Source organism: Sphaerodactylus townsendi, linkage group LG14, assembly GCF_021028975.2.
Source record: "Sphaerodactylus townsendi isolate TG3544 linkage group LG14, MPM_Stown_v2.3, whole genome shotgun sequence".
Lineage (NCBI taxonomy): Eukaryota > Metazoa > Chordata > Lepidosauria > Squamata > Sphaerodactylidae > Sphaerodactylus > Sphaerodactylus townsendi.
In genome coordinates, this window is record NC_059438.1 from 10,379,814 (window position 1) to 10,523,992 (window position 144,179).

General features: G+C 45.3%; 1 protein-coding gene across 1 annotated transcript; it reads left to right on the top strand.

Moving 5' to 3' along the window:
- Window positions 1-19,854: 19,854 nt before the first annotated feature.
- LOC125443758 (translation initiation factor IF-2) lies at window positions 19,855-87,967 on the top strand. The gene is made up of 2 exons (XM_048516061.1): window positions 19,855-20,524; window positions 87,742-87,967. Exons 1-2 carry the CDS (start codon window positions 19,855-19,857, stop codon window positions 87,774-87,776), a joined length of 705 nt encoding a protein of 234 aa, XP_048372018.1. The 3' UTR covers window positions 87,777-87,967.
- The last annotated feature ends 56,212 nt before the right edge of the window (window positions 87,968-144,179 follow it).

Consider the following 144,179-nt stretch of genomic DNA (forward strand, 5'->3'; position numbering starts at 1 on the left):
CTGTTGCTAAGGACTCCCCCTGGAAGCGACCTTGCTCTGCAACTCCAGATGGTTGATGCTGATGCAACCCAGCAGGAACCAGGAAGTGACCTTGGAGATGTAACCTGTCACAGTGGGAGGGGAGAGCAAAGAGATTCTGGAGGCTTCCTCGATGTGTCACTAAAGACAGAAGCACCATCAACTTCAGCTACCGTTTGGGCTTCTAAAAGAAAAAGAAACAGCATTTCTGTCAGCTGAGAAGGTTTCTGTAGCACGATTCCCACCAACGCCCCATTTGAAGCCAGGCTGAACTGTTGCCATGTGATTTTTACCTTGCTCACCCTTCACATTTTGTTACATTTATTCTTGTCAGGACATGATGGGTGAGTAGAGGTGTAGAAGCATTAATATAGAGAGCTGCAAGAAAGGGAAAACACAAGATGTTCTTCTCTTCTGACAGTCCTTTTGTAACCTGATTGTTCCAAGGCTAGCAAGAGGCTGAAGCAGAATCTCTGGATACCAGTTGTTATGATTTTGGAGATCCAACCAGGCATACAGGGAGATTGACAGTCCCTTGTGAGTTCTCCATCTAGCATAAATAGGCCAACAAGGGTTACCAGTTGGTAACTGGTGGAAGCGTTGGGGGTGAGGGGCAGAGACTGCCAACAATGGTGCCACATGATACCCTGACATCACTTCTGGGCAAGCTCCTGGAAGATATGTCACTACATTTTATGATGGTCTAGGAACTTCCCTGATCTCTGTGGAAAAAACCATAGACACTAGGGAAATTCCTAGAGTGTCACACATGGCGGTGATGTCCCTTCTGGCTACTCACCTGGAAGGGACACTGTAGTTCACATGATGCCATTCTCTCCTCCTTTTTTTTTTTTTTTTTGCTCACACCGCTTATTCGAGCAGGAGCTGGAGGCAGTTGATGGGAGGTTGCCCGCCAAAACAGGGTTCCGCCTGGGAACCCAAATGTCAACCCATGTATTTTACACTCCACTCAACCATGTTTTCAGCTTCCCTCCAATCCTTCCTGCAATCAAAGATGCTCCTTAGTCGGGAGGAAGGATGTCCATTGGAAGAGCAAGGCAAGAACAAGGTTGTTTGGAGCCACTTCAAGTAGAAGAAAGCTCCTTTGGCTGAAGAAGGAGGAGGAGGTTTGGATTTATATTTCCCTTTCTCATCTGTAACAAGACTCTAAGGGGTTTACAATCTCCTTTCCTCCCCCCCCCCCAACACCCTGTGAAATGGGTGGGGCTGAGAGAGCTCCAAAGAACTGTGACTCGCCCAAGATCACCCAGCTGGCAAGTGCTGGAGTGCACAAGCTAATCTAGTTCACCAGATAAGCCTCCATAGCTCAAGTGGCAGAGCAGGGAATCAAACCCAGTTCCCCAGATTAGAGTGCACCTGCTCTTAACCACTACACCATGCTGGCTCCAGAGTTTTTCTCAGCTTCAGGAAGGCTGTTCTGAGCCTCTTCCACTGGGGGGGATCTGCTTATGACAGAGGAAAGTTTCAGACAGGCTGCCTGCAGCAGTAGGATACAAACCATTACAGTTTGTTAAAACCATCAATGGACCAACTGTACCATTGTACACCCTAGCAGCTTAAGGTACATGCAAATTTTCTTGGGAGTAAGCACTAATGAATGTAGCATGATTACCTTCTTTTGTTGGCATAAATATATGTAATATTCACAGGTTGCTCCCAAAAGCTTCAATTGTAAAATCAGAAGAAAATATCTGTTTTGACAAGCACTGATGAGTCACCCCCATCCCTCCCTGCAAATTTCCCCATCTAATCCGCAAACTGAATCGTAAATCACAATGGAGGGCAGGGGAAAATATCATTATGGAGCTTTAAAAGCATAGAATTTGAGCAGCACCATTAGGATGTATGTGTTTGGAAAGGGATAGGGGGGAATCAAAGTATTTTAAAAAGGGAGGGCAAGGGTGTTTGTTTTTGTCCATGGATGAGATCCCCATGAAAAGTTTTTCATTCAGTTAGAGGACTCTCCTTGAAAATGGCTTGGGATTTCTCTGATTTATCCGTCCTGTAAGACATGATTCATTCTTTAATGGACAAGCCCAAAAGGTCTTAAAATCGCTTTTCGGTCATAGATGTAGAACACGATTTCTAGAACTGCAAAATGATATACTTCACTACCAGCAATGCTCTGGCAAGTGAGACAATGTCAGGTTTGGGGCTGTTCTCAGTGCTGGATTTAGACAAAGAGAGGCCCTCGGCTATTTCACTTGCAAGACCCCTCCCAACTCCCACTCCCACCACCAGAAGAAGATATTTGAAAAATAACAGCCAAAACAAAACCGAGCAAAGCTTCTAGGATGACGACGAATGGAAATTCGGCACCGTGTTCCTCCCTCCAAAAAAGACACACGCATATTGTCAAATACCATAGTGATTACGGAAAAAAATGCATAAATGTTAAAATTAACACTGTGAGAAATGTTTGCCATAACCAAACTTTGTAAACATTTCGTGCAATAAGCAGGGATTTTTAGGAAAATGAACATTTTACAGTATTATTTTGAAATGGAGTGCAAGGAAAATTACCAAAGGGTTGTTTAGAGATGACAGTGAGTTATGACAGCATGTGTAAAAAAGGCCTATGACAGTGTCAAAAATATTATACACCTCGGCCAAAGACCCCATAGATTTTGAGGCTTTAGGCTTCAGCTTGCCAAGCGTATAGGTGAATCCGGCACTGGATGTTCCTCAAATTGCATGAATATATTTTAGTGCAAGGCAACCAAACTGGAGTTTGACCAAGAAAATGAAACTGCCAAAGGATTCATTACAAGATATTTCCATATCATATGCCCCACAGCTGTCTGTGAACCAGTATACTGTAGTGGTTATAGTAGGATCTGGGAATCCTAGGTATGAAATCTCAGTCTGTCATGGAAACGTGCTGGGTGTCCTCAACCCACTGACACATTCTGGGCGATTCCGCACACGAGTAAAATAGGTTCAACTCAGTTCCCTGAGAAGGGTACTAACCTAGGTCGAAGCCATTGTTGTTCCCCACTGCAACCAGCTTGATCCCAGCTCGGAGGGCGGAATCATCCTGTGTCTCTTCGCCGCTCCGTTCCGATTGGCTACTGTTCTACGGCCATGTTCTGTCTATCCCCACACACGTTATTTAAAAAACTGCCACAGGAATGGCGGGACGGAGGTGGTGTTTTTTGATTGGCCAGCTGTACACATGTTCGAAACACTCAGCTGTGATTGGCTGAATGGGGGACTCCTGGCACCAGAGATTCCGCACTTTACTGGAATCGAGCCAAGTTTGAGCATGGTTCCCTGACAAAGTAGTAGTTCCCAACTGGAGTCGGAAATTTGACCGTTACACGGGGCGACGCTGGTACAAACGTCCTGTTGTTGTTGAATGAGTCTGCGCTGAAGATCAGGGTACTGTACAAGTTCAACAATTCCATCATGAATCCTGAAGTCAGTTCACTTTTAAATGGCTGTCAGGGTCAAGGCCATCTGAAATGACCTGACAGAAAGCTGACAAAAAAAGAGGACAACCTCCTTTAAGTGTTTCTGGAAATGTGGAGGCTGTAAGCATGTCAGGGCTGAATCTTTGAATCAGTCAGGGCAGAGATATGGGACAAAACTAGCAGGTAGGCAGCGAGGGAAAGCAATTTTAAAACCCATTTTCAGCTCTGTCTACCAGTTTTGCATCAGGGAAAACAGAAGCCTGAATTCCTCCCACCACCCACAAGGTACATAAACCTGGATCAAAATGGAGCCTAGAGACAGCGATTCAAAGGCCATTCCAATTCTCCTGATACGTAGGGAGGTTATATATAACGGAATTATCACACCTAAGAAAGCTGCATAGCTACGCGGAGGGAGTACGAATGCTGGAGGAGTTACTTTTGAGTAAACTTGCGCAGGCTTAGGCTGTGCCACTGAGAAGTAAATCAGGACAGCATACATTTCAATTTCTGTCATTTTCCATTTTCCTCCCAAACTCTGATTAAATTAAGACCCCCCCCCCCCCCCCCCCGCTTGCAAAATGCAAACATTTTGAAAAACTTTGTACCTCCGGCTATGCCTTACTCAATTATTTATAGGCACAAAACAAAGTGATAAGTGGGCTGTGTGTGTGTGTGTGTGTGTGTGTGTGTGTGTGTGTGTGTGTGTGTGTGTGTGTGTGTGTGTGTGTGTGTGTAAGAGAGAATGAATGAATGAATGAATGAATGAATGAATGAATGAATGAATGAATGAATGAATGAATGAATGAATGAATGAATGAATGAATGAATATTAGTAAAAGCATTAAGTTCAGCATTTTTAAGTTAAGGAACCGTGCACGTAACGGCTGAAGAGCTGAACTCTGCGGAGGGGCCATGACTCAGTGGTAGAGCATCTTTTTAGCATGTACAAGATCCCAGGTTCAATTCCCGGCAACTCCAGTTAAAAGGATAAGTTAGTAAGTGACATCTCAGCCCAAGACTCCAGAAAGCCACTGCCAGTCTGAGTAGACCTCACAATAGGAGGACAGGGATAACTCTTCACGGACTACTTTCCCAGTCAAAACTGCCCCCTGCCTTGAGTTGTTTGTATGAAAAGAAGGCAGGCAAAAAAGACGGGCATATCTTTTTCCTTTCACTAGCATGGAAGGTGACTTCAGGTGGGGCAAAGGCATCCGCAGGCATAACTGGCGCTGCTTTTTCCCTCCTGGCAACTGCTTTCGATGGCTCCACACTGCAGGATCTAATCACAGCTCAGAAGACCTGCAACACACCTCCGCTCTCCCTGCCCCGCTTACAAACGTGCCTCCCATTGCTTGGTTTTCTTAGTGTCAGTGATTCTGAATGAGATGCTACATTGCAAATGGCCAAGGAGAAGAAATACCTTCTGTAAATGCATGACATGAATGAATGCAACATTTCAATAAGCAGTGGGGTTTCAGTAATGCTCTTCCCCCAAAACAACATATATACATCAACAGCAGAACTATGCATAACATAGTCACTTGGTCCTATGCCAGACTGATTTTGGACTCAAGCTAAAAGTAAAGGTTGTCCCCGTGCACGCACTGGATCATTAATGGCCCATGCAGTGTTGTCACATTATGGCATTTACTAGGCAGACTGTGTTTACTGAGTGGTTTGCCATTGCCTTTCCCAGTCATCTATACTTTACCCCCAGCAAGGTGGGTACTCACTTCACCAACCTGGGAAGGATGGAAGGCTGAGTGAACCTTGAGTCGGCTACCTGAAACTGACTTCTGTCAGGATTAAACTCAGATTGTGGGCAGAGCTTTGACTGCAGTATTGCAGCTGACCACTCAGAGGCCCCTTCCACACACGCAAAATAATGCGTTTTCAAACCGCTTTCACAACTGTTTACAAGTGGATTTTGCCATTCCGCACAGCTTCAAAGAGCACTGAAAGCAGTTTGAAAGTGCATTATTCTGCATGTGCAGAATGAGCCAGAGCCACAGGGCTCCTATGTTGATCTCAAGAGCCCCCACGAATTGTAGATACCAATTCCCTCAAGCCAAAATCAAGGCAGCACCCCAAGTTCCTCCAGAGGTGGACAGGCCCTTTAGTTCACTGGGAATGTTCCTGATGGGACACTGCCTCGGAGGGCCACTGGCAGCCAGAAATAAGCTGAGCCCAGTGGCCTTGGTGGCCACTCAGCCCACTAAATGAACCTATCCCTGTTGTCATTATTGGCATGGGCCAATATGGCCTCTGCATGGTGATGGTCTAGGAATTTATCCTAGCTTCTACAGAAAAGGCTACAGAGACAAGGAGAGGCAGCCTGTAGCATCGCCTGGAAGGGACAGCACATCTTCACCAAATCTGTCCTGCCCATGTAACCCCCCCCCCCCCGCCCCCAGATCTCACAACATTTGACTGGGCAATGTCAAGAACTCTATGGTCCAGGTCCAAACTTAGAGGCCCCTGTGGTGTTGCCATGACTGGAAGGGCCACTCTGTTAGGCTTGCTCTAGGGTTGTGTTAACATCCCAGGCCAAACCCCTGAGTACCTCCACTTCTGAAATATCCTTTCCAGACCCAGGATAGATGTTCTCAAGTGTTAGGATTTATTAAGGTCTGGTAGCAGCTATTTCCAAGGCTGTCCCTGCCTGTATTTCTTTGTGAGAGAGCCACAGCAGAGCTTGGCAGCCAGGTTGTGAATTGCTGCTTTCACGCTACCAGGGTAATAAGAGTGGGAGGGAATTAAATGCAATTCTATTTTTTTTTCCTCGATGCCTCCTTAAAAGGAAATCCAGGATTTCAGAGATGCCCCTGAGACAAACGATTACATTTAGCTCCAGAGTTTCTGTTTGAGTATTTTCTGTCTAAGTGACTTAAATAGCGGGGAACGGTTCCTAAGGATTGGTCCGGAGCGTGCAACCCATCAATATTTCAGGCTCCATTATCAAATTCAGAGGAATCCCTGGCTTTCTGTCCTAACTCTTCATTTTCAGGTTTCAGATTCTGTTCTGACATTTTAGCCTCTTTCAGTGCATTTCTGAGCGGCTAATGTTTTATTAAGGGATCCATCAGACGGGAGGGTGTTTGAATATTTATTAATTTTATGAGGAACTAACCAGTTTTCTGCTTGCCTCTCCTTTAGAACAAAGATTTGCACTTCTCGGCTATTTCTGGCATGCCAACATGATGCCGTGCGATCAGGGAAAGGAGCCGCATGTTTCATTCTTTTCTCTCTCCCCTGTTTTCTCGGGGTGAATGAAGACACCAGAGAAGACAAGCCTCTCGGTCATTCATTAAAAAAAAAAGGTCATGCTTTGCTTTGCTCAAATCACCCTGGAAAAGGAAAATTTCTTGAGTGCCTGTATAACTACTAGACATGGTGTTCTTTGCCATTATGGGTGGAGAAGGGAAGAATTGCAGGTTTTGGACTCTCCTGTCTCACAATACTATCGGTGCAAGAAATCACTGGGTTTATTTGTTTGTTTGTTTTAATTTGTAGTCTGCCCTTCTCACTGAGACTCAAGGTGGATTACTCGGGGTAAGTCAATACGATCAATGGGCTGGAATACAGAATAAACAATGCAACAGGGCTTGGATTGGAGAAGTCTGAAAGGAAGCAGAGATCTGATACAGAGCTGAAATGATGCCGAGAGCTCCAAGCACTGACACATGAAACAGTGCAGACATGACCTGGTAGGAGCACCTTTACAGCAACAGGCTGCACAGAGTAGTATAGTTTACAGTCCCTACAATTTTGCCAAAGCTTATTCCTGTACCGTTTCTTTACAGTACAGCCCTACTGCTGCTGCTGCTGCTGCTGCTGCTGCTGGGAGTGCCTTGATTGTGTGTTCCTGCATGGCAGGGGGTTGGACTTGATAACTCTTGTGGTCTCTTCCAACTCTATGATTCTATACGACGACGACGACGACGACGACGACGACGACGACGACGACGACGACGACGACGACGACGACGACGACGACGACGACGACGACGACGTTTTCACTGCCAAATAGTCAGAAGTGTTGCACCACATCTCCAGAGATCCCCTTCTCCCACTTGGTTCCCCTCATATCCCATCTGCAAGCACTCTACGGGGTAATGAGAGCCAGGAAATAAAGAAGGGTCATGAAAACTAGAAAATCTGGTATTATAGCTTCCTGCTGTTATATTCCTGGCTGTATACAGATTATGTTGCTCTTAACTGCTACACCATGCTGGAGGAAGGGTTCTTAGGGTGCAAAATGGCTCAGAAGAGTTGTAAGATGAAGGCCAGATAATTTTAGCTAGTTTCTCTCTCCCTCTCTCCAACTCAGAAGGCAAGGTCAGTCCCAAGTTTTGGGGGATCTTGCCCAGAGATTTCCAGGGACCCTCCCATGTTCACCACCCAGCCCAGCCACTTGCCTTCCAGCTAGTGTTGCTAACTTCAAGTTAGGAAATACCTGGACAGTTGGAGAATGGGAGCCTGAGGAAGGTGAGGTTTGGTGAGGGAAGGGGCTTCAACTGAGTATAAAGCCATAGAGCCCACCTTCTGAAGCAGCCATTTTACCCTTCAGGTGAACAGCTCATTATCACCTGGAGAGCAGGTGTAATCCCAGGAGATCTCCAGCTACCACCTGGAGGCTGGCAACCTGGAAGCTGCTTCCTACACTAGCTGCATGCCCTTTCCTTTGATGTTGCTGAGCATGGGTACACCTGAGAGGGTCATGACCATGGCCAACAGGAGTGCATATGTCAGATCCAAGCCTGTCAATGCCCAGATGTCTTGCTGTGAAAGAATTGCAAATGTTTCCTGTAAATTATTTCCTGTTTCCCTCTCCCCTCCCTGGCAATTCCCTGGCGCCAGCCCTCCTGCGGGAAGGTGCGAACATTCCTAGGTTTCTTGAAGCTCTGTAGTGCATTTGTGAAACACATTTGATGGGAATCAAATGGGGGGGGGATTGAAGGATAGAATCTCTGGATCTAAGCGGGAGAGCTTAGATTCAGCTTTCTTTGTTACTCTACGCGTTGTAAAAATAAACTGCTTTAGGACTTTCTTACGGTCTCTGTTATTTCCATGTTCAAGAGCCTGACAGCATATAGGTAACCACCTATATGCCCTTCCCCGGCAGTCCTGGCAGCATATGTAGCCAGGAGTATGGGTGAGAAAGCATTTGCAAGCAAGTGGAAGAAGGATGTCATTTTGTGCATCAGGAGATGTACAGGTGCAAAGTCAGCATCACTGGGTCCCAGCAGAAGCCCTGGACCCCAGTTGCTACCCCATCTCAAAGTATCCTGCATGAAGGAACCACCCCTCCGTACAGAAGCCTGTGGTCCAGCTCAGATACTCGTGTTGGTCACTTTGGGTGGGCAGTGCCTTTTCAGTCATGGCCCCAGTCGTTCAGAACAGACCGCGGAGGGACATTTGAAAGGGCACCCTCAGCTGCAGGCTTCCATACAGCCTGCAAAACTGTCCTTTCTTTTTCGAAGCCCCCTTTTAAACTGATTGTAATTTATGATTTGTATATCCGGGGCACATTTAATCACTGTTCAATATTTGATGTTTTACCAGTCAGAATGGTTCGACTTGTTTGTTAATGCTAATTGTAAGTGATTGCTAATCTCCACAAGCCACTTTGAAGAGGATAGCATGATTTTTTTTTTAAAAAAAAAATCTGTTTGCCAGTTCAGTCACACGTCAGTGCGCTCAAGAAAGGAAAACTCAGGGTGGAGGAGTAGGTTGCTAACAGCCTGGAGAGAGAAAAATTTGCCCCATTAAGAGAAGATCAATCAGGTGATGTTATTGATTGAAGGCAAAAAGGTGAAAGCCAGCCTGGTGTGGTGGTTAAGAGCAGGTGGATTCTAATTTGGAGAACCTGGTTTGATTCCCCGGGTTTGATTCCACATGAGTGCAGACTCTTATCTGGTGAACCAGATATGTTTCCGCTCTCCTGTATTCTTGCTGGGTGACCTTGGGCTAGTCACAGTTCTTTGGAACTCTCTCAGCCCCACCTACCTCACAAGGGGTCTGTTGTGGGGAGAGGAAGGGAAAGGAGCTTGAAAGCCACCTTGAGTCTCCTTACAGGAGAGAAAGGTGGGGTATAAATCCAAACTCTCTTTCTCTTCTTCTCTGTTTATTGTTGTTGTTGTTGTTATTTATTCATTCATTCATTCATTCATTCATTCATTCATTCATTCATTCATTTATTTATTTATTTATTTATTTATTTATTTATTTATTTATTTATTTATTTATTCGATTTAGCAGATCGTTCTACCCCGAAGGGCTCAGGGCGGTTCACAGGCCAACCAAGGACAATACATTACAACTAAAAACAAATTGAATAATCCCAATAAATACAGTAAAAACAGTAGCAGCAACAACCTTATACACATTAACCTTCTATTAAAGGAATCAGGCATTTTTCTCCAGGGTTGCTGGCAACCCGAAATGCTGGATTATTTTACAGCTCCATGGATAACAACCGCCAAAAGGAAATTAAGTTTTTATGGCCTGTCTCAACAAATGCTTCTCCCTCTGGGTAATGAATGGACCAAGGAACTGGTAAGAGCAAGAGAATCAACTATCAAATATCACTGGTCAGAACAAGAGTGCAGGAAGTGGAATGCCAACATGATTGAAATAGAATGCAAAATCCTTTGTTTGAAGTCCATCTTTTAAACGGGCTCTTGCCGATGTCTCATTTTTTCAATATAAGTAATTCGGAATGTAGGGGAGCATTTGCATTAATATGATACAATTCTCCTATCAGCATGGTTAGAGGGAGAAAATATAAAAAACTTCCAATTCGAGAACGGATGTGTATCTGTCAGGATGGAAGTACAGAGACATCTGAACATGTGATGTTTGATTGTGGTATATATAATCAAATTTGCCAAATTTGTTACTTCCCATATTTTTTTACAGATATGCAAAGAGCTGTTAAACTAAAGAAAAATTCTTTCAGACAGGAATAACAAGCTGTCGTGCAAAGCTGCTAAAAATGCAAGGTTGGACATCAAGTATAGAAGCACTTGGTTAAATTCTTAGAAGGGGAATAGATAGAAATGAATTTTGTGGAGAATGAGGCTATTTTACTGTCAACGGAATTCGATTTTCTGGAAATGTGCTTTTAAATTCAGTTTGTGTTTTGTAAATGTTGTACTGGTCAATGACCACAACAAATTTTGAATATGAACTTGGTTCTCCAGATTAGAGTCCGCTGGTCTTAACCACACACCACGCTGGCTCTCTTAGAATAGGCAATTGAAGCCTGACTGTGGGTGACTTAGGCCTGACAGCTGAGGATTGCCCAGGGAGGCACGGTGGCTCAGTGGATGAGCAACTGCTTTGCATGCAGAAGGCCCCAGGTTCAGTTCCCACAGTTCCCAGCTGAAAGGATCAGGTGGCATCTATTTGCTTCCTTGACAGCGTGCCTTTCTCACTAAGACTCAAGATAGCAGGTCCGCTTTAGATTGGGAAGATGCTATCAGTCAGAACAGTCGATACTAACCTTCACAGACCTAGAGTCTGAGGCCCCTTCTGCACATGCAGAATAATGCACTTTCAATCCAGTGCACTTTGAAGCTGGATATCACTGTGCGGAACAGCCAAATCCACTTTCAAACAGTTGTGAAAGTGGATTAAATGTGCATTATTCTGCATATGTGGAAGGGCCCCCACTTTATATTATCCACCTTCTTCTTTAAAGGACTGAGCTTCAGGCCTAGAGCATGTTCTTTGCATACTGAAGGTATCAGATTCATCCCCCAGGGAGGTGATGTGAAACATCTCCAGGTGAGGCCCTGCAGAGCGGCTGCCAGAGCAGGTAAGGCTTCCCTGGATAGGCAAGGCGGCTTTCAGGGTTCCTGAGCCTGTGCCCAAAGCAGACTCTCCTGTCATATACAAGCCTTCCCTCTCTGATCATAACAGCAGACATTCTGCAAGTCTGGTATAATTCTCAGATTGTCTCTACAAAGCTTTGCCTGGGTCATGTGCATTATGATCCTGGCAAAGCTACCTAAATCCACACATTGATTTTCACAGGGCTCTTGGAGACTAAGAGTGGAAGGCAGTCGGCCTAAACAATTCACATTCAGATAATAAATCTGTTCTGTTTGGATTGTGTGTATGTGTGTGTGTGAATGAGTGAGTGAGTGAGTGTTCTAACCTCTCCTGATTTCCTCCAAAGGAGAATCCATTCTGCATCCCTGGTGGAAGGAAATGCAAAACCAGCAGTGCCCAAAAGGTGAGGGGAAATCAACAGGATGCAAGCTATTGATTCGTCTTCAATTATGGCTGGGTCCGGTAACTGTGGAAGGAAATCTAAAAATAACAATAAGGAGTGGCCAGGAAGGGCAAAAACTGTGTGATGGGGGAGGATAAAGGAGGAAAAGTGGTTTAGACCCACCGAAGGTTTGTGAAAGGGGAGAGTATTGAGTGTATGTTTGGGGAGGTGCTAACAGGCTGAGCTTTAGGTGGGAAAAGATCTCTGAACTGCCCCCAAAGTCACCTAGTCTAAATTGCTTTTGCAAGACAGAGAAGACCACCTGTTTATCACCAGTACCACCCAGTACAGATCCTGAAAGTTACAAAGCTTTAGGGAAGATTTAATATTGATATATAAAATATATTATTTTGCATTGTATGTAACAGTTAAAAAGCCAATGTGATGTCATCATTGGAATGTTGAATTAGGATCTGGGCATGCCAAGTTCGAATCTCTGTTCTGACTTAGAAGCTGATGGGGTGACTTTGGGCCAGTTACTGAGTCTCAGCCTAACCTGCACTACAGGGTGGTTGTTGTGAGGTTAAAATGGTGGACAGTACCGCAAACTACTTTAGGCCCCCATTAGGAAAAGAAGTGGGATATAAATATCTAAGACTATATGTTTGCCAGTGACATTCAGGTGTATCTAAAAATGGAAACTCCATGTTCAAAAGTAGTATACCTCTGATTTCCAGTTGCTTGAGGAGGGAGAAGAACAAGAAATGGCTGTCTCTCCATCACAACTTGCTTGCTTTTTCTTGCTAGACAGACTTTAGTCTGATCTGGGAAGTTGGATTTTTGGAGGCGGCGGTTTTAAATTCTGAGATGGATTTACAAAATGGGGGTGGGGGAGAGAGCATATGGCCTGCCTTGTAGACAGCATCAGGACAGCCCTGCTGGATCTGGCTGAAGGTATTTGATCCAGGATCCTATTTCCAGCAGCAATTACCCAGATGCCCCCAGGAAGTCCACAAACCCTGCACGAGGGCCAAAACCATCTCTCTCTGCTTGCTCCTTCTCAGCACCTGGTATTCCAAGGTGAACTGCTCCTGAACATTCAGATTCCAGTTAGCTATCATGGCTAAACACCTCAACAGACCTGCAACCAGAGAACCATGCAGCTCATGAGGACTGAATGTCCTTGAACGAACCACTCTCCCTCAGCCTGTCCTATCTTTTAGGGGTGTGTTAACCTAAAATGTTGCTCTTAGTACTTTGGCAGTATATGAATGTAAAAACAAAACAAAGGATCGGAGAGTATCTAGCATACTTTTTAAAAGGTTTTTAAATATTAATGAGTTTTTTTTTCAATGACATATGTTGCCTTAAGTATCTTTGGATAAAGAAATTAGCTGATAACTGCTATCAATACACACATTTTTATGTGCTTACTAGAGAAGCTAACCTAAGGAGAGGTAAGTCCCATTTAATTCAATGGGACTTGCTGCCAGAAAAGTGCTCTTAGGATTGCATAGCAGCATGCAGTGACTCATAAGCTTGCCTGCAGGGGCTGGGGACAGTTCTGTCCCTTTAATAGATTCTTAATGGGATATTATTTACCAGGTAATACCGTGAAAAGCATCCAAGGCTTATTTCCATACATCAACTTTTTAATCATTATTTTTATTATCATTATTTAAAGGGAAAGGACAGTTTTTTTCCAGGCTGCTGACAGCCCTAGTAATTCAGCAGAAATAATGATCCAACTTGAATTGGGGATGTATTTGGAGAAGATTTTGTTTCAGCTGTATCTGGGAAAGCATCCTTAGCAAACTTCCAGCTGCATCTGAGATCTCTTTTTGGAACAGTTCTCTGCAACAGCCAGGAGAGGGGGTTGCTAGCGGCTTCTAAGCCCGTGGAAGAATCCCAGGTCCAGTGGAGGTAACTTTTAACCCCTTCCCTTACATGGACCACAAAATGCTGAATGGTTGATTTTGTCCAGGGTTTAACAAGTATGACAGGATGAAAAAAGTCATCTGACACCCCCCCCTTTTTTTTGCTGTTCTGTCCTCATTTTCCATATCATGACATACCTTCCATGCAGAATTGTTTCGTAGGTTAAAGAGCCAGACCACCCCAGAGGAACTGATGTTATTTTGACTCGGTAGTAAAGGTACCTGCAACTTGTTATGGCTCTTGAGACCAAGGTTTTACTGGGGTTCTATCCACTGGGCAGCGTTGTCTATTGGTGTGTGCTTAAGGAATCACACTGAGCTAATCTGGCTATACTGATCCATGTAACTTTGGCCTTGAGGCTGGATTACTGCAACATACTCTACATGGGGCTGCCCTTAAAGCCAGCTCAAAAATAACAGTTGCACCAAGATGTGACAGCTCCATGTCTGGCTGCAATCCTCGGAGCACTTTCCTGGACTAAAGCTCCTTGATAAAATGAGACTTACTTTTGAGTAGACTTGCTTAGGATTTCTCCCTTGACAGTTTGACACCTGTCATTGCACACATGCATCGGTTTCTGAGCCAACCCCTTGCCTCCAGTTTCCTGCTGCAACAGCTGGAGAAAGTGGAGGTTGAAAATGCAGCGGTTACACAACCAGAAGTGACATCACACCCCATGGCCACTCTAGCAATTCTTCAAATCTCTATGGTAAACCATAGTGCTAGGGGGAACTACTAGAATGTTGTGGTGATGCATGGAGACATGCCTGATGTGACAACCAGAAGTGATGTTGCAATGCTATGCGAAGTGTGGCCACACCTGCAAAAGCTCCCAGATGAGGGCTGGCAACCGTAGCTTGTGTGAGTTGTAGGTAGGGCTGAGAGAATTCTGAGAGAACTGTGACTAGCCCAAGGTCACCCAGCAGGGAACCCCAATCCAGTTTGATTAAAGTCAGCCACACGTGTGGAGGAGTGGGGAATCAAACCTGGTTCTCTGCAGTAGAGTCCGCCGGTTTCAATCACCACACCATGCTAATGGCTCAGAGCAGCAGACTGTAATCTGGAGAACCAAGTTCAATTCCCCACTCTTCCACATGAAGCCTTCTGGATGACCTTGGGCCAGTCACAGTTTTCTCAGAACTCTCTCAGCACACCTGGAGGCAGGCTATGGCAAACCGTCTCTGAACGTCTCTGGCCTTGAAAACCTTTCAGGGTCGCTGTAAGTTAGCTGTGCCTTGATGGCAAAAATCACACACAAGGGCTAGGCTTTTGAATAGGGTGGAGGCAACGCACAGTTTTTAGAGAGGGAAGGGGTTATGTTAGTGTTCATTGTATTTTTTTAATGAATTTGTAAGCTGCCTTGAGCTATGTGAAAGGCACTGCATGAATATTTTAATAAAATACACATAAATAAAAAAAGGACCTCAGGACTGGATAAATGGCACGCAGGAGCCCACTGACTCACCCCCCCCCCCATCAGCCAGTTTGCTCCCTGTTGCTGCCAATGGATCCGAGCAGGCATATTTCACTGCGTGAGGCCTTGTATTAAAGATGAGACATGAATCAAAGTCTCTTTTAAACAAACATATTTACTTTATGGGCATGTTTTCTTAAAGCTGCTCCAGCAGGGAAACTGATAGGACCCTCCATAATCCGAAGACCAGTTAAGTGACAGTTCTGTTCTGTCAGGACCAAACTGACAGCAAGGAATATACCCCTGGGGACTGTGAAAGAGAAGAACACGCACCCGATTCCATCCAGCCATGCCAGCATGGGGTGATATTCAGTGGGTTATGACACTTGGTAGAGCCAGACGCGGGCACTTCCCTGAGAACTGCCAAAGCAGGGGAAGAGTTTTGGTTCTCCTGACAGGCCCCAAGGGGACTGGATCTGACACCGTGCCAAAGGGCAGAGCAAAAACCCCTTTACCAGCTCAAGAAGCCAAATGGCCACTAACCCTTGCAGGGATGCAGCTTGCCCATCGATTGATTGGTTTTACTTCATCTATTTAATTAAGAGCTTTCAAGTCCAACTAACTCACGACGACCTTGCATGGGGTTTTCAAGGCAAGATCGGAGCTGAGGTGGTTTGCCACTGCCTTCCTCTGCATAGTAGCCCTGATCTTCTTTGGTCCATCCACCTGTGCTAACCCTGCTTACCTTCCAAGATCTGACATGATCCAACTAGTCTGGGCTATTCAGGTCATCTTTCTCAAAGTGGCTTCCACCGTTCTCCCCTCCTCCATTTTATCCTCTGAACAACTCCCCTGTAAGGTGGGCTGGGAGGATGAGTGTGTGTGATTGGCCCCAGATTCGCCAACAAGTTTCCAGGGCAGACTGGAGTTTTCAAACCTGGTTGTCCCAGATCCTAGCCTGACATTCTAACCACCACACCACGCAGTTGCCAATTGGTTATATCTGTGTGTCCACAAAATCCCTGATTTAGACTGGATTGATGGCAGGAATGCCACAAACATTACTTAGAACATGATCAACAGCAGGACTTACTGAGTGCAACTGTGATGCTCAGACCAATCAGCAGTTTTGTGCTGTTCACCACTGAATGTTCTGCATGTGGGCCAAATGGGTTTGCCCTGTTTATTTTCAGAACTGCACATGTGCAAAAATTGCAGCTGATCCAAACAGATTGGCAGTAATTAATGTCACTGCATAGACAAAACCAAATGGTAGGATTAAAAACACACACACATACAGTACTTATTTATAATTGCTAATGACCAAGAGCCTGGAGAATCTGTATGGTGTGTAGATTCTCTTCTTAGTAGATTCTTCTTCTTAGTGAGCAGCAGTGGCGTAGTGGCTAAGAGCAGTGGCTAAGAGCAGGTGCACTCTGATCTGGAAGAACCGGGTTTGATTCCCAGCTCTGCCGCTTGAGTTGTGGAGGCTTATCTGGGGAATTCAGATTAGCCTGTGCACTCCCACACACGCCAGCTGGGTGACCTTGGGCTAGTCCAGGGGTAGGGAACCTGCGGCTCGAGAGCCGCATGCGGCTCTTCTGCCCTTGCACTGTGGCTCCATGAGCCGAGCCACCGGCCCCATCCTTGCCCGCCCTGCAGGCAGCAGGGTGGGTGCATCCATGCGCTTCTCAGAATGAGCGGAGTAAAAGGTAAAAAAAAACCTCTATATATAGTGTTATCTTTATTTTAAATGTCAAAAATTATTTGCGGCTCCAAGTGTTTTCTTTTCCCGTGGAAAACGGGTCCAAATGGCTCTTTGAGTGTTAAAGGTTCCCTACCCCTGGGCTAGTCACAGCTTCTCGGAGCTCTCTCAGCCCCACCCACCTCACAGGGTGTTTGTTGTGAGGGGGGAAGGGCAAGGAGATTGTCAGCCCCTTTGAGTCTCCTGCAGGAGAGAAAGGGGGGATATAAATCCAAACTCTTCTTCTTCTTCTTCTTCTTCTTAGAGTGACATTCTCTTCTTAGAGTGATACATCTTCTTAGAGTGACATTAGTGTGGCTTGCCTAGACAGTTGGCTTTGCTGGGGTCTTACACGGAAACCTTCATTCCCTGAACACACCATTGTTTTTTGGAGGGGCGAGGCTGGGGCCTTCTGTATTCAAGCCATGTGCTCTGAGGACCACTTGCAGACCACACATTCCTGTACCTGGTTCACAGATATGGGCTGGAATCTCTAGGTGCTCAGAACTAAATTCCCAGGTGTGGGTCGATCTAATTCGAATCCGGAGAGGAGTGTGGGTGGCGAAGCCACAAATGCCATTTTCCCAGCTGGAAATGCCTTGCTGGGGACACGTGTGTAAAGACTTCTTCAGGGCACATTAAGTTTCCTCAGTGGGGCAAACAGTGACTCCCTGGCACCATTTCAGGCCTAGAAAATGCCAGGGGTTTGGCCTCATGGCACTGTGTTATTGATCTGAACCAAGGATGCATGCACCTGGCATTAAAATCTGAGCATAGAACTCCTAGCACACTTTGGATAGACATGCACCCATTGTAGACACGTTTGAACTGGCCTTCAGCTACGTCCCTTCCTCTCCAGAGCAGAGCGGACATGCCTTGCTCCAAACCCTTCTCTGACCCTGGTCTCACCAATTGTGGGAGTTTGCAGTGCCTTCAAAAACCTGACCTGCACGTAATAATAACTGGGCACCGTCAAGACACAACTGACTCGTGGCGACCCCCAGGACCCGGTGTTCTGCAAGCAAGAGGTACCAAAGAATTAATGCAGCCCAGCATTTTAAAAAACAGAGAACCGCCTCGCTTTTTCTTAGCAGACAAGCTTGAGCTAGTTCAGGATTCATCTGTAGCATCAATAGCCCAGAGCAGGATGAGATCTTCTCTGTAGTTTCGGCCAAGTTTCTTTTTTGTAGTGGGCACATCTCTGATGTTTGCGCGAGTGAAACAAACAGGCTCGCCTTCTGTGGAAGGGAGGCGGAATTCTGCCGCCAGGAGCCGTAGGAGTTGCTTCCCCCATCCTAGGCAAAGTCCACAGCCTCCCGCTCTCTTTGGATAACCCGCAACACACAACTCCTTCTCAGTGTGCGCAGCCCCTCCCCTTTCCTGCCAGCTCCTTCTTGGCTTCACCCTTTGGGCAATTACTCACAATGGCACCCTCTGGGGGACGGAGCCGGGCTTATTCGCCTTTATAACAATAAATCAAAATTTAGTTAAAGTGGGAGATGGAATTGCGAAGAGAGTTATGTCTGGAATAAGGTGCAACCAATTTCCGTGAGGTTTTCTGCTCCCAGCCAGGACATACGCACACATCTATATCGTTCTGCCCAGGTAACCAGGCTCAAGCTGCAAATCCACCTGGGATTTTTCAACTGCTTCGTTAGTCAATACGTCGGGTTCTTTTATCCCAAAGTCGAGAGGCAAGCAATGTGCCATTGCAGATTATTTTTTTAAAAAAACCACACATATATAAATGACAGGGGAGCCCATCAAAATTAATTTCTTCTATAGGCAATGAATAATTCAAGAATTTGCTATACTTTATTGTTTGTGTAGGGGGATGCTTATAGAGGGGGGGGGGAAACAATTCCGCATTTTAATGCAGTTTTTATAAACAGCCCCCTAGGATCAAAAAAATATGCTTGTCGCATGATATTGTTCCTGCGGTTTCGTTGCAACCCTTGATGAAAATCCATTAGTTTTGATCAAAATTAAAGCTATCTATCCATCTCTCTAGACAGTACAGTTGCTGTATCTTGCAAACATACCAATATAGTCTCTTTATCAGAGATAAACAGATAAAGCGCTGCCTAGAATGCGGGAAGCAGCCGTCAATGCCGTGGAGTGGTTAGAGTAGTTGCGGACATCAGAGTTCTGAGAACTGGGTTCGAATCCCTATTTTGCCACGAAGCATGTGCGAAGGAGAAGGCTCTCTCTTGCCTAATCAATTTTAATGCCTAATGTTGTGAATATTGGAGAAGTGGGAAATCCTGACTGCAGCGTGAGGGCAACCTGATAGCTTTGGGCTAGCCATGGTGTCTGTCTCAGCCTTACCAACCTTACAGGCAGAGATTCCCAACCAGGGTTCCGTGGTACCCTGGGGTGCCATGAGCATGTCCTAGGGCAGTGGTGGCGAACCTTTGGCACTCCACATGTTATGGACTACAATTCCCATCAGCCCCAACAATTGGCCATGCTGGCAGGGGCTGATGGGAATTGTAGTCCATAACATCTGGAGTGCCAAAGGTTCGCCACCATGGTCCTAGGGGCACTGCGGCAATACTACCGGCCCCCCTCACTTTTACGGGGTCTCCCACTGGCACCACCAGCAAGGACATGGAGCTGGCCCAGAGAGCAGGGCCTGCCGCAAGGTCAGCAGCCACTTCCCCCCCCCTGCCCCCATGCTTCCCTTCACCCTGGGAGGGGAAGGTGGGGGGTGGCAAGCAGGGGAACTGGGAGGGGAAGGTGCGGGGAGGATGGCAGGGGTACCGTGAGATATGAAGAGTGAGGTCAAGGGTACCGTGACATCGAAAAGGTTGGAAAACACTGCTTACAGGGATATTGGAGGGATACACAGGTGAGGCTCAAGTCGTTGGCGACAGGGTAATAGTGCATTCAAATAGTTTCCCCCAGCAGGTGGTCATTTCTCCGCGTTACTGGGAACCAGCCACACACCAAGGAATGGGAAATTTCCCTTGCCTCGTCTTCACAGCTGAAACGCTTCCCTGAAATTACTTTCTTTGTAGCTGTTTGCCAATTTGTGGGATGAAGATTATTGGGGGGGGGGGGAGGCAGAAAACTTTGGCAGATGCGGGCACTAAAGGGTCCCCCTACTTCCTGGCAGCGCACGTGCACCGCGGGGCTCCCGAGTGCTCCCTCTCCGGCTCTGGCTCCCTCTCCGGCCACGGCTTGGCCAGGCCGGCCTCGGCGCGGGGCAGCCAGAGCCAGCCAGCCCTCCTGGCGGAAGCGGCAGAGCGGGAGCCCCGGCGGAGCGGCGGGAGGGCCGGTGCCCGGGCGGCTTCTCTCGGGGGCGCAGGGCCAGCCAGGCTCCCTCCGGCGCGGCTTGGCGAGCAGGTTGCCATGGCGGAGGCCGGCAGGAGGGAGAGACGCCGAGAGCAGCAGCAGCAGCAGCAGCAGGCAGCGGAGGAGGAGGAGGCAGCCTCGGCTGGGCTGTGCCCTGCAGGCGGGGGGAGCATCCCTTCGCCGGGAGCCTCGGCGGCGGCCGAGGAGGAGGCGGGGCGGGCGCGGCGGCGGCCGGGGAAGGAGGGAGGCGGCGCAGCCCAACCCAGCCCTGCCCAGCCCTAGCCGGGCTCCACTCGGTTCCATGCGCGCCGGGCTGTTGGCCGCAGTTTCCCGGCTCTCGGCTCCTGCTGGCCGGGACGCAGGTGGAGGAGGCAGCGGGGAGCAACGGGCGAAGCCAAGAGGCGCACACCTGAGCGCTGGCCTGGCGCCACCTGCCGCAGGGGCGCGCCGCCCAGGTGAGTTGCGCCGCCGGCTGCGGACCGGAATGGGGGGGGGGATGGGGCAGTCCGGCGCGGGCTTATTCACAAGCAAGTCTCGGGGGACTGAGGCAGGGGGCAGCTGGGGGGAGCCCGCGCCCGGGCACACTTTCACGACCCGGCGGTCAACTCCGTGACTCGCGGGTCGCAATGTCACGACTTCGGCGTGGGGGTGGTGGGTCAAGTTGACCTAGGAGCCTCGCCTTCTGCTCGGCGAAAGGGCGAAGGCACTTTGCACACGCGCAGAGGCTCTTTCCTTCCATCTGGTCCAGAAAGTCTCCTCTTCCCTTGGAAACAGTCAGCTTTCCGGGGCTCAGGTTCAGTCTGCTACACAAACCCCCCCGGTCCTCCTCGCCGCTTTTGACCGATGGCGCCTGAATGCCAAGTGGGGGCGAGGCAGTTGTGGACCTCCGAGTTTCCACGTGCATCTCTGTTGGGGGAGGGGGGGAGTTGCGAAGAGGTGAACGTCTTGAAGCTGGACGGGACAAATTGTTGTTTGCAAGAAAGTTTTCGGTTGCAAATGGGGGGAGGCGCTGCATGAGAGAGAGGGCGCCCGAGATCCAGAAGCCCCCCTTTGGGACTTCACGGTTATTTAGCAAGAAGGCGCTTCTTTCCCCGCTAGCCCTGAACCACCCGATCCTGGGTTGTCGGGGGGCGTGGGAGGCATGGTCGTAATGGGCTACCTGGTTGGGGGCGAAGAGGCGCGTGAGTGAAGGGTCTCCTTCTGTTTTTAAGTGTCCAGCCCTAAGCGGGTCGACTCCGAATTATGCTCAGTTCTATTCAAGGAGGCTTGCGCTCCAGGAAAGTGTGTTTCAGGATCGCGCTGCCAGCTTCAGCTGTATGGAGGGCACCGCGCAGCCCAGCCCTTCTGCCGCGCGGTCGCAACGGGATTTGTTCTTAGCGGCTTCTCCGCAGCGACGGGAACGCCACCCCGGATCTGTAGGGCTGGGGACAGGGGAACATTTTCTGAAGTTAGGAAGGGCTTGGACACGAAGCGCAGGTTATCTCTGGGGGTGAAAGTCTGCTGGGGAAGAAATGTTTGGTGCCTGATGGAACTTTGAAGGCTTTCAAAGCCCTTGGTGGACATTGAGAAGGCCCTGCCTGCGAGGTAGGTCTGTTTGATTAGCCCCTCTATTGCAGGTGGCGGCTGTGAGGAGGTTGACTGGCTAATGGCCAACTTTTAAAACTTTGTTTTTCTTTTAAAAAAATATATTGTAGCATCCAGCCAGCGACGGCTTCTGGTGAACTTGAAACCTCGTTATGGGTCACTCGGCTGGTCTCAATAGAAGATACCCTGCGGATGGGGTGGTGGCTCTTTGGATTTCACCTAGGGAAGGCATGGCATGGCATGGCCACAGAGAAAATTGTTGGGGTTTGGGATAGGGTTGCAGCCCAGCAATAGGGTCTCTATTGCTCTGCATTCAGAAGGTCCCAGGTCCAGTTGCAACTTCTCCAGTTAGAAGGATATCAAAGACATCTGTCTGAAGTCCCGGGTCAGCGGCTGCCAGTCAGAGCCTAGCAGTTTAACGGTCTGGTTCAGGGGTCTGCAACCTGCGGCTCTCCAGATGTTCATGGACTACAAATCCCATCAGCTAATTGGCCATTCTGGCAGGGGTTGATGGGATTTGTAATCCATGAACATCTGGAGAGCCGCAGGTTGCAGACCCCTGGTCTGGTTCAACAGAAGACAGATTCGTGTGATGATTAGATGCTGCCTGGTTTAGACTGAATCTTTGAGATATTGGCATGCAAGAAAGCATGAGTGAGACTGAGAGCCAAGGTAGGATAGCAGATAGGGCACCGGTCTCTCGGGTTTGGGAGATCCAGGTTCGAATTTCCACTCTGCCGGGGAAGTTTGCGCTGGGCGACCTTGGGTGGAGCGAACACTGTCAGCTTCAGCCCCCTCACAGGGTAGCCGTGAAGGTAAGGAGGCTCGTGTAAGCTGCTTTGTGTCCCCCACGGGGTCCAGATCCTGGGCATGTTTATTCACAACTCTGTAAGCCTGCTTAGGGCTGCAACTTTAATTGGAAAGTCAGTGGAAGCTGATCTCCACAGGCGGTGCATTCTTGGAAAGGGGCACCAAACCCCTTTGCTCCTCTGAGTTTGAGGGTCTTTGTGGCTGTTCCACACAGCACTGCAGTTTGGGAAAGCTGCAAACTGGATCTCCCTCCCCTCTCGTGGACCGCTGTGGATAATTCCAAAGGAGAAGGTACACACACCCGACGATTCTAAACAAGAGGGTGCATTGTTTTGCCGCTGGTCAGCTTGCGAAATGTGTGGCACAGATCAGCGCAGGTTTCAACAGGCATCTGGATTTCTGCAAAAAGTAGGATGCTGGGATGTGGCAAGGAGCTGTCCTGCCTGCACCTGACTACCTGGGAGATTTGTGGAGCGCCTCTGCAAGAAGCTTTCCTGGGGCAGAACTCCCCCACCCCCCACCCCGTTACGTTAAGTGGCTTTATGCTTCCCTCCTTTATGCATCATTTATTGGGGAGAAAATGTAGGTATATAGATATATATATTTGGATGCTATCTCTTCTTTCGCCTGCAGATAGAGGATCTGGAAAACTTTGACCCTAACAATACCAAGGGAGCGGCAGCGACTCCTTTCTTGCCTTTAAAACACTAATCCTGGGGTCATTGTGAGTTAATTGCAACTTCACAGCCCATTATAGCGCTGGATGTTAACTGTACCTTACATGCCTTTGTGTATAACTGAGTCTCAGCTGAGCTGTTTTTCTGGAAAGGCAGCTATGGTAAAGAGGGGAAGCAGAGAAAGACGGTGCACGCGCGCGTGTGTGGGGAAAGATATTTAACTGTTAACCCTTTCCCCACCGGGTGCAGTCCTGCTGCAAAATGCGCACATCTGCTTTAGCCATTTTTCCAGATTTGTTTTTGACCTGGCAAATGGGGGCAGCTCTGGTATAACCCCTGGTTTGCATGTAGAAGAGTTCAGGTTCAAACCTCAGCATCTCCACTTTGAAAAGGCTGGGTCACAGGTGATGTGGAAGGAGAAGAAGCGTTTGGATTTATAGCCCACCTTTCTCTCCTGTAAGGAGACTCAAGGTGCCTTGCAAGCTTCTTTCCCTTCCTCTCCCCACAACAGACACCTTGGGAGGTAGGTGGGGCTGAGAGAGTTCTGAGAGAACTGTGGCTAGCCCAAGGTCACCCAGCAGGAATGTAGGAGTGCGGAAGCGCATCTGGTTCACCAGATAGGACTCCTCCACTCATGTAGAGGAGTGGGGAATCAAACCCGGTTCTCCAGATTAGAATCCACCTGCTCTTAACCACACTGCCATGCTGGCTCTCAGCCTGAGACCTCAATGGACCAGTGGACTAATTCAGTATAAGATTTGTGTGTTTGTATGTATGTTCACATGTGCTTCTTTAGTTGCCAGGGGCGAGGAAGTGATTTGGGTTTGGGTGTAAAGAAGCAGCTGGTGAATCCTCCATGTCTGCGTTATGCACACAGAGCCTCCTTGAATGTGAGGTTGATGAGCTTTAGTTGAAGAAGAAGAAGAGTTTGGATTTATATCCCCCCTTTCTCTCCTGCAGGAAACTCAAAGGGGCTGACAATCTCCTTGCCCTTCCCCCCCCTCACAACAAACACCCCGTGAGGTGGGTGGGGCTGAGAGAGCTCCAAGAAGCTGTGACTAGCCCAAGGTCACCCAGCTGGCTTGTGCGGGGGTGCACAGGCTAATCTGAATTCCCCAGATAAGCCTCCACAGCTCAAGCGTCAAAGCAGGGAATCAAACCCGGTTCCTCCAGATTAGATACACGAGCTCTTAACCTCCTACGCCACTGTTGCTTGGGAAGGTTTGCCACCTTCCGACAGATAGAAAATCTATAGTTGGGGTTCCTATGAGCGCAAAGTCTTATTAATTTTTGGGCCATCGAGTCACAGCTGAGTTATGGCACCCCCCATAGAGTTTTCAAGGCAAGAAACACTCCGCCCCCTTCCGCACATGCAGAGTCATGCACTTTCAATCCACTTTCAGTGCACTTTGCAGCTGGATTTTACTCTGCAGAATAGCAAAAACCCCTTGCAAACAATTGTGAAAGTGGATTGAAAGTGTATTATTTTGCACGTGCGGAAGCGGCCCCAGAGGTTATCTGCCATTGCTTGCCTCCGTATCACGCTCCTGGTATTTCTTGGAGATCTCCCATCCAAATACGTACCAGGGTTGAAGCTGAGAGAGAGTGACTGACCCAGGGTCACCAAGCGCGTTTCTATGGCATTTGAACCTGGGAATTTTAACCACTACACCATACTGGTTTTCAGACCGAAGTTGCAGCATGATTTTAACACAGCCCGGGAGTGCTCATAAGAGATGTCGGTTCCAGAAAACCAGCCAAAAAAATCTTTGGGCACCTTGCAGGCTTACAATTTACTTAGCCCGTAACAGGACTCTTTTTATTTCTGTTTGTTTTTGCTCTGACATTCCCGGTATGGGAATCCTCCCTTGTCAGACAGAGTACGGCCACACTGTCCAGCTCTTATTGAAACGCTTGAACATATCCTGTTCCATTGTCCAAAATATGAGTTGCTCAGGGAAGCCCTTCAGTCACAGTATATACATAACTGCTCCCCTAAAGCTGATATCGTTAAATTGCTCAACAGCAATGATCCTTGAATGCTAGGCACCACAGCCCAATATCTGCTGCAGTCTCTGCTTGCAAGGGAAATTTAATCTGATCTGTCATAATTATCGTTTTATGATTTTATTTTGATATTTGTGCCTAATAAAGGTGTTGTTGTTGCTTCTCACAAATGCACTTCGATTGTATAAAGATGAGCTTATTGTGATAAGAACCTTTGCTTTTCTGGTCTAGTCATAGCTGGTTTATGGCAATCCTATGGGGCTTTCAAGGCAAGAGACGTTTAAAGGTGATTTGATATTGCCTATGTGCAGTAGCAACCCTGGTATTCCTTGGTGGTCTCACATCTAAATATTAACCAGGGCTGACCCTGCTTAGCTTCCAAGATGTAACAAGATCGGGTTACCCTGGGCTGTTCAAATCAGGAAAAGACTAATCTGTTTGTGCACAAAGCAATAAGTGACACTGTACTTTGTTTCTAAATGGAAGATGAAGAAGAAGAGTTTGGATTTATATCCCCCCCTTCTTTCTGTAAGGAGAATCAAAGGGGCTTACAATCTCCTTTCCCTTCCCCACCCCTCACAACAAACACCCTCTCAGGTGAGTGGGGCTGAAAGAGCTCCAAAGAACTACAACTAGCCCAAATTCACCCAGCTTGCATGTGTTGAGTGCACAAGCTAATCTGATCCACCAGATAAGCCTCCCCAGCTCAAGTGGCAGAGCGGGGGAATCAAACCTGGTTCTCCACATTAGAGTGCACCTGCTGTTAACCACAACACCATGCTGGTGTTGTGGGTTTGCATTTGTAATGATTCGATAGTCCCTTGCCTGGATTTCTGTCTGGATGTTTTTCTTTCATCTTCAGAGTATCCAGAACTGGCAGTAGAGCACGACCAATGTGGAAGAGACCTGGTATCCTTTTAGTTCAGGAATCTTGATGGAGAGATCCTGCATTCGAGTTCAGAGTTAGCTAGAAGGTTTTTTAATAGGGACTGCGCAAAGAGAGGTTTCTCTTTGCCAGATGTTCATGTAGACTTGAGTTTAGGGCTCTTGCCAAGAACTGAAGGGGACAGTTTGCTTGCCAGCATCATTACGGTCCCTCTTCTTTACACATCTGAAGAGCATTTTCACATGGGAACCTTACAACTGTTTCTCTAAATTATGCAAATAGATGCAAACGGCATGCATAATTGTGATCATTTTCCTTTGATTTATGTACCACGTATTTAAAAATATTTATGTCCAGCCTGTCTGTCTAGTGGCCCAATCTGGGGGACTGAATTGTATTGTGGAGGTGGCGCAGACCCACGCCATTAGATTTGCCCTCCCCTGAGCAATTACCCTGGTGGAGGGGCAAATTCACTGGTGGGCAAATGCCCCAACCCTCTGGGATGCATGGACACAGCACTGGGTGCTGCATCAATGCTCCTGTGCCACTGCTGGGCATGCTTCCCAGGGGGAAGGCAACACCCTGGCTTTGCGGCCAGTTTAGCTTTCTTTTGGCATCTGGATTTAAGGTATTTTAGAATTATTTAAAACTAGCATGTACCCTAAACAGTTCCGTTTTCTGACTTAATTCTCCATGGTATTGTTGAGGCATGTTTCATAATTTGGTAACTTCTCACATTTGTTGCAAAAGAAGTATGCCAGGTCAAATTCTCGGCGTTAAAATATGTTTGTCTAAAAAGAGATCCTTGGGGCTGTGTGGAAATGGAGTGTTCTTGGCCTGTCACACCCACAGGTTCCAATGTCCGTAATGGCAAAGCTTGGGGAAACTGTTGAGATTATGAATATTTCATGCTTGCACACTTTTGCGCCGCTGCACAGGAATGTGCGGAAGGGCTACGGCTCAGGGATAGAATGTTCGATTGGTATGCAGAAGTTTCCTGGTTCAGTCCCCACCATCTCCAGTTGAAGGGATAAGGTTATGTGAAAGACTTCTACTTAAGTCCCTGGAGAGCCATTGCTGTGGTCTGTCTCAGAAAAAAAATGTTAGTAGGGTTATGTATTCCTCTGCCACAGAGCTCAACATGCCGGACCATTTTTGTTGTAGGTTGCCCTGCCTGGGTCCTAGCGCCTACCTAGCCCTGCTCTATCAGCCATATTGCCAATAAAAAGTATGATGCAATTTGCAAAAGGCAAGTATTGGCGATAGTCGTTCAATGAACTATAAATGCTCTTCTGTCGAAGTCCCTTGTTCAGTAATGCACAAAATAATGGTTTTGACAAAAGCTGTGCATAAAAATGAATGACTGTTCTCATATTTGTTTGGGACTATATGCTACTGCGGAAGCATGCAATTTTCTCGACCACTGCACCTCAACTTACTGTACTAACATCTTTATCTGAGACTGAGTATAATCTGAGTAGACAGTGCTCATGTTGAATGACCAAAGGATAACACCATGTCATGTGTTCAATTGTGATTATCTCTTAGGGGAAGACCTGTTGTTCCTCTGAACTCTCTTATCCTGCATCACACCGAAGACCTCATATGATCAACTGCAGCACAAGCATTATAAATATAGCTTATTTATCAAGGCAGGACTATGACCTATAGCCCCATAGCACAGGGAGCAATGTATGCAGCCTTGGACTCAGCTGTTACTTCGCCAGTCGACTGCGTTGTCTGATCTGAGCTATGGGGGCCTTGACTCGTGTAAATTGTCATAGTAATCATGGTAAGTTAGAAGGCCGATGACGTTCGGGGCAGAGCTCACGGGATCTTGGATGAAAACTAAAATCGCAATGATTGTTCAATCCTAAGCAGAGTTACAACCTTCTAAGTCCATTGACTTTGATGGAGCTTGGAGCGTTTAACTCTTCTTAGCATTGCACTGTAAATCTAGCCCTTATCAGGCATTATGCAGGGAGAATGCATTGCATGTTGTACTCCCAGTATATGTAATTGCCATTTCTGTTGGAAAGGGAAATACTCACATTTTCAGCCTCAGGATCTAGAGCATAGGTGTCAAACTCGCGGCCCTCCAGATGTTATGGACTACAGTTCCCATCATCCCCTGCCAGCATCATGCTGGCAGGGATGATGGGAACTGTAATCCATAACATCTGGAGGGCCGCGAGTTTGACACCTGTGATCTAGAGGCATTGCTAGGGAAAATGTAGCTCGGTGCAAAATCTGTTTTCCTCCCTCCCTCCCTGCCCCAGATGGGTGGCCGCCCTCCCCCACCACGATCAAACAATGTTATTTTGCACCAGATCTTGAAGTCAGTTTATGGACCCAGGAGGAAGGAGGAGGGGTGTGGAGGGCGGGGGCGATTTTCCACGTGATTAAATGGCCACAGCCCGGGGACATTTGTCCCCGTATGTTCCCCTGGGCATTACGCCCCTGCAAAGATCCTGGAAAGTCAGGGTCTGGTTAGGGATATCATCAGCATTATGCAGGCAACCGCTGGGAAACTTATCGAGTGGAGGTGGCCCTTGCAGGTGGCATGACTGCAGGATGATGTGATTTCTGCCATGCAGAGGCATAGCAAGGGGGGGAAGCGCCCGGTACACTGGTGCACCCTCCGCCCCCATCCTGCCTCGGAATGCCCCTGCCCCGGAACACCCTCGCCACACATCCTGCCCCCTTGGAGCTCTGCCTCTGCTGCCATGACCCGGAAGTGACATCACTGCATACAGTTGACGCTCTAGCATTCAAACTCTAGAGTCCAGGACAAACGCTGGAGTGTCACTCAGTGTGATGACAGTACTTTCTGGCTAAACTGGAGGAGACATCACCATGTCATGTTCTCACCAATTAAGCCCTCACAATGCAGTGAGTCTCCTGACACCCCCTGCCCCCGGTTGCTCATGAATTTTTTTGCCAACCAGCTGAGCATCAGCAGGCAAACTTGGCGGGGTTGGTGGTGAGGGGGTGGGGGAGGTTCTTGCCAAAGCAGGAGATTTGGCCTTCCTTGTTCCAGTAAGTGTATCCCGAAGCTGGAGTGTACGCATATTTACTCCTTTCAGACTAAAAGTAATTGTACGCATCACAGAATCACATGTAACATGTCTGTGTGCAAAGTCAAACATAATGGCTAAACAGGGCTTCTATATTCCACACAACTCCATAGTTAGAGTTGCTTCTGTCTTCAGGTTTGCTGCCTTCCTCTGATGTGTGGGGGAAGTCCATATGGCTTTAGAAGCTTCTGGCTTCAGGAGCAGAGATTATGAGATTGCAGATAGACATGGGGATTGAAAAAAAAACTATTATGCGCCTCCCTAACTTCTGAAAGAAGCCTTTTTCTCTCATAAAACTGTTTGCTTTTGAATAGAAGAATTTTCTGTCCTCTTAGCCTCACCCCCATGTTTTTGTGTGAATATCTGACCTGGTTGTAACTCCTGACTGGAAGGAGTCAAGGTCAGATCAGTGAATCATACAGAGACACGCTGAGAAACCTCCTCTGAAGACACATTTCTGCTCAGTCTATACAACAGGATTGATTAAAAGTGCCAAAGTGAGGTAGAGTGACCTGCCAGTCAAAAGATGTTGATTAGAGGGAAGCCGGACCAGAGCAGTAAATCATACAGAGATGCAGCAGGCAATTTTCTCAGTCGTTCTTTCACTTTGAGGTCACGGGGTGAGCTTTTAATTTATTTTCAGAGCACCAGCTTGCCCTGGCTCAGGCTCTGGGAGAACCCCCAGCCTAAGTGGAGCCCTCCCCCCTGAAGAACGGTCCCTGGCCAAATCCTCGTTATTTATTAGTGATGCTGCCATTTGATGAAAGGATCTCATTTTGTCAGACAACTGCCTTCTCATCAATTCCCTTCATGTCTGTGGGATTTGCTCTTTATTCCAGGAGAAGGCCATGAAAAGCTCTCTGTGCTGAAGAATAAGCTCTTTTGAATTCATGGGTTTCCAAATTAAACTTTGGCTGACACCTGCTACCTAGCACAGGAGAGGAGAGAGCACAGTTCGGGTGACTGTTTAGGTCTCTCTTACGCAGCAAAGCACTTCTTTAAAAGGAGAGAGAGAGAGAGATAAATTATAAAAATTATCTCAGGCAGAAGATGCTCAAGTTTGATTTCCTCCTGCTTTTCAGTCTGATGAAGCTGCTTCACGAGGGGGGGGGGATGGGGACACACACATGGAACAGTGAAACTCCCAGGATGTTTTCAGGAGAGGTTTCTGATCGATAGCAAGTCAATGTGTTGAGTAAAATCAAACTTACAACAACAAACATATAAATGAGTATTGACATTGCGCCTGGTTTGTCTCCTCTTCCGTATGAAAATTTAGTGCGTGCTAGTTCCCGCTGCTGAAAAATTTAGACAGCTCCATAACATAAGGTCAAAACTTAATTATTTATGGTCGAACATCAATCAGCGTGTGTGGATGATTTATTTATAAATCACCCGAGCTGTAAAGTGAAACCGTGAATTCTGATTGGGGGGGGGGGGTAGAAAAGGGGATATGTAAAGGTACGCTGTGATTTCTCTGACCTGTGGAAATTGGGGAAAGTTCTGTGTGGGTTGCAGGGTCTGAATGGTGCCCATAGGTCCCCAACCTTGTTAAGCCTGTGTTGGCTATTGGGACTTTGAGTACAGGTGGTGGGTGCCACTACAAAATGGCTGCCAGTCATGACATTGTGGTTGGTTCAAAGCAAAAACATCCTACTTTGATGGCAACAGGTGTTGCCAAATAGGTAGATACAAAGTTGTTGCCTCCTGGGTCCTTCTGGAACACCTTCTGCACCAGTGAGGTAGAGAAAAGTCAGAAATAGCTCTTAGAGGAAAAAGATGTGGGTATCAAGAAATGCATCTGTGGACACCATGGTATCATGGTTGGGATCAGTACCCTGATTCTGTAGTGTGGTTATGTTGTGCATTACGCTGCGTCATAATGCTGTGGGCCATCTTCAGAAACAGGAACTCAAGGCCATTGCTATTTCAGATTAATCCCACCCAGAGGAGAGCTTTGACCACTGCAAGGTGTAATGTGTCGCCAACAGCTCTTCTGGAGGGAAGATTTAAGAATATAGAACGTTCCAAAAGGGTTCGTTCTTGTGATCTGGTTACGGCTGAAACATTTGACCATTCTCCGTTTGTATGCCCTAGATATGATAAGATACGCATGAAATATATGAATTCTATTTTCTTGCAACGTTCCAAGTGGCAAGAGTGTTACAAGATGCCCAACCTCCTGAACAGCTCTGACGTGCTCTTTTGTGAGACTGTTGCAAATTTTATACTGGAAATTAGTAATTTTAACTGTGTTTTTAAATCTTGTTTTACTCTGAAATTTCATCCTGTTTTGTATGCCAGTAAAAGCTTGTTGTTGTTGTGTTAGGTATTCTAGTCTTAACTCTCTTTTTTGTATTTCATTCTTTTAAATTTTCCAGTTGCATTCAGAATTGCTATTTCAGATTAACCAGTTTCAGCTGTAATTTTGGTATATGCAGTTTGTGCTCTTCAGAGAGTTCCCAACATTAGTTCAGCAAATGCTGGGAGACCTGGGAAGGGGTCATTCCTGGGGAGGAGGTACCTGCACTTCCAAGTGATGTTCTAGGTCACCTCCCCTGGTCTGTATGGTTTTTACCATGGAGACTGAGTGAAATTCCTAGTGGAACAGAGGCCATTATTTCTCCTGTTCCTCAGTTCCTTGGGGCTGGGGGATTAGGGCTGGGTGAATGCACAAAGCTGGTAAATAGAAGGCCTAGCTCAGGGGTCCCCAAACTTTTTAAACAGGGGGCCAGTTCACTGTCCCTCCGACTGTTGGAGGGCCAGACTAAAAAAAAACTATGAACAAATTCCTATGCACAAATGATTGTGAAATGTTTGATTTCACCTTTCAGCCTTTCTGTCTACTTTTAGAACAGTGACCAAAATGTAATGTCCAAGGCTGTACAGAGGTGGAGGCTCCAAATATTGTTGGGAGGCTGCGGAATACCCAGCTTCCCTGTAAAAACAAAAAGCAAGAACTTTTCCCAACAATGAAACAGGGTACAGCACAGTAAACCTTTGTTAGCGCATAAAACATTCCCATCTAACCCAGGATCAGAATTTATCTTCCTGGGTTCTTTCCTCTAGCAGCCAGGTGAGGCGATTCGGCCCAGCCTGGCTGGATGCCAATGGGAGGAGGCGGAACAGAAAGCCTAGAAAGCAACACATGGAGTAGCTGACTGAGAGGAAGAGAGAAAGTGGAGCAGTATGCGTTGCCACATGTAAGGTTTCCAACTCTGGGTCAGAAAATTCATGGAGATTTGGGGGTGCCATCATGTAACTGCAATGAACAGCCGTTGGGGCCGGTTCCTCCTCTCCCTTGAGCCCTCACTGCACATGAATGGAGCCATCGCCGCCATGCCTGGCGGTCCGAATAAATGCCTTCAGGGGGCCACATTTGGCCCCCGGGCCGTAGTTTGGGGACCCCTGGCCTAGCTTATTCTTAGCAGTAGGAGATACACAGTGTATCCTGTGACATCACTGCGCTGGAAGATTTCCTGTTCCTTCCATTTGCTGCTACTTGTGTGACCTACTATCACCAGACCAGAATATTCTTAGACTGGAAAGGACAGAGAGGAGAGGAAGGCCTGGTTGTGCTGCGGGCAGCAGCCAATCTGCATTTGCTGAAAATTCCAGCCTTAAAACTCTTTTGCGAAACTGCAAAACAAACAAACAGTTCCTGGAGTGGATCCAAACATCTTCTGAACTTGTTTTCAAAGTATTGCCTTTTTTCTTTTCATTTCACAATTAATGCCCCAAATCAATTGGCTATCTTCCCTTTTTAATGTTTCTGCTGATCACAAACAGGCTGGCTCCATAAAAACATTTACAGCTATCTGATGGGAAAATAGAACTGAACGCGTCGGCTCTTGTTTTAGAACTTTTGGAAACAAAACTGGTCCTGGAACACTGAGTATTTTCCTGTTTTGAGTTCTGCATAGGAAGCAATGATGTTAAAAGTAGCAATATTCTCAAAAAAAACCCCCCAATTAAAAATAGATTTTCAGTGGACGTACATTTACTGCCTTTGAATCATGTACAGCATTTTTGTTTCTCCTGACTGAAAAATGGTTTGGTGTCATTCCTTTCTCACCACAGCTTTGCTTACATTGTCTTTCCCATCTTTGCTTAATCAGAAACCACGTAGCGAATGGAATGGCCCATTGGTATGTTGGCTATCCAGTCCAGTGGTTCCAGGGTCTCTGTTAGAGGACTTTCATACTACCAACCACCCAATCTTTTTAACTGGCTGTGCGGGGACTGAACCTGGGATCTTCTGCATGCAAAGCAGATGTTCTTGTCTCCTCTTTAGAAAAGAAATAACCTTATGTAAAATCAGACAATTGATTATCGTCAATGTTGTCCCAGGGGCGTACCGCCCAGGGAGACATGTGGGGTCAAATGTCCCTGGGCTCCGGCCATTTAGACACGTGGGTGGAGGAAAATTGCCTCCCACACCCCTCCTCCTTCCCCCCGGCCCATATACCCCTCCTCCTTCCCCCTGGCCCATGCACTGGTGCAAAAAATTGTTTGGTTGTGGTGGGGGAGGGTGACGGCTCATATTGGGGGGCGGGGGAGGGACAGAAAACTCAGATTTTGTACCAGGCTACATTTTCCCTAGATATTCCTCTGCACTGTCTGCTCAGACTGGCAGTCACTCTCAGGAAGAAGATCTTTCACATTACCTCCTATCCTATCCTGTAGCTGGAGATGCAGGGGGTTGAGCCTTTCTACAGGCCGAGCAAACAATTTCTACCCCCTTGGGTGCTGTGTGGTTTCTGGGCTGTATGGCCGTGTTCTAGCAGCATTCTCTCCTGACGTTTCGCCTGCATCTGTGGCTGGCATCTTCAGAGGATCATCAGGAGAGAATGCTGCTAGAACACGGCCATACAGCCCGGAAACCACACAGCACCCAAGTGATTCCGGCCGTGAAAGCCTTCGACAATTTCTACCCCCGATCGACAGCCTCACTATGTGTGAGGACATCAGTCAGGGCCGCTGAGATTCAGCACCGTCCTTCCATGATTTCCCACCAGCGTGATTCCCAGGCAATCAGGGGTCACATGGCGCGAGGGACCTCAGAATTCTCGATAAGGCAAGTGGAGGCAATTGAGAGTATGAGCAAGTGAGAACCATGTAAATACACAAGTGAACATTTCATAAGACAGACAAAAGTTTTTTTAAAAAGGTCATTAGAAAGAGGAGCTAAGTTTTTTGCTCGGAACTTTTTGCAGCTAGCGATGAATTTCTTAAGCCCTCAGACCTTCAGAGGACCGGATAATCGGGTGTCAGCAGCCCCTTTGGCTCTCCCTGAAATGTTCCCTTTCAGGATTGTCACTGGGTATAATTACAGCGAGGGATTCACCCAAGCATCCTCTGAGCTGAAATGTGAACTGCATCGTATTTGTTTCCCTGAGCTCTAGAAATGTCAAGATCAAATTAGCTGTGGAAGAGAATGAAATGTGAAGAAAGCGCGGAAAAAGGGGGAGACAGCCAGAAGCATTGGGAGTGGGGGAGAGAACTATGAAGGGAAACCTGCCGCCACCATCCTAGCTGTTGATCTCTTTCCCCCTTCCCTTTCAACCCTCCCAGGAATGACCAAATGTAGAAAGCTCTGGGGTGCCCCTGTCCATATCCTGGCAGTGGTCTGAAGACGCTAAAGTTATTTTGCTGCACAAACGGCATCCTGTTCTCCCAACAAGCAAAAACAGCTGACCTCTAGAATAAATTTAGACACTACAGGCTTCACCGTTATCCATTTATTTTGCTTGCCGAACTTCTGAGTCATGTTTTCAATTTAGTTCGTGGAGATTCCAGCTTCCAGGTGAGACCTGGGGATTCCCTGGAATTACAGCATCTTCAGACGACAGAGATCAGTTTCCTTGGAGAAAACAGATGGGTGGATTCTATGGCCTTGTATCCCACTGAGATCCCTGTCTTCCCAGTGCTCTATCCCCAGATCTCAAGGTTGACTCGGTTCCCTTCAGTGGAGGGGACATGCATTCCAGGCTGTCCCCATTGCAGCAACTTCAGAGTTGGCCCTGGGAACTCGAGCTAAGTGAGCTGGGATCATCTTTATGCCTGTTTCGCTTCCCTCGATCGTGATTGGCACTTCAGTGTTACCACAGGAAGCAGGGAAGCGTTCTTTTTTTTTTACAGTTACATGGTCACGGCTTTTCTGCCCACTGAACACGACTCTCCCGTTTCTGCACATGCCACCCAAAGCGGCTCATGATTGGTTGAAACGGATGAGGTGTCGCTTCCGACCTCTCTTCCCCCCTTTGAAGCTTCAAAGCAGTAGCGACCTTTTTCCGGCAGAAAAAGGTGCTTAGTTTATAATCATTTCACGACAAGGATGTCACAGTTCTACTGCGAGAGGGTCCGAGACAAAACAATGTTGAGCTCGGTGGCAGTGGGGATTCACTGAGGCGAACCTAGGTAGAAACCAGTTCAACTCTGTCAGTGGGGAAAGCCCCTGGGAGTGTCTACTGAGGTTAGTTCTCAGAAGAAAATCCACAGAGAGGAATGTGATACAAATTTGACAGTCCTTATTGTTGGGAGAAGGGGTTGTACAAGCATCTGATTCAACTCAGCAAGCACACACCCAGAGTTCCTAAGATATAGATAGGTTGGAAAAATAGATTTTGGAATAGAAATAGGCTTTGGGGCAGATGGGGGATACAACCTGATAGTGAAGTGAAGATCCAATCGGCCAGTGTCTGGTTCCAGGGGTGGGGTGGGGGGCATGTTGCATGCGTGGGACCAACAGCAAAGACAAAGAGATGTCAATGGTGCTGAACAAAGGGTGTTTTTTTGAGGGGTAGGCTTTTTATACTCTGGGAGTGGCAGGACTACCTTTAGGGGCTGACGGATCAGTCTTTGGGAGGGTTTTGGGTGGATGTTGTTGAGAAACAATGGAGTTCTGTGAGGTGGTCAAAAGATGTTAGTTACAGGAGGGAGTTTTTGGGTTAAGATACTCAGGGAACGGAATGACCTCAGCAATTGTCTTGTGGCTGAAATGGGTGTTGTATTCAGCTAGGATACTGTGTCTGCGGTGTTGCCAAAAGCAGTTGCGCTCTAATTCTCAGATACTGACAGATGTCTACTCCCTAACATCCAGTATCACCACTTCAAATCATGGCGTGTCCAAAAGCAGAGCCCTAATTCTCAGAGAATACTTGGCCAAAGGTTGCCCCTGTGGAGAATATTTGGAGAGCATCTGACATGCAAATTAATCCAATTTTTGGATGCAAGTTGGTTTCAGTTCTGAGGCCCATACAAGGACAAAGGTGCAGAGATGGACAGAGGCATTGCCTCAGTTCTGCAGGGAGCGCCCCCTCCCTGGTCATGCAGTTTGGAGCATGTGTCATGCGCACGGAAGCACGAGGTGGCAGCTTTTGTAGATTAGTCATGGCCAAAGCAGGGTTTTCACATCTCCCCTGCGGAAGAGGTGCTAAGGGGTGAAACACCACCAGATGGTTAGAATAGGTTCTAATTGAGTGGAATAATAAATGTGTGAGAATGAGTCATTGGGCAGGAAACAGCATTTCTTTCTGCCTTTAGAGGAACAAAATATATGCACACATAAGGGCACAGAGTCCAGTCACACGGCGAGCTTTAATGAAGACTTGGCAAGAGAAGACCACTCCAAAAGGGATGGTTGCACTTTTTGGCTGGCAAAATGCTGAGTACAGAAATGAGACTTAGTCCGTATGTGGGGCACAGGAGATATTCACCACTTCAGGATTCCAGATATAAGTGTGGGGGATAAGATGGAGGAGGACTGAACATAGGTGGGTGTCAAGGTGGGACCAGCAATCCTGCCATCCATGATAATAGGTAGGAAGCTGGTGGGGGAAATGAGAGGTACTTTATATGTGGGGGGCCCTTGACTCAGACCCCTTTCGCACATGCAGAAAATGCACTTTCAATCCACTCTCACAACTGTTTGCAAGTGGATTTTGCTATTCTGCACAGTAAAGTCCAGCTGCAAAGTGGATTGAAAGTGCATTATTCTGCATGTGCGGAAGGGGCCTCAGAATCAGGCTTCCTTCTGAATAAAGGCCTGTTCAAGCGTCATGGCCTGCAGCACAGCCAAGAATTGGGTATTGCTGGAGATGCAGACAGGGAAAAAACATGCATTTTGCAAAAACCATTTGTCTAAATATTGGTCAAGTATTTAAAGAATTGATTTCATTCGAGAAATCGAGAAAGCGTGTTGTCATTTGCTAGTCTGATACTAGTTCTCACTGCCTAAAGAAAGGAATTGTTGGGGAGGGCTTCTTTAAAAAAAACCAGTTATGAATTATTGTAACGTTTAGCATGGTTAGTTAAGGTTTCTATACATGTGAATGATTCCCTTGGCTTTTAGCCTGGAACATCAAGGTCAGTTTACAGTTTCAATTTAAAAAACAGTTTATACCAGAAGTAAAGGAAAGCAGCAGCAGCCATTTTGGTTTTTCAAGTCAGTTTTTCAAGGGAAGCTCTGCAGGCCCATTCTTCCAGTTGATGGAAGTTCATGCAATTGCAGCAGATGGCCGCTTGGAGGAATGTTGCGCTGCTGTTTAGTCCACCTGCAACAGGTGGACCACCTGGGATAGGGGGAAGGTGGTCCACGCTCTTGCCCTTCCTAGCAAATGATACCAGACTGAAATAAGGATGGAATTGCCAACTGTAGATTGGGACATTCTTGGAGATTTGGGGGTGGAGCCTCAGGAGGGTGTGGTTTGGGGAGGGGGAGGGACTTCAGTAGGATAAAATGCTATAGAGCATAGGTGTCAAACTCGCGGCCCTCCAGATGTTATGGACTACAGTTCCCATCATCCCCTGCCAGCATCATGTTGGCAGGGGATGATGGGAACGGTAGTCCATAACATCTGGAGGGGCGTGAGTTTGACACCTATGCTATAGAGGCTGCCTTCTGAAGTTGCGATTTCTTCCAGCAGAACGGATCCCTGTCGTTGGGAGGTCAGTTGTGATTCCAGGGGATTTCCAGGACCCACCTGGAGTTTAGCAAAGTACTAAATAGGGGATTGGGACAGTACATAAAGTAAACAGCAAGGAGAATATATTAGTGCACCAAGTACTCTCTCTGAGGAATTGCAGCACTGTTGCAGATAAGAATCACTGTCGAAGACATTAAGGATTGTACTCTTGAATGTGTACTTAGAGGTAAACTCAGTTCCTGAATTGAATTTAAAAGGTTTGGAACTTTCTGATGAAGAAACCATCAAAAGAAGCATAACCCAGGAGCTTGTCAACTTTGCAATGGACTCTTTTCATTGCTACTTTAAGAAAATAGATCATTTTACTGGTATTCTTCACATTGAAAAATCCAGTAAGGTTACTTTTGGGTTGGAAATATATTTGATTTAAGACCCATACTTGACCTTTGCTATATGTAAACCTGTGTTTACAATAAGTCCATCTACTGTATATAAGGAAAACAGATTCGAGCAGTGTTTGTAAAAACTTCATTTTTGTAACATCTATTTGTTTAATAAAACTATATTCAGTGGTGGGATCCAAAAATTTTAATAACAGGTTCCAATGGTGGTGGGATTCAAACAGTGGCGCTGCTGCACACACGCACCTCCAGTCCCTATTGGGCAGGGAGGTTGCTTTAGTAACCCCTTCTCGGCACTCAGAAAAAATTAGTAACTCAGAAGTAGTGAGAACTGGTTGGATCCTACCTCTGACTATATTTGATACCGTTCTCTCCTACTCAGGGCCGGATGAAGTCCGACTGATGCCAAGACTCATAAATCAGTTTGCTTGCAGGCTAGTCTAACAGATTTTGCAATTTATATTCACAATATATCCTGTTTTTTATTTTGTTTATTTAACACTTTACAGCAAAAACCAATTTATTTGCTTGAAGCCAGGGCTGGGCAGTAGAAAAATGCAATTTTTCAATCGTTTTATGTTTTAAATTTCCATAAGGGACCCATGCAAATAAAAATGTTAAAACTTACCTATATACCCTCACAGACACTGCGATAATATGTATATACAAGTTAACTGGCTGCTCCTGGTGGTTGCAACGATATCAATGTTTGTTTGTTTATTGCGTTTTTCCCTGCCAAATCTCTTAGAGGACTCAGGGCAGCTTGCGATAAAAGCATATAAAACAATAATGCAATAAATAATACAAAAATATACACATTAAAAGGCTTTTAAAAATGAGTTACAATAAATAGCATAATTCCATATGTTACAGAAGTACCAATACAACTGCAATACAAATCAGGGAGGCCAGCAATAATAAAAAAAACCCATCAGTGTTAAAATCACTCGGTCGAGCAGTTGGCCGCCATGAGAATCACAAAAATAACATCAACAAACCACCTAAAAACATGGCAGGCATGTCAACAGGAGAAACTATTCAGATAAAAAGAAGAAAACTTTTTTTGCAAACCTGCTAAAAAGGGAGAAACATTCAAACAACCTTTGGAAGACTAAATATGCCCCAGGAGTAATGAATGTTAACCACTGAGAAGGATTTGGATATGACTCCGCCCAAAAGTCTGCAGAGACTTTGTCGGTCTAGAGTAGACAGTCGACAAGAGGGCGAACCAGTTGCCAGAACAAAATGCTCCTACATGCCACACGGAAGTCTGGGAAGGGTGTACGTGTGGGGGGGAAATTGGCATGTGTGTGCTTATAGTCAGTAACTTTAGCTGCCAGAATTTGCATTCCTTAGGTGGTGACTCTAAGGTGGTATAGACATGTCGATCTTTATGCATTTTAATTAAAGGTATTGGCTATCTATCTGTGAGATATACATGTATGTGACAGGGGCCTTTATTGTGGGACCCTAGTTTGCCTGAAGTTGAACAAATTTTTTTGTGGGGTGCTACACCCCCCCCTTTCCCCACCCACTGTGATTTTTTTTAAATCGGTGGTGGTGCCCTTTTCCCCTTTCTGTGCTGCCTCCTTTCCCCTTGGTGTCCTCAGCACGTGCTTATTATGCTTAATGGTTAATCCAGGGCTGCTCCTACCTGGAATTTGACAACCATAAATAAGGAAGGGAAGCTGACACTGAGCCAGGACTATTCAAGGCTTTATAAAATGTTTGTCAGTATTTGACTGTGGACAGGTAAGATTGATGGGTGTACGGTAAGGGCAAAAGCTGGAAGGAATGGGGTGAGTTTCTGAGTCCTCACAGCCAAGCTTCTTAAGCAGAAGGAAATTTTCAAACTTGGCTGAGTGAAGTGGAGGGCAAGGTTTTGGCCCCTGTGTCCACTTAGCTTTCTTCTTTGTACATACTGTCTTCTTGCAATCCATGTTTGGGAGATAACTATCTATTTGGCCTTTTAGGGAGCAACAGTGGTGTAGTGGTTAAGAGCAGGTGCATTCTAATCTGGAGAACTGGGTTTGATTCCCCACTCTGCCACTTGAGCTGTGCAGGCTTATCTGGGGAACTAGACTAGCCTGTGCACTCCAACACATGCCAGCTGGGTGTCCTTGGGCTTGTGACAGCTCTTCAAAGCTCTCTCAGCTGCACCCAGTTCACAGGGTGTTTGTTATGGGGAGAGGAAGGGAAAGGAGATTGTAAGCCCCCTTGAGTCTCCTTACAGGAGAGAAAGGGGGGAGGGTATAAATCCAAACTCCTCTTCTCTTTTTCTTTTTTTAGGAGGCCCTGTAACAAGAAATTCCCTCCTGCATTTAATCAGATAACCTGAACTAAAACCCTTTTAAAGACTTGGCCTGGGCAGAACAGTTAGCAACAGAGTTTAACAGGATTTGTCTATTAAAGGGTGATTAACAACCTTTAATTGTGATAATACAAAACAGTAAGGGGGTGAGTTCAGTTCCCTGAGCTATTAACCGGCAAACTAAACAGAACACCTGTAGAAACATTTATCTTTTATTAAGATAAGGATTACTTGATTGAGCGAGACACGGAAAAAACCCATAAGGATAAACAAGTTAACCCTACAATTATTGTGAAGATAAATGCTAAAATCATCAACCTTTGTAGCACTGCTTAATCATATTATAGCAAGTAATAGTTTTAAAAGCAAATCAGGCTTCAACTATTGTCCCACTGCTTTTAAGGATTATCAAAAAGCTCAAGTTATCTTTCCTAGCTTTCTTCTGAGACTTCCATTTAGAGAAATCTAATTGTCTCGGGAAAGCATATGTATAGACAAATGTCAATCTTGTTTTTCTCTAGATCAGCTCTATCACAATCCTTCGGTTATTATCTAGGTAACCGCTTGGTTCGTAACTAAGTATGAGATAGTCAACGTAAGTGCAAATAAGTCAATCAGCACATACATACGAGTTACATCGGATATGGCAAGATAAGAAGGCCAATCTCAGTTCTGTTGAAAGGCAATTAATTTAATTTTTCCGTAACTGTTTCAATTAACTGTCCAAGATGGAAGTAGCTGTAGGCAAACAGGGTTCACTGACAGTTGAAAAGTGCTTGAACTCTGGATTAACTTGCAAACTCAGCAAGAAAAGAGTTGTGATATGATAGCGACCATTCCAGTCCCTCATGTGCATTAACCTCAATGCAGAATTCACATGTGGGATTCGCATGCGGAGATACCTTGACAGCCGCTTTCTTGGGAGGCCTTTCAGAACAGAGGTGTGTTAATGGAAGAGAGTACAGCTTCTGACAGCTGTCGACGAAATGGTACTTCTGTGTTCATATGTAAAGCTGCTCCACAAGAATCGTTGGAGAAGCCTGATTTTTGGGTTCGTTTGCGGCAGAATCTTGGAGATGTTGCTTAGGGGAGGACTTTCTCAGAGGGAGCATCAGAGTTTTTGAAACCAGGTGCCCAACCAACCCAGCCCTGTGTGAGAATTTCAATGCGAACTGAAAAGCTTTCCCTTTCCCCGTTCATTGATATTAGCTGTCACAGGGTGTTCTAGTTGCGATCAGCTGGTCTCAGATTCCAAGTGACATGGATATTGGTTAATTCATCAATGAGCTTTATCATTGAGAGCCAGTGTGGTGTAATGGTTAACAGCAGGTACACTCTAATCTGGAGAACCAGGTTTGATCCCCCATTCTGCCACTTGAGCAGCGGAGGCTTATCTGGTGAAATAGATTAGCTTGTGCACTCCAACACCTGCCTGCTGGATGACCTTGGGCTAGTCACAGTTCTTCGGAGCTCTCTCAGCTCCACCCACCTCACACCATGTTTTGGGGGTGGAGAAGGGAAAGGAGATTGTAAGCCCCCTTGAGTCTCCTTACAGAAGAGAAAGGGGGGATATAAATCCAAAACTTGTCTTTCTTTCCTCCTCCTCCTCTTCTTCTTCTTTCCTTCTTTCCTTCTTCCCACCTTCTTTCTTTTTCTTTCTTCTTCTTCTTCTTCCTTCTTTGTCTTCCTTCTTCGTCTTCCTTCTTCTTCTTTCTTCTTCTTTCTTCGTCTTCCTTCTTCCTTCTTCCTTGTTCCTTCTCCTCCTCCTCCTCCTCCTCCTCCTCCTTCTTCTTTTTCTTCTTCTTCTTCTTTTTCTTCTTTTTCTTTTTCTTCTTCTTTTTCTTTTTCTTTTTCTTCTTCTTCTTCTTACCTTGTCCCCACACCCAATTTCCCTCTTTGAAGCCCAAGAACCAACAGCTTTATAGAGGCAAACAGCCCGCTTAAAGATTCCAATCCACAGATTTTTTTATTTGCTCTGTGTTTTAGATAGGACATACAAATTCTGGAGGCCCTAGAAAAAGATGGGGTACCACGTATGGACACTAGAAGCATGACTGTTCTAATCGAGTGTCTTGTGCATGTTCTTCCAAACGTTAGGGCTCCTTGAATCATGGTGGCCCTTGGGAGTGGAATGGGGGGCGTGGCTACTTATAGCCAGATATATTTCTGCACCATCCGTAACCTGAGCCCTGCTGGCTTTTATCCCCTTCAAGGAGAAGAAAGGGGCTGATGATTTTAGGGCTTGCTGTGTCTCTGAAATGGCAAAATAATTACTTTAAGGAAAGGATAATTTCCGACCACAAAAGGGAGTGAAGGAAAGGTTGACTCCAGGCCAATAAAACACATAGACCTCATGGCAGACCGGTGCTCGGATGTCGCAAGTCCTTTCTTTGTGCTGGGATTTAGAAGTGTAATTATTTTTTTCATTTAGCCAAGTGCTGGGAGGGAAAACAAAAGATTGTTCATAAGGCAGCTGCTTGGATTCCACAAAGAGAAGCAGTATATTGACTTGGTTGCTTGGGGGAAATGGAGGGAAGCATCCGGCTCGCACAGTGGTTCTCAGATTGTATGCTGCTTGGGGCACCTTCGAGTATGAAAGGTGATGTGAAAAAACAAATCAACACTCCCAACTGGATTCCATGCTTGATTATGGGTTGTGGCTGGAGGCCGAAGCATTTGGAAATGAACATCGTCGCTGCTGTCTTCCAGGTGTTCCTGAAATAATTTTGGAAGCAGGCAGAGCTGAAGGGATGGCCCTCGTTCTTTTGTTAATGGCTGATACAGGAGCGTGAGGTGGAAGAATCTCGGGCCTCCCTCTTTCCCCTATGTCTTTCCCACTGGCAACCAAATGGGAGTGGGGACAGGGGGTAGGGCCGTGGTGGCGAACCTTTGACACTCCAGATGTTATGGACTACAATTCCCATCAGCCCCTGCCAGCACAGCCAATTGGCCATGCTGGCAAGGGCTGATGGGAATTGTAGTCCATAACATCTGGAGTGCCAAAGGTTCGCCACCACTGGGGTAGGGGGTGGGACACAACTTACCAGCAGCAAAGGGAAACCTAAGGCAGCACCACCAATGATAAGGCAATGAAACTTTCAGCATGCATTGGAAGAAATGTCACCGTGTTGCTGGTGATGCAGGGATGCTCTGGTATTTGGGCAAAAGCTCCGTGATGGATTTCATATTTACTAGAGGATTTCTGCCCAAGTACAAGAGCGTCCTTGTGTTGCTGGTGTCCCTTTTGGTGCATGCTGGAAGTTTCATTGCCACGTTGCCAGTAAGTCCCCTGATGGGTCAGCTGATCCGTACCGGGCCCTTTTCTGCTTTCAACTGTGGTGTACGCAGAAGCACCATCCACCTGCTCCCCACCTTCTGCGCATCTTCAAATGTCCCCCTCAAATGGCTATAGGCTCCAGTGCAAAAGCCATGTTACTTATGCAGCTGTGTGTAATTTCTGCAACAGAGCCACTAGCAGTACCAAGGGGGACGTGAGGTCAGTGGCGAAGAGGAAAGGGCCAGGTGAACAGGTGTGTGTCTGGGAGGCATAAAACTCACACATGTGATGCAAAGTCCTCATGTCACCCCCTCCCCTCAAAAAGAGAAAAGCGATTGGCAATGTGAAGAATTGCTCTCTGTCTTTCACGAGTGTCTTATGGCTCTGCTGCCCCTTCATCCCTCTTCTCCTGATCTTGGGCTGGTCAAAGAGATCATTCCTTACCACTCTGCTGTTCCTCTCAAGTGTAGTGCCTTTCAGAACTGCTAAGACCCTTGGTGTTATTTCTGTCAAAGTGTGCCTGCGATGGATTCCATTTGAATCCTATCCAAAAGTGACTGAAGGTTTGTCCTGCTGCTTGGAAAATGTGCTGAATGGGATTCTCCCGGGCTTGGATGTCACCCAGAGCACCGTCACTTATTCTTTGGCACCAGCCTTGCCCCCTGAATTCTGGCTTGTGCTCCCATCCTGCCCTTGTCTGGCTTCTCTGATGAAAATTTCGACTGAGAATCCCCTTTCCAGTTGTGCAGCCCTGTTAATAACAATGTGACATTCCCCATTAAATAAACAGAAAACTCCTCTGGCTACAGGAATGGAGAACAAAACTGAAATATTATTTCTTTTCTCTGTGCAGTCTCCCCTCCCCACATGTCTAATGTCAGGTAATAAAATAACGAAGCATGGTGGTTAAGTGACGAAAAATTATTACCTAACTTTGAATTATGGAGCGCTTCTGTACAAGAGCATTTAAATTATATTAGGCGAAGGCATTGCCTGTTGAGATTGCTGCGATGGAGCTATAATTGCGATCTCCCCTCAACTGCTGAGGCTAAATTTGCCAGAAATGAACGTACGGGCTTGAGAAATGACTGAATTATGCTTTATTATTCATCTTGTTTATTTACATGGTGCTGTAGGTTGGGGGTCTTCAAGGAAAATGGAGTGGATCTGGGCTGTTAGCATTAAATACTGACGTTTGAACACCTGCTGCTCCGGCTGATGCAAACATGAAGCTGATTTTTTGATGGACTATTTGTTTTCCTTTTCCTGACAGGGGTAGGGGTCTGGAACCATCCGTGGTGCCCCAAGCTGTTTGGAAGGTGGGTTGTATAGGAGCATAAGTGTAGGGCTGTGGTGGTGAACCTGTGGCACTGTGGCACTGTTGCACTCCAGATGTTTATGGACTACAATTCCCATCAGCCCCTGCCAGCATGGCCAATTGGCCATGCTGGGGGGCTGATGGGAATTGTAGTTCATGAACATCTGGAGTGCCACAGGTTCGTCACCACTGGGTAACCACTGTGGTTACCTCCCCGCATATGCGAAGTAGTACACTCTTAGGAAGAAGCTGCCAAGAATGAGAGACATTGTTGAGGTTTGGTGGTGGGGTCTAGATGCCAATTGTGGGAATGAGCTCAGAGACAGAAATACCTGGGCCGCGTGTTCCTCTTTGTTTCCAGTTTTCTTTGGGAAAGCCATTGATCTGGGCCTGCTCTGCTTGCACTGGCGATAGATAAATAGCACCTCAATGACCCTTTCCACACAACACAAATAAAATGTTTCCTGCAGGAATTCTGCAAAGTTTTTTAGCCCAAAACATTTTGGAAACATTTTATTTCAGCCCCAAATGGTTCTGTTTGGAAACTAGTGATCGTTTCCCCCGCCCCCCAAACATTTTCAGAACTCTTGCTGCTGGCTGGAGATCAGGAAACGTATTCCTCCCTCCCAATTTTGAAGCTGTTGTTTTCATTTCTCTGCTGCCCGCCATTATATGCCTTCAGTGATTCTCCGCATTGTCTGCTATTTGCTGAACTTTCTTACAGGTGTTTTATCATCTAGCATCGTGGCTGCTTGCCATTTTCATAACTGCTGTGCACTAATAGACTCAGTATTGCCTGCTGATTACACAAATGTGTCATTTTTCTGTTTCTTTTTTAAAATTTTGTGAGATATATTCGATGCTACATAAACATAATGTCTGAATCGGCAAGGCTTCAAATATCAAGTCTCTGTAGCTTTGAAGATACGATGGTGGGGTTTTTTTTAAAAAGGAAAGAAGTGTTTTCACCAGAAACATTTTATTTTTCCATGCTGTGTGGACAACCCCCGCCCCCCCCCCAAAAAACGGTTCTTTTCAAAATGTTCACAAAGCATTTTGAATGTTCTGTATGGAAAAAAAACAATATGTGGGCAGGATTATCCATGATTGGTGGTACACATTATAAACTTAATACTGCAAGAATACTGAGATACACTATTGCCTGTGGATTCCGGTGTAGCACATTCCAGAGGGTAGCCTGATTAATGTGCTGCAGCAAAAGAAAACAATTGTCTGGTGGAACCTCCAAGGCTAACTAAATGCATCACAGAATATATGTCTATAAGACAGAACTCACCTCTTCAAATGCGTTGGAGTGGACATGGATTCTTCACTGCATCTGGTGAGGTGAACTCTGACTCACAAAACTTATGCTGGAATATACTTTGTTATCCTTTAAGCGCAACAAATGTTGTGGCTTTTCTAGTGCATGTTTTTGGAAATATGTTTGGCCTGAACAAATCTTCCCGGGGCCTCTGGCATTATTTTTGTTATGGGTTCAGATACCAGATTCTGGTTTCAAGAGAAGAATCGTAGCCCTCACTTGGGAAGAGAGCTACTAGCTGCATTTTTCTTCTGATATTGGGGAAGAATGTGGTGTTCTGCTGTATGATAATGCATTTGTTCTTGGCATAGCCTGCATCATCCTGCACAGCCTCTCTCCAGACAGAGAGGAGTTTGGAACCATGCCAGCGAAGACTCGCCTGCGATTGGCTGACTTTGTAGCATCAGCTGTACAGTGGGGAGTTAGAGGCTCCCAAAGGTAGCAACAAGATCCCCAAAGTTATACCCGCATGTGCTCTAGTCAACTGGATAGATGCTCACTGAGTACCCTGCGGAATATAAGCAAATCATTATTTACAGTTGGTATGCTAGGCAGTGTGCTGTGCTCTTCCTGTGCAGCTGTCCGGCGCGCAATGGGAGGTAGGGTTCTGCCGTGGCGCTGGCTGGATTCCACATTATTTCTAAGGAGGGCAAAGACTGTTGAGGGGAATTTGCATTCAAACAGATTCTGGAATCCGAGTTCCAAAAACATTAGTCACTTGTGCTGCGGAGGTGGCAAATGTCCTCCACAGGAAGGAAGCCTCCTTCTGCTTGTGTTTGCTTCCACTGGTCTTAAGACCTGGATGCTTTGCTTTCTCAGGGGATGGTTCAATTGGCTTTTATGTTTCTGGCATCTGTATGATGTAGCCCGTGACCTCCCAAACTGTGCATGTCTGATGTTTTATCAGTCTAGCACTTACTTGTGCATGCGTGTGTGAGAGAGAGAGCATCATCCCCAAGGGAAAAGACTGGATGTCATGACTCTCTGTAGTAAAATTAATAATGCACAACTATCCATGAGAACGGGACCCACCAGCAGATGCACATTACACAACCACATCTATCATTTTTAAAAACCTTGCAGTGTATTCTACAGTAGCTACAGATTCTACAGTGGTCCCTTTAAAACACTAAGATAGAAAAAGCAGCTGCAGCAAATCACATAGGAAATAGATATATGGAACCACATACCATGCTTGAATGACATCCATTAAGAGAACAACAGCTTTTAGAATGATAAGGATAATGGCAAATGTAAGTGCATGGTATTTATTAATATTTAATTATTTATTATAAAAATAGAATAGAAATGAATGTACACATATATATTTAACACTAAATCAAGTAGCTAGTAAATATTTATTAACATCGCATTTATTAAAATTGTTTAAAATTGACATACAGTTTTATGAGAATGTATATATATTTATAGAATTTTAATTTATTATATTATTGAAGACGGAGCACTGAAGAAGGCATCAAAAGCTTTAGTTACTGACTAGCTTCTGCTTGTTGAACTTTTTTTGCTTGCTGAATTTCTCCGCATTGCAACAGCAGTTCTTTTAAATGGACTCCTGAAGGGGATCAGTAAGATTTCAGCCACGTATCCAGAATAACATCATACTCTTGAAGAATATACTTTGCAAATGTCAGGATAATATCCTATGACTATAGTTTTTGATACAAATATATGAAAAGCAGGATTAATACGCTGATTTTGAATGTGCACTAAACTGAGAGTGAACTGTTTTAAGCATCGCCAAAAAATCCCGCGCCCTAAGGAAGTCCACTTTGAATAGTGGCTATAAGCATTGTTGCACTGTATTTCGCGTATTGCGATTAGGAAACATAAGAGGTAATACATTGGAATTAATTTTAGCAGCATAATGTAGCCTTTGGTATTACAGTCCGTTTTTTGACATATTCTACAGTAGCCACAAACCTGATTTTAAAAATGACGCCGGTATGATTTTATAGTCCTTTTCAGACTCTCTCTCTCTCTCTTTAAAATTACATTTTGCTTCAATTTCACTTCAGCCATGCTCTCCAGATGTTCCATAAATTCCCTCATCAGCCTGCACATGGCAAAGGCCACTGCACCCTCTGGTGAACTACTGTGACTGACATTTTTGCGAAAACCCTATGGAAAGGGAGAGGGGCCATCTCACCTTTTCTCCAAAGACAGGATGGAATAAATGGAGCGGTGGTTTCTCTCCCTTCTCGGTGGACTTTCTCAGAAGGTAGCAGTGGCAAAGGCTGTCACAAACACAAATGGCATTCCCTCCTCAGAGTGCATGGGCTACAGGACTTGGGGAGGTTTGTAGATCCTGGCTCTGCAGCCTGTGTAGGCAAGACCCACTCCCTCTTCCCACCCTCATTTAATCCTTCTCCCCACTTCTCCACTTTTGTAGATCTGGAAGAGAAGAAGCAATGCAGTTGCCTAGTAACCAGGAACAGAACGCATTGAGCTCAGAACCAGATTTCCTATCCCAGGTGTTTAACCAATTAGGAAAGTATCTCCCAAGCACACCTTTCTCATCTGCCATATCCAGGGCTATTTGGTTCGCCACTACCGCCATTTCCCTCCATTTTAGATTGGGAAACAGATGGCTTACTGTCTTTATTGTACTCCATCACACAGCGTGTAAGTGTGCCATATACTTAGACAAGCACCCTTTCCAAAATCCCTTTCCCATTCAGGAGTGCTTGCTATTCAAGATGGCCGACAATCTCAATATACCTTCCTCGTGGGCTGTAAGAGGAAGGGCAGGATATAAGTGGTTTAAAATAAAAATAAATCTGTGTAAAATATTTTGAATTTTTTGGGGAAGCATTTCAAGTAAGCATCAGCTATACATTTTTGCACCGAAAAATGACAGTAGAATTGTATATTCACTTGCCAGATGCTGGCCCTTCTTTGTTCTAGAATGTTCTGCTTGTGACACAAGTGGAACATTCTAGAACAAAGAAGGGCCAGCATTTGGTAGATGACTATACAAGTCTACTGTTACCTTTTGGTACAAAAGAGTCTAGTTATTAAAAAGTAGTTTTAAATATTAACATTTGACCATGTTAAAAGATTATGGCTGATTTGCATACAACTGCACCTAGGGTTACCTAGCTCAATGTGAAGTCTAAAGTTCTTCTGAAATTACAAATGATTTACACACTTAGTTCCATTGAAAGAAATTACAACTTCGGAGGGCCATTTCTATTCTATACCATATATCCTAGGAGAAACAGACATTTTGGAGCGATATCACATCCTTGCTGACATTCTTTTCCTTCCCAGGCACTACCCCAAATCTCAAGGAATTTTCCAACCCAGAATTGGCAACTGTAATAGGGTTGCCAGCAGCCCCAAGGGAGACTTGGGGTGTGTGTGGATTCCTGGTGAAACATCGTACAATGCCAGAATGTTACTTCTAGTTGCGTAAATGGAAGTGAGATCACTGTGTCATACGATACTCTAGTGTTTCTCCAAAACTCTGTGGTAAAAACCATAGAGACTGGGGAAATTCTGAGAGTCCCACAATGATGTCACTTCTGGGTTCCTAGCTAAAAATGATGTTGCTGTGTTGCAGAATTCCATCCCCCCCATTTCCCCTCCCACTGCTCCATTCCCTTCTAGCACCCAGAATGTGGCACACTTGCCTGTTGAGCATGCTTCAGCAGAGATTCATTAGTGGGCAAAGTTATTCATAGTGTGACTCTTCTGACAGAATTGATCAATTCCAGCCTCCTTCACAGCATTGACTGGTCTTGTCATGTCAGACATAAGTTTTGGGAAATATTATGGGAGGTTTATCCTGGTTCACGCATGCAGGAGAATGAAGTAGCTGAGCCCTGAAAGGGTAGATTGAGAGTAGGCCATGTCAAATTGCAATGGCCGAGTGGTTTCCAGCTTTCAATGTTTCTCCTCATGAAAAAAAACCACTCAATTCAAACAGAAAACGGGCACAGAAAGGAGAAGGCTTCTGTTCCCTTTTTTAATTGCTTCATAACTTGATTTATATTTGCAGAACCTATTTAAGACAAAGAGGGACTGTGGCTCATTGGCAGAGCATTTCCATGGCAGGCAGAGAGTCCCACGTTCAATCCCCACCGTCTCCAGCTGTAAGGATCAGATGCAGGTGGTCAAACATTGATGGTCTCGTGGTCTGATTCAATAGAAGGTAGCTCCATGTGTTCAGGGTTCTAAATCTGATCCTCTACCTACAATCTGGTAAACGATGGCTCATTCTGCACAGCCTATTTATAATGAGTTGCAATGGTTATAAATGGACTCGTTCTCCATTTCTAAAAAGGGAAAATGAGTTCATTTATAACGATTGCAACTCTTTATAAATAAACTGAGGGGAATGAGCCTCAGTCAAGTTTAAAAGGTCCCATAGCGATACTCAGACACTGACCGTGTAGTAATTTTTCCAGTCTGTAGAGGCCCTTACTCATCTGGGGCCATGAACTTGTGCATAAATCTGCCTCAGAAACCGTTCAGTTACTTGAAGTTTCCTCTCCAACGCTTTCCCACTTCGTTCTCCTACAAGTGTGAACTGAGCCTAGCACAGATGCTAGAGGAAGCTAATAAAACCTGTTCCCCGATCTCTCTGGGAATACCTATGGATAGACTAATTGCAGCCCAGTACCTTTATCTCCTGGTTGAGGCCCGGTGGCGTAGAGCAATCACCTTAGCTAGGTGTAATGCCCTGCCTTCTTCCTTTAGCCTTGGACGCCACCTTGGAATCCCACATAAAGAAAGGAAATGCCCGTGTGGCATGGGTTCTGTGGAAACAGTATCTCATATGCTGTTGGATTGTCCCTTTTATGAGATAGGTAGGAAGAAGCACATAATCCCCTTCCTGCATGGAAGTGAAGGCATTACAGATAAACAGAAGGTTATATATCTTTTAAACAGCCACAACTACGAGCTGTTGGAAGCGGTGGCTAAATTTTTAAATGGTGTTATTTTAACTCGTCAGAAATTGTAAAGTTGTAAAGGCTGTTATTATCTTGCTAAGCTAATCTTAAACGATCTATATGCCATTAAAGGTATTCGAAATCGAAGTGTGAACTGAGCCTAGCACCTGATTTAAATGTGATGCTTGTGGTGCTAAAATTTATAATTTCGTGACGTTTCCTTCTATTTAACTGTATTGAGGAACTGGTAATTAATGGACTTGCTCTGAAGATTGCATGATCTTAATACTCAAGCAAAGCTTGGAGATTGCCATAGAAGATATTTCACTTGCTCTTCAACTTACTGTTGTTCTAAACCATTCCTTAGTCTGGTAGCCTATCTCTCTACCTTTTCTGTTTTCCTTTATCTGTAAACTCAGAAGCCAAAGTGCTTTCCCATGAGATTTTGCACTCACATAGAATCACCTCGAGCGTGCACTGATTTCTGTGTAGCAGTACACGATAGCAGTACAGTTTAGATGAGATGTCAAAGTGCAAAGTTCCCCAGATAGGCATCATGTTGAACTGCAGCTCTGTAGCATGGCCATTCATTCATTCATTCATTCATTCATTCATTCATTCATTCATTCATTCATTCATTCATTCATTCATTCATTCATTCATTCATTCATTCGACTTCTATACCACCCTTCCCCTTTCGGACACAGGGCAGTTTCCAGCCTTCGTGCGTTCAACATACTCTGCTGCCCAAGTCCCAAACATATCACCATCTGACGCCATATGGTTCCTGGTTTTTAAGTGATATCAGTTGTTTTATATTGTGTTTTAACTCTGTATTTTATATCATTGTTGTTCATCGCCCTGAGCCCCTCGGAGGAGGGCGGCCTATAAACCCAATAAAATAATAACAATAATAAAATAAAAATACAGTATGAATATAATTGTACAATTTTTTAAAATTGAAGTTTAAACTTAAAATTTAGCAATGAAGGCTGATCTAATCTGACTCAACAGCCTCATCTTCCTGATAACACCTATAGTTAATTGTAGATGAGGGCAATAACAGAGGAAGACAATAACAGAAGAAGACAATGGGACGGGAAATGGGTTAGGGCAGGGGTAGGGAACCTGCGGCTCTCCAGATGTTCAGGAACTACAATTCCCATCAGCCCCTGTCAGCATGGCCAATTGGCCATGCTGGCAGGGGCTGATGGGAATTGTAGTTCCTGAACATCTGGAGAGCCGCAGGTTCCCTACCCCTGAGTTAGGGGAAGGCAAAGGAAGGAAAGGAAGGAGAGAAGGGATGGGAAAGGGTAGGTAGGAAGGAAAAAAGCCAGGGAAACTTTTAGGCGGTGCATTAATGCACCATAATGCTGCAGGAAAAAAGGCCGACAGCCAGTGGTGGGATTCAGCCTATTCGCACCTATTCGGTATAACCAGTAGCTAATTTTTTGTCTAGTTCAGAGAACTGGTGTAATCCCACCACTGAGTCTTTTTAGAACCGGTTGTTAAATTATTTGAATCCTACCACTGCCCACAGCCCAAAAGCAGTGAACCTGAGGCAGATAACCCTTTTGGGAACAGACCTTACAGAGCTATTGTACACTTTCCAAGATAATGTAATGAGAGATGCTGAACAAATGCTCATTGTTATTCCTAGAGAGGCCAGCCCCTGCACCCTTGTCTTCTATGTCAGGCAAATGATGGAGCTAATCCATTGACACTCTACGCATGTTTCATGGCAATCTAGCAAGCGGCTGTTGAGAAGAGTCCCGTGGAAGGAAGAAGGGATCCAGCCATTCTTCAGTAGCAAAATAAATCTGCGTTGTGATGCCTCTTAGTGTTTGTGCTAATGTTGAATTGATTATTGATTGTAAGGTCAGGGAAGTGTGTTTAATTAATCCAGTTAGCAGCCTTCCCCTTTCTACACATTTCTCCTGCAATATTTTTTTCCCTATTTCTGCATGAGCAGCACTTCAGTCTACCTTAGTAGCTTTTGGGGCTCCGTGTGCCAAAGGCACAATGCTTTGGGGAAAGCGCTGCCTTTCTCAGTTTTCATCCAGGTATCCGTAAGAGGGAGAAGCTACAATTCACACACAGAGCCCCCAAATTGTAAGCAATGCTGTTCACGTACTCTGCTGCCAAGTACCAAAAGTACTGCTTTAAGCATCTCCTTCGCTCTCCTGATAACCCCAGCACAATGGCCTGCAGCTCTCTTTATTACTGACTCTTCCCCAATAACTAGCCTGAAGTTTTTCTTCTTTTGCTTTGCACCGCTGTTCCCTGCCTTACCATTTCCTGAGCCTGTGAATCATCCCTGCCCCTCATTTATTCTGCTCCCTTCGAGGTATTTATAGACCGGGATCATTTTCCTCTGGAGTTGCTGCCAGATTGCATGAATTCGACTCCCGATGCTGTCTTTCACTTCACTTTCTGGTTGTTCAACTTCTTTTCTGACAGCAGCTGCTGTAATGCACAGAACTTCCCAAGGGAAGACATTGTCCCTCTTCAGACTACATCATGCAGTACAAGGTTTGGTTGCCAACTTTAAAGGGGTGGCTGGAGATCTCCTCCCTCTATTTCAACAGGTCTCCAGGAAACGGAGACCAGTTTGCATGGAGAAAATGGTTGCTTTGAAAGGTGGACTCTATAGTATTAAACCCCATTGAAGTCCCTTCCTCTCCATATCCAGCCTTGCTCAGGCTCCACCCCCCAAATGCTCCAGGTCCTTCCCATCTCAGAGATGGCAATTCCAACTGTCCACCACATTTGAAAGGGGAGATTGCTACACATGTACTGTCTTATACCCCCTTTCTCTCCTGTAAGGAGACTCAAAGGGGCTTACAAACTCCTTTCCCTTCCCCACTCACAACAAACACCCTGTGAGGTGGATGGGGCTGAGAGAGCTCCGAAGAACTGTGACTAGCCCAAGGTCACCCAGCTGGCAAGTGTTGGAGTGCACAAGCTAATCTAGTTCACCAGATAAGCCTTCATAGCTCAAGTGGAAGAGCAGGGAATCAAACCCGGTTCTCCAGATTAGAGTGCACCTGCTCTTAACCACTACGCCACTGCTGCTCCCTGCTGTGAGTAGGATCAGCAATTTTCAGGGAGAAGCCTGGCGTTCTCCTGAACTACAGCTGATCTCCGGATTGCAGCTATCAGATCAACTGGAAGAAATTGCAGCTTCAAAGGATAGACTTTATGGCTTCATATCCCCACTAAGTTGTTTCCTTTCCCCAAACTCCACCTTCTCTAAACATTAACCCAGAAATCTCCAGGAATTTCCCAAGCTGGAGTTGGCAGCCTTAGCAAAGGGAGGCAGCATGATGCAGTGGTTAAGAGCAGTGGACTCTTATCTGGTGAACTGGATTTATTTCCCCACTCCTCCACGTGAAGCCTGCTGGTTGACCTTTGGCTAGTCACAATTCTCTCAGGACTCTCTCCACTCCACCTACCTCACAGGGTGTCTGTTGTGAGGAGAGGAAGGGCAGGAGTTTGTAAGCCGCTTTGAGACTTCTTACAGGAGGGAAAAAGTGGGGTATAAATCAAAACTCTTCTTCAAAGGGAGGGGGTAGATTGCATTGAAAAGATGTGAGGCAGAAAGGAAAATTCTGCCTATGGTGGGCTATCTGAAGTGCTGGTCCAGTCACAACTTGATGATACTTTCATCAAGTGCTGTTCGTGTTTGTGTTCTACCAGTGACCTACGTGATTTTTTAAATTCAACACGCAAGACTCTTCACACATGACAATTTTCCTGCAGCAGTATTATTTTGCACAGGAAAATGGGTATACCTATCGTTTGTGGACAAAAGTAATGTTTTCCTTATTGAGATAGCTCCACTGGTTGCATTCATACCAATAACAGTATATGGTCCTTTCTTTACAAAGCAGAAATATCCACACACATAAATCACATTCAAAATGACCCCAGCTTCCAGCCTCAGTTCAAGAGGCTCACTGGGGTACAAGCTGTGATAACAGCCCCGGCTTCAATCTAAACTTAGAAGACAGACACAGTTCTTTTACCACTAAATAGCAACCACTACGCATGGGAGGATTGATGAGACTCAACAGCTGTTTGCTCAAAGTTACTTAACGCTGCACATTATGCCACCTTTAATGACCTTCCGAGTGGTTGAAGCAAAGATGTTCATCAGTGTCTGCGCTGGGATAACAAGAAAGGTTTAACCCACACATGACTGGTTTTTCTAAGAATGGAAATTAAGAAGTCTTCATTGCAGGAGGACGGACAAGGGTTGGGTGCTGAAGGAACAGCGCCAAGACAGAGCTCACGCACACACCCCTCTTTCTCTTCTTACCTTTTTCTGTGGCATGCTGAACAGCTCCCACCTAACCTCCAACCTTCATTCTCCTTCTACCACTGTAAACTTCCTAGTTGCCAGACAACCTCCCTTACCCTTCATTATTGTCAGAAAGGGAGTGGGAAGAAGAAGAGTTTGGATTTATATCCCCCCTTTCTCTCCTGCAGGAGACTCAAAGGGGCTTACAATCTCCTTGCCCCCCCCTCACAACAAACACCCTGTGAGATAGGTGGGGCTGAGAGAGCTCCGAGAAGCTGTGACTAGCCCAAGGTCACCCAGCTGGTGTGTATGGGAGTGCACAGGCTAATCTGAATTCCCCAGATAAGCCTCCACAGCTCAGGCGGCAGAGCTGGGAATCAAACCCGGTTCCTCCAGATTAGATATACGAGCTCTTAACCTCCTACGCCACTGCTGCTCCTGGAAGGCTGTTAGATGTTGCTGAATGTGTTTGCATCAGTATCCCAAGCCTGAGGCCTACTCCTAAATCAGCTGCTGAGGCCTTCCTCGCAATCTACTCCCCTTCACAGTTATGGAAAACAGGAGAAGCAAGGAAGGGATTGGAAAACCATACCAGCCCAAATTGATTCCGGTTGGATTACCTGAACTGCTTTGAAACAGAGGTGGTGGAAAATTCTAGAAAACGTCTGGAACTGCCCATATTTGGCTTGTAGCCCATCACTACTTTGCATTCCAGTCTTTACCTCTATGCCTGAGGGGGATGAGGTCAGGCTTTACACATCTCTTCATGGTCTTTGTCAGTGTCTGTGCTTTCTGAAATGGAACCTGTTGTGATGTTTTCATCTTGCTGGAACTACATTTTAGAATACACTCGTCCTTCTTAGTGGAGTGGTGGGAAACCCTCCAGAGGTGGTTCTTGCATTCAGTGCTGGTTTTTTCTTTCTTTCTTTCTCTCTTGTTTTTTTTTTGTGAATTAAAGGCTAAATTGTGCCAAATTGCTCCTCCGACTTGTTCAGCACTCCTTGCATTTCTTGCGTGCTTTCCAGCAAAATGAAATCATTACATGCATAACACAAATTGCTCGACTTCTTCCATAATCACACACAGATAATTGACACCGTAAGAAGCTCGGATTGCTGCAGTACATGCAGCGAAATGCTTCGGGCTTCTTCTTGGCATCACCCTCAACCCCCCCCCTTCTTCAAGTTTAAGGGTCAACAAGAATATTTTTTCTATAACTTGATAGGCACACGAGAAATAACGGGACTCGTTTGTGGTCAGGTAATTCACAAAGAAATCTATAAATCAAGCTAAGAGGAATATTAGATCATGCTCATATCTGAACCCATCTGGCTAGGTTCATGAAAGAAATCAATAAGAGACAGCGCTTGGAATTGCCAATGATTTATGCCTTTGTATCCTAGAAAAGGAACATCTGCAGTTTTAAAAGTCTTATCCATTCAGGACTTGGCCTCCTTGCCCAAGTTGTCTCTCTGGGGTGGCATATATGTATACATATTTAAAGCCAAATGCTGGCCCAAGAAGTGTGCCCCTGTTCAGAAGTTTTTTTCCAGATCATTTGGTGCAGGTACTCTGAGCAGCCTAGAGATGCCAGGTCTGGATTGGGAAATTCCTGGACATTTTGGGGGCTGGAGCCTAGGAAGAGTGGGGTTTGAGGAAACCAACTGTCCCCACTAGGAATGCCAGCTTTTGGATTGGAAAATTCCAGGAGATTTGGGTGGTGAATAATGGGGAATATTGACTTTGCAGAAGGGAGAGAACTCAGTGGGGGTGAGTAGAGTCCATCCCTCAGAGCAACCTTTTCTTTTTCAGGGGAACTGATCTCTGTAGTCTGGAAATCAGTCATAATTCCGTGAGAACTCCAGGCCCTACCTGGAGATTGGTACCCCTATCTCCACTATCAAAGGACTCATAGCTTGAGTATTTTGTGATTGGCTCCCACTCACATGGCAGCCATTTGACATTGGTTTCACATCCTCAGGCAGCCATTTTGTGATTGGTTTCATTCCCTCTGGCAGCCATTTTGTGATGGCATCCGCTCCCAACGTGTCCATCAGCCCAATAAAACTGAGGCTGCCATGATTTAAGAGATTAAATAAAAATCCTAAATCAAGGAAGAATAAGAGTATGCTGCTTGTGTGGAGGAGTGGGGAATCAAACCTAGTTCTCCAGATCGGAATCCACTGGTCTTCACCACCACACCATTCTGGCTGCCTACTTTTCCTCAAATGGCTCATGGGTTCATTTTTTAGGGTTTGCCTCAGAAAGATGAGAAGCAGCATTAAAAAAAATCAAGTTGTAGGGGCCCAGGGAGAGTATCTTGACTGAGCCCACTCCATTAGCTCTTGGAACCATCACTGAATAGAATGAGCACCAAGTTTAATTTTCCTAACCTGAGATTTCGGGTTTGCTGTTTTCCAGTCACAGGGCAAAGTGTGTTATACCTGCCCCCACCCCCCAAAGGGAAAAGTCCACTTTCCTTCCAAGTTCGTATTTGTTGCCTTAATCCCCACACCAGAAAAATGTACAGTCCAAATTTAATCCTACCCCATGTCATATCAGACACTGAAGCTTTTGATCCGCTTCAGAACATACAGGATTTATTTGAAAGCTTTTTGACGTATGCTTCACATCTTTCAACTTAATAAAAATCTCCAGCTGGCCTCAAGTTCAGCCTTCCCAAGAGGTAAAATGAAAAGTGGCAAATTGTCTCGCCGCATTCTGGCCACGCTCAGAAGACTGAGGTAGAAATAGGATGTGTGAGAGAGGCAGGGAGTGGGAGAGGAAAAGGGAGATGTCTGCGTGGGTGGGGTAAAGAGAAACAAAAAAAGACATTTCTTGAAGAGAGACTGCTGAGGCGGGAACAGGGATTGAGGTGAACTGAACGGAAACCTTTAATGGCATTTAAATAACAGCAATAATACATACTTCAAAAAGATAAAAATGTATAAAAGAGCGTATAACAAAATAGGAATCAATGTATTGTTGAAGGCTTTCACGGCCGGAATCGCTGGGGTGTTGTGTGGTTTGCGGGCTGTATGGCCATGTTCTTAGTAGGGACCTTTGGTAATCATTATGGATCCTGCCACATGCCAGCATGGCCAATTGACCATGCTGGCAGGGGCTGATGGGAATTGTAGTCCATAACATCTGGAGTGCCAAAGGTTCGCCACCACGGTCAGCATTTTCTCCTGACGTTTTGCTTGCATCTGTGGCTGGCATCTTCAGAGGATCTGGTGATAGTAAAGCAAGTGGAGTATATATACTTGAGGCAGTGGTGGGATTCAAATAATTTAACAACTGGTTCCAGTGGTGGGATTCAAATAATTTTACAACTGGTTGTTTACAAGCACCATTTTAACAACTGGTTCTGCCGAAGTGGTGCGAACCTACCGAATCCCACCCTGACTTGAGGAATTTCCAGGGTGGGAGAAAGAACCATTTGCCTATTAACAAGTGTAAAGGGTGCAATTAGCAAGCTTGATTTGCATGTGTTGGGTGGGATCCACCCATTTAGCATGTGAGTAACCATGAAGATAGCATAATCAACTGGTGAGGGCATCTGCATTGTAGTAGCCTGGCCTTGTGATCCTTTTGATTGCTTACTGCCTAGAGACGTGGTGGCGAACCTTTGGTGCTCCAGATGTTATGGACTATAGTTCCCATCAGCCCCTGCCAGCACGACCAATTGCCATGCTGGCAGGGGCTGATGGGAATTGTAGTCCATACCATCTGGAGCGCCAAAGGTTCGCCACCACTGGCCTAGAGACATCCTTTGTCTGGGTGGTGCTCATTAGTCACAGTCTTAAAAAATGGGAATCTTTATATATATTTTAAAAACCCACTAAAATGATAGATTAAAAACTGAATAAAATGTTTCAAAGGTTACATGAAGAACGCCTTGCAATTACAATGCAGAGAAACCTGGCAGTCACCTGTAAGACTTCTCTTGAGCCATTGTCCAGAAGGAAGAGGGTTTTCTGTTGGTTTGTAAGAATGCTGTTATCAATCAGCGAGGGTGCCAGGAACTTCCCCCTAGCTGCATTATATAAAGGACAACGGTGAAGGAAATGATGACTTTTCACAAGTCATGTTACAAATGCAAAGCCTTTCATGGCGTGGCGTTTTCAACTCCCTACCAGATCTCAGGGAAGATGGCATGATGTTACATCTTGCCAAGGAGATTGCACATCACAGTTTGGGTTCGGGAAGTAAATAAAAATAGTTGGATATGTTTGTTTTCCCCAAAGAAATACCATCTTCTGGGCATGGAGCAGTAGTCACTAGGATGTTGCGTGGGGAGTTACATCTTGCCAGGGGAGATTGAGGTTAAAGAGCAAATAAATACAGGCAGCCTGCTAAGAAATTGTGCTGAAAAGGGAGCATGGGTAATCAAAAGAATGAAATTTTAAGGCAACCTGTCTGGGATAAGAGGAGCATCTTCGGTGGAAAAACTACAGTGGATAAACATTAATTGATTAAGAGGTGAGTGATCCCATCTGGAAGATCACTCAGCTAGATCAGATTGCTTACCACTGTGATTTCCAACATGGTGCCCATGAGCAGAAGCGTACCGGGGTAAATGGCGCCTGGAGACAAATTGTCTCCAGGACACCCCCCAGGATCTGTCTCCCCACCACCTTCGCTCCGCCCCCTGATGCCCCAGGCTCCACCCCCACTGCCCTCGACCCTGCCGATGTCACCATGGGCATAGGCAAGGTCTAGGGTGCCCACTTCCCCCCCACAGACTCCCCCTGCTGGCTGGGCTCTCAGCCCGCAGCCTGCAGCCTGCAGGGGGGAAGGAAGGGAGGGGGGAGTCCAGGGTGGGGTTGAGGGTGCTTGGAGGCAGCAGGAAGTTCTGCTGCCTTGTCGTTTTTTGCGTGCCTCGGTCGGGTTGAGGCACGCAAAACGACGAGACAGCAGGACTTCCTGGTCACATGGGGGCGATTTTGCGCCCCCACGTGACCAGAAGAGTGGCGCCCGGGGATAAGGGGTACCCCTTGTCCCTAGGCAGATACGCCACTGCCCATGAGCAGTGTGGTACTCAGATACTTCTCTTGGAGTCCACTCCTTTCTGCTCCAAAGCAAAGAGCCGATCCTTGTTTTTCTTTCCCCTCGTTGGCAGAAGAGAGGCTTCTGAAGATCCCAGGAGGCATCACCTTTTCCCCTGTCCAGAGTTCCCATTCAGGTCTGCACAGTCCCAGTCTTATGTTTGGAGGCTGGAAACTCCTCCTCCTCTTCTGGCAGGCAAGTTCTTGGGGAGTTCAACCTCTGACTCCATGTTCAGTGAATGGATGGCCCATGGGAACTTTGGTAAGGCAGCTCTGGCTTGGATTCAGAGTATGGGAATCACCAACAAGGTCTGGAGGAATTGATGAAATCCTGGAAAGAACATAAGAGGAACGACGTTAGATCATACCAGTCGTCCTCCTATTCTGGCATCCTGTACAAACAGTGGCCGACCAGGTGCCTTCAGAAGGTCTGCAAGCAGGGCATGGAACACTGTCTCTCCCTTCCCCAGCAATGGTATTCATAGAATCATAGAGATGGGAGAGACCCCAAGGGCCATCAAGTCCAATGAACACACAATCAAAGCACTCCTGACAGATGGCCATCCAGCCTCTCTGGAGGAGCAGCAGTGGCGTAGGAGGTTAAGAGCTCATGTATCTAATCTGGAGGAACCGGGTTTGATTCCCTGCTCTGCCGCCTGAGCTGTGGAGACTTATCTGGGGAATTCAGATTAGCCTGTACACTCCCACACACGCCAGCTGGGTGACCTTCGGCTAGTCACAGCTTCTTGGAGCTCTCTCAGCCCCACCTACCTCACAGGGTGTTTGTTGTGAGGGGGGAAGGGCAAGGATATTGTAAGCCCCTTTGAGTCACCTACAGGAGAGAAAGGGAGGATATAAATCCAAACTACTACTCCTCCTCCTTCTCCTTCTCCTCCTCCTCCTCCTCCTCCTCCTTCTTCTTCTCCTTCTTCTCCTTCTTCTTTAAAAACCACCAAAGAAGGAGACTCCACCACACTCCAAGGTAGTGCATTCCACTGTCGAAAAGCCCTGACAGTCAGGAAGTTTTTCCTGATGTTTAGGTGGAATCTCTTTTCTTGATTCAGAGGTGCACAGCCTCTAAACAGGAAGTTTTCATTTAGCCATCATTGCTAATAGCCATTAACAGATCCCTCTTCCCTGAATGTGCCGATTCCCTCTTTAAAGCCAGCTAAAGTACTTGCCATCAATATATCGTGTGGCAGGGAGTACCATACCTTAATCACTTTGAAGCAAGAAATAGTGCCATCCTTGTCGAAGGGGAGAACAGTTGCTACCATGTTTCCCCGAAAATAAGACAGTGTCTTATATTAATTTTTGCTCCCAAAGATGCGCTATGTCTTATTTTCAGGGGATGTCTTATTTTTCTGTGTTCTGTTCGTCGGGCGTGCTTCCAAACAAAAACTTTGCTATGTCTTACTTTCGGGGGATGCCTTATATTTCGCACTTCAGCAAAACCTCTACAACGTCTTATTTTCAGGGGATGTCTTATATTCGGGGAAACAGGGTGTGTTTGCCTGGACAGAGTTCATGCAAAATATAGCTGATGCTGCAGGACTGAGCAAGAAATTCCAGCCGCAGGCCTAGATCCAGACTGCATTGCTGATGTAACTCACTGTAACTCCAAGGTTGGCTCCTGCAATGATGTGTCGTTTCAGGCCAGCAGAAGGGCTGCCTTTCGCCTGGTGAAGCGGTCGGTTTTAAACTAGAGAGAAAAGGAAGCCAGGTGCACATTCCCTGATCTACTTGGAGGAAGGGCAGGATAAAAAATGGTATTAATTCCAAACCCAAGTAATAACATACCAAAGTTGAGGGAAATGTTGTTTGCTTTGATTTTTGAGTCTTGATGTAGTGAGCATCACATCCAAGTCATCAACCATAGAGGAAGCTGCAGGGACAGGGACTCGTCCCAAAGGCAGATAGTGAACTTTTCCAGAATAACAGTGAAATGTGTCCCCTTTGGGGGATTTCTTTTGCTGTGGGGAACAGGGCCAACTCCCCCCCCACCCCACCCCTGCTGACATTTCTATTAGAGATCAGAGTATTTCCCAAATCAGGATGGAAAGCAAGAAGTATTTGTGTTCATTTCAGGTGGCTTTTTAGAACATTATCTGTGTTGGTGTTTACCACGCAGAGAAGCGGCTAACACACTGAATAAAACAGTAAAAGGTAAATGTTTATTAGGAAGTACACTTAGGATAGGAAAGATGGAAAGATAGCATGCTGTTATCTTGCTAGCTAAGAGGAGTCTCTGCTACTAGTTTTCTAGAAGCAGCAGAATATTAGACCTCAGAGCACCAATCTAAGGATCAGAGGTGGCACAAAAGGACAAAGGGGTCACTAACTTTACAGCCCTCTCTAGCTGACTATTTGCCCACCCCCTGCTGGGTCCTATTCTCAATTCCTTTGCACATTAAACATTGCGGCATCCAATAGTAGCTTGTGGTGTTCATGTCATATTTCTATCTCTATGTTATTCCCCACAACTGCATCCAAACCCCTCCGAACGACAAATCTACCTCTCACTCGCTGGACATTGGTACCTTTTCTTGAGGTTGTGCAAATTCCCTTTCTAAGAAGTCTGACTTCCAAATGGAGTTGAAAGCTTTCTGGTTCACCGCCAGCTTCAGTGGTCTCGCCCCGCTTTGGTGTCTAGTGGTTTTATAATACTTTAGATAGACCAAGAAATATTTTCAAAATGCAGGATCTCAGGAAACGTTTGCATGAATACCAAAATACGGTTCATCAAAAGATTTAAAAAGATCAAATAAAATGTAATCTTATTTTTTTTACCCTCTGGCTACTTCCAAAACTCGCTGTCAAGCATGAAGGTGCTTCAGGCTCACTTTTCTTCAAGGTTTATTGAAATGTATCAGCCTGTTTCCGGTATAGTGAAGACAGAGCATTGAGATGATGCTCAGGGCAGCAGAAAGGACAAGAGAAACAGAAGCTTCTTTGTGTACAAGTTGTTTCCCGCAGAGCAGGAGATGATCCTGAAAATGAAGGTGTGTACCTCCCTCACCCCCAGTGCCGCGCCGCAAACCATCAATGCATCTTTACAACCTCATAAAGACTGTTTTGCTGTGATGCCACCTGTCACGTTCTAGGCATGATGGAGATGAAAACATGCAAAAAAAAATTCCCACTTGGTTGACGCTGTCGTTAAATAAATATGTGTATGTGTGTGTGTGAAATACTAGACATGCTTTTGCAGAGTATCAATTTATGCTTGCTCTCGTCTTAGGAAGGCATCGGGGGCACTGCTTGAACTTGGGATTAAGAAGACTGTAAAACAAGCGTCATAAAGATGTAATAGATTTCTGCCTTTCCCCCCTTTTCTCGGTTCTCACTGAGGCCAGGCGCAATCCACCAGGAAGCTTCTGAGTGCAATTGCTAGGGAAACAACTGAGCAATGTGCAGGAGTACATTCTAGGGGATAAATTTCCTATCTGGAAAGTAAGGGGACTAAAGAACAGCACTTTTTGGCAGGCAGCACCCGTTTCCAGAGTTTTCTTTTTTACACTCAGGGATCCTCTTACACTGTAGGACTCTCTGCTGCATTCATTATTTTTGATTCCTGTCAATTTCATGCATGCATACGGGCAGTGGTGGGATTCAAATAATTTAACAACTGGTTGTTTACAAGCACCATTTTAACAACCGGTTCTGCCGAAGTGGTGCAAACCTGCTGAATCCCACCACTGCATATGGGGCAATAAAGTAGTAGATTATAAAATGTTAAAAATAGGGCTATTCTGAATGTAGGCTTACAAACATTGGGTGGAGCTGAAATGTTCCCCAAAGTTTCCTGAGCTGTTCCTTCTGCGTTGTTATTTGCAGCTGTTTTTTTTTCTGATATGTGCTGCTGTTTGGGGGGGAACCCCCCCTGAAGTCATTACAGCCAGTCAGAGATCTTTCCCCGACTCATTACAGCCAGTCAGAGATCATGTGATGAACATGACGACGTCACAAGGCTATGGAGCCAAGCCGATTTTGCTACGTAACCAAGTCATGAAGCCGATTCACAGCAAGGGTCAGATACTTTCTTGGAAGAAGGTATGGGTGGGAGGGCAAGAAAGAAGTTGCTAAGGCTAGACTGGCCAGGGAAGTCTGCCCCTTGTGGCTCCTACTGGCATAGCCACATTGTATTGTGACAGCCTTAGGGAGGGGGGAACAAAAAGTTCAAGAGAGTGTCTCGGCTGCAGGATTCTAATCTGGGCAGCACTGAACATCAGCATGAATGCAGGATAAATTCTGGGAGTCATTTTGTGGGAGTATATTCCCTTCAGCCCTACCCCAGCAGTGGCTTGCCACAGTCTGTTCAGGCTCCAGTATTTTGCAAGCTGCCACACCCCCAAAAAGAAAAATTCAGTGGCTCTTAATTGGATTATGATCCAGTTTCCCTGACAAAGAGGTCATTCTCCCAATTCCCGTTCAGCTGGCGAGATGTGCTTGTTGTTCTGAGATTGACAGGCTGTTTCCTAATGACAAAGTCCTTCTGCCCCAGAGGTTAGCATCATTATTTCTTTGCCAGGTCACTCTTCTGCAAAGATTTACCTGTTTCGAGGGTAGCTCTGAATGACACATTGCACTATGGAAATGAAGCGGTGACTTTTTGGCCTCTCCGGCAGTAGCAGAAATGGAAGCAACTGCCGAGTGGTGCCGAAGGAGGTGGAAGAGTCAGCAGGGAACTTTTATTTTCCTAGGTTGTAACCTTTGGGCAGTGACCCTAAACACACTTTATTTATGTTATGTACCCCATACAGCATTGTTCTCCGTCCCCCATTTTATCCTCACAATAATCACCCCCCCCCCCCAAGGTAGTTTAGGCTGTCAGCAAGCATCTATGTCAAAATGGGGCTTTGAAACTGGTACTATACCCTAAAATTCTGCACCGTGCCAGGCATAATCCTCATCGAACTGTGCAGGGTTTCCTTCTGAGTAAACATGCAAGTGCTTGAGGAGAGCATCAGTTGAATCAATGGCCTGCAGTGAAATGATTAAAGACGTGGCTTTGCTCGGGAATGAACTTCAAACCACTTAAGGCTTTAGAGCAGAGTATCCATGCCTGGTCCTCCAGAAGTTCATGAACTACAATTCCCATCAGTCCCTCCCAACATGAGCATTGGCTACACTGGCAAGGTCTGATGGGAATTGTAGTTCATGAACATCTGGAGGGCTGCGAGTTTGACACCTGTGACTTAAGGCTTTATAGCAGAGTATCCACTCCTGGTCCTCCAGATGTTCATGAACTACAATTCCCATCAGTCCCTCCCAACATGAGCATTGGCTATACTGGCAAGGGCTGATTGGAATTGTAGTTCATGAACATCTGGAGGGCCACGAGTTTGACACCTGTGACTTAAGGCTTTAGAGCAGGATATCCACTCCTGGTCCTCCAGATGTTCATGGGCTACAATTCCCATCAGCCCCTGCTAGCTGCTTTAGAGGATAATCCATAGAAAAACTGATTGAACCATTTTGGAACTTGTGCAAGGTTTTCACAGGAAAACATCCTGGTGAATGTTGACCTTACTTGGTTAATTGATAGGGTTGCCACTGAAAGATAAATAATCACCCCCTGTAACTCAATGGATCAGACATATTGTACATAGATGATAATTGCATGTAGCCATATTTTTAGATGTCTGGAAACCTTTTATAGATATTTGCGTGTCTACTTGCCACCACTGTTGCAGTTTTATTTTTTCCGAGATCTGTAATATATGTTTTAAACCAATTAACATCAACCCTCTCAAATACCTATCATTAAAACAATTAACAGCAGAGTTGGCCGCTACATATTAGCTGCCAGCTCTGCTTGTAATTGTTTGAATGATGTGTATTTGAGGGGGTTGGTTTTAATTGGTTTAAAACATGTTTTTAAAAAAATTGTGTCCGTTTTAAATTGTGAGCTGCTTTGGTGGCCCTTGAAAACACAGAAAGGAAAAATACAAATGTGATAAATAAACAAATTGTGTCCATTTCCTCTTGGGCAACCGATCTCTGTAGTGTGGAGATAGCTATATTTCCAGCCCCACCTGGAGATTGGGAACCCTGAAACTACCACTTCGACGTACATAGGTTTGGCCTACATTTGTTGCCATTGTTCCACAGATGAGATACAAGCCAAGCTGGGGTTGCCAGCTCTGGTTTGGGAAATACCAGGAGATTTTGGGGGGTGGAGCCCAGAGAAGATAAGGACTTTACCATGGTACAGTGCCATAGAGTCCACCTTCCATTTTCTCCAGTGGAACTGATTTCTGCAGTCTGGAGATCAGATAGAAAAGCTGGAGGTCTCCAGCCCCCACCTGGAGGGTGGTAACCCTTTAGATGGCTCTTATTGGCTGGCCACCACTGCAGGGGCCACTTGGCTCATTTTGTTCCAGGAGTGCTTTAAGAACCCAGCCCGGCCCTGTCTGAATAGAAAGAACTCAAGGTTGTTTTGTTAGCTGTTAAAAAAATGAAACAAGCTATCTTGCATTTCCTGCAAGATTTCAAATAGGAACCTATTTTGAGACTTTGACGGCATGAGCCATTATCTAGATGCCATCGATCGGACTCTTTGCTAATCCATGGAATGGGGATCAATCTCCTTTAAAAAGCCGAACTGTCACTCCATGGGGAATCCAGTCTTCCCACAGTGATCCCTGAACTTCTCAGAGTCTCCTGATCTGCTAAAACAAATCTGGGGCTTTGGGCCCGTCACTGATTTATTTTGGACTGTTGATAAAAATTCACACTCTTCAAAAGCCGATAATTCCATTTGCAAGTGTGGTTCGTATGTTCCAGGAAAGGTGTTACTGCCCTTTTTGTGCTTTTCTTGCAACTGACAGTTTCCAGATAGTTTCCTTGGCAAATGAAACAGCAGTGGGAAGAGGAGAAATGAGTGGTGATTGACAGCCTTGTCTCGGATTTTGTTTTTGCGGTGGGATGCTTGGACAGGGGAAAGGATGATGGGTCAGTTTTCAACTCTCAGGCCCCTCCCACACATGCAGGATAATGCACCTTCAAACTACTTTCACAATAGTTTGCAAGTGCATGTTGCTATTCTGTACAATGATATCCAGCTGCAAAGTGCATTGAAAGTGGATTGAAAGTGCATTATTCTGCATGTGCGGAAGGAGACTCAGGGTGCTTTTCCAGCAAAACCATGCCTCCTCCAAACCCTTCATTTGCCTCTGGGTTGGCAGCCTGGTGACCAGGTAGTATATTAGCAAGGCCTAGCAGAGGTGGTTGCTGCAGCTGTAGTCTGGACAAATATTGTAGTCACATGGTCACTTCTTCTCTGGAATACGGGCAAAAGATAACTTGCTGCTTTCAAAATAAGTCAATTTTCAGTGGCACACAAGCGTCGCTCACGCACAAAACTGGACAGCCAGTTGGTCAAGGGATCTAATTAGCATTGGTTGCAGTGTGTTGCTTGCAACAGAGAGACACCAGGAATTTTGGATGATGCGTGTTCTTTGGCAGAGGAGCACAGTGATTTCTTCTCCAGGTTGATTGGTACGACGCCTAAGCTGCTTTCGCAAGTGTTTGGTAAGCAGAAAAAGATGGGAGTCAGTGGCTTCTTCTTCTTTTTTGTTCTTTAGTTTAATTTATTTGATTTTTAGCCCATCCTTTGCCTAACTGAAGTCAAGTTCAGGGTAATTAACAGACAATACACATACACACACTCACAGTTAAATAAAATATCCTGTACAGACATTTAAAATCCTTATCATCCTTCTCAAACGTTAAAATTCAAGACAGCGCTCCTATAAAACTGGTACTCTTAGTAATTGTGGGAAGAGCAATGGGGGAAGAGGGAGGAACAGGAAAGGGAGGAAAGGAAAAGAAAGGAGGAAAGGGAAGGAAGGAAGGAAAAGCAAAAGGAAGAGAATAAGAAGTGGAAGGAGACCAACTAGAGTGGAATCGTCTCTGGTTTCAACCATAGGCCTAATGGAACATCTCAGACTGATTCTGCACAAGTCAAATAGAATGGATGAAGGCCCTTTTTAAAAAGTGGGGTTTTTTTGGAGGGGGGGAGTTCCCACAAAACATGTCCCCAGTGATGGGATTCAAATAATTTAACAACTGGTTGCATACAAGCACCATTTTAACAACCGGTTCTGCTGAAGTGGTGCGAACCGGCTGAATCCCACCACTGCATGTCCCCCAAAATTATTCTAATCCATTCTGTTTTCCAGAACTCGGGTTAAATGAAAGTCACTAGTGACTTTCCCCCCCTTTAACCCAGATTTCAAACGCTCCCTGCTTGCCTGTGCAAACTACAGCAAGCAGGAAGCATTCAATTCCTACCCCCTTCCATCCACCATTATGGTGGATTTCCCCAGGCGGCCGCCATTAGAGTGGATTCTCTAATAGGCAGCCACCATGCCATGCAGGTAGGTGGGGGATTCTCGGGGGAGTGGATTCTCGTGTGGTGGTCAGGCCTTTGCGCACCATGGCAGAAGCTTCAGATAGTGAGTCTGCAGTAGAGCAGACTATGGCTGGGCCATCAGAGGTACACCAACTCAGGCAGACTTAGAGCTTGAGCCTTCAGTAGTGGGCACAGGATCAGGGCCAGGGGCTCAGGCAACTTCTAAGGAAGCAACCCATAGGATGGAAACTGCTACCCCAAAGCTACTGCCAGATCCCAGCTCTGTCCTTCCCCAGTACCCGGTTGTTCAGTCAGGATTGAGCCCGTCAGCTCCTTCACCCCCAGGGTCACCTGAACCCCAGGAACAATGACAAAGGCAGCTGCAGAGCCACCTACAGGAGCAGAGGCGCAGCAGCAGGTTGGCAGCCTTGGAGCAAGCAAGGAGAAACATGGAATCCTTGCAGGAGCCAGGCTAAGGGAGTGCAGCTAGTGGGAAGGCCATTCTGTATATAAGGCTGTAGGAAGAAGGCTGCAGTGTGGTAGCGGTGTTGTTTTGGGATGAGTGAGGCTTTGCTTGCATTGCCTTGGACTAAACTCCAGCGAACAGCGAGTACCGGACTGCTGTCTTGACTTTCGCTTGCCGGGGGTCTGGCCACGACAGGTGGGGGGATTCTCAGCTGAGTGATTCATGTGGAAACACTGCATTTCCTGTGCAAACCATGCTGCCTCCTGCCACCAGGATCCCAGCGATCTCGGCTGGCTTCTGCAGCCGCCGTGGTGGCACAGGCAAATGAAATGGGTTCCATCAACCTGTATTGCTCGTGCAGAATCAGCCTCAGTCTTACAGGCCTATTAAATTGGTTGTGTGAAAGGATGGGTCCAAACCTCAGAATGCTGGGCCACTTTTGTTCCCTTTCTGCACCTGGTGTCCCCATGAGGTGCACATGTTCTATGCACATAATGGATCCTGGAGTTCTCCAAAATCACAACTGATCTCCAGGCTACAGGAATCAGCACCTTGGAGGAGGAGGAGAAGGAAGAAGAAGAGTTTGGACTTATATCCCCCCTTTTTCTCCTGTAGGAGACTCAAAGGGGCTTACAATCTCCTTTCCCTCCCCCCGCCCCACAACAAACACCCTGTGAGGTGGGTGGGGCTGAGAGAGCTCCGAAGAATTGTGACTAGCAAGGTCATGTGTTGGGAGTGCACAAGCTAATCTGGTTCCCCAGATAAGCCTCCACAGCTCAAGAGGCAGAGTGGGGAATCAAACCTGGCTCTCCAGATTAGAGTCCACCTGCTCTTGACCACCACACCACACTCACGGTAATGAGGAAACGGTAGCTTTGGAGTGCAGACCCCTTCCCCACCCCACCTCCAGCCTGATCTTTCCCCTCCCCAAATCCTCCCTCCTCAAGTAAATCCTGTCAGCTCCAGGAGTTTCTCAGGTTGGAATTGACAACCCTTCTTGCAGACACAAAAGGACAGCCAGCTCAAGGGCAGCCTGTTAGGTGTTGCATCAGGGAAACCCACTTCTTCAGGGAAGGTGGTCTCCCTTACTTCCTGGGTCAGGGCGATGACTTGCAAGAAAGGGAGTCGGTGGCTCCACCTCCTGTCACTCCAACCCCAGAGCAATTTCCCAGCACAGCTGGAAGCTTCGCTGCTGCTGTTTGCTGATGATTTGCAAGTGGCTGTGACTTTGCATAGAATCACCCAGCCCACTATATGCAGACTCACAGCTCCTCGAGGGCTGGCTGCAAAGTGAATGTTTGGCTCACCTTCTTTTTCCTTGTCCTCCCGTCATTAATTAAATCTGCTCTTTTCTCCCGGGTGACAATTAAACATCTGCAGGATGTGGGGAATTTTAGTGCTGGGCAGGGAAGGAGAACTCTTTGCATCTTCCCATTCTCAGCGTAATTGCTCTGATTTTAATGAGGAAGGGTGGGTTCCCCCCCCTCCCGAACATCTTAACTATTGCTGCAGCGGTGGCTGGTGGGATCATTTGCATATCACTTCATCAAGTTAAAAAGGGTGTGAAAATGCCACACTCTTTTCCATCCCTGTGCTAGGTTTTAATGAAGGATAAAGTTTCTCACTAATGACTGTGGGGAAATTAGTTTCCAATCCCCGGGGACTCTTGAAAGAGGCGCCAAGGATATCGAAAGGACACCCGATCAGGGAAGCGCCAGATATCGTGAAGGTCTTTGGCAGTTGTTCATCAATTAATTTTTGCCTTTAATTTTGCTTTTATCAGGTGACTGTATAAAACCACTCGGAAAGAATCGCAAGTTTTGCCGTGATAATGCATGCAAACTACAGGATTGCCTGAAATCTAAAGTGGCATCTACTTATCTGAGCAAATCTCCAATGTACCTAAATGGGATCACCACCATGATCCCCCCCCCCCCCAAATATGTTCTCTGCTTTACGTAGGTACTAGGAGTTATAATTAGTGCTAGAGACAATTTCAAATGATTGTTGGCTTTTATAGGTTCCAAAAAAAGGGGGGGGCATGGCTTCTTTGAGCCACAAGTTTGTTGTGGATTGTCCCAGCATGCTTTGCACTTGGCATAGCTTCACCTTCACTATTGGGAGGATGCCTCTTCCATTCCATCTTAAGCCTGCACATTGGGGTTTCTGGCATGCTTCTTTGCCTCTTTTGTGTCCCCTCCCTTGTTTTGTTTTGTTTTTGTTCAACCTCCAGGTTGAAGAAGAATCCCAGGAAGTCAACATTATAGTTGTAATTTTCGACGGGTCCTTAAAACCGTATTATTTTACGACCCTGGTCTTAAATTCCGCAGAGCGTTTCTGCAGACAGAAAGGTTCCCACCTGCACAGCATGAGTTTCTCAGCTCTTCAGGCACCACAGATGCCCCCAAATTTCTGCTCCTGTGCGTCCTCTCCTTGGGTTGCCATCCTCCAGGTGGGCCCTGGTGTTGTGTAATTACAACTGATCTCCAGGTGACTTAAATAATTTCCCTTGGAGGCGAGTGGGCTGTATGGCCTTGCGTCTTCATTGAGCTCCTTCTGCTATCCAACTCCTCTTACCCCAAACCTCTTTCCCCACCCCGCAATCTCCAGAAATTTCCTAGGCACAGTTAGCATCCTTAGTCCCCCATAACCAAGGAGTGGCATTTCGGTGGGGGGGCTTTGGACAGCAGAGAGAAAGGAAGCAAGAAAGGGATTCTCAGTGCATCAAAATTGTTTCACCCACAGAAATACTTCCTTGATTTTGTGCTTCAGCCCAGCTCTTTGTTTCTTTTGCTGCCGTTGCCTGAGCAGTAAAGGGTAGATGTCTGAAAGAGCGCATTCCTCCTAAGCCAAGTTCTCTGTTCTTCTCATCACCAGCTTGGGGCAACAGGCAGATCTGAAGCTAAGGAAGTTCTAATGTGCTAGTGATAAGATTTTTGAAGAATGGGTTCCAAGGTCAGCATGCAGAGGAATAGAAAAGCAGTTATTAATTCCTTGCCTATTATGGAATGTTCTCTTGGTTACCCTCTGGTTAGCTGATGGTCAGCAATGATAGTGGGCTAGAGTGGCGCACACTCCTACTTTCCAGGGCAGGGATAAATGAGGGAGAAAGGAATGATATTTCATGCAAAATTTCATTCTGTGCAAAATGCATCTTAAATTTTGGAGATAATTAGGGAGTGAGGTTTCAGAGTTCAGCAGGGAGAGCTGAACTTTGATGAGAAGAGAAAGCTATGTTAGGAAACGGGGAAAATGGCAAATCTTTGATTAGACTATTAAGTAAGGCTGTGTATTTCTAGGCTTCATTTGTTTTGACTTGGATCACCCAAGCTAGCCTGATCTTGTCAGAAGTTGACAGGTAAACTGGATCTGTCATGGTTAGTAGTTAGATGGGAGACCACCTTGCCTTATTGGCTTTTTAGGGCAAAAGACAAGAGTTAGTTTGCCATCTCCTGTCTCTCCATAGCAGCCCTGGACTTCCTTTGTGGACTCCCATTCAAGTACTAGTAGGGTCGACCCTGCTCAGTTTCTGAGATCTGACAAAATCAGGCTAGCCCGGGCCTTTCAGATCAGGTTAGAGGTACTCTCGATATGGCATATTCACAAACCAACTTTTCCCGGGTATATAACATGTTTTATTCTGGATAAGCAGTCCGCAGTCACAAACACCAAAACAATTTCAACAGGAAAGAAGAGACTCTGAGAATTAACAAAGCTTGGCTACCAGTACTTAAAAACACCAAAAGCAACCACCAAGAGCATGCTAAATTCATGGACTCCACCCAAACACAGGATTTGCATTCACCAATACTGCTGCTGCTGCAGGGCATGGAAAGGTGAATCACTCCCTGGATTGATAAGCCCCACCCGCAATACAATACTATCAACCACATCTTTGCATAGCAAATTCCACCCAAACACTTACTGATTGGTTCCCCACCCTGGGACATGGACAATATATACCCCAAACATTCACTTCTCTCTGGACACAGTGTGTAACAGACTTCCCTCTGTGATACACCTCTGAAGATGCCTGCCAGATGCAGGCGAAACGTTAGGAACAAGATCCACCAGACCACGGCCACACAGCCTGGAAAACCCACCAGAACCAGTTGAATCTGGCTGTGAAAGCCTTCAACAATACATAGTCCACAGTATATTAGCCTATGTAGAAAATCTTACAGAAGATTAAGAACAAATTCCAAGCCCTGTTGCAAAAAATAGCCAAAGGAACGGACACTTGGAGACCAAGATACACACACAAAACCCTGCTCCTGCTGTGTTCAGTGTAACTGCTATCTCTAGCTATTTGGGAGGATCTCGGAATGATGCATCAGCCACTCCTTGATGCATTCAGCATGCCATTTTTTTTGGACAAAGCCATAATTTTCACCTCGGGGGATGTGCCTGACTCCAGTCATTGTTTCCCTAAGATTAAGACTACTTAGCTGAAAGATTGAAGTCTGAAGCCACAGGGGCTATTCTAATAGCTTCTCCAGTCAGATTCATTCAGTATTTCTAGCCATTGCTAGACCTCCAACTGAAGCCATTTTGCCACCTATTACCAAAGTTCGGTATATCAGCGGTCCAAGAATGCTGGCCTGACAGCAGCATAGTCTGCCTCATTATTTATTTATTTTTCATTTGTAGTCCACTTTTCTTGCTGGGACTCAAGATGCATATGATAAAACTGAAATCCATAGGCTGATGACAACATATGAGAATCCAGCAGCAAAGATTCCTGGAAAACAAAGCTGTTCAGTCAACCAGCAGGAGGATTACAACATTTGAGTGTCACAGCCAAGATTTCTAGTACAACGATGTTAATGCTATGGGCTGGGATTGAAGAACAGGGAATAAGGGAGAAAAACAGTAGCAGAAGTCATCTCCAGAGGAGATCTACAAGAATGCCCTCCCAAACAATTCTGTTTTGCACAAATAGCAACATCTTAGAATCATAGAAAAGTCACAGAATCCTGATAGCTTCAGATGGACTGTTACATAATATGGGGATCCACCAAACAGATTGTCTCTGAATGGGAAGTTGCTGATTTTACCTATTTGTGGGGTGACTCCTTTGAAAGAGCCTACGGGGTGTAGTGGTTAAGAGCAGTGGCCTCTAATCTGGAGGACTGGGTTTGATTCCCCCAAGGGTGTAGCTACAGAAAATGGTGCCCAAGGCAAGCACTGAAATTGCATCCCACCCCCCCCACCCCCAACATCCGCTTCCCATCTTTAGGATAATAATACTGGCTTATGTGTCACTTCTTCAGATATTTTCAGTGCTGAGGCAGTATTGTGTAATGGTTAAAGTGCAGAACTAGGAACGTGAAGATCCAGATTCGAATCCCCACTCTGCCATGAAACTTGCCCAATTACGTTGGTTCTGTTACACCATCAGCCTAGCCTGCTTCACAAGCTTGCCGTGAGGATAAAATGGAGAGGCGAAGGTTGAATGTTGAGCTCTGTGTTGACATGCGGCTGATGATTTTGCTGCATTTAATTTTTTAAATACTTTAAAAAATCTATCCTATTTTGGCTGTGAACATCCACAGGAGAAACACAATGGGCATATAGATTCCATCCACCAAATTTAGGCCTTCACGCCATCCCCCCCAGATATAGTTTGGTCATCTCAGCATTATAAAACAAACTGCATATTTTTTTTTATTTATTTTTTTAAACTTTTATACCGCCCCATCCTCTAGGGGCTTTTAAGCAACAATTCCACTTCTTTACCTTTCCATTCCAGGGAACAAATCAGGACTTAGGGCACTTTCAGGGCTTGTAGCCCCCAAGATACGCCATTGGCAGCTGAGGAGCAGGCAACTATTGGGAGCCCAAATGGCAGGCACCACCCCTTAGTTGGCATCTGCCAGGATGGAGCTAAAGGCTGTCAATTGCCCATTAGATCTATGCATCAGAAAAGGAGCCTGCTAGGACCTGGAAAGGGAAAGCAGGCTTCCAGGTTACCATATCTGGGGGACTGATCTCTGTAGTCTGGAGACCATTTGCAATTTTTGGGAACTCTTCAGGTCCCACCAGCAGATTGGCAATTGTCGCTTTCTATGTTTGCGTACGTAAAATGTTGTGAATGAGGTCTTTCCTGTAGGTTTGATCCATGACTTAAATTGGAGGAACCAGAGCCTTTGACAAAGAGTATTTCTTAATGGCTGTGGGTGTTTTCTCTGTGGCCGTTGAGGGCCCTGTGAATGTCTCAGTTGAAGCCCCTGCCAGAAAGCTCAGAGATGATCTCACCGGCTGAAGGGAGGGGGGTTGCCGTGTCTCTGTGTGTCAAGACAGAGCTGTTTAGAGTCTGTAAGAGACAGAGAGAGAAGCAGACAGATCCTGCTGTGAGTTGACTGAAAGACCTTCCAGCACAGGATCTTTCTCTCAGGGGGTCTGATGTCAGCATAGTGGACCCGCTGCTATACAGGACTGTCTCTGGGCTTTCCCTTGTGCTTTGCAAGTAACTGGAGCAAATGGTGCAAAGTAACACTGAGACTCCAGTGAACCAACCCAGGTAAGTACTGCCTCTGGAACTTCTAATCGCATGAGATAAAGCAGAGTGTGCAACATTAGTCATTAAACTATTCAGCAGTAGGATCTGGACAATTCTCGCTTGAATCCTTTGGAGGAGAAGCCTCTCAATTGAAGAAATATGAAGTCCTACCCCCAGGGCCTGTCCCCACTGACACATGATTTCAGCAGGACTAGGGTTGTTGCCTTGACCACTGACGAGGGATGCGGAGAGGGGAGGGTTGCCAAATGCAGGTTGGGAAACTCTTGAGGGTTTAGGGATGGAGGCTGGGGAGGACAGGGACCACAGTGCAGTGGCATAGTGCCAATGGGACGGGAGGCACAATGCCCCGGGTGGAGTCATGGCCAGGCCATGGCGGGGGCATTCCAGGGCAGGGCGGGTGGTGCTGCAGCAGGGGTGCAGGGCATGCGCGTGCCCTGGGCGCAGTTTCCCCTCACTCTGCCCCTGCCCCAGTGGGAAGTAATGTTGTAGAGTCCAACTTGCAACACATCCATTTTTTCCATGGGAACTGATCTCTGTAGACTGGAGATGAATTGTACATCCAGGGGATCCCCAGGTCCCACTTGGAGGCTGGCATCCATACCGGTGGTTTATATGATCCAGTATCCTGGGAGAAACATCTCTTTGTTCACACCAGACTTTAATTTGATTCCAGTTTTTATGAATTGCTCTGTTGCAACAACAGTTCAATTCACATGCGGTGGAGTGCATTGGTTGGGTCTGGGGTTCCCACCATTTGGCACAGTCAGATATGAGTTGCCGGTTGTCTTCAATTCCCATTCAGGTAGTGCTGGATTGTGATCATTGCATGCATGCAGCCAGGGCTTCAGTCTACTCATTGAAACTCTTTCTGACTGGAACAGGTGTGCGGGGGTGCTGTTTTGCCTACTGGGGAAATCCAAGTGTATTGCAGGGTACATGAGGGTTTCCCCAATGGTCCAAATAGTGCTCTGTGGACCATTTCAGACCAGGAAAACACCATGCAAAGGAAGGATGAAGTTCCTTCTCTGCACATTCTGTAGTCACAATATGAACTGAGTACTAAATTCACGGGAATTGATGAAAGCCTGCAATTCATCTCTGACTTATGCAAGGTGGGGACCCCAGATCCAACCTATAACATGTGGATCTGTGCAATCAATAGATGTCTGAAGTCCTCTCAGTCTTTGAAGTCCTAGCTCAAAGCTGCTTGCTACAGTAGCATCAAGTGTGTGTGTGTGTGTGTGTGTGAGAGAGAGAGAGAGAGAGAGAGAGAGAGTGAGTGAGGTGGGGGATAACTGGCTCTGTAGGAACTTTTGTCCTGCCTCTGTTCACAAACACAGAATGTAGGATTGCACCTTAGAGTGAATGCAATGCCCAGCTACAGAGCCACTGCAGACTTTTCTACAGGATCGGAAAGCTAAAATGCTCATAGCAACATCGGTGAGTTTTTACAGCAAATTAGAAAAATGGCATGAACTGGATAAAAATCTCATTTTTAATGCCTCATCTCTGAACTTTTGAAATGCTTTTTTAAATGTTCTGTAGCTTGATTATGATCAGCGCACCCACAAGCTGCAGTTCTTTACAAGTTTCTCACTGGCAAGAAATTGAGCATGCAAACAGTCTTTCATCATAATCAGCCTGGCGGGGAACAGTAATTCATAAAAGAGGTTGGAATATATTGAGATCCAATATTGTTTTAGTCACAATCAATATTCATAATTGTTTGCATTTTTTTTAGAAAGGTGCAGTATCACCATTGAAGAATGGTCAGAGATCAGCTCACTGTTTGCAGCACATTCAATTCCCTCATTATAGTTGGAGGCACCATAATTTAACTTTCAAACCTTTCTTTTTCTGAAAAATTAACCAAAAAAAATTGCAGGAGAAGCCATCGATCTGTAGAAGAAAATAGTTGTCTTGTATTTATTTGCAAAATGTTAGGCCCCTGGCTTTAATTATACATGAGCAAAAAAGGTCAGTGTCTATTTTATGAAGATCTGCTGCATAAAACTGAACAGTTCATATGAATAATATTTATTCAGTGGTAGGCTGCGAAAGTCTGCCAATTCTTCTGCTGCGTGTGAAAGCAGAGGGTTATGCACACATTACCAAAGGTTAATTTTGGAGTACTAAGAGGATACTGACCTTTTGCATTCTCTGCAACAGAAATTGCATTAGAGTTTTCAGATGGGGGATTTTTCCCCCCTAGTTTGCAGTATTGGAAACTTGAAAATAAGATAATGGGTACTTTAACATTTAAGAGTAAGCTCTGTGAAAGGCTTACATCTGGGGTGGGTTCCTTCTCCTTTACACTTTGTTTTTAAGGTATGCTAGTTTGTGAATGAACAAAGAGTGAGAGTTATGTGGAACTGAGTGAGTTAGGAAAGTAGGCAGGGGGAATAACTCATGGAACATGGGAAGACAGAGTGTGGGGGAACAGCTTGAGGAAGTGACTCAGCAGAGAAGCAAAGAGCGAGAGAGTGAGTTCAGGAGTTACAAGCAGATTTGTTTAAGAAAGGTCCCTTCCGCACACGCAAAATAATGCGTTTTCAAACCACTTTCACAACTGTTTGTAAGTGGATTTTGCTATTCCGCACAGCTACAAAGAGCACTGAAAGCAGTTTGAAAGTGCATTATTCTGCATGTGCGGAATGAGCCAAAGTCTCTTCCCTATTACTCTCGATTCACTCAATGAATTGCTACCCTATTTGAAACAGGGTTCCTGTTTTAGAGAAAGTTAGCTGTGTATGTATCTTATTAGGAACAGGCTGTTATTCTGGTGTGAACACTGAGGTTCCTTGGGATGACCTCCTGAAAATTTTAGAGCAGAAGGAACATGAAGACCCATGAATGGGTGGGATCCCTTCCCATGATCTCTCTTGTCCAAGCTCCAAACACTTGCAGGACTGGCTGGGGTCCTTGCATGAGCAACAGACCAACCAGGTGGCTTTCAGTTCAAGTTTATGCAGTACATCCCCCTAGTTTCCTCTTTTCTTTGCCTCTGCATTGAGACTGGCATTCCAGTTTCTGATAGGGTTAGGTGACACAAATATGTGCATATTGCAGCTTCTCTAATCATGTCGCTGTCGCTTCACAGACGCCCCCCTCAAAATAAAACAAAAACGGGAAAACGACACGTGCATGGGACCGCCAGGCAAAACAAACTTTATTCATCTACTTTTTACATGGAACTCATGTGCGGATGAGCTGCCAGCAGAGGAAACCTCCGTGCGGAATCTTCACAGAAAATCTGCTGCAGCTCACAAAATGGTGGGCGGAAGTGGCAACAATGAAAGTAACAGGTTTGGGCAGGAGAAGTGAAGAATTCCCTGCCTGCTTTTATTCGCTCAGCAGGCAGGAAACGTCTTCAACCCGGGTTGGAGGGAAAATGTTGCTGGTGTTAATGATTTTGGGGGGAACTGGTTGAGAGGAATAAAACGGGCTGAAGTCACGTTTGGGAAAGAGAGCTGTGTGAAGTTCTTCCCCAAAATGTTTTTTATAATGTCCTCCGGACCTCATATTTATGCTGTGTGGAATCCACCTGTACAAACCCTCCTTCGCTCCACATTTCAGCCGTCATAATGAGGCATTTCACTTCAGGGGCTACAGCAGTGTCATAGAAGTTGCTTTTCCTGCATGGTCACCCTGTTGCTATAAACATTTAAAGGTGTGGATGGAGCCTACTGCATGAGTTCTTGGAATGAAATTGTCACCTGGATTTTCGGGTGGGGGGAGATAAGGATTGGGTGGTAAAGACTGGCATGATTAGCCTCCCCCACAGGGCACTGGACATTGAAACAATGGAACAGCGCCGTGGGATGAACCCATTAAAAAGCTTCTATCCCCATGTGCTATTTAATGCCCCCAAAAACCCATCACCAGACTCTTGTTCTGCTGTCTGGTTCTCTGCTGACTTGCGTCACAGCACACATTGGGATGTCCCCTAATGAGCCAAAAAAAAATCCACAAGAGAAGGGGCAAATATTATTGTTCCTTCCTTGCAATACCTGAGACAGAGAGAGGCAAATAATTATTCCAATGGAATTCAGAAACTCATCTGTCATGGGGTGGGAGGGGACTGTGTCTGTCATTTCATATGAATCCCTATGCTTCAAATTACCAAGTCCCAGAGCCCCATTAACTCATGGGTGGCTGATGTGTGAAAGGGAAAGTCTGCTTTGCCGAGCTCGTTTTAATTAGAGGTCTCACGTTAACAACGCGGATCAAGATTAGCGGGGGATAGCTCATCTTGGAATCCAGCAAGCAAGTCGAAAAATCACCTTGACGAAACAGATGGAGCTCTCAGTCATTAGGAAGAAAGTGTTTGTGCCGTCTCAGTGACAAGCAAATTAGTCACCGGGACTTTGAAGATTCAGAGGACTAGTTTTTTGAGGGGGGGCGGGCGGAACAATCTAGCTGTGCTCAGATATGAAAGATGAAAAGAAAGAAAGAAAGAAAGAAAGAAAGAAAGAAAGAAAGAAAGAAAGAAAGAAAGAAAGAAAGAAAGAAAGAAAGAAAGAAAGAAAGAATGAACCAACGAACGAACTCAGCAGGGTATGATGCCATAGACCCATTATGCATTGAGTGCTTTCCTCGCAGCTCTTCACTGCACAGTAGGGTCAGAATGAGGTCTCCTCGCGTTTTTCTGTTTACATGCAAGAAGGCACCCCACTGCCTGCTGCATGGCTTGCCTGCCCCCACTCCTGGGTCGCTTCCAGTAGTCGCAAGATTGCTGGCTTTGTTAAAGCCCTTTAAATTGCTGTTATATTGATGTTGTTATATTGCTGAGTTTTTATATAACAAAAGAAGCAAATGCAGTTGTCGTCTGAGGGTGGAGGTGGACTTGCCCTGGTGTAGCACTGGTGACCTGCTTGCAGTGGGATCATTCTCTCGATGTCTGCAGTGGGGAAATTGAGCTCTCTGAGCTCCGCTCAGCTCTGTCCAGCTCTTCCCTCGCTGCTGCCATCTCCACCTCCACCTCTTATCTCTGTCTCTGACAGCTCTCTCTTTGTCCCGCCTTCTTAGACGGGGTAGGGGGAGACCAGAAAGAGCGGAAACCCCAGAGGAAGGGAAAACATTGGGTTCTTCCCACTCTTACTAACCATGGCACTGGCAGAATCCATGGCACCGAAACACAAAGCACATATGCAAGGAAATCTCTGTTGTGAAGGAAACATTCCGTCACTGTGGGGCAGAGCAGCAGTGTATAATTGGCTATAGCAGGGTTGTCCAACTCTGGCGCTTCAGATGTTGATGGACTACAATTCCCATCAGCCCCTGCTGGCATTGCCAATTGGAGTCCACCCCGCTAAGCAGCCATTTCTTCAAGGGAAAATGATCTCCATCAGCTGAAGAACATCTGTAATTCCAGGAGATCTCCAGGCTCCGTCTAGAAGTTGGCAACCCTAAACGTAGTCGTGAGGGGTCTGGGCCAGTTTCCATCGGAATGGACAAAACATTATTATGATTGCTTTGGATCGAGATGTCGTTTAACTACTCATCAAGGTCCTTCCAGGCTTTCTCATTAACTCGCTAATGGATGTAGCCCGTTATTATGAAGATTAGTAACTCACAAAGCCTGTGGTAATTTGTACCCTAAAAGCCACTTCATGGGCAGGAGGGAGGAAGAGCAGGGGGAGGAAATGTTTTCAACCATGAAAGCATTTCTGTGGCTGTTTATTGAGCTCCACCATAATGCCGTGCAGGAGCAGGAATCTACCTAGTGCAGTACAGGGGAGGAGGAGGAGAAGATAGGACTGGCCTATAGCAACACAGGCTGATTACAAGTCCCATTGGGCTATCACAGGGGTCTGCAACCTGTGGCTCTCCAGATGTTCATGAACTACAAATCCCATCAGCCCGTGCCGGCATGGGATTTGTAGTCCATGAACATCTGGAGAGCCGCAGGTTGCAGACCCCTAGTCTATCATGTGGACTTCATTGTGGAGTGACAGAATGTGGAGCCAACCGTTCAGATGATTTCAATCGTACAGCTTTGAAATTGTGTCAGGGTAAATATCTTGCTCTCTTTTGTGCAGGTGGAAGAAGAAGAAGAAGAAGAGTTTGGATTTATATCCCCCCTTTCTCTCCTGTAGGAGACTCAAAGGGGCTTACAGTCTCCTTGCCCTTCCCCCCTCACAACAAACACCCTGTGAGGTGGGTGGGGCTGAGAGAGCTCCGAGAAGCTGTGACTAGCCCAAGGTCACCCAGCTGGCGTGTGTGGGAGTGCACAGGCTAATCTGAATTCCCCAGAGAAGCCTCCACAGCTCAAGTGGCAGAGCGGGGAATCAAACCCGGTTCCTCCAGATTAGATACACGAGCTCTTAACCTCCTATGCCACTGCTGCCACTGCTGAGACAGACTCAAAAAGGCACAGTTGGTTTCACTTAGCACAAGCATATGTAAAGAGTGATTCCTGCAATTCTGCTTGTGCAAGGTGTGTGGGGCACATGGAAATCTTCCATGGCATTCTGGGGCTGAAACTGAGCTCTGTGAATTCTGTAGTATCATTTCTGCAATCATTCTCTATCAGGATTTTTTGGGCCCAGGAAGGTCCAGACGGGGACTGCTGTCAAAAGGTGGGTGGTAATGGGCCTGTTGATTGGCCCTGATGGAAAGCCCCTTAGCATAGGACAGTGGTGGCGAACCTTTGGCACTCCAGATGTTATGGACTACAATTCCCATCAGCCCCTGCCAGCATGGCCAATTGGCCATGCTGGCAGGGGCTGATGGGAATTGTAGTCCATAGCATCTGGAGTGCCAAAGGTTCGCCACCACGGGCATAGGAGAAAGAGGCCAATTACCACCCACTTTTTGCAACTGATAGTGCAACTGCGCCCCAAAGTTTTGTACATATCAATTTAGATCCAGCACACAATTTCCTCTTGTGCAAGAGCTCTTGCACAAGTGAAAGCACAAGGAAAAATACTGTAGCAGTCGCTAGTGCTATATCAAACTTATTGTGATGTTTGGGTGCTGTGTGGTTTCCGGGCTGTATGGCCGTGTTCTAGCAGCATTCTCTCCTGACATTTTGCCTGCATCTGTGGCTGGCATCTTTATTGTGGCTGGCATCTTTATTGTGATGTACTTATTGTATTTATTGCAACGGATCAGTGGCTGGCATCTTTATTGTGATGTACTTATTGTATTTATTGCAACGGATCAGTTCGTTCCCCTGATATTCCTGTTTAGTCTCATGGGGTGGAATCCCTGCTCCTTAATTCTGTTTGTTACTGTTTGTTACTGCCTGAGCTTTGTACTTTGTTGCCCCTATCCCTGTATCTTCTTGGATGTTGTTTGGAACACGCCCATCTCGGCTGTGTAAATCTAAGACCAAAAATTTGAGGCCGTTTACACACCTGTAGTCTCCTCTGCAGTTTCGCATACATTTCCCCTTCTTTGGAACTCACCATCCTCTCAGATCAGAGACTTCCTGTGGTTTCCGAAAGCACTCAAAGTGCAACTCTTTCTCTCCCTTCACAGGGTAAACAAAGGAGATCAATATCCATTTTCTTTGGGTTTTCTGTTTTTCCTGCTTTCCCCTGCCCACATCATTTCAGAACAATCAGAAGGGCTCTTTTCTTTTCACACTGAAGGACTATCATTGTGAAACTGACATGAAATTGGCCAGGTCTAGCAAAATAATGGCTAGGAACACATTGCAGAAGGAGAATCCCTGTGCAAGCAAGCAAGCAAGCAAGCAAGCAAGCAAGCAAGCAAGCAAGCAAGCAAGCAAGCAAGCAAGCAAGCAAGCAAACAAACAAACAAACAAACAAACAAACAAACAAAAACAGCCACAGGGTATAAATTCATAAATGGCCTGACTTGAATTCCCTGTCCCTGATTTGCAAGCAAAGGGGAACATCACACTTAAGGTACGCCTACATGTGTTTTGGCTTGCACAAGAGCCAGTGCAACCAATTTCTGAACACCATAACATATAGGGTGAAAAGTGCTGGTTGTTGCTTGAGATACTGTTCAAGCAGAACTTTATATTTCCAATGCCTGGTGCTGGATCCAAACCACTGTATCCCATCCTTTGGCCAGCCTTTGAACTGGCTCCTCCTCCAATCCTTGCACTTATTTATGCAAACTGTTTTGTGGAAGAAATCAAGTAGTGCGGTCCTCCTGGTACTATACAAGCTGGATGTGCTGTCTCGGTTGTGTCAGTCCCTGCAAAATGGTTGCCAACCTCCAGGTGGGACCTAGAGATCTCCTGGAGTAACAGTTGATCTCCAAACTGCAGAAATCAGCTTATCTGGAGAAAGTATCTGCTTTGGAGGGCCGACTCTGTGGCATTACTCCCCTCTGAGTTCCCTCCTCTCCCCAGATATTGCCCTCCTCGGGTTTTATCCCCAAATCTCCAGGAATGCCTCAACCCTGAGTTGGCAGCTGTACCCTGCAATGAGTTCAAGTTAAGTTATAGGATTGTGCTATGATGTCAAAGTTAGCAAGTTACATGAAGACAAAAATAAGACCAACATGAAGCAAATGTTCAAAGCTAAATTCATGTTACAAGTCAGAGGCAAAGGATCACTCATGCTGACACAAATGTCATATGCATTCAAGTGATTTTAAAAATGTATTTTTATTTTACTTTTTACTTTGTATCTCAGCTGACCCTCGTGAAGGTTTTGCCCTCCTCCAGGTGCACAAAAGAAAGAGTGCAAAACAGGCAGTGTCTCACAGTTCCAAGGACGATATTCTAGAAACCACTTTCTATAAAACGTCTCACTAGCTTAAACACACATACGCAAACGCTCATGGTTCAGAGCTCTTCCCCTCAGTATTCTCCTACATGTATGCATTCCAAAATATATAATTTCAATTCCCTAGCAATAAATGAATTTTCAGGCCCCAAACCACAGAAGGCCCAACTGCAAGCTTAATTTCCAGCCAACACAGCAACCAGGCAATTAAACAGCAGCCTGGTAATATCTATCCTGGAGTGAACTATACCCTAAACAAATGGCACATTATTGTTGAACATGGGCGTATGAGAACAATAAAAGTTGGTCTTTATTTAATTATGGCTATGATATTGGGCACTACAGAGTTGTAAATTCTTGCAGGAGCATTTTATCCCCTTTTATTACTATTTTAAATAGGGAGTGGAAAATTTTGAAAGGACACCTGTTAGCTGCGAGGCTGATATAAGCGAGGAGAGGGTCAGGTTATTTGCTGGGGCTGAGTGAGCAGCAAACCTCTGATCAATTGCTTCGACTTCCCTGTGCTTGTACACTGCTGGGTTATGATCTTGCATTCCACTTCAAAGAACTGCAAGGAACTTGGAATGTTTGAGAAAGAGTATTTATTTTGCGCATAGAACCATAGAGTTGGAAGAGACCACAAGGGCCATCAAGTCCAACCCCCTGCCATACAGGAAAACACAATCAAACTCCTGACATATGTTCATCCAGCCTCTGTTTAAAAACCTCCAAAGGAGACTCCACCACACTCCGAGGCAGTGAATTCCACTGTCGAACAGCCCTGACTGTCAGAAAGTTCTTCCTAATGTTTAGGTGGAATCTCTTTTCCTGCGCCTTGAATCCATTGCTCCATGTTCTAGTCTTTGAAGCAGCAGAAAACAAGCTTGCTCCCTCTTCGACATGGCATCCCTTCAAATATTTAAACATAGCTATCATGTCCCCCCTTAACCTTCACTTCTCCAGACTAAACATCCCCAGCTCCCTATGCCTCTCTTGATAGGACATGGATTCCATACCTTTTACCATTTTGGTTGTCCTCCTCTGGAAACTTTCCAGTAACATATAGAGAACATATACAGAAAAAGTCCACATCTAGTCTTGCTTCCCCCACACAGTAATAATAAAAGAAAAAGACAAGTGGAAATTCAGTAAATCTGTTGAAACTACCATTTCAACATTATATCAACATTTTAGGGCTTTTTTAAAAAAAAGGGGGGGGGGTGCTTTGACACTACCAATAACAATACTGATGGCAACAGCCCTTTCATTATTTAACCCAAATGCAGTAGAAAGTAACTGCACAACTGCACAACTGTGAAAATGCACAGTGGAATGATGTGCAGAAGAAGCCTGCCCAAACCAGATCAGCTCCCAAGAAAATCAGGAGTAATTTCAGTGTGCGGAAAAGATCTTGGATATTTGGAAATTGAGTGTAGTGGCAAGGAAAACGCTGTACATTTTCAAGACCCTTGTCTCCTTCATGCTTCTTGAGGTTTAGAGACGAAATGAGACCAGATGGGTGCAGTGATAGCCTCTTCTGGCTAAGACCCACAACAACATGGAGCTCAGTTTATCCGCTGAGTGTTAAACATAAGCGGGGCAATTTTCAGCATCCTGGAAGCTCTGAAACCATTCATTTTTTTGTTAACGATGTCAATGTAAAGATTGGGTTGAAATGAAAGGACCTTTTAGGCAATTGTGTGGAAAACAACTTTGAAGCAACTGCTTTTGGCATTTATGGCTTCTCTTGAAATGTCATGGACGTTTTCCCTGAAGAGGAACCTTAAAATTATTTCGAACTCCAGTTCAGGTGAAATTTGAGTAGCATGTTTATAATTCACTGAACGTGAAATTGGATATTATCCTTAAAGAAACAGGGCTGCAGCTGAAAAATGGCAGCATGCGCTTAGTTTCACTTCCTCTGCCGTATAAAATGCACCAATGAATTGTGTGCTATGTCATCATCATACAAAGCATTTCCAGAGCCAGCGTGGTGTAGTGGTTAAGAGGAGGTGGATTCTAATCTGGAGAACGGGGTTTGATTCTCCACTCCTCCACCTGTGTGGCAGAGGCTTATCTGGTGAACCAGATGTGTTTCCACACTCCTACATTCCTGCTGGGTGACCTTGGGCTAGTCACAGTTCTTTGGAACTCTCTCAGCCTCACCTACCTCACAAGGTGTCTGTTGTGGGGAGAGGAAGCTTGTAAGCCAACTTGTGTCTCCTTACAGGAGAGAAAGGTGGGATATAAATCCAAACTCTTCTTCTACCATTCCATTTCCTGATCTGTATCGTTGGTTGCTGCTTGATCAGGGACTGAGGAATGCGAAAGTGTGCAGAATTATTATAGTGTAGGGGAATAGATCACAAGAAACGACTCTGGTCTTCAAGGACAATGTACTCTAAACTGCAGGTGCCAAAGTCAGCCCATTGGATGCACAGAGCTTTGAAAGTAGGGTTCCCATGAAGAGCTGCATAAGAACAATGATTTTGAGATAGGTGATGATGAAAAAAATGGCCGATGAGACTTTGATAATGACTTGTGAAACCTGCTAAGCACTTTTTGATTGCCAATAAATACGACCATGCCAATGAATTATATGTGTAAAAACTACTGTTTATTTCATATAAACCTAAAAAGAGAGAATTTGTGATAGAATTAACAGCAAGATCGAAATGTTTGCAATAACCTTTTTTGTTCCTTTTTTTGATGGTTGTGGCTTTGGGTTTCTGCCCTGCTCTTAGGTGCAACTGGAATGGCGGACCCACAGAGAAGCTGAAAGGATGACTGTGGCCTATGAGTTGGAGGTGGAATATCTTTTCTTCATTCTGAGGACCAAAACTGGATTGGTTTGAGGACATTAATGATGAAGCTGACCTGCATGTTCTCCTTCATCCTGCTGTTCGGAGCAGCTGGGCTGGTTGTCTTCATCCACCTGCAGGATCCAGAAGAAATTGTCCATCAACAAACACCAGGTTATAATTTTTCAGATTCTCTTCTTGGGTTTTTTCCTCTCCTGGATTGGTTCTTTTGCAATAATGTTCAGTGTTGGGAAATGTCTTTAACATTTCTTTGAAATTCATTGTCTGGCAATTTTCTATTGGAGGGAAAAGCAGCTTTGAAAACGTTCACTTTGTTGTCATTGGAAGCCATGTTATGTCTAGAAATGTTGTGTAGACTGAAGGGAGGTGCATTCTTTGTAAAGAACACGGTGGTTTTGTCCCAGGCGTGGTCTTGTCCCTTTTCTGCAAAAGTTGTTTACAATGTATCTTGCTGCCAAATGTCAGATCTTTTTTTTCTTTTAATTCTACATGTTTTTTCCTCTGTCTGGTTCTGGAAACAGTTTCCCTCCATTTTTCCTCCATTGTTTTCCCGAGCCCTTTATGGCAATTTTTTTTGATCCATTGTTCAGTCAGCTTTCCTTGAGAGAGCAATCATGTGGAATTGGTCTCTATTTTTCTGCCCCACCAAACACCTGTCCCTTATCCATGCCCCTGTGCAGTCACCCAGCTTCTCCTTCAGCCATTTTCTCTTCTCCCTCCATTTTCACAAGGATTTTTTAAAAAATATATCTTTGTCATATAAAACTAGTGAGGTAACTTTGAGGCAGCCATACAATCTAGCATGGGCAATTGGTTCAGCGTTGTCAATTTCATATTGAACTGGTGAGGTAATGTTGGGTAGAGAATGATTTTGAAGCTGAAGCTGATTGAAAAGATTGCTAGAAATAATCACCTCATGCAATCAAGAACTGCTGCAGTAACAATTGTGCATTACTGCAGATCACACTTGACAGAATAATGTGCTTCTTTCGGGGGAGCGGGGGGGGGGGGCGGAGCTATGTGTTTCTGTTCCTTCGAGTAATGGTGCATGCCCCAGGAGTTGTTTTGGCTTCCATCTTGGGTTAGTAGTTCTCAATTGTAGAAATGGAGACTGAGACATTTTTCAACTGCTGCTTCAAAATATAGCTGCACAGTACCACTAGAAAAGAAAAAAGTGGGGAGGATTGGTCTTCTGCATCTTGAATGACATCCCATCACCGTCAGGAATAACATTTTAGCATTAACATGAAGAATAAATGCATCTGAAGAGACCTGGGGGGAGGCAAACCAATGGTGGGGGAAAGGGGGTATGCAAAATGATTTCACAGAAAATGTTTTCAAGAGACAAAGTTTAACCACTGGGAAAATCTGTGGTAAGCTCTGAATGCAGAAAAGGCCAGAGAGCTGTAATGCTTAAGGCAAAGATAAACATTTCTGTAAGTCTCAATTTGTACAATTTATTTGTACATTGTTTTGCCCTGTTTCAAAGACGGAGGCTGGTCACTGTAGTCTGAGATAAATTTAGAGAAATTTGCTGATGTGTCTGGCTCCTGAGATGGAATTAAGTGTTGAGCAGCAAAGCGCATGAAAGGAAACCAGGATGATTTTGGTCTCTTTCCCGTAATCCTAGTTCTGATTGTAGTGAACAGGACAAAACAAAGGCTGTTGTTTTTAGTGTTAATTTCATTTTTCGTGTGAATTCATTGTCTTTCCCTGCAACTCTCTTTGTGGGCAGGGTGTGAGATAAGACATCTGGTGAACTAGTGCACAGAAGTTCTTTTCCTCAGCTGAGAATCAGTTTGGACAGATTCCCTTTCTATACCTCCTGTGCCTCGTGTGACTAGTGACAGACCTTTGCGGTTTCTGTGAGAAGAGTTTTGTCTCCTTGACTTGAAAGCAAAAGGTTGAGTTCGTATATAATTGTAATACCTTTGCAATGAACATTTCTCCCACTGTAGAAAATGTACATTTGGGTATAGAAGTTGAAAGGTGGGAAAACTGAAGCCAACATATACCCTGGAGTGGCAATAGTGTCTCAAGACAAAGCCCAGACTTTTCTGTTCTGCCACTGTAAAAGAGTGGCTCTGGCATCCTTATGCCCCACCATTTTTTACACCATATTAGATTCAAATAGGAAGTTGCTGTTTGTAAAATGATTCCAATCCCTGTCTGGTTGTTGTGCTGCCAGCCAGTTGTTGGCACTTGGCAGGAGATTGGGAGGGTGGGGACATTGGGGTGGGAGGGATCACTCAACAGTGTGATGTAATTTCTCGGGGGAACCCAAATGTGATGTCATGTCACCCTAGGGTTCAGTGGCAACTTGATGCTTTTACCATAGAGCTCTTGCTGAATCCTAGAGTGGCATGAAGTCTCATTCAGGTTCACCCGGGAAATGACATCACAACATTGACATGATGGTGATTTTTTTCTTCACACCAAGTGGCAGCACATGTTGAAAGGCTTGCCAGTGATCTCCTGCTATTTTGGGAGACCTGGCACCCCTGTCTGATTGACACATGACCCTCTTGTGCAGCTGAGTAGATCTAGGGTGCCTCCAGATCTCCCCTGAATATCAGCCTGAAAGCCAGATGGGCCTGCATTTTTTTTTTTTTTTGCACATCCCACTTCCCCCAAAGCAGAGCAGAATTATCTTCGCGGAGAGATCATTGCTCATTGTTAATGCATTCAGTCTGGTTTAATTTGAAATGGTGTAACTTATAAAACAAGGTTAATAAAAGATAGTTCGGTTCTTTCGTTTTTGCTCTCTGTTCCAGAAAGGATACTTTATTGGCTGTAGTCTGAGCAACCACGGTACAGAAACCTTGATGTACTACTTAAGCCAGAATAAAACGAGAGTCATAAAACTTTAAGTAATGCTTACGTTACTTTCCGTCAGCAAAGTACTCCTGACAGTAGCTGTTTGTGTTGATTTGTTGCTAACCATTTATTTTTTTTCCCCGTGGTTCACACTGCAACCTAATTGTAATCCAGTACTGAGAAAGCAATATCAAAGTAATTTTCCACAACATTAGTTACAATTTTCTTCTGATCTTTCAAGTGAAACAATCCCATCCTGTTGGCTTCTCTGAACATATAAACCTTGATTACATTTATCTGTTGGAAACAAATGCTTACAATATATATATATATATATATACACACGCGCGCGCATCTGGGATGCAGTGGGTGTTGGGGAGTTTTTCAGCTACCGGTTGACAAACACTCTGTCCTGATACTTAGATGAAGCACAATACATTTTGTTCTGAACAGACACCCTTTCTGACAGACAGGTCTTTACGGAGGACAAAACAGATTTCCTGAGCATCTGTATTAAATATAGAACATAGTTTGTGAGCTGCAGCAGACACGATAACTTTACCAAGGGTAGGCTCTTGTACAGACATCATGATTAATGTTAAAATGGGATCTGTGGAATGGAATGTTCTGTAATTTTTATACTTCCTTTGAAAGTACTACAGCAGAAATCACTTAGTCGTTGCCCCTCGAATACTCTTCTGTCTGAATGTTTGAGCCACTTCACTGCATCTTTGAGCCCCGCATGTTCTGCTGACTGCTTCTTCTCATTTCTGGAATTTGTTTTGCCTCTTTGCCAATTGGCTCTGCTGACCAGCATGATCTGTCTGGTTGTACCTCATACTAAAGAATCACAGAAATTGGGTAGCGCTTTCAAATACGAAAAAGAACACAAAAGGAGGAGAAGAGCAGGAGTTTGTAGCAGGGTTGCCAGCTCCAGGTTGTGAAATTCTGGGTGCTTTAGGGGCGGAACCTGGGAAGGGTGGGGTTTCGGTTAGAATTAGGGTTAGATTTCATGCCATAGAGCAGTGATGGTGAACCTTTGGCACTCCAGATGTTCATGGACTACAATTCCCATCAGCCCCTGCCAGCATGGCCAATTGGCCATGCTGGCAGGGGCTGATGGAAATTTTAGTCCATAACATCTGGAGTGCCAAAGGTTCGCCACCACACCATTAGAGCATAGGTGTCAAACTCGCGGCCCTCCAGATGTTATGGACTACAGTTCCCATCATCCCCTGCCAGCACATTTCTGGCAGGGGATGATGGGAACTGTAGTCCATAACATCTGGAGGGCTGCGAGTTTGACACCTATGCCATAGAGTCCAGCCTCCAAAGCAGCCATTTTATCTACGGGGAGTGATCTCTGTCATCTGGAGATCAGTTGTAATACCAGTATATCTCCAGGTCCCACCCAGAGATTGGCAACCCTACCTAAACAGAAAAGAGCTTTTACTCTGGCTCGGTGCCTGGCTCTCCCTTCAGCTGTACTGGAAGGCCGTTACAGGAAGATTCCTTATTGGGAGAGAAAGTGTCCCTGTGGATCTGGGCCCACAGGAACAATAGAACGTGTGCTTCTCCATTGCCAATATTATAAACACTTATGCGGTCACGTTATTTAATCTTTGCTGTATACATTCCCAGGCTCCACAGGACAATTATATATTTCCATGTTGCTCACAGATACCAATCCTGACATAACATATAATGTGGTCAGGTTCTGCGTGGCAGCACTTGAAGTACGCTGCAGGATGATCTGCACAATAAAACAGGCTCAAGTATCTGATTTGATAGTTACAGCCTTCAGACTACTGATTCTTTATTGTGTCCAATTGTTTATTGGATTTGTGTCCTGCCCTATCCCTGAACCTGGGACCTTCTGCATGCCATGCAGATGGTCCATCCCTAGGGATACCAGCCTTCAGGTGGGTCCTGGGGATCCACTGGATTACAGCTGATCTCCAGACTGTAGGGCTCAGTTCCCCTGGAGAAAATGGATGCTTTGGAGGGTGGACTCTATGGCAGTGTTTTCCAACCTTTTCGAGGTCAGGGTACCCTTGACCTCACTCTTCATATCTCATGGTACCCCTGCCGCCACCCTCCACCTTCCCCTCCCATTGCCCCTGCTTGCCACACCCCCCTTCCCCTCCCAGGGTGAAGGGAAACACTGGGGGGGGTGGCTGCTGACCTTGTGGCAGGCCCTGCCCCCTGGGCCAGCTCTATGTCCTTGCTGGCACCGGTGGGAGGCACCACAAAAATGAGGGGGGGCGGTAGTGTTGCCGCGGTACCCCTGGGACATGCTCACGGCACCCCAGGGTACCACGGTACCCTGGTTGAGAATGGCTGCTCTATGGCATCGTACCCCATTGAGGTCCTTGTCTTCTTAGGCTCTAGGAGCCAGCTTGGAGCCTCCCCAAACTTCCAGGGAGTTCTTGTGAAAACTTTGCCTTCTCCTCAGAACTTAGTTGGTTCCAAAGCCTTCCGTACCTTGAGCTTTCTCTACAACTGTTTTTCCCCTTCTCACAGCCCGTTAGCCCCACCTCTTCCCTTTCTCCAACACTTACATTTCAGCCAGAAAGGAGAGCACTTGCTCAGGCTTTCATCAGCTGAACCCAAGGACCTTTCTAAAAGGAACCTCTCATGTCTCTAGGAATTAGTTTTGCAGGCTTCGGTTGCCTTTACTAAGCTCGCTGCTTAAAGCTATGCTCTCTTGTCGAATCACTTCGTAGAACGGATCTCTCTGTGTGTTTGTAAATTATAGTATTGTCCTTGTGTGTGTAATTACATTGTTTATGCTTTTTTAAAAAAATGATTGTGGAATGGACGTATGTTTGACCTCCTTCGAAGTAGTTTTCAGGAAAGGTTTTCCTGTTAAGACAGCGAGGTATTTTGTGTTACGATCCCCCATGACTGCTAACAAGACATTTGCATAATGTCGTCCTTCGCACAATGGGAGATTAGGTGTCCAAAGATTTTACATTTGCAGAAAAATGCTCCGTAATTGCCCACACTGTTCTCAACGGGGTGACACGAAACCAGAGAGCAGGCTGGACTGTCCATTAATGCAGCACTCCGCTGTGAACTGTCTCTGAACAATGACTCCCTCCCTAAATGTGTGGAATTCATAATGAGCCAATCAACACATTTCCTTCATTATCCAGGGCTGACCCCTGGGCCCTCTGAGCTGATGTGATTGGATCTCTCCTACCTGGGGCAATCTGTCCAAGAAGAGAGCGGTTCAGACAAATCCACATGGATTGTCTGTAAAACTATTTCGTGCTTTTTTTGGAGGACTCTTGCCTCACACCTGTGTCTTTAACTCACTTTACCACACTCAAATCGGTAAAAGCAGCAGTGGCATAGCGGTTAGGAGCAGGTGTACTCTAATCTGGAGGAACTGGATTTGATTCCTTGCTCTGCCGCCTGAACTGTGGAGGCTTATCTGGGGAATTCAGATTAGCCTGTACATTCCAACGCACGCCAGCTGGGCTAGTCACAGTTCTTCTGAGCTCTCTCAGCCCCACCTACCTCACAGGGTGTTTGTTGTGAGGGCGGGGGAAGAAAGGAGATTGTAAGCCCCTTTGAGTCTCCTACAGGATAGAAAGAGGGGGTATAAATCCAACTCTTCTTATGGAAGTATATCTCATATAACTGATATTACCTCCCTTTGATCAGTGATGTGTTTCACCAGTGGTCCCAAAACTGAGTAATACTGTTTTGTATTATTGTTGCTTTGTGTTGTGTTGTTTTGTTTTGCATTTAGATATTATAATGCGCCACCTTGAACTTTGGATTCCATGTAAGGCGCTTTAGGTTTCTAAAAAAAAGAATAGAATATAAGTGGAATAACTACCCATTTGCTCAATTTGTATGCACATATGAAGGCTTCTATGTACAGTCAAAATAAAGCGATGTTTCCAAACACAGGGATGGAGCCTGTGCACTTGCCGTTCCTACATCTGTACACTCCATGTTCACACGTGAGCAGTCATAGCAGGTGAGGAAAGGGTCAGTTCGCTAATGTTTGCTACCCCTCTGTGCACATTGATTTAAATGTATAATGTCATCTATAGAGGGCTTTTGTGTTCTCTTATTGTGGCAGGGCAGACTCAATGACAATTTGTACAAGCAGGGAGGTCAGATATTGTAGATGAAGCTTAAATGTCTTTTCTTCAGAGGGTTTCATTGCAGAGAAAAATAATGCACAGTCTTCCATGCTTGCAAGGGTGTAACATGGGTGGGACAAGTCCGGGCTCTTGCCCTGGGCACCAGTTGCCTGGGGGCGCACTGGCCGCTCCCCATCCCACCACTGCTGCCATGGCTGAACTACTCCAAAGCCTGTAATTATTTAATTTAGTTTGAGGTGAGTGGCTGTGACTGGGAGGGGACTGGGGATGAAGACAAGGTCAGGGAGAACTCTCCCCATCCTCACAGGCACCCTGCTGGGCTCCCCCCTTGCAAAGCTGGGATGTTCAGGAAGGGGTGCAATTTCAGTCTTTCCCCCTAGGTGCCATTTCCCGATGATACACTCCTTCATGCTTGTGATACAAATGTACGTCCTAGCTTGGAGTACACGAGCCAGCTCTTGAGCGACATCTTCAAATTATATATATATGCTCTTGAAGGAAGCAGCAGTCAACTCGGAGAACCGTTAATTAGCAATTGAATACTATTAATTAGGAAAAGTGTTATGTCCCCTGCTGACTAAACCATTCTTAAATTAAACCATATTTCCCAAGTTCTTTCTTAACCTCATCATATGAAGAACTGCCTGGAAAACACTTTTGCAAGATCCCAGACTAACTGCACACCAGCAGGATTAGCAAAGTCTAGGTTTCCAGCCATGTTGCAATCACAAGGCAACAAAAGTTTAAGAAATCCAGATGTGTGCATCGGCAATTTGACATTTTGGTAGGGTTTTTTTTCCCCAGCCTCCAATCAGGATTTAGGGGTGAGGGTTTTTGAATCCAGTTTTGAATCAAAGGTCGATTCTGCACAGCAAATGTACAGCGGGTTGCAGTTGTTACAAAGGAGCTCATTTTCCTTTTTCCTGTTCACATGTGTGTCATGCAGGCAACGATTGGAGCCCTTTGAAACAATCTTGGTTGCTTTCATGCCTTCGCATGGAGCTCTTAAAAAAAAATTCTGCTACACATGCGTAGCTATGCAGGCATGCAGCAATGAACCCCCTCAGCAGTTCCAATCATTCCACAATATGATCGGCTGCACTTGCATAACTATGCACGTGCAACATGCAAAATAAAAGAAAAAGGGGTGTCCCTGGAATGGCAGAGTCTCCCTGACCATGAACAGTGCAGTGGAAGGGAGGGAAATAAAGCGTCTCCTGCCTGACCATTCACACGAGAGCAGGTGCAAACCAGGATTTTTCAAAAGGATCTCTTTCAGCGATTTTTGAAAATCCTGGGTTGATGGAAATAAAATGGGGCATACTCATTTTGGGGGCGGGACCTGCACGAAGTCCCCCCCCCCAAATGGTTTATATAGCATCCTACACCCATTATATTTGCCCTGTGCAGAATTGACCAAAGTCAACAATGCAGCCTTTATCTAGCTTAAAATCATCTCAACATCCCCAGCAACACAATGTAGCCTCTTGCCGGAGGCAATATTGTGTTGTCAGGATGCTGCGCTTCCTGCACATCGTTTTGCTTTCACATTGGATACGCACAAGCACATAAAATGCAGATAGAAACCGTGAGGGAGATTGGAAGAAGGGAACGGGCTTTGAATTATCGTATGGAGAGCTGATTGGACAGTAGTTTTCCCACAGATCCGAGACTGACTGTCAGTCAGGAAACTGGGAGGGGGTACAGACAATCATTCAGAACTTTGATTGTTCCCATCCACCCAACAGCAGTCTGATGCATGATTCATAAGCCGTGTGGCACAAAATCAGGTGACTAATTCTGTGACTTGGGACAGACTAGGCCTTGAGAGACTGTGCCTAGAAGAACAGAAGAAAGAAATAGTTAAAAGTTCTGTGAATCCAAGCGCCTAAAGTGAGACACGGCTGCCCGATGCGACTCTGCATCAGCCACCACTGGTTCCAATCAGCTCTGACTGGGTAATTCTGCCATGGCAAAAGGTTTGATTAGATCGTTCACTCACTCCTGATGCAGACGAATTAGATGATCTCAGAGGAGGCTCACCCAGAATAGAAGATCATGGAGAAGTACAGGAAGGGGATGACACCACCGAGGCCCCTTCCGCACAAGCAGAATAATGCACTTATTGTGAAGTGCAGCTGGATTTTACTGTGTGGAACAGCAAAATCCACTTGCAAACAGTTGTGAAAAGGATTGAAAGTGCATTATTCTGCATGTGTGGAAAGGGCCTGACAGCTGGTTATTACACATTGTCAGAGTAACCATGGTGGCATTTAAGGGAATGTCTTCCATTTTATCCACACACAAAAAGATGTATATAAAGTCTGGGGAACTTTGGTTTGTGGGTTGTGTAGCTCAGGGAAACATGCATTGATGCCTAATAGAAAAATGTGCCAAAAATGGTGCCTGTTTTTCCCTTGTATTTAAAGAACATTGAAATTTTTGTATTTCCATTCATGTTTTCAAAAATGATATCTGGAGATGAAGCAGACATAGAAATTTATTCCTGAAAGTTGTCTAAGGACACACTGGTGATGTTACATGATATTAAATTTTGAACTGAAGACTGCAGTGAAAGTTTCCCTAACTTGTCAGGCCCGTTGCTTATCTGGTGCTCGCTGGGTATTTTGAGGCATGTTTCCGATGTAGAAATTAACTGAACAGAACAAAACGCAGCTGGCAAAGATCAAGGGAAATGCTGTCCAAGGTACCTACTGGTAGGTGGTCATGATTTAACCACCATGCTTTCTCACTTCCTTACCATGCCTCAGAGCAATTTTGAAACAGCTGTATATAATACCTATAATGTATGTATATATGTGCATGAGTGTATATCTGTGTGTGTGCATATGTATGTGTAAAAGAAGAGGAAGAGTTTGGATTTAAATCCTCCCTTTCTCTCCTGTAAGGAGACTCAAAGGGACTGACAATCTCCTTTCTCTTCCCTCCCCCCCCCCTACAACAAACACCCTGTGATGTGGGTGGGGCTATGAGAACTTAGAAGAACTGTGACTAGCCCAAGGTTACCAAGCTGGCGTGTGTTGGAGCGCACAAGCTAATCTGATTCACCAGATAAGCCTCCACAGCTCAAGTGGCAGAGTGGGGAATCAAACCTGGTTCTCCAGATTAGAGGGCACCTGCTCTTAACCACTACACCACGCTGGCTCTCAAAGGCCCTACACAAAGAAATAGATTATGGAATTCCCCCATTTCTCTGGCCTCTTAAATGTGGATGCCAGCTGAAAATCTTTCACCATTCACCCTTTGTGATTATGAACAGCTTGTTTGCTCAAAGTGATTCAGCAATTTTATTATTGAATTTGTTGTCACTTGTTTCAATGCTGTTATATGGTGAATAATCGGCTGTGTTGAGTGCATTTTTATGTTGCTGGAAACCATGGTTCGATTCTAAATGATTGATTTTAGTGATACGGCACTTTTTTTCTTGATTGGTTTTGAGTGATGGAGCCAGATAAGCTTTTTATTAACAGAAGGGATGGTGTTATTCCCACCAATTGCCCTTTCGTGCTGCAGACCCCCCCCCCCCATTTCTAGGGTTGCCAACTTCTAGGTCAGTGGTGGCGAACCTTTGGCACTCCAGATGTTATGGACTACAATTCCCATCAGCCCTTTCCAGCATGGCCAATTGGCCATTCTGGCAAGGGCTGATGGGAATTGTAGTCCATAACATCTGGAGTGCCAAAGGTTCGCCACCACGGTTCTAGGTGGTGGCTGGAGATCTCTTGCTATTACACCTGAGCTCCAGGTGACAGAAATCACTTTACCTGGGAAAAAAATGGCTGCTTTGAAAGTGGCATCATCCCCCACTGAAGCCCCTCCCCAACACCCCCTCCTCCATTTCCACCCCAAAACCTCCAGGTATTTCTCAACCCAGAGCTTGCTCCACTTTCCCTCTCCCCCAGCAGCATTTTAAGAAGATCAGAGGGCTGCAGCAGGTGTGGAAAGATGGAACAGTTGCATTCTGCTGACAGTAGGCAGTTTGTACCCTGCCTCTCTAGAGCCTGCTGAAAGTTGAGCCAGAAAATGATACTGAAAATTCTAAGCCCAGCGGCATCTTTAAGACCAACACAATTTCAGCCAGCGTGGTGTATTGGTGAGAGCCAGCGTGGTGTAGTCGTTAAGAGCAGGCGGATTCTAATCTGGAGAACGGGGTTTGATTCTCCACTCCTTCATCTGAGTGGCAGAGGCTTACCTAGTGAACCAGATCTGTTTCCGCACTCCTACATTCCTGCTGGGTGATCTTGGGGTAGTCACAGTTCTCTGGAACTCTCTCAGCCCCACCTACCTCACAAGGGGTCTGTTGTGGGGAGAGGAAGGGAAGGGAGCTTGTAAGCCACCTTGAGTCTCCTTACAGGAGAGAAAGGTGAGGTATCAATCCAAACTCTTGTAGACGTTTTTGTGTGCATGTAAGAATAACCTGGACTCAAACTTTTTTCAGTATAATTTTCTTGTTCAGCCTGAAGCAGGTTCTTAAGAGGCAGCATACAAACTGTGTAAACAAACAAATGAACTAATGGGAATCCCAGTTGACCACTTGTGTTACATGACTGCACATGAGTGAGTAGGAATAATGAACCTGTGGGTTGCTTTCCATGCCAAAGAGGGGTATATAATAATGATAATGATAATGATAATCACCACCACCACCACCACCACCACCACCACCACCACCACCACCACCAGAAGAAGAAGAAGAAGAAGAAGAAGAAGAAGAAGAAGAAGAAGAAGAAGAAGAAGAAGAAGAAGAAGAAGAAGAAGAAGAAGAAGAAGAAGAAGAAGAAGAAGAAGAAGAAGAAGAAGAAGAAGAAGAAGAAGAAGAAGAAGAAGAAGAAGAAGAAGAAGAAGAAGAAGAAGAAGAAGAAGAAGAAGAAGAAGAAGAAGAAGAAGAAGAAGAAGAAGAAGAAGCCTTTATTTGGCATAACAATAATCATAACACAATAAAAAACCTGAGATAAAAGGTACACAAATACAAAGGTTTAAGATAGAATATAAATTATTGATTGTGCATCACCTCCAGTAAAAATCGTGCTACCAATTCACAAGTTTCATTGTCAGAATTGTCCAGAAGGAAAGGAAGTCTACCTGATTCTCCCATTTCACTAGGTATCCTAGAAAGAATATTGGAATGGGGTATATTATGCTGGCAGCCACACTACTTCTCCCAGGCTACAGGTGGACTAGCCATCTCCTCATGCATATGAGAACTTATAGCAGGAACAAAACTTTGTTGGTCTAAAACACAGGTGTCAAAGTCATGGCCCTCCAGATGTTATGGACTACAGTTCCCATCTGGAGGGCCGCGAGTTTGACACCTATGGTCTAAAAGGTGCCATTGGATTCCAGCTTTTCCCTGCTGCTTCAGACCAACCCAGCTACCCACCTGAATCTAAGAAAACAATACTAACTAGCATATAAAACAATAAAAACAAACCAAGCCAATAAAACCAGATCAATGAAACCCACCAAAATATGAACGCAGCATAAAATAAACAGAGCAATCAAAAAGGATTCCTCAAGGTTGGAGCAGACTACTGAACAGCTAAAATGGATGGTTCTCCCTTCGCTAAAAGTGAACAACCTTCTGTGAAAAAGTGGTAGAAGAACATAATATGGCCACCCTCGACAGCTGTGCCGGTCTTGAGGGCCAGTTCCAGGTTTTGAGGGGCTCTGGGCTGAAAGTCCTCAAGGCCCCTGCTCACACTTCATTTCCTGTCCACATAGCCACATCAGTATCCTTCACCTGCCTCGTCATGGTCCCTCTCACAGCACCTACACACCCTTTCCTCAGTGGCACTGGGAAGTGTCTGCTGCTGTGAATGTTGCTTCTGTAACCATCACCATCTACACACTCTGGCAGTACCGGGCAGCCCAGGTAGCTAGGAGCACAGGAAGTGCGCAAGGGAAGGGGGCAACCAGACAGGCATGGAGGCAGGGGTCAGTGGCATCAGGCCCTGCCAGAAGTTGTGGGAGATGCCTCAGATGAGGGTATGCTGATTTCAACCCCTACCTGCCCTCGTCCTAAGTCAGTTCACCAGATGAATGCTGCCTCTTAGATCTGCCTGGGAGAATATAAGAGAAAGAGGATAGAGCGATGGCCAGTAGGAGGTCTGAGAGCGTCTTCTTTGGGGTTTGTTCGCCACAGCTTATCCCGGCGCACTGAGTCTGCCGAAATGCATCCTGGCTGCCCTGGAGTTCCACACTATTACTTATTCCGAACACATGCCCACATCATGTTAGGTACAAATTACCGAGCTGTGTACACAACGCTGCGATAACTGCTCATCTCCATAACGATATCCTACTCAACGATGCACAGCTTGTTATCTTTACAAGGAACTTAAAAAAAAATCCTTGACAAAGCAATTGAGGATAAATGGGAATCTTTGTGCGGTTTGATGAAAGCCGGTTGCTTTTCTGTGTTGTCAAGAAGAAGGGGGTAACTTTGTGTGCCTGGGCTAATGCCGTCAATGTGAGCTACAGGCCATAATATTCGAATACACAAAATAAGGAAGAAATTGCATTCTACTGGAACAATCTGCTATTTGAGAAACAGACATAAACTTGGGTGCTTCACAATCTCTTTCTAGTGTATGTTCATTCCAAGGAGCATAGCTATCTTGGTATTCCTTATTTTGTCTGCGCAACAACCCTGTGGAGTAGGTTAGCCTGGAAGGGAATGATTGGCACAATGCCACCTGCAGTGTTCAGGATGGAGCAAAGATCTGAACCCAGACTTCCTGGATTCTAGTTTCATACTCTAACCACTGTACTACACTGCCTCCCTCAGCAGTTCTTCAAACACAAATGATAGAATGTGAAGCAAGTGGGATATATCCCAAAAATCAGCAAAGAGGTTCATCAAGGACACATTACTTCTCAAAACAGTATGGCATTCTGCAGACGTTTAAAGATGTGGTAGTTTGGCAAACTCTTTCAATGGAGAGAGTATTTTCCACAAGCTGGTCCAGGAAGGATCTTTCTTTTTTGCTTGCATACACAAAAGCGCCCCAGGGTCAGATTCATGCCCTCAGATTGCAGGTGCCATTAACTCTGAGGAGAATTTCAGATACCATGGACTACAACTCCCATCAGGCCCCTGCCAGCATGGCCATGGCCAATTGGCCATGCTGGCAGGGGCTGATGGGAATTGCAGTCCATGAACATCTGGAGCACCATAGGTTGGTCATCCATCCCACATTGTCTTCCTCCTTTCTCTCCCCATCCAATTTACAGTGCCTACATTTAAATCAGTCCTGAATGACTTGCATCCCACAGGCCACCAGCCGTGTACAGTGGCTCTCCTGGAACTTGGTATACATCTTGCCATGGCAGCCTGCTTGGTAATAGCTTTGTCATGCCTTATTCCACTCTGCCATAACTTATCAGCCTGGCAATTCACAAGTTCTGCACTCTTAATGTTTGCCCTCTGTTCTCTGGAACTAGTTCCTTCTGTACCAGCGTGGTGTCGTGGTTAAGAGGAGGTGGATTCTAATCTGGAGAACTGGGTTTGATTCCCCACTTCCCTTTTAAAACGATTCTCTGGCTGAAATATTTTGAAAATGTCTCCAGTTGCTGTGCTGTCTATTGATTATGTTTCCCACACTTCTCTGGCTCCCTGAACTTCTTCCTTGGTGCCATTTTCTGAGCTCCCCCCATTTCCCCTCAGCTGTTCATTTCAGTCATCTATCTATCTATCTATCTATCTATCTATCTATCTATCTATCTATCTATCTATCTATCTATCTATCTATCTATCTATCTATCTATCTATCTATCTATCTATCTATCTATCTATCTATCTATCTATCTATCTACCTACCTACCTACCTACCTACCTACCTACCTACCTACCTACCTACCTACCTACCTACCTACCTACCTACCTACCTCTATCTGTCTATCTGTCTATCTGTCTATCGTCTGTCTGTCTGTCTGTCTGTCTGTCTGTCTGTCTGTCTGTCTGTCTGTCTGTCTGTCTGTCTGTCTGTCTATTGAGAGAAAGAGAAAGAGAAAGAGAAAGTGATTGATTGATTGATTGATTGATTGATTGATTGATTGATTGATTGATTGATTGATTGATTGATTGATTGATTGATTGATTGATTGATTGATTGATTGATTGATTGATTGATTTTTGGAGGGGCTAATCTTCTGTGCTTCAAGTATACGAGGAATTCAGAATCACAGCAAGAAGCTTTGAGGCACTGAAGCATCAGTTCAACACAAAACACTCAAACACTCACAAAAGGAAAACAAATTGTGTAATGGAGACCAGGACTTGTTTTAAAAGGGTGAATGCAGAAATATATTATGGTAGAGGTGGGGATTGAAAACATTTCCAAGCGTTTTTGGAGATTTGTGCGGAAAAGGATACAGACCATGATTCTGCAAACCTAACACTAGATCCAGTTCTGCCAAGTGCTGCCTGCCTGCCCTTGTCAATGTCAGTTCTCACCAGATGGGCCTTGATCCGCATTTCATCAATCCAGTTTCGCTCCGTCTGGCCTAATGTTGCTCCTTTCTGGGGCATTACGGCAGCATTCAGCCAAACCTTCCCTGTCAAAAGGCGCAAGTTTGATTTGAAGCTTCCGCGTGCATTTTTCTCCCTTCCTGACAGTGCCCTTTGTCTTCTCGACAGAGATTTGTTAAAGAGGTGTTTGTTTTCTTCAGACAATTCTATTTTTAAAGTCTTCAGAGGCTGACACCTCTTTGTTGTTTCTGGCAAAATCAAAAGGAGCAAGCTGTCATGGAGCACCGTTTCTGATAGGGCGCCAGGCAAGATATCACAGGCAGAAGAAACAATGCTGCGATGATCTGTCGAGAAAGATCAACGGTCTAAGTTGAAAGGAAGCGAGAGCCCTTCATCCTCCTCAAACCTGCCTCATAGTTTTAGCCAAAGAGTTCAGAGACTGCGTCGATTTTCTGTGGGTTTTCTCTTTTTCTAAGAACACACCTAGACCAGTTTGAAATTTCTCAGGTGCTTGGACCCGTTGGCGATCCAGTGACTCGGTTACAGTCATTGCACAAAAATATGGATTCATATGAACTGTGGAGAGTTGACGATGCCATGGGGAGTCTCAGTGGTAGATCATCCACTTTACAAGCGGAAGGTCACAGGTTCGGTCCTTGGCATCTTCAGTTAATGGGATCAGGTAGTAGAGAAAACTGAACTCATTAGAAAAGACAATAATGCTAGGAAAAGTTTAAGGCAGTAGGAAAAGAGGAAAGCCTAACATGACATCAATTGACTCAATAAAGGAAGCCTGTCCCCGCAATTGACACCTTATGAGGTAGGTGGGGCTGACAGAGTTCTGTGATTAACCCAAGGTCACCCAGCAGGCTTCATGTGGAGGAGTGGGGAGACAGACCTGGTTCACCAGATGAGAGTCTGCTGCTCATGTGGAGGAGTGGGGAATCAAGCCCAGGTCTTCAGATTAGAATCCACCACTTTTAACCATTACACCACGACCAGAAATGGATGAAATCAGCTTTTGTTGAGCCAAACCAGGATTTAAGAGAATGCCAATGAGCTGAATCCTGAGCTTGCAAACAAACGTATGGTTTTTCATTATATTTGAACTGAACCACTAATGAGGGCTCTTTAGGGATCCTCAAACTAGGATCCAAGAACTGGTGTGGCATAGTGGTTAGCCTGTTGGAGCGGGACCTGTGAGAATGAGAATTGAATCCTGCTCAGCCATTGAAGCTTTTGGGGTGACTTTGGGCCTGTCACTACTTTGCAGAGTAGTTGGTGTGAGGATATAATAGAAGAGAGGGGGAAGGGGGGAAAGGATGGTGTAAGCTGCCTTTGGAAAGACACATAAACAAAAAGGGGAAAGAGAGTAGTATTCTGTGCATTGAGTTTGAAGTATGCTATTTTGCTAGAATCTGTCGAGAGTAAACTGGAAAGGAGTCAGAGTTACTTTTCCTTATCCCCATACCCTTTAACTCATCACCGATGTGGGCCGTGGGCAGAGAAAATCACTGTGCCGTTTCTTCAGTGCACATGGTAAAGTGGTAAAGTATATTTCACTATGTAGCCAAGAAGTAGAAAACCCATTATGGTGATTCTCATCCCCCTGAGATAGTAATGTGTAAACCTGCATTCTTGACACAATTACTATAACAAATAATTGAAAGAAATAATAGACATTTGAACATGAACTCTTCCTTCCTTCCTTCCTTCCTTCCTTCCTTCCTTCCTTCCTTCCTTCCTTCCTTCCTCTGCATGATTCCATGAAGCTTCCATCTTGAGGGTCTTCCCACTGACTTTGCTGTATAGTGGGACTTGCTGACCAGGGGAATCATGGACTTCCAGGCCCACCAACCTGTCTCAGGCACCTTCTCCCATCACTGTGGCCAGACAGTCTTGGTTTATTTAAGACCTGGAAAAGATTGTAGCATAGATCTTTTTTAAGAGACTGTCACAACCGCGGAGGAAGGGAGGCCGTCCTTCATCTCCACTACCATTAAAGTGGCAACATGTCACAGCTCTTCCTTGTGTTCAACCAGCTGATGAATTTAGGCTGTCTCCGTCTAGAAGCCGAACGATGACTGGTCCACTGTGATGAGGAAGTTTCTTTTTTATTATTTCAACGTTGTGTGTTCTGCATTCTCCTCCATGGTATAAACACATCCCGCCCCCTGCTGAAATCCAACCATAAAATCAGTAACTTGAATACAAAACCACCTACAAACAAAATAAAACTCAAAGATCCATCCTGTTGAAACAAGGAATAAACCTTCCACTACACCCAAAGGCAAACTGAAAAGCTATCCTCACGCCACCCCCCAAACCACCCTCAAAAGAGATCAGGTTTTACAGGCTTGCTGTAAATGGAATGTGTGATCCCCTCCCTGAGCCTTCCAACATCTGCCCTGACAGGTAGGCCATTCCCTAAGCACAGGGGCAGCTAATAAGAAGGTTGCAGATTTCATACCTCTCAGAGTCAAAGTACAGGTTTAAGTTTTCCCCTGGGGATATCGTTGGGTCAGCTGAAGAGAAAAATTCCAAAGTTCCCTGTTTGCCAGGCACACACAGGTTCAATTTGGAAAGGGATGGCATCCTTTGCAGATAGGGTTGCCAACTCTGGGTTGAGAAATACCTGGAGATTTTGAGGGTCAAACCTAGGGGGGGGGTAGGGAGGGACCTCAACTATTGACCTGGTTGCCGCCTTTGTTACTCACAGACAAGGTTTCCCCACCCACCCTGGACACTCCCCACACACCCTGGACAGATATATACTCCACTTGCTTTTCCAACATCAGATCCTCTGAAGATGCCAGCCACAGATGCAGGCGAAACGTCAGGAGAGAATGCTGCTAGAACACGGCCATACAGCCCGGAAACCACACAGCACCCAAGTGATTCCGGCCGTGAAAGCCTTCGACAATACATTAAGCATACATTGTTAGCAAGAGGGTAAATTACATGTTTACCAGTGATCACCAGAGAATGAAAGTTTGATCTTGTTCTTCCCGTACAGCTCAGCATTCACACTAAATGAAAAAAACTGTGTTTCTAGCCCTCATTGGTATGGAGAGAGGTTTGCAGAGACTGTCTTAAATTCCATTGCATAAGCACAGCATTTCTAAGGGGTATGTGGCTGCCACCTGACTGGGGATTTGCCATACAAAAATGTCAAAAATAAGAGATTGTTTAGATGGCTATGTCTCTGGTCACTAAAGCCATTCATTATATTGCATTGAACAGCCACGACTAGGAATGGCAGTCCTATTAAAAAGGAATATCTGGTGCCGTTCAGGGTGGGTACGTGTACGGAGGAGACAAAAAGCAGTCTGATGTATCGGTTAAATGCAGAACACCTCCTGTTTCCTGATCTCTTTTGAGAACTGCCTGTGCCAAACAGACTGAACAAGCTCCCTGGTAGTGTTATGAAAGTCAAAATATGAAACCTGTCTTCCATACCAGAGGAGGCTGGGGAGAGCTTTGCAAAGCGTGGCTTTTACACAGCTGTGCAGAGATTTGAACTCGTCTCTCAGTCCAAGCCCAGCACTGCCATCCATTGTAAGTGTTTCTTGCTGAGGCAAGCATGTAGAACCGTGGTGGCAAACCTATGGCACTCCAGATGTTCATGGACTACAATTCCCATCAGCCCCTGCCAGCATGGGAATTGTAGTTCATGAACGTTTGGAGCGCCACAGGTTCGCCACCACTGATGTAGGAGGAGACAGCTTGAATTTTGGACAGGAGCGGCAATGAATGAGAACACTGTAGGTTCAAAAGTGCATTGAGCTTGGGATGGAAGATGCTGTATAAAAGAACCATTACTCAAATTGGCAGGCATATGAAAAGCATCGTCAACATGTGTAAAACTAGGGCATGGATTCTGGGGCAGCAATAGTTTGAATCAAGTGTATATGCAGCTCCCAGAAAGGTACAATGAATCTCTCAGAGAAAGAACAAGGGAAGAGAAACAGATACTTAATCCACAAGTAACTTGACTGCCAGGCCCAAGATACAGAATAAAACCAGGGAAAACAAAAAACCATAGTAGTACAAGACAGTGAACATGAACTATTTCAATGGCAATAACAGGGTAGATGTTTACTGTGACAATCCAGGAAAAACATTTACTTTGGGGCAATCTTATGGTCCAGTGTGGTTAATTTAAACTAATACCCAATGAACAGCCCCATCAAAAGGGGGGGCTGACAGTGGTCAGGGGAAGCATTCATGGCCCTTACTGGATTCTTTATTAAGTTTCCAGAGATGTCTGAATTGTGAGGGAGATTCTGAGGAGGAACGTTTTGTCCAGCAAACTTGGGTTACAGCTTACAGCCAGGGTGTGAGGAGATTTGGAGAGGCCCACAAAAGCATTTTGATTAATGCCCCCCTGAGTTTTTGTGAAAACCAGGCTTCTTCTTTTTGCAAGTGCCTGAGGAAATATGTACCTTCATCAAGGAACTCTGACTCTGTGTCAAATGATAGATTCATGCGAGTCTCTGACTTTGCTAGCCCTGAGGAAACTGGAATGCAAATAGACTTGGCTCTTATGGGGGGGGTATTGGGGGGGCAACATAACCATAGTGGCCTTGAACCTTGACTTGAGCATCCGATGGGAGAATGTGCTGACGTGTGCCACCCAAAGGGTTCACACCATTGCAAAATGAACACGCCCTGATCTCTTCACTGCAATGAAGTTATGACAAATCACTGGACAGTTACTGACTTGCAACATGTTTGTGTTGTTTTATACGATGCTTCTTCGCAATCCGAATCAGCAGGTCATAACCTTCCGAGAAAAGCAACCCCCGATGTGAATGAAAATGTAAAGTTTAATGGAGCTGTTGCTTTGGTCGGGTGAGTTGCAAGGAAACAACCCTCCCGAATAGAAAGCGTATCAGTCTCCGCAGAGGCAACCTTTCCCTGCGATTTTTGCTTAGGCCTTAAATCAACCAATTTTTATCTAATTGGTTAGTTAAGCTTGCTTGATAGCTTCCATTTATTTAGCCCGGGAGATGGTTATTACCTTGTAAACAGGAGTCATTCTGCAGCAGTGACATAATTAACGCTGGGAGAGACCTTTCGGCATATATATGACACAGCTTGCTTTCATGCTCTTGAGGGGAACTGAGCGGAGCTTTTCAGCAAGGGGCTGAGGATAAAAACAACTCCCTTGACTTCCTGTTCATCTTCCAGAGTGTTAAAATGTGGTTCCCGTATTTGGGGCAATTTCTGTTTCTTCAGGAGTCAGCCATCTTTTTTGGTTCCCTTGGCGTCTCCATACGGCATGGAAGTCAAATTCAGTTGCCTCACTTCTGGAGAGGGGAACAGGTTTTTTTAAATGTCAATGCAATGTTATTTCTAAGTGCAGTGTGTTACTTATTCCCACAGCAGTTAATGGCAGGGTTATACCTACCTAGGAGCAGCAGTGGTGTAGAGGTTAAGAGCAGGTGTACTCTAATCTGGAGGAACCGGGTTTGATTCCCCACTCTGCCACTTGAGCTGTGGAGGCTTATCTGGGGAATTCAGATTAGCCTGTGTGTTCCACCACACGCCAGCTGGGTGACCTTGGGCTAGTCACAGTTCTTCAGAGCTCTCTCAGCCCCACCCAGCTCACAGGGTGTTTGTTGTGATGGGGGAAGGGAAAGGAGTTTGTAAGCCCCTTTGAGTCTCCTTGCAGGAGAGAAAGGGGGGATATAAATCCAACTCCTCCTCCTCCTCCTCCTCCTCCTCCTCCTCCTCCTCCTCCTCCTCCTCCTCCTCCTCTTCTTCTTCTTCTTCTTCTTCTTCTTCTTCTTCTTCTTCTTCTTCTTCTTCTTCTTCTTCTTCCCCCCCCAATAGACCCCAAGGTCTGAGTTGAGGGGTGGATGTGCCACAGCTGAAGGATATCTCAGAAGGCAAACCATTTATCTCAGAGATGCTTCCTCCTTTACTTGTCCAGTCTACCACTTAATATCTTCTTCCCCATCATAGCCCCTGCTTACCTGTAGAGGTGATGTAAGTGGCCACCAGAGACAGGGCTTTCTCAGTGGTGGTGCCTCACCTTTGGAATGCCTTCCCGATGAGGTTGACCTGGTGCATGCCTAACTTTCCTTTAGGTACCAGCTATGATATTCTCTTTTTTTTACCAGGCTTTTAACCCAGAGGATTTATGTTTTTAGCTGTTTCACGGTTTGCTTCTGCCCAGGGCGACTATTTTATTGATAACATTTTAGGCTGTTTTATGTGTGTGTTATGCTGATTTTATGCCCTGGCTTGTTTTCCGACGGCTGTGTTTTGACGGTCGTGTTTTATTGTTGTAGTTGTGAGCTGCTTGGAGCTGTAGTTCCATAAAGGAAACCTGCAGCCTTCAGTTTGCAAGGCTGTTAATGACAGGACGTTTTTGGACATTTTGGAGGTCATTAATGCACAGCGCTGCCGTAAGTCAGAAGCAACTTGACAGCATGTAGCATACACATGCCTCAAGCAGGACTCTGGAGAGGCAGCATATAAATTTTCTAAATAAATACGTTATGGATTTATTTTGCTCTGTAGAACTGAAATGGGAGCTACTGGAATCCAAACCTAGTTAAATATCCCTGCTGTTTATTTCCTTACTTACCCACCTCATTTTTCTCCCCAGCACAGACCCAGAACAACTTACAAATGAGGGAAAATACAATTTAAATAAACAAAAATGGGGGGAAAAACAGTTCAGTACACTATATCCTGTGCTAGTCCTGCAAAATGTTAGCTTAGTAGCACCTTAAAGACCAATAATATTTCCAAGGTATCAGCTTTTGATGGCAGGATTACCAGGTACCCTTTGGCAACTGGCAGAGATGGGGTGGGTGGGGGTGAGACCTAGGCATCAACTTTCATTACACTGGTAACAAGGGAAACTCTCTGGTATTTAGGCAAAAAGTTTATGTTTAAAGCTGTTTTTACCATAGAGTTTTGCCCAAATACAAGAGTGTCTCCCTTGTCAATCATGCTGACAATGTCAATGCCTAGGTCTTATTTTGCACCTGGTGAGACACACACACCCCACCCCGCTTGCTGGCCAACTGGATGGCTCTGTGAGTGAGTGACCCAAAATAGGGACCCTTCGCTCCTCGAGACGCCTGCCAACCCTATTCAAGTGTTAAAGCTCCTTTTTGTTCAAGGGAGTTTTGACTTACACAATTTAATTGTGCGTTCACAATGACAATAAAATGCTTATGCTTATGCAAAAGCTAGAAATGTTGTTGGTCCATACCGTCAAGTGCTACTGGACTCAGATCTTGCTCTTCTACTGCAGACCAACCCAGTTACTCACCTGTGCTAGTCCTGAGTCTGGTGGCTTGGCTCACTTCGAGTCACAGGCAGTGAGCCAAAATGTAAGAGCTAAAGACTAACCGTCTTGTTCTTCTGGCCACACTAAATATATGAAATAGAGGAGGGACAGAAATTTCAGCACCAAGTGCATCCAGCTACCAAGTTCCCCATCTTACTCCCTTCTTTTGTTTTCACTTGGGTTCCACTTCTTGGTCACTCTTAAGAGTGGCAGAATGTTTGGAGCTGGCCTTGTGGTATAAATGAGCAAAATATCTGTCATTACCACAGGAGGGTGTGTGAAAAGGGAGGACATGAATTGTGTGTTGACTCCTGGGGGAGGTGGGTCAGACTACCAGAGAGTGACAGGCCACCAATGGTCCATTGCCTTCCCCCTAGCATTGCCCCTGAATTCAGCATCCCAATGGAAACTTGTGTGGGAGAAGGTAACACAGTTGAATCAGGGGAGCTAAAGAGGCCTGTTCCTGGGGACCCCATGGGGTGTGTTTCTTGGTCACACTCAAGTGAGTGACAGTGTTGAAGCTGGCTGTTACAGCCATTTAACTGTCTTTTCTATTGTCAAGGCAGTTCAATATTGGAGCTAAATTACTGGGGACAGGGTAGTCTTTGTCCTGAAAGGCTTCTGGCAGAGGCTAGCCCAGGGGTCTGCAACCTGTGGCTCTCCAGATGTTCATGGACTACAATTCCCATCAGCCCCTGCCAGCATGGCCAATTGGAGAGCCACAGGTTGCATCTGGAGAGCCACAGGTTGCAGACCCCTGGGCTAGTCAACCACCCATCAGGAATGTTCAAGCTCTGGATTTCCTGCGTGGCAAAGGGGGTCGGAATGGACAAACAGTAAGACCCTAAGCAACTCTCAGATTTTATATCTCTATCAATGCAGTGGGGGTTTTGGCTGTTAGAAAATGTAAGGGCAGATTTGAGAGAGCGTGGCAGAGAGCTGCGCCTCTACAGATCAGGATCAGGCCAGTATAATTGAATTTCAAGCGAGGAGAAGATGCAGAAATGGGTCTCTCTCCTTTGCTCTCTTTCTCTCCTAACTTCAAATGTGGTGGGATATCGACAGCGCCATGACTAATGTGAGGAGTAAATCAAGCGCGATTCAAGCTTTGAAGTCAGGGATGGGGGAAAGAGCAAAATTCTGCTTGGTTTTTTCCTGCATAAATTCTGTAATTTCATGGAGGCAGGAAGCCGCGTGACTGATTTCCCTTCAGCAGATAAGTGTGCTTGGCTTGCCCAAGAGCTCAAGATGTGGCGCTGAGCCCCATATAAACAATTAAAGGCAAACGTTGCTGGAGGGAGGGGAAGGGTTCATCTTCAGCGGTTTGGGCAATTGTTCCCCCCCCCCCACTCCTAGAGCCTCAATTGTAGTTTGCTGGAGGAAGAAAGCTCCACCTTCCACTCCGCCCCCCGCCCCTCCGCTGAGTGCAGGATCTTTGGAACTTTTATGCTACCCTGTTTCCCCGAATATAAGACATCCCCGGAAAATAAGACATAGTAGAGGTTTTGCTGAAGTGCAAAATATAAGGCAACTCCCAAAAGTAAGACGTGGCAAATTTTTGTTTGGAAACATGCCTGACGAACAGAATACAGAAATATAAGACATCCCCTGAAAATAAGACATAGCGCATCTTTGGGAGCAAAAATTAATATAAGACACTGTCTTATATTCGGGGAAATATGGTATGTCCTCTGGGACATCTGGAAGTTCTGCATATAAGAAAAGGATGCTGAATGGTACATTAATGCACTCAAGTACATTTTCCTTGGGTCAACTTAGTCCTCCTTCATACCTAAAGGAATAAGGGAATTAAATGGGGCAAACGTGTGGTTCAGTATTTCCTGATAGGAAAGGAATTTTATTTTGCTATTTGCTGTTTAGTTTTGTCCTGACTTAGATGGCCCAAGTTAGCCTTATCTCGTCAGAAACTAAGTAGGGTCAGTCCTGGATAACACTTGGACAGGAGACCACCAAAGAGTACCAGGATTGTGATGTTGAGGCAGGCAATGGCAAACCACGTCTGTTAATCTCTCACCTTCAGAGCCCTATTGGGTTGCCATACGTTGGCTGCAACTTGACAGCAGATTACACACACGCTGTCAGATTCCCCGTTCAGACAATAAACCACTTGATGGGTTCAAGGCTTTTATTGAAGACATGTCAGGAACATATAGAAAGAGAGTTCTGGCGTAAAGCACGAGACTCTTGATAATATGAGTGTAAGATCCTCACCTCTACATGAGGAGCAGACAGTTCGCATTGTCCAGCCTGGAGTCCCTTCCCAGCCGCAGAACTCCAAGGCCACAGCTAGAAGTAATAACACTGCACCTGCAAAAGTGAAGGCAAATCCCCCCCCCCACAGCACCATCATGACACACACACACACACATTTTATTTTTGTTTTTAACTGAAAATGTTTTTAACTATTATTGTAAGCTGTCTCGAACCGCACGGAAAAGTGGGGTATAAATGCTTTAATAAATAACATGAATAACTAAAAGCAACAGTGAGGAACCTCTGTCTTGGAAACCCTATGGTCCTGGCATCGCCATGAGTCAGTTGCAATTTGACAGCACACAATCAGATGAATGTGTCTTGTGCCCTGTCCTGAGCTCCTGTTCTGTGCATCGGTACAGTTCTGATTTAGTAGAACATATTAGCTGTCTTTGTACTTCTTAATGTCAGGTTGTAAATATATATTCTGATAACGACTCTGCTAATGTATGTTTTATTCTGCTGGTCTAGGACCATGACAGATTTTTGATTGATTGTTCTGTGCTCCCTGAGATCTCCATTTACACTCCCTTTCCCCACTTTTGCTTATGATCCCTCCCCCCCCCCCAAGGTTGGTCTATTTCAGGTATATCATGAACCTTTTCAGCCTTGACTCCGCCTGCCCCAAGATGGGACAGACACCTTGGCTGTCAGTCGTCAGGAAAATATTCAGTGCAGTTTCCCATGGCATACTGATGACAGGCTGGAATTTCAGTTCAACATAGGGGTGCATAGTACGTAGCAAACATGTTTGGCAGGCAAAGGTATGTTGCTGAAATCTTTTGTGAGCTGAGCCTTGGATCAGATTACTGTCACGGTTTGGCGGCTGAATCAAGAGTTTGCAACGGTGTCATTGCCGTGGTGTTGTAAGTTTATTTTCCCACTGGAATGTGACCGCTTTAGCACTTGAAATTGTTCCCTTCTCCCAGGGTCCTGCATGGTTGACCCAGTAGTTGAACGATAGTTGGTCAGAGGCAGAGGTGGGATCCAGCAGGTTCTCACAGGTTCCCGAGAGTAGGTTACTAATTATTTGTGTGTGCCGAGAGGGGGTTACTAATTGGTGATTTTGCCATGTGACTTTTGCCTTAGTTATGCCCCTCCTCTCAGCAGTAGCGCGCAGAACTTGAAGCAGTCTAGCAGGAGGTGCACCGGCGTGCATGGCAGCCTGCGCCTGCGTGCATTCGTTTTCCGCCCAAGGACCTGCGCAGTGGCTGCGTCCTTGCCACAGCCCCGCCCAGGAATGCCCCGTCCCAGGAATGCCTGGCCACGCCCCCGTCATGCCCTGCCCAGCCCCATTGGTGCTACACCACAGTTTGAATCCCACCACCATGGGAACCTGTTACTAAAATGTTTGGATCCCACCACTGGTCAGAGGATTGGCTTGATTAAAATTTTTTCTATTCAGGCAGGGGTGGGGCGTAGCTATGGGGGAGGGGTGCCCCAATGCTGCGTGTCAAGTAGATACATTCCTGGGCTGACCTGCATGACCCATCAGATCTCGTCAGATCTCAGAAGCTAAACATGGATCAGCCCTGATGAATATTCGGATGAGAGACCACTAAAAAAATGTCCAGGGTTTCTACACAGAGGCAAATCACTTTTGAACGTCTCGTGGCTGGAAAGCTGCATGAAGGGTTGTTATAAGCTGGCTGTGACTGTGATTTTGCACACACAGTGGAGCATGGAGAGGCAGTAGCAATGCGTGACAGTTGATGTGCAACATCCATTAGGGTCCCCAGCTCCAGGTGGAGAAATACCTGGAGATTTTGGAGGTGGAGCTTGAGGAAGGTGGGGTTTGAGGAGGGAAGGGACTTCAATGGGGTATAATGCCATAGTTTCTACCTTCCAAGTGACTATTTTCTTCTGGTGAACTGATCTCTGTTCCCTGGAGATCAGTTGTAATAATGGAGATAATGGAGATCTCCAGCCACCACCTGGAGGTTGGGCAACCTGCTCTCCTTGTGAGTGGAAAATAGCATGGCTAAAAGGTTGGAGCTGTTCAAGAACAACATGAACTGCCTGCAAAATGGTCAACCTCCAGCTTGCGATGATCATTCCTCCCTCCCTCCCTCCCTCCCTCCCTCCCTCCCTCCCTTCCTTCCTTCCTTCCTTCCTTCCTTCCTTCCTTCCTTCCTTCCTTCCTTCCTTCATTCATTCATTCATTCATTCATTCATTCATTCATTCATTGGGTTTATAGATCGCTCTCCCCTGAAGGACTCAGGGTGGTAGACAACAACAATTTTAAAATATAACTTTAAAAGACAATACAAAACCAGTTCGATCTACTTAATAAAAAAACCAGGAACCATAAAAACATCAGATGGCATCATATTCTACCCCCCCCCCCTTATTCCTCCTTATGCGGGACATAAGCTGATTGATGAATGCTTGTATATGTTAATATTTTTTTGGTCATCAATTAACTGAGACCACAAAGTTTTCATTCTCATGGACCGTGGACATCAGGACTGGATTAAGCTCATGCAGAGCCTGTAGCATAGGTTATAAAGGGGCCCTAATTTCTTTAAATGCACATAAATATTAAAACATAAATTATTTACATGCATAGAAAAGTAATTCAGTTTTTTCATTTGCTGTACAACCAGCTAATTTGACAAATGTCTGACATTTCAGTAATACACGTAGGTACCAATTTCAAATGTCAACAGTAAAAATGCTACAAATTAAAAGTTACATTTTTTAGATTTAGCATGGGCAAATTTATCGAGGAAAAAAACGTGGAATCATGACCTGAGTCATGCCACATAAAACTGTTGAAACATCTTCCACATCTTCTCATTGCTAACCAGATCCATACAACTTTCTCATATCAGACCACAGTTTTATATGAGAGCAGTGGTGTAGTGGTTAAGAGCAGGTAAATCCTAATCTGGAGAACCGGGTTTGATTCCCCACTCCTCCACCTAAGTGGCAGAGGCTTAGATGTGTTTCTGCGCTCCTACATTTCTGCCTTAGGGTGACCTTAGGTTAGTCACAGTTCCCTCAGAATTCTCTCAGCCCCACCTACCTCACCAGGTGTCTGTTGTGGGGAGAGGAAGGGAAAGGAGCTTGTAAGCCACCCTGAGTCTCCTCACAGGAAAGAAAGGTAGGGTATAAATCCAAACTCCTCCTCCTCCTCCTCTTCTTCTTCTTCTTCTTCTTCTTCTTCTTCTTCTTCTTCTTCTTCTTCTTCTTCTTCTTCTTCTTCTTCTTCTTCTTCTTCCATATTACACTAATCAATCTAAACATGTACTTAACTAATGCAATAAAGTTAAATTTGAATGAAATTATTTTTTTTCATATCATGTAATTAATGATGTGATGTCTGAAATGATTACCTACTTTGTATAATCACTCTTGCAGTTAACAAAGTGACCATAGACAGTCACTGACTGCATCCAACCCGGCCCTGGAGTCACGCATACGTTGATGCAGGCTCACCCCAGTGGTGTAGGCACACCCTCTGACCCCATAACAGCGCCTGCTGCAGTGTCTTAGAAGCATGGGAGATAGCACCTCTGCGCACACACAGAGAACCTACAATGAGTACCATGCATCATGCAGCGACCCTGACATGTAAACAAAAGCGTTGCCAGATCGTGAGAATATGGTGAGAGGCCAGTTTCAGCAGACAGCTTGCAAACATTTAGTGTGGGGCCCTGGAAAAGATGGGACCCGTAGCATATGCTGTTTCTGCTGCTAGATTAATCTGGTCCTGATAGGCATACACAGATGATAAATGCATATCTTGCCCCTGATCACCCAACATAGTGACTGACCGCATGTATCAAGAGGATCGCATGTACTGAGAACTCCTGTTACATGCCATTGTATTTCTGGGAGACCTCCAGGCAACCCTAATACCAGGGCTCGATACTTGCAGCAGATTGTTATAAAACCCGCAGTTTCCCCATCCTGCCGAGTCCTCCATATATAAAAATGTAATCCGATTCGTCTCCCGGCCCTGCCTCCCCGAAAAGTTGTAAGTATGAATAAGATATAGATCATAAACCCTTTGCATATTAGAATCCATATAGAAAATGATAAATATTAATAATAACTGTGCCGCTGATGTCCTTTATTTCCACTGGGCCTCAATTAAGAAACTAAGTAAATGCCTTTGGAGCAAGCCACAAGAGCACAATGGGAACATCGGGAATGTATAATGGGGTTCGGCGGTTTCGGAACGAGAGGAGAAAGAATGTCACAGATATTAAGACTGTTTTGTCTCTTGAAGATTCACAGGCTATGGCGCGTAATTAGATCATTATATTGCCAGGAACATTTATTGCTGTTTAAGATTGAAGTTGGATGGGTAGAAATTTGGAAGTGCTTGAAATCGGTTCTGCTCCTCCTCCTCCTCCTCCTATCTTATCACCCCTGGGAACTTTGAGCAATACAGATTTGGGGCCCATGGTCGGTTAACATTAATTTGGAAATTGCATCAATTAGATTTCGTTAGCCTAATTTAATTACTGGTAGGCTCCCTCTCTCCCTTTTTTTTGTTTGCTCCTGGTTTGAGTCATTTGTTTATTTTTTCCCCCTTTTAATATATTTTAACATTCCAGGCAAATCTAATCTCTGCGGATGGGTCTTTTTTTAGCAGGGGGAAGGAAAAAAAGAGAGAGAAATGGATGCAAGTTTGTTTGTTATTGTAACAGCAAATATGCGGGAGGGCAGTCCATCGTGGTTCCAGGGTCTGTCAAATTGGGATACGGCTGCATAATTAAGACCATGGAGGGTACAGATAATGGCTGCCAGAGAAGTCATCATTATTTCGTCCTTGGTTTCTGTGCTCTTTGGCTACAATTAAAAGCTCCGCAGGGCTCTGAGGCTTTTGCTAGCCCTACAGGAACACTCAAGATTATGTAAGGTTGCCAACCTCCAGGTAGGGCCTGGAGATCCCCTAAAATTACAACTTATCTCCAGACTACAGAAATCGGTTCCCCTGGAGAACATGGATGCTTTGAAGGGTAGGCTGTGTGGCAATATACCCTGCTGAACCCTCTGTCCTCCACATGCTCCATTCCCACACCCTCCAAAAGTTTCCCAACCTGGACCTGACGACCCTACCCCACCCCCACTCCCCTTCCCTCAGTAGTGGTAGGGGGACCTGGCAACCTTATCTCCTAGAATGACAGTGAATCTTCAGGCTACAGAGAAAAGGTCCTCTGGAGAAAATAGCTGCTTTGGAGGGTGGCCTTTATTTCGTTATACCGCACTGAGGACCCTCAGCTCCTCAGATCTTGCCTTCTTCGTGCTCTGTCTCCAAGTCTCCAGGAATTTCCCAAGCTGGAGTTGTTTTCAGTGCATTGTAGGTCACGCAGCCGGCTTCATGTGCAGGAGTGGAAAAAGAAATCAAGTTCTCCAGGTTATAGTTTGCCACTCTTAACCACGATGCCGCACTGGCTCTGTTGCATTCAATGTTACGTTCTTGGTGGGTGAAAGTGGACTTTCCTGATGTTTTGGTGGAATCTCTTTTCGTTCGTTTTGAACCCATTCATTTCGTTCATTTTGAACTCCTGGTCCTAGTCTCTGGAGCCACAGAAAAAAAGCTTGCTCCCTCACCAACATGACATCCCTTCAAATATCTAAACATGGCTATCATGTCACCTCTTAACCTTCTCTTCCTAAGCATGGCCCATTCCATAAGTGCTCCACATAGGGCATGGTTTCCCCAATCCTTTTCCGAACCACTCAAGTTGGTGCTAGGTTCCTGGGAGGACATATAACAGGGAGGTTTGCAGAACACACCGCCCAGATCCAACCTGATTGATAGGTGTGTCTCCACTGCTAGCGTACTGGGTGATTCAGACCCACCGGGCTGGATGCCTTTGGACTCCCTAGACTCAATAACCTTGTGACGGATTCTTGGCTTGAGAACCGAACAACTCAAAAAATCAAAATTGGCACACTGACCTGGATTTGTATGTAGACTTCATTTGTAATAAACAATTCAAAACAACATTTGTTCAAAGTTATTTTTTCATTGTTACTGCACACATGTAAATACACTTACACTAATACTAACCCTATTCTAATATACTATAATAGAAAGAATTAAAGAGATACATAATATATATATAAAGTACCAGTGTCAATAAATCTAATATCAATATATACAAATTTCATGATTTGGTTCAAGATATGGCAAGGGTCCTATACCGGACTTCAAACTGTGAGGTTCAAAGATTTCACCAATATGTCCATATTTTGTATATGGTTTCAAAATGGAACTTCACAAATTTTCATCACCTGTATTGACAAACAATTATTCACAAGTCCATATGAGACCACACTGTTTAAATTCCAATGGAAATTTTATATCTCCATTTTTATGTAATTCCCAAATGGAACTTTACAACAGAGCTGATATCTCCTGTGCCTTGAGTCCATTCATGGATGGTACATAGAAAAATGAGAATCCTGTATGGAATCGTTTTCTATCTTGTGGGATTCTTGGCTTGGTCAGTGTATAACCGCGGTGCTGATCCTGGAATTCTTGACTTGGCTTTCTCAGGGTGAGGACTTTTGTTGTTGGCTCTTGGCTCCCTGCCCCTCTCCAGGCACAGCTCTATGCCATAACCAGAAATCTCTGGCCGGCAGCCTAAATCAGGATACCACTTGCCAACTGCATGGTGCCAGGGGATGGTGCCAGCTTATGCACACTCGCTCTCCCTCCCTGTGAGGTCAGCGAAGACGCAGGCAAGTCAGCCAATGTAATTAGGGCAGATAGAGCCATAGTAACAAGACAGTGCGTAAAATTCAGGGCCTGGGAACAAAACTAGTCCAAAATTTACTAGTCGCTGACGGCATCGTATAAAAAACAGCTCATGCACAGGAGAATAGTTCTTGTGATGGTAATAATGTACAAGGATTTTGCTTCTTGGTTTTTTAAAGGAAAAAAATGAGGATTAATTTTAATATCAGTCATCTTGAAAACATCTTGAATTTGATGCTTCTTAAGGGGGTCATATTCTCTAATGGAGCATTATAGAGATTTCTTCATTCAGTGTCCTACTTAGAGCATTTTAAAGAAGTCGCTTAGCAAAATTAACATTATAAAGTGTACCTTAAAGACATGGAGTTTGGAATTTTTGACAGCTGTCAGCTACAAATAGTGTACCACTGATCTCTTGTACTGGGGGGCATGCTACATGCAAACTTCTCAATTTGTGCGATTGCCATTTTGTGTTTTAAAAAAGGCAACATGCATATTTTGCAGTCTCGGTACACACAAACATGTCCTATTGGAAATTTGAGCTTATGGTAATGCATATTGTGGCTAGAAAATATGCATGTTGCCACCATGTTAAAATGTCCACCATATTAAATTCATCTAAGCAATCTAATAACATTTCCAGTATTAAATCATGAGCTGAATTCCTTAAGGAAGTGTTAATTTCTTTGTCTCCAGCAATTATGAAATTTCCTTGAATCCCTAGACTCATATTTGACAGGTGATGGTCTGTATCCTACCACACAGCTAAGCAAAACCAGAAACCATCCTCTGGCCTAAGAAGTCTTTCTCCTGCACAAGAGCCACTCAAATCAAAGGAAGGCTCTTTACGCTGGAAGAACTTCCTTGAACTGAAGGCTGGATGGTGGTGAAAGTGCTGTCAAGTCACAGCTGACTTATGGCGACCAAGTTGAGTTTTCAGGCAAGATGCAAACAGAGGTGGTTTGCCATTGCCTGCCTCTGCATCACAGCCCTGGACTTCTTGGGTGGTCTTTCATCTGAATATTAATCAAGACTGGCCCTGCTTAGCTTTCAAGATTGGGCTAACCTGGGCCATGTCAGGGTGAAGGTTTGAGATCACCCAATGCCTTATCAGTCACCTGATAAATAAAGAACACTTATTTCAGCATGAGTGTCAGTCTAGTTCTGAATGGGTGGATTCTAGTCTGGAGAACCTGGTTTGCAGTTTACACTCCTCCACCTGGACTGTGAGGCTTATCTAGTGTTGAACCAGATGTGTTTCTTGCACTCTCCCCCCATTCCCTCACTGGAGTGACCTTGGACTAGTCACAGTTCCATCAGATTGCTATCATTACCTACCTCACCAGGTGTCCTGGTATTGCAGGGGAGAGGAAGGAGAAAGGAGCTTATGAAAGCCATAGGTCTCTCACTCTTACAGGAGAGAAAGGTGGGATATAAATCCAAAAAAACCCTCTCTGTTCTTATTCTCCTTCTCCTTACCCTCAATGCATCCCATACTTTTTTCTCGTTCACTTTCTCCATAATGGGTTTAGACTGGAGTAAATCTGAGTAAGATTGCCCTATACATCATGGTTGCTTAGGAACCATCCGCTGGGCTCCCCAGACATCTCTTCCGCTGACCACAATATGTTGGAAGAACATTGCCTTGGAAGTGTCTGTCAATTGCCGCTCAGCTTCTTCCATCCCCAGAGAAGAAAATGGCAGTCAGGCAGGGTAGTCTTCAGAGGAGGTGCCAGCCACCTGCTCTCTTTGGCACCCTATGCCGGACAGATGCCCGGGCTCATCTGCTCAACGGGTGCGGGGTCCCTTCTGAGGATTTCAAGCAGCACGAGGCTCAAGCTCTGTAAGGAGGCAACTGAGATTTACAAGTACTCTCCATTCTCCTCTCCCACTGTGCTTTAATCTCTTCAGATGGGGCTGAAGCAGAGAACAATCCTGCCAGGGTTTGTTTCATGTAGAAAATGACCCAGCTGCTGAATGAGAGAGAAAGGGACACAGCTTCTTTCTGGAGCAACTTGTGGAATGTCTTTTCTGGCTTTTGTGTTTGTTTCCAAACTCTGTTGTGGTTCAGTGGGAGGAACGTCTCTAGGATTTTTTTTCCTTTCATTTTGGTTCTGTTTTCTTCACATTGTAATGGCGAATTGTTTTTAAAGGGGAAATTAATGAAAGTACGGTGATGGAAAAACCCAGCAGGCAACCCAGCAGACGGTTTATTTGGGAGACTTTGATAACTAGCTTTAAAGTGGCTGCCGATGGCTTGTCCCTCCAGAGGCTGTACATGGCTTCTTTGTCAAGCTTGTATGATTAAACATGGCTTCTGTGTGCCGGTCCAGAGAGGCCTGATAAAAGAATGCCTGAACATGCTGTTGCTGCCCTTTCCTGCTCCTAGCAAATGTCAGTCTGGAAGCTTTGTTCTCAGAACCCTGGCTTATTTCTACTTGGAAGGAAAAGAGAAACTGTGCATGGGAATGAAGAACCCGTACTTTGAAAAAAAAAAGCTTTCATTCAAGATCTACAAAGCTGTAGCATGGGAAAACTGCACCCGGGGCACGTGTGTGCCCTGTGCCCCCACTTTGCCCCTGTCCACCCCACCATACCCCAAAATGCCCTTGTCACACCCCCGTACAGGCACACCCTGGGGCAAAATGCCCCCTTATCCCCTGGGCACTACGCTACTGAAGATGCGTACAGCTAGGGTTGGCATCCTCTCGGTGGGGCTGACAGATTTCCCAGGGGTTGACCCCAAGAACCTATCTTTGCTTAAATAAGTGCGGCATACAAAACAGTATGTTTGATTTTTAATTGTGTATGATGTTGGGAGAAAACTTTTCCGCGGATTCCTTCCGTCTTTGAGTTCCACGGTAACTTTTACCCCTAAATCTTCTGTTTCCAGACTCAAAAAGTTTCGATAGATTTCCCCTATGCAAAAGCGATTCTCTGGATGGGGAAATGTTTTGAAAACATCTTCCAGTTACTAGCAGAATCTACATTTACATTTATATGCCAATAAAGACTTGGTGCTATGTAAACTATGCACTGACTACATTTCCCACGCTTCTCTGCTTCCCTGAACATCCTTCTCAGCCCCACAGTTCCTCATTGCCTGTTTGTTTGCAGCAGAGGCAGAGCGAGGGGAAACTGTGCCAGGGGTGTGCGTGCGCTCCGCGCCCCTGCTGCAGCGCCACCCACTCTGGAACACTTGCAAAGAAACTCCTCTTTCATGTTTGTCTACCTTTGTCTACCTTCCTCCTCCCCAACATAAACCGCAGGAATCTCAGACATCCATTAATGCTGAACAAATCAGGATTTTTATTTTTCCTGATTAGCATTTACAGCTGTTCCCCCTCAAATTCTCCCTATGCATGCAAATCTTGCCAGATACCACAAATAACCTTCGTGCACATCTGCTTCATCAAAATAGTCATTTGACCGCTTTCTCAGTGGGGCAATCCAAGGACCTCTCTAAATCATCCAGTCTGCCGTGCCCTGTGGCTCACAGCGAGACCTTAATGCTTGTATAAATGAATACACAGTACTTCTGCATCTAGCAGGAGTACTTCAGGAGTGACTCACAAGGTCACTTTTGGTTTGTACCTAGAGATGACATAACAGTGCTGTAGGAGTTGGCCCATCTGTATGTGTTGTCCCATAGAGATGAATTCCTAGAGTGTTGTGATGCCACTTCTGGGCACAAACTGGAAGTGATATTGCAGTGTCACATGATATTGTTCCGCGCCCCCACTTTTTGCTACTGCTGGAGCAAAGAGGCCTGGTGGGACCTGGATCCCAAAGGCAGGAGGTTGCGGGCTTCCTAAAGGCAAGAAGTTAGCCCATAACTGAATTAGTAAGTGGGCTCCCTCTATGCAAAGAACTTTTATGTTAGGTTACATTTATTAGTCTTTAGGACTATTTTTGTTCATTGCATTCCTGCCACAGGCTAACATGGTTACCTTTTTGGAATTTCGCCAACGACGCAACCAATCATTTCAGGCGACAAAGCTGCAGGCTCACTTGTTTAAAATATCCAAGGGGTTCTTTGGAGTTCTTCTCCACATGCATCTAATTGTTGCAAAATCTGTAGTCAGCGATTCTAGGTGGCTTTTCTTTTTTTATCGCTCGAGGTAATGTGGAAAAAGCAATGAGGTCTAAGGGGTGTCTAGCAATTTCTCCCTCTATTGCATTTTCAGTGCGGATGAAATGATACTTTCAGGGAAGGCAGCAGGTATGTTATTTACTCAGAGCTGTTATCCTTTCAAATGCCTTCATTGAAGGTAGGAAGGGACAGAGAGAGCACCACAGATTAAGCTGGGAAGGGGACGATCCCTAGAATACAGGTTTTAGCATCCTCGTACATTCCATATTCCATTGCGGTCAAGGAGCATGTCCAGATGGCAGCATATTGTAATTCATAGCCAAGAATGTGGAAAGGCTCCTGGGCAGCTAGTGACTAACCAGCATTCGCCGATATCCATCCATTTACGAAACCAGCCAGTGCACCATGCGCATCCATCCCCAGGTTCTTCCTACAATACTGATTCTCCCTGCGATACCGCCACTCTGATCCTAGAAGTCCTTGTTGTGTTTGTGTATTACACATTTTGGGGGACGTAGCCTTGCCCTCTTGATCTTGGAGACTCGATGCGTAGGTTGCCGATCTCTGGGGCGTAGCGCAGCTTTGCCGGAAGTCCAACGCATGAAATAAGTGAATATGGCGAAGAATCCTTATGATCTGCCGCAATTCATGCGCGGGAATAAATAGCGGCTTTTTGTTCCAACATTTTGATGAAACGCTTGGTATTACATCGGTGGATTTATAAACTGGCAACTGTAGTCCAATTTCCACGAGCGCAGGAAACTGAAGAGTGGGAAACAAAATGGTCACAAAATGGTCCAGGAAATTCCTTTATGTCTCTATGGTCTTTACCACATAGAGATTAGTGGAAATTCCCTATGGTATCACCCAGAAGTGATGTCACATCAAGTCAATTTCATGCTCGCTAGGCACCACCCTCAAAATCTGGTATTTGCTGAGGCAGTCCTGGCAGCCCTATATAATAAAGGTGTGCCTAGGATAGAGTTGGCATAGGAACACAGCCTGACGAGTCCAACTATGCCGGATGGAGGTTGTAGAAATCCCACTGGAGGTGAGGATGGAGCCGTTATGGGGAACAAGGAACCTCGGAAGTGCGGGGGGGGGGGGATGCTATAGAGCATAGATTATGTAAACAGCGGATCGCTATTTATGGTTACAGTTCCCGTCTGGCGGTCATGCGGCAGGGGTATTCGAAACCTGATCCATAACATCTGGAGGGCCGCGAGTTTGACACCTATTCTATAGCGTCCACCCTCCAAAGTATCCATTTTCATGGCCAACTGATCTCTGTAGTCTGGAAGTGAACTATAATTCTAAGTCCCTCCTGGTGGCCGGAAAAGTTTCTGTCCCACAACACTGATGGCGAAGTGAAGCACTCCATTTGCAGGGATTTATTTTTATTTTTGTCTGGCAAAACTTTCATTTGTGCAAGTCTGTCCTGGCTGCCTGTCCTGGTGCAGGTGCTGTCCGACAGCCTCTTCCAGAACTTGGCCTAAGCCTTGTGGTCCAAGAGAGGATGTTCTTCAACTCAGGTCTGAAAACATGGGCATATAACTTCGACAACAGACTCTAAACCATACCAATGGGCTGTATTAACTATTCGCAAATGCACCCAAGAGGCTAAAAGGCTTCATGGGGTCTGCTGAACCTTGGAGGCATTGATTACGTTCCAGACATGCTGGTCTGTCATTCTAGCAGTTATTCAATAAACTCTGAGTTTGTCTGTCTCTTTCCTTTGTCATTGCCTTGATTGTCCTGCCCTGTCTCGGGGCTGGCAGCAATTTCAGGAAATGAACTGCTGTGGTGGGATAATCAATTAATAAAGCCATGGACTGCTGGACCAGGCCTTTTAATGAATGTTAACAGGAAAACACCAGTCTGACATGCTGCGAGCCACAGCATTTCATGCAAGGATTATTTTATGTACTGGAAACAGAGGGGGCCCTGTGATGAGGAGCCATGTGAGCCAGCTGATTCAGGAAGGAGGATTTTTGCATTTTTTTTAAAGATGGAAGAATGGGAGACGAGATAGATTTGGACAGTGGTGGGATTCTATTAATTCCCCCCTTGCCGCCCACTTACCTGGCTGCTGTAGAGGAACGTGGCTGGTCTTTTTCAGCCAACTAAGGGCAAACAAAGGGTCTGCCAGGAGCTGCACCAGTACTGGTTGAGCTAAGGGAGAGCTAAGCCACAGTTCGCGTGGTTGGTTAAGACCAGTGGACTCTAATCTGGAGAACCAGGTTTGATTCCCCACTCCTCCACAGGAACGGTGGACTCTTATCTGGTGAACCAGGTTTGTTTCCCCACTCCTCCACATGAAGCCTGCTGGGTGACCTTGTCACAGTTCTCGCAGAACTCTTTCAGCTTCACCTACCTTACAAGGTGTCTGTTGTGGGGAGAAGAAGGGAAGACATTTGTAAGCCACTTTTAGTTGCCTTATGGTTGAGAAAAGCAGGGTATAAATCCAAAACTCTTCTTCTTTTCTTCAATATCCCAATCATGGCTGACATGTGGCTCCTTTGTAAGACCTTGAGTGAATTGATGAAGGTGGTATAAACACAGTTGGAAAAGAAAGTAGCGGCTCCTTCTATGTTATTTCCCTTGGGCTCCTTGGTCACCAGATATTAGAACTGTTACTTTAGACAGAAGAAGCTTGCTTAGTAGAGTTGCCAGTGATGGCTTGAGAAATTTCTGGAGATTTGGGATGATACCTGGGGAGGGCAGAATTTGGGGAGGTGATGGGATACCACAGAATCCATCATATGAAGCTGCCATTTTCCCCAAGGGAACCACTCTCTGTAGTCTGGAGCTCTGTTGTAATTTCAGGAGAACTATAGGCCTCTCTTTGAGGTTGACAAATATGTGGGTGGGTGGGGGGGGGAATAATAATGTTTCCATTTGGACCAAGGGCTTTTTTGGTTTAGTTTTTCCAATGAAAAAAATAGAAAATTTGGGGGAATGCTGTAAAAGAAACTCCTATGAAATATTTTTATTTCAGAATGAGTAAAATACCTCTGAAAGCAATATTTTTTTCAAATTCAAAAAGTGTAGCATGGAAAACTCTCAGGACTTTTTCAATTTTTCTAGTGGAAAAACTGGGCAATTTTGAGGTAGCTCTGGAGAAATATTTTCCTTTTCTGTGAGAAAAAACCTTCTATAACAAGATCTGATTTTTCTGTGTGAAATATTTTGTTTTTCTGTGAGAAAAACCTTAGCTCACAAAGCATTTCATTCACTCCAAATGAGGCATTTTGTGTTTTTAAATGTACAGGAAGTTTCAGTTGGATAGGAAAGTAAATATTCAAACGTTCAGACTCACTGTATGGGACACTCACAGCACCAAAGGCCCCTTCCGCACATGCAGAATAATGCGCATTCAATCCACTTTCACGATTGTTTGAAAGTGGATTTTGCTATTCCGCACAGTAAAATCAAGTTTCAAAGTGCACTGAAAGTGGATTGAAAGTGTGTTATTCTGCATGTGTGGAAGGGGCCAAAAACCCAGAAGAAACCCTTTATTCTGTCACATTCTTCCCTTTCCTCAATCCAGGACCTAAGCTTTGCAGCATATGAAATGTACTTCATGTTGATTTCTTTCGTGATATACAATTTACTTACCTGTCTGAATACATTATTTGGACTGACTTATTTGTAGGCAGCAAATACTTCTTCTGAAAGAAAAAAAATGATTAGTAAACCCAGGGTTTTTTTTCCTCCTGCATGCACAAAGTTGGAAAGTAGCTTTTTGATTTTAATTAAAATTGATTTTTTAATATCATTGCCCCCTCTCTGGAGTTTATGGGACTCTGTGGCTGCTGCAGCTGCAGCGCATCTTTCATTCATCTCTCGCATTTCAGATTTGCAAAGTGGCACTTCATGAATATGTTTGGAATCTAAATGCCGAGGAAATAGCATTTCTGCCTCCAAAAAAAGGGAGCTGATGTTTCTGGCTACATCTCTAATATTCATCTTCATTAGAAACATTCAGAAAACAGCCAGAAGTGAAGGTCAGATCTCAAAAGGCGTAGAGTACTATGTTTTAAGAGTGTTGTGACTGTATCTCAAATAATATCAGTAAGGTATCAACACATGTTCCATATTTGCAGTGTTTATGTGGGGCCAGAAGAAACATTACTAATAAGGCTAAAGTTTTAATTCAACAGCCAGGAGGGAACGCCACATTGTATGGACTGATCTGGTCAGATTTTGAAAGAGTCAGTACTTGAATGAGGGACCACAAAGAAAGACATTGCGGAGGAAAACAATGGACACTACCTCTGCTGCTTTCTTGTCTTGAAAGCTCCTTACTGCAATTGCCGTAAGTGGGTCACGACTTGGAAAGAACATAAGTGCTTTAAGCCAACCTATTTTTTAGGCTCTCGGTATCCCCACTTGGGGACAGGGCTGTCAGCAGAATGCTAGAGAACAATGGGAGCCTTTTGGGAGTGGGGCATGACATTGCATGAGGACTCACAATGGCCCTTTCTGAACAGCACAAATAAAACTCTTGAGGATGTTAAAAGAAGCGTTTTGAGGAGGAACTCAACACAGCTTTTTCCCCAAGACGTCTTCAGCATGTCTGAAGACATGTCTGCTCAACCTGTCTGCTCAACCTGTCATATTTAGAAAACACTTGCATGACATGACCTAGTAGGCTGTATGGTCGAGGGGGGATTCAAACCTGCAATCCCGAAGTTTAAGAGTGGCAGTAGATATCTATCTAGTACATTTCCTCTTGCCCTGGCTCTAAACAACTTGTGCCCTCACAACAATCATGGGAGGTAGGTGAGACTGAGAGAGAAAGGCCCCTTCTGCACATGCAGAATAATGCTCTTTCAATCCACTTTGCAGCTGGATTTTACTGTGTGGAATAACAAAATCCAGTTGCAAACAATTGTGAAAGTGGATTGAAAGTGCATTATTCTGCATGTGTGGAGGGGGCTAAAGAATGACTGAGCTTCATGGGAGAGTGGAGATTTAAACCCTGGTCTTTCAGCATCTAACCTGACCTGCTGATTGCTGCAACACTTATAATGGCTAACTTACCTGTCTGAATTCCCCAATTGGCCATGCTGGCAAAGGCTGATGGGAATTGTAGTCCATAACATCTGGAGTGCTAAAGGTTTGCCACCACGGTTCTAGAGAAAAGGGCCTCTCTGGAAGGTCAACTCGGTGGCATTATATCCGGCTGAAGTCATCTTCCAGAGCTGTACTTTTTCTGAAAAACCCGGATTGAGCATAAATAACACTTCCTGAAATTGTACTGGGGAAAAAACTATGTGGAGGTCTGCCCCAAAACGTTTCCCCCACCCCATCCTCAAGATATTTTATTTGTGCTGGGCAGAAAGGGCGTCTGATTTTTTTGGCTGAGTAGATGGTCCAATGCACAAGGATCAGGACTTGGGAGTGCCCCGAAAAAAGGTGCAAATTCTCAGTACTGCTGACTACAGTCACAATAAACAAACAAACAAACAAAATCCCTGGCTACAACCCACTCAATCTTATGCCTGAAACTGATTCTTGGTAAGCAGAAATAGGTATAAAGAATGTTTATCATATGGGTATTATGGACAGATCTTCCCTTATGTCATTTTAGTATTGCGCGGGGATAATTGGTGGCTATATGCCTCATTTTTTGCACGGGTTGGGTTGGATACACAATAAAACAAGTCCCAGAAGCTACATCTGAATGCAGAGCTCTGGCAGCTCTGCATTGCTTTGAATGCAAGAGCAGACTGGGAAATTCAAATGGTCCTGAAGCAAGCCAGGCTGGGTGGACCTCTAATACTGGCAAAGCTATTGGGGCTGAGCTGTGTGTGGACTTTGATTACCAGCTGCCCTTCAGGGACAGTGACCTGCTGGGAGCAGCAGTGGCGTAATAGGTTAAGAGCAGGTGCATTCCAATCTGGAGGAACCAGGTTTGATTCCCCGCTCTGCTGCTTGAACTGTGGAGGCTTATCTGGGGAATTCAGATTAGCCTGTGCACTCCCACAAACGACAGCTGGGTGACCTTGGGCTAGTCACAGCTTTTTGGAGCTCTCTCAGCCCCACCTACCTCACAGGGTGTTTGTTGTGAGGGGGGAAGGGCAAGGAGATCGTAACCCCCTTTGAGTCTCCTACAGGAGAGAAAGGGGGGATATAAATCCAAAACACTTCTGTTCTTCTTCTCTAAATGGCCAGTTCACCTTGTCTGAATGCGATACGTCTGAATGGAATTCCCACTGCCAATCCTACGAATATTCCTATCCACCATTAGTGCAATTAATCCATACCTCATTGTGCGCATCAGTTTGCACAACTAGAGTTGCAGTTCTTTTGGGAGAACCACCCATTGACAGAAGTTGTTTGGAAAAACAAAGCTATTGGCATTTGTAGATATCTAAACATTGGAAGGCAAAGTGGTAAATCCTGGAGCAAAAAAAGACGCAGGTTTCACACATTCCCAGTGTAAGGCCAGTAAAAACACGCACACGCACGCACACACACACATTGATTTTATCCACCAAATATCCTAATCTTTGAAAGCATAACTTCCACATGTCAAAAGAAACACAGATCCGGGGGTCTGCCTTGTGGTTTTAAAAACATACTGTAAACGGTGTTGCTTTATAAATACCTTTAAAAATCCTATTGTTAGCTGCTAGCCTGACAATGTTTATCTTCCACCTATTATGGATTCAGCCTTAATGACACAATGGGACAAATGAAATACCTTTAGTAAACAGATTAGCTAGTCAACAACAACTCTCATCATCCTAATCACATAAGGGACTCGGCAATTATATATCACCCAACACTTGATATGGACAAATAGCTCTTTGCAGAACTGAGCAAAATTAATTGCCCACTCACCCCAGTACGAAGGCAAGAGACATAAATATATGAGCTAAACTAACTTTTATTTGAACTGAGCTGCAACAAAACATTAATTCTGTTTACTCTCTATACCCAAACTTGTGCCGTTCCACACAAAAAAGCAGCCCACTAAAGGTTGCTTTAGTTAGGGCAATCTTATCCTATTTTTTAATCATCTGTCTTGTTTTTCATCACCTATGCAGAATTTTGCTCAGAGGAGCCTCACCAACATCCCACTTCCAGAGCTGTACAACAGTTGGGGTTCAGTTCAATAGTGCAGTAGTGACTCAGAAGAAGAGGAGGAGGAGGAGGAGTAGTTTGGATTTATACCCCACCTTTCTCTCCTGTAAGGAGACTCAAGGTGGCTTACAAGCTCCTTTCCCTTCCTCTCCCCACAACAGACACCCTGTGAGGTAGGTGGGGCTGAGAGAGTTCCAAAGAACTGTGACTAGCCCAAGGTCACCCAGCAGGAATTTAGAAGTGCAGAAACACATCTGGTTCACCAGATAACCCTCTGCCACTCAGGTGGAGGAGTGGGGAATAAAACCCAGTTCCCCAGACTTGAATCCACCAGCTCTTAACCACTACACCATGCTCAGAAGAACTCACATCATCAGTAGATGCCCCAGGATGCCTGTCAAGTTTTCCTGGCTATCTCATTTGAACCCACATATTTCTGCCAAGTTAGAGCTTCAGCATTCCTGGGACCAGACCAATTTAAGCAACATAACCCCCCTCCACACAGATTGAAGGAATCAAGCAAATAAGAGGGCCCCTGTTTCCTGATCTGAAATGTTGTGGAAACCTAGTTGAACATACCCCAACAGATAGGGTTGTCAACCTCCAGGTGGTAGCTGAAGATCTCCTGAAGTTACAGTTGATCTCCAGATTGCAAAGATGAGTTCTTCTAGAGCAGTGGTGGTGAACCTTTGGCACTCCAGATGTTGTGGACTACAATTCCCATCAGCCCCTGCCAGCATGGCCAATTGGCCATGCTGGCAAAGGCTGATGGGAATTGTAGTCCATAACATCTGGAGTGCTAAAGGTTTGCCACCACGGTTCTAGAGAAAAGGGCCTCTCTGGAAGGTCAACTCGGTGGCATTATATCCGGCTGAAGTCCCTCCCCTGTCCTCCCCAGACTCCACCCCCAAAATCTCCAGGTATTTCTCAACCCAGAGTTGGCAACCCTATCAAAAGGGCAAATAGCAGACCACAGAGTAAAACACACTCTCCCCACACACTGTGTTCCCCATCTGAATTGGGCTACCAAGTGAGGGAAGAAGAGAAGGTAAAAACTGCCAAGGAACTAGTGGGGCAAACAGAGATTTTGCAGAAGGTGAAGCTTAAAGGGCAAGAAGAGAGTGAGGACTAGGCCCCAGCATGGGAAGCAAAGGAGCGGGCAGATTGCAAAGGACAAGCAAGACAGCTTGAATTAGGACGCACATTTCCATTTCACGTGGTGCTGTCACTTTGGAAGCCGGTTTGCTGTGGTTCTGCTGCAAGACCAGTGATCTGCGATTACTTCTGCAGCTTTAAGAAACCTTCCAAAAGTCTCAAAGCCATTCATGCCCAGCCTCACAGATCATGCCATATGGTTATTATCTCTTAAATATGTTCAACAGCTAAGGACGGCTGTGTAAAAGGCAGCTTTTGGGGAAGGGTAGCGGGGGGGGGGGGGACTACCATATCTCTGCACCTTTGAGCAAAATTTTCTTGTATTCTTCAAATGTCAGCTTTGGGAATTTAGAGTTGCCAACCTCCAGGTGGGTAATCACCAAAAAATCTGCACCTAGTGGCTCAACTGGCTGAATGACAGCCTGTATTTCACAAATTCTTCCAACAAAAGTCAATAAACTCAGTATAACATGCTTATGTCTATATTTTCTTGTCTCCAACTCGTACATTTAAATGCAACTTCTACTCAGGTGGTGATTATTGACTTCAGTTGCAACCTCCAGGTGGGGCTTGGGGATCTCTTGGAATTATTCCTAGGGTTGCTGGACCCCTGCCAGGACCAAGGGATTCCCCACTTTGGCAGTTGGCAAAACTGTATGGTAAAACAGCATCTACCATAGAGTTCTTTGCCCGAATACCAGAGTGTCTCCCACACTATCAGCAACATGATGACATCATTTCCAGAAAATGATGGCAACATGCTAATGACAGTGAGGTCTAGGCCTCAATTTGCAGCTGGAAAGACCCTCCACCATTCCTTGCTGGTTTACAAGGGTACATGGCCACCCTAATTACTACTGATCTCTAGACAACAGAGATCCTTTTCCCTGGCAAAAATGGTTGATTTGGAAGGTGGCTTTTATGCCTAATAAAGGTTTTTGGATTGGATTGGATTGGACTGGAAGGTGGCCTACATGGCATGATACCCTCCTGTGGTTGCCAGGTCCCCCCAACCACTGATGGAGGGGTTAGGTTTGCCATATCCAGCTTGGACAACTCCTGAAGGTGTGTCTAGGGATGGTCAGGGATCTCACTTGGGTACAGGGCCAGAGTCTCCTCTCCAAAACATCCATTTTCTAAGAGATGTGGTCAGATTTTATTGTTACTGGTTTTAATGTTTATTACATGGATTGCTGTAAGCCACCCTGAGCCCATATGAGGAAGGGCAGTCTGGAAGTCAAATGAATGAAATAAAGAGAAACTGATTTCCATAGTCTGAAAATGAACTGTAGTTCCAGGGGATCCCCAGGTCCCACCTGGAAACGGGCATCTCAGCCCCTTCCACTCCCCAAGCCCTGTCCTCCAGGATTTCCGGCCAACCTTGGCAACTCTGATCCCATCTGAGGCGCCTGCATATTTTCATTCCTTTTCAGGGGTAAGGGTAATGGCAACTTAGCCTTCTTCTCTTCCTCTCTTTCCCTTCACTCACATGAATGCAAACTCACATTTTTCCTAGCTGGTCTTCTGCATGTGCTCAGTGATTTTTCTCTGGGCAAGATGTGCAGCTGCAGCCCTAGGCACCTGATCAAGGACATCTAACTCCAACCCGCTCAGCAGGCTGCAACCTTCTCTGTTATTAAGATAATTTCTGAATTGCTACCATGACACAGGCAGTCATCAGGCGGAGTAGGGGGTTCTCCCCCACCCTCCCTCTCCAGTCCCTCCCTCTGTGATCTTACGAATTGGGCTGATAGCTTGTATTTTAGTCAATAAATAGCTAGAGTTTAGAATCATTACTGCTAATCATAGGGGGATTTTTCCTTGTTGTGACTCCGGCAACATATTTATTCCGTCACTGCCTAGCGTGCCTGCCTTCTGTCGGGAATTAATTTATAGCTACAACTATCATTTTATGTCTTCATAGATTTCCAGGAGGTGGGAGAATCTGTTGGCTACAAAGGGAGGGGGAAATTTATCCAGATAGGGAATGAGAACTAGCGTGGCTGGAAAAGATTTTTTTTCTTCGATGCATAATGCTTCTTTATAGAACCAGAAGGGATTATAAAGTGACTTTAGAAATGGTTTTCTATAATGTTTTATAGCCTTTTAAAAAATGAGGGACTCCTCACTGGATGTTCATGCACCTGCTCTGCCTCAATAGGCACATCACCTGAATTTTATTCAATCTCTTTTTCAATTGTCCAACTTCAGTAAGTTTTCTCATACTCCTTAGCATCATAACAACATGGGTTTGGAATCTAGTACATCGATTCCAATAGATTGTCGAACGCTTTTAAAACCCACCACAACCAATTCCAATAGATTGTCGAAGGCTTTCACGGCTGGATTCAATAAACTTTGCTCATAGAAAGACAAAGTGATGCTTCCTGGCCCTACAGTTATCCAACTGTCCTTAAACAGAGGCAGAGCCTTTTCGTCTGTGGCCCCAGACTGGTGGAATTCTCTTCCAAGTGAGATCTGGACTCTTAGGGATCTGGTGCTTGTAAGACTGAGATAGTTGAGAGCAACAATGGTTTCTATTTTGCTGCCTCCCTTCCCCTCTCCTTCCCTTACTTTTTATTGTAAAATTCCTAGGTATTAATTTATTAACTTTGTCCCTTCCTTATGATTGGAGCCTTCATTGAGTTTGATTTAGTTTTTATCATTTTTATATTGAGGTGTTAATGTATTGATATATTTAATTGTTGTACTGCTGTGTTTCTGGTGAAAGCCACCCTGAACCCAACTTGTTGAGAAAGGGTGAGGTATAAATCAATCAATTAGACAAACAAATGATAAAATAAAAAGGCCAATCCCTAGCCAGAAACATACATTTCTACGTACCCTTGGAGAGGACTTCAGCATGACAACGAGTGAGGGTTGACGGCATGACCTGGTAACCAGTGATACTACGATGTCACTTCTGGGGAAAACCCAGACATGATGTCTAGCTAGTGGTGGGAACGAGGAACTAGGAAACTATGGTTGAGTTACACCCTTAACAATGGTATTGATTGTCAGTTTGTTCCCGGGAGTAATTATTATGTCAGTTTTAACCTTTAAAACCCTGCATAACTCAAAGAATTCCTTTCCCTGTAGAGACCCGCTTGCTAACATTGCACAGGCTAGCAACTGTTGCTGGAAATTTGGCGGCCTTCTGGTAGACCTGTGGGATTCTTGGTGTTGGCCTCCACCATCTGGAACGATCTATCTGCCTTTATTGCCCCCCTATCCTTTGCAAGTTGGGCAAAGAAGGTCTGTTTTCACAGACTTGTTCCAACTAATGTCCAAATTTCAGTAGGGATATAGTACTGTACTTACTTTATGGTATATGCCGGTGATGGCGAACCTATGGCACGGGTGCCAGAGGTGGCACTCAGAGCCCTCTCTGTGGGCACGCGCAAACAGAGTTCATCATGTGGGGGAAATAGCCCCCCACACACACATCTAGGCTGGCCTGGGCCTCTGGGCTCGATTATTAGCATTAAACCTAAGACCTAGTTTTGGGGAAGCAGTGTAGGCAACCCTGTTAAGTGCTGTTAAACCCCACTGATTTTCATGCAAAGAACTAAAGCGCGATCCTTTACCTGGGAGTAAGCTTGGTTGCTGGCAATGTGGCTTGCTTCTGAGTAAACTCTCCTAGGGTCGTGATTCACCTATTCGAAGAGTTGCACGGTTGCTTCAAAGCAAAGCCACCAACTACCACCAAGCTTATTCCCGAGTAACGCAAGCCTCAGAGCCAACCATTTTTTCTAAACTAAAACCTCAGTATTCAGGTTAAATTGCCATGTTGGCACTTTGCGATAAATAAGTGGGTTTTAGGTTGCAGTTTGGGCACTCAGTCTCGAAAAGGTTCGCCATCAATGGTATATGCTGTTTTGTCAAGCTCACTTTTTCATGCGATTTCAGGGTGTATGGTGTGTCTGTGTGTGTAAATGGTTATTTGATTCCTAAGGCACTCCAAGTAGAGAAGCAAGGTAATTTTTTTTTAAAAAGAAATATGTCTAAAGCAGGGGTAGGGAACCTGCGGCTCTCCAGATGTTCAGGAACTACATTTCCCATCAGCCCCTACCAGCATGGCCAATTGGTCATGCTGACAGAGGCTGATGGGAATTGTGGTTCCTGAACATCTGGAGAGCCGCAGGTTCCCTACCCCTGGTCTAAAGCGTTCCCTGCCAAGTCCTCATCAAACCTTTCCCTGAAATCATCCCAAGAAAGAGGCAGGCTTGGCCTAAGACATTTCCCCCCATGATCCTTTGTAATGTTGCAGAGGATAGGTAGGGTGAAAAAACTCCCTTCGTATATGTTTGTGCATGGTTCAGGAGTTGACCTCTAGCCATTTCTGTTGACAATCCTTAGGATCGTATCATTTCACCTGCACTCTCTTGAAATTATAGGTGGTATGAAATTGGGAAAGAGGTCCCACACCTGTTCTTTCTCGTATTTAGCCTCATGATGGTATGTTCAGATCAGCAGTTACTAGTGTTCTCTCATCTCAGTGGGTCTTGCCCTTGTCCAGATTACACATAGCAACACCCTCTAGCAGGAAAGAGCTTCTGGAAGGCTTAGAAAGAGACTTTCACCCTCCTCATGCTTCCCCCCTTATTTGGTGAGCATGAATCTCTTTCACAGAGGAGCTGTCAAGCCAGGCAGCAAAAGAGGCCCGCTCAGGTCCCTTGATAATCTTCCAGCCGCCGTTGTCTACGTATCCTGGCTGACAGCGGCAAGATGAAAATCGAAATGAATCGCTCAACAAATGAGACACTTTTCGGCTTTGACTTTCCAAATGTGACAGTGGCGTTTGTTTTGTCTGTCAGCAACATTTAAAGCCTTTCAAAAGCCGGAGCTGGTGTGAAAGGAAGGGGCTCAGGCAGGTCGGCCCCAAAAGTCAAGCAGAGCGGGGATGTGAGGAAAGTCACAAACAAAATCCTAAGTGCAGCACAAGACTCAGATTTCCACTGTCGTGCCAGGTGGACTGGCTTGTGAGAAGAACCTTCAAGGATTTCCAAGCGCTAGTTTGAAGGGGAGATAAACCTTTCTTCCATGGTTGCTAAGTACTATAAGTTCTCCACCCTGGGTCGACATAGTGATACAGTGTCGCTTATGAGTGCAGTATTCATCTCGCAGCATCTTGCTTCGCAGTGGGGTTTTCCCGCATTTTCTGGTTTATTCCAGGGACAGCCAAGCTTTGGCCAAGTGGTCATTTTGTTCACCCACCTCCTCTGCTTCCTTGTTGTGTTTGTAACCTCTGTTTGGGTTGCTCTGTTTGCTTTTAGTAAAACAGCTTTTTTAAAATAAAAAAAGGAAACCCCTCTGAGGTTCCTGAAATGCTGGCCTGAAGAGTGGGTGGAATTGCTGCTGCTGCTGTGTGGGCTGGGAGAGGTGAAAAAGAGTGGGGAAATCAAAGAAGGCGGAATGATCTGTTTTTCTCTGTTTTCACTGCAAAGGGAGGGGAAAAGGTGCACTTTCAGAAACTGTGTGGACAGTCAGATCTATGAGCGTGATGAGTTTTAGAGAGGGGAAAATGTGTGCACAACCAAGAAATGTACACTCAATGGGAGAAGACCACAAGTGCATAAATTGCCATTGATGCTATTGAGTAGGGTAGGATAGGAAGATGGCTGCATGCTGAACTTTTCTGTCCCTCCTGCTGCAGGTATTTAAAGATTGGGTATGGCCAAGATTGTGATCCCTTGGTCTCAAGCCAAAGGCAAGGATCAAAGGGCCCTTGACTCTTAGCTAGAGCTGTCAGCCTCTCCAGAGAGAGGCTGCAGTTCTCCTGGAATCACAATTGAGCTTCAAACTATTGGAGAAAATAGCTGCTTCAGGGGGCAAGCTTTGTGGTGTACCATAGATTCTAGGTGAAACCCCTCCCCAAACCTCCGTGCCACAATCACCATCCCCAAATCTCTAGGAATTTTCTAGCCCATGGTGTTCCAGCTGGAAGCTTGAGAGACTGTCCTGATGGATACCAGACTAACACAGGCTGTTTTGTGTGTTGTGGGGTGAGACTGTACAGGGTTTTTTTTTCATCTAATTTCTTATAGCAATTTAATTTTTTTCATCAATTTAATTGGATTTTGTATGTAAATTTTTTTACCATGTGTTCCCCATAGCACCTGCCAACTCTTGTTTTGAACATACCTGTCCATTTTCACTTATCCCTGTGCTTCTTGTTAGCATGTTTAACAGGGGGTGTGGGATGTATCTTTTTAAAGTCTGCCCTTTTCACCATAGAAAACCTAGTAGTAACAGCAGGGTGATCTGTTTGCAAAACAAGCAAGAGGATAAAGGGTTAATTCCCTACTCCCCTTTCTGTTCCACCTTGGTCTGAATTGCAGTTCTGCCCAAATGCAGTTTGCCATCTACTGAGTAAAAGGTCTGCCATCCTTGTCACATCCGTTTTGCGTCTGCAAGCTTTCAGTTTTGAGTGAGTCCAAAGCGACTCCTGCCTCCCCAGATTGCTATCTGCCTGCTTGGTTATACAGAGAAGGAGAGAAGCACCTGGTTTCTGTAGATGTCCCTCACGGCTGTTTAGAGAGACAGGTCACCAGGTGGCTTTGCTGTTTCCCTTCCAGTGACCACCTGCACAGTCAGAAGCCAAGAGACATGCCCCTCCTGCTTCTAACAGATGGTCTCATTCAGTCTCTTGGTCTGTTTAGGTCAGTATTGTCTACCCTGGCTGGCAGTGGATCTCCAAGATCTTAGGTCTTCCACATCACTTGGCCCTTTATGTAGGCATGCTGGGGATTGAACCTGCAGTCTTCTGCATCAAAGCAGAGACTCTACCACAGAGCCACAGTCCCACTTAGGACACCTCCTCCAACCTCTCCTAGGTTGGTATTTGTCAGTCCCCCGCTCAGACAATAAAACGCTTATAGGTTTTCAAGGATTTTATTGAAGACGTATGAGAGACAGAAGAAGACAGTTCTGGTGAAAAGGCGCCAAGCAGTTGATAATATGGATAACATTTTGGGTCTGACCAAGCTAGCCGGATCTTGACTGCTAAGGAGGGGTGGTCCTAGTTAATACTTGAATGGGAGACCACCAAGGGAGTCTAGGGTCTATTCAGAGGCAGGCAATAATCACCTCTGGACATGGGTTACCTTGAAAACCCTTGAGAAAAGCTGGTGCCAGAGACAGAGGAGGAGTCAATCTTTTACAAATGGAAGCTGGATGGTGACAGTGTCTGCTTTTTGAACCTAATCTACTTCACAGGGTTAGTTTGAGGATTACATGGGAAGGAGGTTGCCAACCCCCAGGTGGTAGCTGGAGATCTTCTGGAATTATAACTACTCTCCAGGCATTGGAAAAAATGGCTACTTTGGAATTCTAGGGCACTAAGTCCCATTGAAATCACCCCCCTCCCTAAACCCCGCCCTCTTCATGCTCCACCCTCAACAGCTCCAAATATTTCCCAACCTTGAGCTGGCAGCACAATATGGGAAAAATATCTATGCTGCTCATGCAGATTCTATTTGAAGGAACTGTTTGAAGGAACAGCGTGATGGTTGTCATTGCAAGGTAGCTAGCTCTGGGATTGCACAGCTTTGTTAGCCAAATGTTCTGGAGTATCTGTGGCCTAGCCTCAGAAGTCCTGTTTGCCTAGCTCTGCTAAGCTGCATACAGACTGAAGAAGAAGAAGAAGATGAAGAAGATGAAGAAGAAGAAGAGGAGGAGGAGGAGGAGGAGGAGGAATTTGGATTTATATCCCTCTTTTCTCTCCTGTAAGGAAACTGAAGGTGGTCAAAAAAGCAGCCTACTAAAGGTTGCTTTAGTTAGGGCAATCCTATCCTATTTTTTAATCATCTGTCTTGTTTTTCATCACCTACGCAGAATTTTGCTCAGAGGAGCCCCACCAATATCCCGCTCCCCGGTGTTGAACAACAGTTGGGGTTCAGTTCAATAGTGTAGTAGTGACTCAGAAGAAGAAGAAGAGGAGGAGTTTGGATTTATACCCCACCTTTCTCTCCTGTAAGGAGACTCAAGGTGGCTTACAAGCTCCTTTCCCTTCCTCTCCCCAAAACAGACACCCTGTGAGGTAGGTGGGGCTGAGAGAGTTCCAAAGAACGGTGATTGGCCCAAGGTCACTCAGCAGGAATTGAGAAGTGTGGAAACACATCTAGTTATCCAGATAACTGTCTGCCACTCAGGTGGAGGAGTGGGGAATAAAACCCAGTTCTCCAGACTTGAATCCACCAGCTCTTAACCACTACACCAGTGGTGGCGAACCTTTGGCACTCCAGATGTTATGGACTACAATTCCCATCAGCCCCTGCCAGCATGGCCAATTGGCCATGCTGGCAGGGGCTGATGGGAATTGTAGTCCATAACATCTGGAGTGCTAAAGGTTCGCCACCACGGCACTACACCATGCTTAGAAGAACTCACATCATCAGTAGATGCCCCAGGATGCCTATCAAGTTTTCCTGGCTATCTCATTTAAACCCACATATTTCTGCCAAGTTAGAGCTTCAGCATTCCTGGGACCAGACCAATTTAAGCAACATAACCCCCCTCCACACAGATTGAAGGAATCAAGCAAATAATTCTATTAATAATAATTCTAATGCAGAATTTTGCTCAGAGGAGCCCCACCAATATCCCGCTCCCCAGTGTTGTACAACAGTTGGGGTTCAGTTCAATAGTGTAGTAGTGACTCAGAAGAAGAAGAAGAGGAGGAGGATGCTGTGTGGTTTCCAGGCTGTATGGCCGTGTTCTAGCAGCATTCTCTCCTGACGTTTCGCCTGCATCTGTGGCTGGCATCTTCAGAGGATCTGAAGATGATGATCCATGATCCTCTGAAGATGCCAGCCACAGATGCAGGCGAAACGTCAGGAGAGAATGCTGCTAGAACAACCATGCTCCAGGCTCCACCCACAGCACCCAAGCTCAATTCAGGCTGTAGAAAGCCTTCTGACAATACAGAGGGAGGGAGGAGTTTGGATTTACTACCCACCTTTCTCTCCTGTAAGGAGACTCAAGGTGGTCTACAAGCTCCTTTCCCTTCCTCTCCCTACAACAGACATCTTGTGAGGTAGGTGGGGCTGAGAGAGTTCTGAGAGAACTATGACTAGCCGAGGGTCACCCAGAGGTCAGGGAGCACCATGTTTAGGTTTAAGGCATCCACACAAGGCCCCTTTATTTGCCAGGACATTTAATGGGAGTATAGGCTGCAGGTGTTTGGGGGAGAAGGGACTAATTGGCTCTTTATTTACATCATATGTTCTGAAATTTGGAATTGCAAGCCACTTTGAACCATGGGAGAAAAGGAGCATAGAGGTATTTAAGTATAATTAATAGCCATAGCATGACAGCTCCAATTTGTCCATATGAAAACATTTCCAGTTAACTGCAGAAGCCCTAAACATTTTCCTCTGCCTGTTAAAGCGTGCCAGTGTGACGGGAGTATACTTGTGACTCACTGTTCTTCTATAAAACTGTGATAAGGGACTAAAATGAGGCAAAACCTGGGGCAGATATGTCAGTTGCAACCCTGATACTTTCTAGTATGAAAAGAGTGGTTAGCATTGTTGTTAGGAACCTGGCTCATGAATCGCATTTGGCAGAGTACAGGAAAATGTATTTATCCGACTCATTAACTCTGCTCTCCGAGATCTTACTTTCTTGAGGAAATTTATCTACTGCAGCTTGAACCTCAGTATATTCAGGATGATTTAGGAGAGGAGAAACACAAATGTACTCCTTTTTTGTTAAGTGTTTTAATATTTTGAACACCAGTGGAAGTTATTAAAGAAAATTACGAACATCAATTGTGGGGAGAACAATAGTTCATAGCGAGAAAGAAAGCGTTGTCCGCCCCCGCTGAAGATAACGGTGGCTTGGGAACCAATTCTGCTTTCTTGTTCCCTTTATTTTCTGCCCTCTCTTTTGCCTTTGATGTGTAACTCCTAAAATAAGTTTGTACGGGAGGAAAAAAGACGAAAGTTATAAACGAGTTCCTGCTGCCGACTCACGCATCAAATACATCATTCTCTCCTTCTTTTATATTCAAAGAAGGCAGAATCTGCTATTTATTCATTTCCAGGGTATTGTGCTACTGTTTTCTTACCTTTTCAATAATACTGTCATTGTTACAATTGCCTGACAGTTGAGATGGTGGCCTCATTGTAAGGCACCATCCAGGAGAAAGGGAGGGCGGAAAATGTAGGGCACACCATTCAGCTACAAGATTGGGAAACAGTATGGACAAAAGATCTGAACTTTACATCAGGAACAAATTTAAAAGTATTATAAAATGTTATACAGATCTCACAGAACTCCTGTAGTTCTGGCTAAAATATATAAAAACGGATCAACTGACTGTCGGAAATGTAAAATGACTGTTGGAAATGTAAAATGTCCACACATGTGTGGACATTCTAGATCCTGAAATTGAAAAGCAACAAAGAACGTTAATATGGGGTGCTGTGTGGTTTCCGTGCTGTAGAACAGAACACGGCCATACAAAGCGAGCATTCCTAACAGAATTTTGACCATACAAATCCCCGGAAAACCACTTTTAGCACCCACAATGATTCTAACCGTGAAAGCCTTTGACAATACAACGTTAATATGATTACATTATATGATTACAGTGGCAAGGATCCTATATGCCCAACACTGGAAAAATCAAAAAACACTGCGTACGAAAGAATGGCTAGATAAGGTTAAGGAACAGCCAGGAACAGCCAGAACTAGCTAAATTAACAGTATTAATGAGAGACCAAAAGTCGTATAGATTTACGGTAAACCGGGAGTTCTTTGTAAATTTCTTGAAAAATAGTTCAAACACTGATTATGTACTCTTGAGTTCTAATGTATGAAATAGTTGAGATAATAGTGGTTATTGCAGCTTGAAATCATGTTAATTGTATTGTTCTTTGTAAATAACCTCAAAATGAGAATTATCATGTTAGATTAATATTGGAAAGCAATTAATTTTCTGTGTGAATAGTTGGAAGTAATTTTAATTGTTTACTGGGTTTTATGGATGTATCTTGTCTTTTTTGTTGTTCTATATGGCCGTTACCTTTGTTTTCTTTGAAACTACAATAAAGAGATTCAAAACAGGAGAAAGGGAGGGTGCTGACTAAATGCTGACCTCTGAACAATGGACAGAGTATGGTCTCTGGGAGAATTTGGAAGGCGGAGACTCAGAGTGGCACTCAGTGACAGGATGACGTCATTTCCATCCACATAACTGGAAATGGTGTCTCCACTTCTCCAGACACTCTACCATTTATCTACAAGTTTTGGGTGATGCCATTCTGATGTTGTGGTTAAGAGCAGTGGACTCTAATCTGGAGAACCGGGTTTGATTCCCCACTACTCTGCATGAGCAGTGGACTCTTAGCTGGTGACCTCAATTTGTTTCCCTACTCCTACATGTGAAGTCTGCTGGGTGACCTTGGGCTAGTCACAGTTCTTCAGAACTCTCTCAGCCTCACCTACCTCACCGGGTGTTTGTTGTGGGGAGAGGAAGAGAAGGAGTTTGGAAGCCACTTTGAGACTCCTTACAACTGAGAAAAGCGGAGTAGAAATCCAAACTTCCGCCTCTTCTTCTATAGTGTGGCTGTGGCATTAGTGAGGCATAATTTCCCTATTACTTAATCATGGGAAATGACAGCATCATCCTATTACTTGAGGAACACTGCCTTAGCACCAGCATTTCCCTCCTACCTCTCACAAGAGTGAAGGGAGGGATGGGTTTTTGTCCACTCCAACCTAGCAAATGGCTACCTGAAAACAGGACACCTTTTGACTATAGGAAACAGAACCTGCCTGATTGCATTGTACCAGGTGGTAAAGACTTGGGGAACAGGCCTAGAGGTTTAAGATAAGTGGAGTCAAGATTTTTGTTAATTAAAAAAGAATTGCAGTCCAATCATGTAAAGTTATTCCTGGGTCTTCCTTATTCCCTTTCAACCTGGAGGTGCTTGGACTGAGCCATCTTCTGTATTCAAAGCAAATGCTCTACCCACTCAGCCACACCCCCTGTTCACAGCCCTTCCTCTTATATTTTTCTGAATTGAATCCTGATTCCCAGATTTTCAGGAGATGAAGAGTTTAAAAGTAGTTCCCCCCCTTACTACTTACTGCTTCTTTTTGGCCTACATACCACCATAGGGCCTAATTACCCGCTCAGCAGCCCTCGAGTCCTGTTAGAGAAGAAAGTTTGACAGTCCTGTATTGATGTAACTGTTCTTTGAATCTGGCATCTGCCAATTGGAAACCCTCTTTTCGAACCCTCTGTGTTTCTGGATATCAAAATGCA

Coding starts and splice junctions, on each gene's coding strand:
- LOC125443758 (XM_048516061.1), top strand. CDS start 19,855: ATGCGGGCACTAAAGGGTCCCCCTACTTCCTGGCAGCGCACGTGCACC. Junction 20,525..87,741: donor CGCAGGGGCGCGCCGCCCAG/GTGAGTTGCGCC, acceptor CCCTGCTCTTAG/GTGCAACTGGAATGGCGGAC.